This window comes from Macaca mulatta, chromosome 6, assembly GCF_049350105.2.
Source record: "Macaca mulatta isolate MMU2019108-1 chromosome 6, T2T-MMU8v2.0, whole genome shotgun sequence".
Lineage (NCBI taxonomy): Eukaryota > Metazoa > Chordata > Mammalia > Primates > Cercopithecidae > Macaca > Macaca mulatta.
Window position 1 is genome coordinate 177,342,808 of NC_133411.1, and position 144,179 is coordinate 177,486,986.

Below are 144,179 nucleotides of genomic sequence, written 5' to 3' on the forward strand. Positions count from 1 at the left end.
TACTTAGAACATATATCCCAGGTTTGCTGTTTATAATTTTAACTCAATAGATATAAAATGAAATATTATTCAGCCTTACAAAAGAAAACCCTGTTATGGGTGACAACATAGATGAACCTGGAGAGCATTATGTTGGTGCAATAAGCCAGGCACAGAAAGACAAACACTACATTAGCTCATGTATATGAGTAATCTAAAAAATTCAGATTCTTAGAAGCAGAGCATAGAATGGTGGTTGTGAGGGCTGCGGAGGTAGGAAAGATGGGAGATGTTGCTCAAAGTTACAAAGTTTCAGTTAGGCAGGATGAATAAATTCTAGAGATGTAATGTATATTGTAGACTTGCAGTTTTTTTTTTTTTTAATAGAGAGAAAACGTCTCACTCTGTCACCCAGACAGGAGTACAGTGGCATGATCATGGCTCACTGCAGCCTCAAATTCTTGGGCTCAAGTGATCCTCCCACCTCAGCCTCCCACATATCAGGGACTACAGGCACATGCCACCATGCCCGGCTATTTTTCCATTTTTTTGTAGAGAGGGGGTCTTAGCTGTTTCCCAGGATGAGAATAAATCCTAAATGTTCACACCACACACACAGACATGCACACACACACACATGCAAATGATAACTGTATGAGATGAAGGTTATGTTAATTGATTGTGGTAATCATTTCAGAATGTATACATATATCAAAACATTATGTTGTACATTGTTATGATATACAATCTTTATTCGTCAATTATACCTCAATAAAACTGGAAAAATAAATAAGATTTTAACTTAAATGTCACTTGCTTAGAGATGTCTTCTCTGACCCAAGTCACTGTATCACATTGCCTTCCTAGCCATTAAAACTACCTGAGATTTATTGCCTTTTTTGGTCTATTTTATCTCTCCATTCTAAAATGTATCTGCCATGAGAGGGGAGATCTTGTCTGTTTTGTTTTCTCTCTGCCCCCAGAGCCTAGAATAGTGTCTGGCATTTTAAAGTACACAATAAATGCTTGTTGAACAAATGAATGGATTTGTTAGTTTTGTGCCCATTTCACAGAGGGGCAAAGTGAGGCCTTTGAGAGCCAGAAGCTCTAGGTCAGCGCCTGTCCTAGTCTATCCAAGCACAGTGCAGCTCTGGCTCGTCTCTGCTCAATTCCTCTCCCCTCGCCGAAATGTCCCTGAGCTGCAGCCTTGCTCCCGGACGACACCCTCGCGGGTTCTCCCCGCAGTGTCTCCTGGATCCCGCCAGGAGGCAGCAGAGGCGCCAGCACCCAGTCCGGCGGGACAGCGGACCGGAGGGGGTTTCCGCTTCCGGGAGAGACTGACCGTTTCCGCTTCCGTCCACTTGGCGAGTGAGACGCTGACGGGAGGATGGACGGATTGGTTTCTCGGTGCTCCGCGCGGCTGCTGCAGCAGGTTTGGACGCAGGAGACCGGCGGGAAAGCCTGAAAGAGATGGAACAGGCTCTGGCTTCTGCCCAAGCGGCTTCGGGGGCGGGACAGCTAGACGAGGACCATCCTGGTCGTCTCAGAGTGGGGCGGCAGGGTCCCTGTGGGAGCAGGAAGGGTTGGGAGAGGAAGCACCCATCATTCCAAAGCCCGTGTGACTGTGATTTTCAGCGTAATGGAAGGTCCCCACACTCTCCCAGGCCTCCCCCAAGCCAGCGTCTTCGGTGGGCTGGAACCTGGCATGTTCAGAACGATTACCTCCCCACAATCCACCTCTTCTGCATACACACGTGCTTTCTCAGGGGATGCGGGGAGATAGACAAGGCGGGAGGGAATACGTTCAGAGCTCTGGGTCTTGGTTTGCAGCTCAGCCGCAGTTCTTTCCGGGTTACTGAGCGAGAGGATTCCTAGTAAGCCCATGGGGTGATTTACTATCAGACCAACGGAGTTTGCTCTGTGCCCTCAACATTGGTCGGGAAGGAGCAGCCACACCATATAAAAGTGGAAGCGGAACAATACCATTACCTTTTATGCCCAGATGGGGAGGAATGGTAGGAAGATAGTTCACAGCACTGTATCCTGTTACAGCTTTATACTTAATCAGCAGTCACAGAGTACAAGTTAGTCGAGTAAATTGGCAAGGTCTTCACATTTCTGAGCAATGTGTTTATCGGTATGAAGTTATAAGGACTGCCTCACTGGGTTGTGATAATCGTGAAGATAATTTCTGAAAAGTGTTAAGCTCAGCTCCTGGAACATACTGTATGCTCATTTATGGCAATTTGGTTTTGGCTGTAGCTATCTCCCAGTAAGTAATCTGAAATTGCAGGTGAGGAATCTTCCCCTGAGTTTTGCAGTTAAGTTGGAAGCCTTCTTTCTTTCTGAATTGACATGTCTTTAGTTTTAGGTGTTAAAGTACAAAGCCTTGTCTGGTCTAGTCTAGGACCGGACACACTGGAAATAGGAAGAAATGGGCAAATTGTTTAGTCCGAGAAAGGGTGAAAGGCAGACCCTCGAGCTATTTTGAATGTGACAGAAGACATTTGGTTTTTTAAGAGTCCCAAGTGAGAAGATTTGGGAATAAAAGCATGTTGGTCAACCTGAAACTTAACTAAGTACTCTTGCTAAGTCAGAGTGTCTTATCGAGCCAAAGAAAAAAACTAAGGATATGAGACATCCCGTTATGTACTTACTCCTATTCCGGTCTCCCAACACACATGTGTGTGTGCTTAATATTTTCTTTTTCTTTTCCTTTCTTTTTTTCTTTTTTTTTTTTTTTTTTTTTGGAGACAAGAGTCTTGCTGTGTCAAGCAGGCTGGAATGCAGTAGCATGATCTTGGCTCACTGCAACCTCCACCTCTAGGATTCAGTCAATTCTCCAGCCTCAGCCTCCCAAGTAGCTGGGATTACAGACATGGGCCACCATGCCTAGCTAATTTTTGTATTTTTAGCAGAGACAGCGTTTCGCTGTGTTGGCCACGCTGGTCTTGAACTCTTGACCTCAAATGATCCGCCTGCCTAGGCCTCCCAAAGTGCTGGGATTACAGGCGTGAGCCACCATGCCTGGCTAGTATTTTCTTATTAAGGATAATATGCTAACATCAGCAAAAGTCTCAGAGGAGAAAAAAACACAGCTCATCAGAGGGAACATTAATGATTCCCATGGTCTATGCCATGCCTTGCTAGAGAGGGGAAATGTGGAAGTAAGTTTATGGACTGAAAAAAGTGCTTTTTTTCCATAGGAAGAAGAGATTAAATCTCTGACTGCTGAAATTGACCGGTTGAAAAACTGTGGCTGTTTAGGAGCTTCTCCAAATTTGGAGCAGTTACAAGAAGAAAATTTAAAATTGAAGTATCGACTGAATATTCTTCAAAAGGTGAGTACTTTGGGTTCCAGTTTTATCCTCCAGTTTGAATTATTATACCTTTTTTAAAGCCTTTGTTACCAAAGATTCTGGAAGTATATCCTATGGAATTTGGAAAAAGGAGCATAGAAACCCTATTCTTTTCCCTGCATTAGACAACTTAGGACTGAGGTAGTTGGTGCAAATAGTGAGAAGTTGGTGTTGTCCTGTCCTTCAGGACTCTTTGAAATGTTTCATCCTGCTATTTGGCTAACTTTAGGTAGGGTGAGGCATTTCTTTTTAAAAATTTATTTATTATTTTTTGAGACAGGGTGTCAGTCACTCAGGCCAGAGTATGGTGGCATGATCACAGCTCAGTGCAGCCTCAACCTTCAGGCTTAAGCAGTCATCCCACCGCAGCCTCTTGAGTGGCTGGGACTACAGGTGTGTGCCACCACATCCAGCTAATTTTTTTTTTTTTAAATAGAGATGGGGTCTTGCTGTGTTGACCAGCCTGGCCTCAGAATTCCTGGCCTCAAGCAACCCTCCCTGTCTTGGCCTCCCAAAGTGTTGGAATTACAAGTATGACCCACCGCACCCAGCAAGGTTGAGGCATTTCTTTCAACAGTTTATGCCCATGCCTTTTTTAAAAAAACATATTTGATTTTTAAATCATTTCCTCTATCATAAAGGAAATATTTGAAAATACACCTACATATTTTCTCTGCCCTAAGTTGGTTATTTTACAGTTTTATTTTTATATCTTACATAATCATTTGGGTTTGTTTCCACCTGGTATTTCAAAACTTTTTTTTTTCCCTGTGAAGCTTGTGCTATATTTATTTAATGGTTTCATAATTTAACAGTGTTTATCAATTTTGTTTTAAAAAAATGAACTTACGGCCGGGTGCAGTGGCTCACTCCTGTAATCCCAGCACTTTGGGAGGCTGAGGCAAGCAGATCACGAGGTCAGGATATCGAGACCATCCTGGCTAACATGGCGAAACCCCGTCTCTACTAAAAATTGCAAAAAATTAGCCAGGCGTGGTGGCGGGTGCCTGTAGTCCCAGCTACTTGGGAGGCTGAAGCAGGAGAATGGTGTGAACCCAGGAGGCGGAGCTGAGATCACGCCACTGCACTTCAGCCTGGGCAACAGAGCAAGACTCCGTCTCAAAAAAAAAAAGAACTTGCTGCAGTTTTTTGGTCTGCCTTTAATATTTGGTGATGACATATCCCAGAGTGTTGACATCATTCCCATAACAATTCTCCCATGTGTATATATTACTCTCAGACAAACTGCGCTGGCATTACATCCTTTTCCCAAAGCTGATTGATTCCATTTACTCACCTTAGACTCTATGTGCCCCACTCCCATGACGTCTCTCATATTACCTATTTTTATTTTTTTATTTTATTTTATTTTATTTTTTTTTTTTTGAGACGGAGTCTCGCTCTGTCGCCCAGGCTGGAGTGCAGTGGCGCGATCTCGGCTCACTGCAAGCTCCGCCTCCCGGGTTCACGCCATTCTCCTGCCTCAGCCTCCCGAGTAGCTGGGACTACAGGCGCCCACAACCGCGCCCGGCTAATTTTTTCTATTTTTAGTAGAGACGGGGTTTCACCGTGGTCTCGATCTCCTGACCTTGTGATCCGCCCGCCTCGGCCTCCCAAAGTGCTGGGATTACAGGCGTGAGCCACCGCGCCCGGCCTATTTTTTTTATTTTTTTGAGACAGAGTCTCGCTCTTGTTGCCCAGGCTGGAGTGCAATGGCACGATCTCGGCTCACCGCAACCTCTGCCTCCCGGGTTCAAGTGATTCTCCTGCCTCAGCCTCCTGAGTAGCTGAGACTACAGGCATGCACCACCATACCTGGTTAATTTTGTATTTTTAGTAGAGACAGGGTTTCTCCATGTTCGTCAGGCTGGTCTCGAACCTCCGACCTCAGGTGATCTGCCCGTCTCAGCTTCCCAAAGTGCTGGGATTACAGGCGTGAGCCACCACGCCCAGCATCCATATTACCTATATGTGGTCTGCTAGGCTGGAGTCTCATACTACCTATATGTAATCTTCTGTGCTTGTCTTTGAGTCTTCTAAAATCACAAAATTCCTTTTCCATAGAATTTTCTCAAAAGAATCTCACCTTTCTCGTTATGTCATTTATTCTGCACTTATATATGTTTAATTCTGTTATATTTATTTTAATTCAAAAGTATTATTAAATGTCTAATATATGCTAGAGACTATAAGGGAAAAGATACAAAAGGAAGTACAGTATTTTCTGGAACTCCTCACCTCAAGTAATCCTCCCACTTCAGCCTCCCAAGTAGCTGGGATAGAAGGACAGCATATTCTACAACACATTTTTTCCTGTAATGCAAATTAGCTCTCATATAGATAGGAGAATGCTCTTAGTGTATTGTGGAAGGTATATTGGTTCTTTGACAAATACTTTGCCCTACTGAATGAGCAACTGAACACAAGGTACACAGCAGAACTAAAAACCACAGAGTAATAAAGTACTGTGTGTGATGGCCATTCACCCTGTTGTCTCGCCCTGGTTCACTTTGGCCACATGCTCTGACTTGAAAGCATCACATATGACACTGGTAGAGACAACTTGTTGAATTGATTATAATCAGATAGTAATTTGCATAGTGCCAAAACTTAAGCACAGATTTCGTGTGTATAGGTACACACACATACATATGTACATAGTGGTACTCCTATCCTTTAAAAATAAAAAATTGAGGCCAGGCGCAGTGGCTCACACCTGCAATCCCAGCTCTTTGGGAGGCCGAGGCAGGTGGATCACCTGAAGTCAGGAGTTCGAGACCAGCCCGGGCAACATGGCAAAACCCTGTCTCTACTAAAAATACAAAAATTAGCCAGGGATGGTGGCGCAGGCCTATAATTCCAGCTGCTTGGAAGGCTGAGGCATGAGAATCACTTAAACCCAGGAGGCACACCTTCATGACTTGAGCCAAAATCGTGCCGCTGCACTCCAGCCTGAGCAACAGAGCGAGACCCGGTCTCAAAAAAATAAAAATAAACAAAAATTTGACATTTATTATAGCAGGTTTTGGGTATAAGATCATAATCTAGGCCAAGTGTGGTGGCTCACACCAGTAATCCCAATGCTTTGGGAGGCCAAGGCAGGAGGATCTCTTGAACCCAGGAGTTCAACGTTATAGTGAGATGTCATGCCACTGCACATCAGCCTCAGCAGAGTGCACAGTGAGATCTTGTCTCTTACCCCCAACAAAGAAGAAAAAAGGATCATATCCAAGTAAGTTTGGTATTTGCTGTTGGAAATCTTTAGATTGGTAAAAACATATCTTCCTTAAGTATGTTACCACAGAGAGGAGTCAGTTATTGATTAGCTACAAACTTGAAATCAGGTTTTTTAGTGAATTTAAGAATATAATTTCTTCATATGATAGAGAGGGATGATGAGGGGAGCATAAAACTTGGACTCCATTCCAATAGACCTGAGTTTGAATCTGGCCTTTTCCACTTATTCTGTCTTGTCTTTGGCAAGTTACTTATCTGTAGCCCACATAGAAATAGTGTTAATAGTAACAAACTCAATTTTATTATGTAGATGGAATAAGATAATGCATATAAATAAAGCATTTGGTTCAAATCTTGACATTACATACTCAAATATTAACTTTTGTTATTGTCATTATTTTATACTGTTGACATTTTGATGAATATAAATTTATGATGAGCATAAAATTGTGATGAACATTTTGGTGAACATAAAATTGATGAACATAAAGGCGTATAGGCAATATATTTATCTTTCATTAAAAGCATATTTGTTCATTGACTTTTTTTTTTTTTTTCTTTTTTTTTGCTAAACTGCTGTATGGCAAGTAGTGCTAGGTGCCAGGGAAGAGAGCCATGAATTAAGCACTTTCTGTGCATGCAGCAGTCTAGTGATAGAGACAGATAGTTTTGTGAGGGCATGATAAGTGCAGTAATAGAATTATATGCCATCTTCAGTGACTATATTCCATGGGAAAACAGGAGGTAGTAGGTCTAATAACAGTAAAACAGAACTACTGGCTTTTCTGGTATATTGATATTACCTACTTTGCTCCCTTTTATTTCATGCCTTGAACAGGTCAGCATTTTGATGGACATCATGTATTTTTTTATTTGTTTTTTGCCCATTGAGTTTTCACTTCCAATATTTGCTGTGAAATTATATTATTTTCTCAGATTTGGAGAAGCTGAGAAAAGGTTTCCGTCAGCCCTTTTAACTCCCTCCTCCCAGTCTCTGTTCTGCTAAAACAAATGCAAAAAGTAAGACCTCAGGGCATTTCCCATGGATGTCTTAGATGCCGTGGGATGGACTTGTCCTGCTACATGTCTTAGAAAATCCCAGATGTGAGGGCCTCACACTATGAGTACGTTTTCTCTTTTGGTTCTTAAGATATTTGAAGGTTTATACTCAGAATACTTGGAGAAATCGTGTATGATGATGGTGTAGTACATTGTTGACATGTTTCCCTTCTTTTCCTACAGAGTCTTCAGGCAGAAAGGAACAAACCAACTAAAAATATGATTAACATTAATAGCCGCCTACAAGAGGTATTTGGTCATGCAATTAAGGCTGCATATCCAGATTTGGAAAATCCTCCTCTGCTAGTGACACCAAGTCAGCAGCCCAAGTTTGGAGACTATCAGTGTAATAGTGCTATGGGTATTTCTCAGGTGATGTATTGTCATGACTCCTGGTTATTTGATTTTTTTAAAGTATTATTATCATCATTATCATTTACAGAAGTAATACTATTGCAAGTTGTGTCCTTAGTGAAAAGGACATTTGCCACAGTTTGAAAAACTTGAGAAATGTTGGGGGGGTATATGTGTTAACTTTTTTTTAGGCACAATTTTTAAGTTTTGGTTAAATTTTATATGTCTTCTCAATATTTAAGGGCAATCATTGGTACTCTTTCGTTTAGGTATTTCCCTCCTACTGTGTCCAGGATTGCTGTCTGTTGTTGATGAGTGTTGGGAGGTGAAAAATTAAAATAAACCATTTACCAGTTGGCATCCCAATTAAATATTTGATGTAACTGTGATCTTTGAGCCAGGGTTATATATTCACCTTCAAGCAGAGGAGTTCCCCGTTTTAAATAGCTGCATTGTCTGATGTGTTTGTGGTTAACTGCATCTGGCTTGGGTCTTTCTGTTTTCCTTTCTTTGCTGAATTGGAAAGGGTTACTCTGAAGAGTCCAGGTCTTATTGTGTTGTTTATTTCTCAAGTGTGAATATTGCACACCTTCATGACTTGAAAATTAGAAATGTAAATATGCTGGAACCAGGCTTCATAACTGTAGACTTTGTTAGGTCATCATTAAAAAGTTTGAGGTGTTGTAATCCCAGCTACTAGGGAGGCTGAGGCAGGAGAATTGCTTGAACCCAGGGGCAGGGGTTGCAGTGAACCAAGATCATGCCACTGCACTCCAGCCTGGGTGACAGAGCAAGACTCCGTCTCAAAAAAAAAAAAAAAAGTTCCAGGTATGTATGTGTGTAACGTATTTGGAAATAGAGATCATGTAGTTTGGGCACTTTTCTATTCCTCTTGGCACTATTGATACTTTAATCTGTCATTCATAATGTGATTGGACTTCTCTGCTTCTGCCTTTTGATGGTTCTTAATGTAAAATGCATCTCGTGCCTTGTCAGGTGTGCATTTCCGAGTAACTTGCTGAAATCTGTTGTGTAATGAATCGTTTTATATTGTGTTGTAGATGCTCAAAACCAAGGAACAGAAAGTTAATCCAAGAGAAATTGCTGAAAACATTACCAAACACCTCCCAGACAATGAATGTATTGAAAAAGTTGAAATTGCTGGTCCTGGTATGACATGTTATCCTTCTTAATAGTTGTATTGAAGATGAGTCCTTTTTGAAGTTAAAAAAGAACACACATTTTAATTACAGGGTTAAAATTTATATACTGAACAAGGTGGTGAGAGCACTGTGGATTGTGATATAGGAAATTGTTAATCTAGACTCAGCTACCGCTTTTAGCTGCCTTACCTTGAATGAGTTACTTTGCCTCTCTGTGATTCAGTTTTTCATCAGCAAAATGAGGATAGATAATGGCAGATAAGTCTTCGGCACAAGGGCCTTCTGTTTTCTCTTGAGAGGCTGAAAGGGAAAGGGCCCTGAGTTAAGTAGGAAGCTTTTAGGAGAAGCGTGAAGGCTTGAAGTAGACGGTGAGACAGAAGCTTACAAGACAGCTTAAGTCAAGGCCACAACTGGTATTGGAATCCTGAAGAATTTTGCCAGAGCCAGGTCAGCGTCTGGAGCAAATCCTTAGGAGTGAGTGATTATTCAAGATAAGACACTATCAGATATTTTTTTCTCTTCTATCCATTAGGTTTTATTAATGTCCACTTAAGAAAGGATTTTGTATCAGAACAATTGACCAGTCTCCTAGTTAATGGAGTTCAACTACCTGCTGTGGGAGAGAATAAAAAGGTATATGTGCAGCTTTCTATTAATATATTAGTATCTTAGAACTGCATGGAACCAAGCATGGTGGTATGTGCCTGTAGTCTTAGCTACTAGGGAGACTGAGGGAGGAGGATTACTTGAGCCCAGAAATTCAAGGCTGAGGTGTGCTACAATTGCACCTGTGAATAGCTACTGCACTTCAGCCTGGGCAATATAGCGAGACTTCATCTCTAAAAAAGAAAAAGAAAAACGAACTGCATGGAAAGTGCTGAAACTGGGAATGGATTTCACTTTTTATATTGAAATTTAATCATTCACATTTGAGATTATGAACATTTATGAAGTAGCCTTTCTCCTGGGTCTAGCATGTTGTGTGATTTTTTTTTTTTCCACTGAATTCCACAAGGCATTTGAGGTAGCCAATTGATACACAGATAACAGTGAAATAGAGTGGATAATTTGTATAAATGAGTTTGATTCTTTTTCAGTTAAAAATATACAAGCAGGGCCGGGCATGGTGGCTCACGCCTGTAATCCCAGCACTTTGGGAGGCCGAGGTGGGCAGATCAAAAATACAAAAAATTAGCCAGGTGTGGTGGTGGGCGCCTGTAGTCCCAGCTACTTGGGAGGCTGAGGCAGGAGAATGGCGTGAACCCTGGAGGAGGAGCTTGCAGTGAGCCGAGATCACGCCACTGCACTCCAGCCTGGCAACAGAGCGAGATTCTGTCTCAAAAAAAAAAAAAAAAAAAAAAATGTGTGTGTGTGTGTATATATATATATATAAGCAGATCCTTCATAAAATCAAACATGGTTGAATTACAGCCCAAATTAGTGTTTAAGTCTGAGTTTGTTATTAGATGTGTTATTAATGAATGCATTAGAACAAAACGTTTAAGCTCCTCTTAAAAAAATCTTTCTCTCTTTATGTTTTTGCCCCTCTTAACAGCCTTTCTCTTCTTGTCTACCCCAGGTTATAGTTGACTTTTCCTCCCCTAATATAGCTAAAGAGATGCATGTAGGCCACCTGAGGTCAACTATCATAGGAGAGAGTGTAAGCCGCCTCTTTGAATTTGCTGGGTATGATGTGCTCAGGTATGTGCTCTTGCCTCGCTTACTGTACTCTTTCCTTATTTTCTTGTTTGGAAAATTCTATAGAACATGAAATGTCTCACTCAAGAAAGAACGTTCAACCAAGTCAGTGGTTCGTCAGCTTAGTTCTTTACAGTCACCCAGTAAACTTTTAAAATACTTCCTGAGCCTCTCCTCTGAACCTTTTTTACTATTTTTTTTTTTTTAGACTCTTAGTGGAACCAAGGATAAAACACATTCATTCATTCTACAAATGCTTCTTGAGGACCTCTTGTATGCAAGGAGTTTATATACTAGTAGGGAGAGAAGTAGTAAAGGAACAGGGTATTTTGGGCCTTGTAAGCTATGATAGGCAATTGAGATTTTATTCTAAGTGTCCTGGGAAGCTATTAGAGAGTTTTAGTTTGTGAACAGGGTGATCAAATTAAAGATTAGTCTGGGTACTGTGGCTCACACCTGTAATCCCAGCACTTTGGGAGGCCAACGTGGGAGGATCACTACCTTGGCCAGGAGTTCTAGGCCAGCTTGGGCAACATAGCGAGAACCTGTCTCTATTTTTTATATTTTTAAAGAAATAAAAATTTTTAAAATAATACAAATAAAAGATTACTGTGGTTAGTTACTGTGAGGAAGCTAGGCAAAGAAGGGAGACTATAACAGTAAGTGTTAGGCTGGGCATAGTGGCTCATGTCTGTAATCCCAGCACTTTGGGAGGCCAAGGGGGGATGGATCACGAAGTCAGGAGTTTGAGACCAACCTGGCAACACAATGAAACCCCATATCTACTAAAAATACAAAAATTAGCTGGACGTGTGGCACACACCTGTAATCCTAGCTACTTGGGAAGCTGAGGCGGGAGAATTGTTTGGACCTGGGAGGCTGAGATCGCACTACTGCACTCCAGCCTGGGCAACAGAGCAAGACTCTGTGTCAAAAAACAAAACAAAAAAACGAAAACAGTAAATCGAGAGGCTATCATCATGATCCACTTGAAAGATGATCTGGTGGTTTGGATTAGATAAAAGCAGAGAGGGAGAGAAGTAGGTAGGATCAACGTATATTTTCTTTTTTTTTTTTTTTTTTTTTTTTTGGAGGCAGTCTCACTCTGTCGCCCAGGCTGGAGTGCAGTAGCACAATCTTGGCTCACTGCAAGCTCTGCCTCCGGGGTTCACACCATTCTCCTTCCTCATCCTCCTGAGTAGCTGGGACTATAGGTGCCCGCCACCACGCCCGGCTAATTTTTTGTATTTTTAGTAGAGACGGGGTTTCACCATGTTAGCCAGGCTAGTCTCGAACTCCTAACCTCAAGTGATCCGCCTGCCTCCGCCTCCCATAGTGCTGAGATTACAGGCGTGAGCCACCACTCAGCCTCAACATATATTTTCAAGAATCCATTGATATTTGGGAACCATTGGTCTAAATTATACTAAGATAATGGTTAAAATGTTAAGTTTTTGCCAGGCGCGGTGTCTCACACCTGTAATCCCAGCACTTTGGGAGGCCGAGGCGGGCGGATCACGAAGTCAGGAGATCGAGACCATCCTGGCTAACACGGTGAAAACCCGTCTCTACTAAAAATACAAAAAATTAGCCGGGTGTGGTGGTGCGTGCCTGTAGTCCCAGCTGCTCGGAGACTGAGGCAGGAGAATGGTGTGAACCCAGGAGGCGGAGCTTGCAGTGAGCTGAGATGATGCCACTGCACTCCAGCCTGGGCGACAAAGTGAGACTCAGTCTCAAAAAAAAAAAAAAAATGTTAAGTTTTCATAAAATTGTGGGAGTAACCAACATTGGCCAAGCTGTCATTGTTTCAGTTAGCTACAAAATAAACAGATTATAGTCCGCTGACAGAAAACACATTCATTCAGCAAATTCTGGATGCCCACCATGTGCAGCCTCTATTACTTGAGTATGTAGAGCTGAAAGTAACAGACATAGTTTTCGTCTCTTACGGAGTTTGCAGACCAGTTGAAGAAACAACCAAGTAAACAGATATTACTAAATGGTGATGTACTGGCATGTAAATGTTAGTGGTTCCTAATGGATAGTTCCTCTAATTTAACTTAACCATCTTTATGATTTGAAAAATGATTTTATATTCTCTGATTGGTGTTAGGTTAAATCATGTAGGAGACTGGGGGACCCAGTTTGGCATGCTCATCGCTCACCTGCAAGATAAATTTCCAGATTATCTAACAGTTTCACCTCCTATTGGAGATCTTCAGGCCTTTTATAAGGTTTGATACCATTTATTTTATATTATTTGTGTGTTTCCATTAATCATAATTATCCATTTTCCTTAGGAAACTTAAAATGGTTTTTAAAGCTACTATGGAGTTAAGTGAAAGTTGCTAACAGCCTGAGTAATACATGTTTCTGTATAAGTGACACTCTCTTGAACTTAATTTTTTTTTAAATTTATAAAGAAAAGACATTTAATTCCCTCACAGTTCTGCAGTCTGTACAAGCATGGCGTTAGCATCTGCTCAGTTTCTGGGGAGGACTCAGGGAGCTTTTATTTATGGTGGAAGGCAAAATGGGAACAGATCAATTGATAAACATATAAAATTCGTTCACTTACACTGACAGGCCTTTTTGTTTAGTTTACTTACTTGAAAAACTGAATTCTTTTTTGTTCTGACATTCATTGCATTTGGTTGTGTGCCTTAGAAAGAGCCGTCCCCTACCTCCAGATTCATTGCATTTGGTTGTGTATGTAGAACCACTACTAGATACCCTACATTTGGTTGTATGTGTGGAAACAGCCATCCCCCACCTGTTAATATGTCATCTTTGCTTTGTTTATTGGCATATGTTAAAAATCAAATTCTAGGCCAGGTGCGGTGGCTCACGTCCATAATCCCAGCACTTTGAGAGGCTGAGGCAAGCAGATTGCTTGAGCTCAGGAGATTGAGACCAGCCTGAGCAACAAAGTGAGATCCCATCTCTACAAAAAATACAAAAATAACTAGCCAGGCATGGTGGTTCACACTTGTAGTTCCAGCTACTTGGGAGGCTGAGGCGGGAGAATCACTGGCGCCCAGGAGATCAAGGCTGCAGTGTGCCCTGATCATGCCAGTGTGCTCCAACCTGGGTGACAGAGCAAGACTGTATCTTAAAAAATAAAATTATATTAAAAAGTAAAAGTTTAAAAAAATGAATTCTACCACATTGAATTTAGAGGTTCATTAATCAGAATACATTATAGCACTTAAAATTTTTTGATGTTTAATTTTATGTATTTTGATATTATTAAATGTATGTAAAAACAATTTTAAAGACAAATTTTCGCATCATCCATAATTTTAAAATGCCCAACGTGATCAACTTTCTTTGACTTCTTGACTTATCTATATATCAACATGTATTAATCATTTGTGATTTTAACATAGTTTTTATATTATGTTTAATATTGCAAACTTTTGTGTGTTACTTTATGACTGCATATTTTGTTGGATCAGTGTACCAATGTTTACATTAATCCTTTATTGAATTTTTTTCTATTTTAGAGATGTTTTTATTCAGTAAATATCTTTGTACACATGGATTTTTTTCCCTTTTAAAAAATTATTTCCTGGCTGGGTTCAGGTGTGATTACAGGCTCACACCTGTAATCCCAACATTTTGTCAGGCCAAGCTGGGCAAAATGCTTGAGCCTAGGAGTTTGAGGCCAGTCTGGGCAACATGGCAAAACCTCATCTCTACAAAAAAAAAAAAAGTTAGCCAGGCATGTTGGCATACATCTGTAATCTCAGCTACTTGGGAGGCTAAGGTGGGAGTGAGTATCACTTGAGCCCAGGGAGCTCAAGGCTGCAGTGAGCTGTGATCACACCATTGCACTATACAGCCTGGGCAACAGAGCGAGACCCTGTCTCAAAAAAAATTTATTTCTTCAAAAATTAAAAATTAAAAATTAAAAAATTTCCCTATGGGCCAGGTGCAGTGGCTTATGCCTGTAATCCTAGCACTTTGGGAGGCCAAGGCAGGCAGATCACTTGAGTCCAGGAGTTCAAGACCAGCCTGGACAATGTGGAGAGACCCTGTCTCTACATAAAATACAAAAAAATTAGCCAGGCACACTCCTATAGTTCCAGCTACTCCGGAGGCAGAGGTGGGAGGATCACCCAAGCCTGGCAAGGTTAAGGCTGCATTGAGCTGTGAACTTACTACTGCATTCCATCCTCAGTGGCAGAGTGAGACCCTGTCTTTAAAAAAAAAAAAAAAAAAAAAAATTCCTTATGGTAGAAGGATCATAAAGATCATAATTTCCTCTCAAATATTTTGATTAATAAATTTATTTTAATGTGAAATGCATGTTTTCTGTTAGTTTAAATTCTTAGGCATTTTCTTTATGACGGAGAACCTTTTAAGAATAGGATTCCTATATTAAAAAGCAAATATTTGTGGGGATTTTGTTTTTGTTTGCTTCATTTTACTTTCGGTAAATTTTTTCTGTGGAAAATAAGCTAAATATTTACTGGCATGAGACTGGAAAAGTAATGTTATAAACATCTTTTGGAGTTCTGCACTTTGAATATAATGAAGCAGATCTATTAATGCAAGAAATTGTTTGTATAAATAAATTGCTGAAATTTACAAACTACAGTAAAGAAAAGCCATTTCCAATTTTTGATAAAACATATATGTGTATTTGCAAAGAAATATCTAGATTTGTTCACTAAATGTTAACACCGGTTAATTTGAGGTGAGAGTAATTATTTTTAAGTAAGTATTGCTTTCAAAATAGAAATAAAACAATGAAAGCAACTTTCTTTTTAGTTAAAAAAATAGTAAGTTAGCCAGGCATGGTGGCTCACACCTGTAATCCCAGCACTTTGGGAGGCCCACGTGGGCAGATCACTTGAGGTCAGGAATTCAAGACCAGCCTGGCCAACATGGTGAAATCCTGTCTCTACTGACAATACACAAATTAGCCGAGTGTGATGGCGTGTGCCTATAATCCCAGCTATTTGGGGGCTGACGCGTGAAAATCGCTTGAACCCGGGACACGGAGGTTGCAGTGAGCTGAAATCATGCCACTCCAGTCCACTCCAGCCTGGGAGACAGAGTGAGACTCTGTCTCAAAAAAAAAAAGAAAAAAAGAAAATTCATTCAGGACCACATCCAAAATGGAGATTGGAACACAGAAGATTCAGTCCTACCTGTTAGCTATTCTGTACTAACTCTTCTTGAACACAAAAGTATTAGCTGAAGTAGACTTTTGTGAATTGGAAAAGTGTAAAGAAAACTGTGGTGAGATTTTTGTACTTTTCAAGAGAAATGATTTCAGAGTTCTTTGGCATGTTCATTTGTAACAGTATTGTCAACTATTGAGGGAGAGCACTTGTTCTGGTGTTCTGAGTTTGTACTTTCTCACTGTGTTTGTGTAGAAATGTGTAAGTTCTTTTTCTAGAAATACAGGATTAGATCTTTTTACAAACCTTTCTTTTTAAAATATATATACACACAGGAATCTAAGAAGAGGTTTGATACTGAGGAGGAATTTAAGAAGCGAGCATATCAGTGTGTAGTTCTGCTCCAGGGTAAAAACCCAGATATTACAAAAGCTTGGAAGCTTATCTGTGATGTCTCCCGCCAAGGTGAGTTTCTGGGCTTTGTTCCTTCATCCAGCAAATACTATGCATATCATTTCCTTGAGTCTTCATTTTGATTTGACTCTGAATGATATTTTAACCTTATGAGGACAGGCAAATGGATTTTTTCTTAAATGTATTTCTGAAACAACTAATAAATTTTGAACCTGCCATAGGACAGGCAGGTTCAAATTTTAACTTTCTTAGAAGTCAACAAAAATTAATTAGAAAATAAAGTGGAAAATAAAAAGAAATCTTATTCATAGTAGCAACAAAACCTATAAAACAGGAGCACTTAGGAATGAATTTATTCAGAAATGTATAGGACCAAAATGATGAGAAGTACACACTGAGATGTAATGGAATGTTCGGATAGAGTGCTGTGCCCAGCTCCCTCAGTCTCCACATTTATTTATGGTTTTAAGTCAATTTCAAGTTTTCTAACTTGACATAATAGTTTTAAAGGTTTCTTTGAAGAGTAAATGGGTAAAGAACAATCAGTAAATCTTTGAAAAAGACGACTAATGATGACTGGCTTGCAGCACTAGGTAATAAAATGTTTTATAATTACGATAATTAATACTATGTCACTGATGTATTGCTACATAGACAGGTAAGTGGTTTAAATCAGGAGAAACCACAAGAAAATTCAGTAAATATTTGATCACTAGATAGGAAGAATTTTTTTTTCCTTCTTATTTACATTTTTTTAAGAATTAATTTTTAAAAAGTTATACAAGAAGGACATGTTCCTTATATAAAAAAGTAAATGTAGGCCGGGCGCAGTGGCTCACACCTATAATCCTAGCACTCTGGGAGGCCGAGGCAGGTGGATCACCTGAGGTCAGGAGTTCAAGACCAGCCTGGTCAGCATGGTGAAACCCCGTCTCTACCAAAAATACAAAAATTAGCTGGGTGTGGTGGCACATGCCTGTAGTCTCAGCTACTCAGGGGACTGAGGCAGAAGAATCACTTGAACCCGGGAGGCAGAGGTTGCAGTGAGCTGAGATCGCGCCACTGTACTCCAGCCTGGGTGACAGAGCGAGACTCTATCTCAAAAAGTAATAAAAAGAAAGTAAATGTAGACAGGAGAAAAATAAAATTATAGTCCCACGATTGTTAATATTTTGATGTGTATCTTACCATATTCTTTCCCTTTTTTCAAAACGACAGCATGTATATAATGTTCTATATCATACATTTATGTAATTAATTTCCCTTTAATATATTTATTAATAAATTTATTTCAATATAGGATGCATGTTTCTTGTTTTTAAAAAATTCTTATGCATTTTATTTGGTGGCATTTTATTTTTTTTCCTTAGAGTTTAATAAAATCTATGATGCATTGGACGTCTCTTTAATAGAGAGAGGGGAATCCTTCTATCAAGATAGGATGAATGATATTGTACAGGAATTTGAAGATAGAGGTAGGCACTCTTCTTTTAACTTTTTCTTATGGAAATTTTCAAACATAGACAAAAGTGGATAGAATTTATAGTAATGCCAGCTTCACATACTCATCGTCCAATTTCAACAATTATGGGTACTGACCAACCTTATTGTATCTACACATTCTTACACTGCTTCCATCATATCATTCCATCTATAATGACTTTGGTATATGTCTCTGAAAGAACAGTCCCTTCTTTCTGCCCTAAAACCACAATGTCGTTATTGACAAGAAATATATATATATATATATATAATTTTTTTTTTTTTAACAGTCTTGCTATGTTGCCTAGGCTGGTATGGAACTCTTAGCCTCAAGTGATCCACGGCGGCCTCCCAAGTGCTGGGATTATAGGCATGAACTACCATACCCAGCCAATAATAATTTCTTAATACCATTAAATAGAGTTCAAATTTCCCAGGTTGATTCATGAATTTTTTTTTTTTTTCTTGAAACAGAGTCTTACTCTGTCGCCCAGGCTAGAGTGCAGTGGAGTGATCTCAGCTGACTGCAACCTCCGTCTCCTGGGTTCAAGCAGTTCTTCTGCCTCAGCCTTCTATGTAGCTGGAATTACATGCGTGCACCACCACACCCAGTGAATTTTTGTGTTTTTAATGGAGACGAGGTTACACCATGTTGGCTGGGCTGGTCTTGAACTCCTGACCTCAGTGATCCACCCGCCTCAGCCTCCCAAAGTGTTGGATTCATGTTTTTTTTTTTTTAAATCATTTTTTCAAAGTCTGCATATAACATTTGTTTGATATGTATCTTAAGTTCTGTAACTCTGAGGTTTCTCCCTCTTTTTAAATTTATTTTATTGTTGAAGAAACTGGGCCATTTGTCCTAAAGAATTTCCCATATGGAACTGTTTAGCATAATTCCTTGTGTTTCTCTAAAGAGGCTTCATTAGATTCTGATTTATGTTTTATTCCTTTTTTTGTTGTTTTCTTTTAGTTGCAAGAACGCAGGCAATGAGGTGGTGTCTGGTTGTCTTTTTGTCATATTAAGATTGATTAGTGAGTTCAAGTATTGTCAGCTGGATCTGTCCAGAAATTTCCCCATCAGACTTCTTTATTGGTTTTATTAGCTATTTATAACCATGACTTTGATCCATCACTTCATTGGAGGTTAGGAAATGGTAGTGTTCTGTCATTCTTTCTCTATTTGTTACTTGGGATTCTCTTATGCTGAACTTTGTTACAAATTATTTTGGTTATCCTCAGGTATAATAAGACAGGTAGGGTAGTAGAAGTGCTTCTTTTTTTCTTCTTCTTCTTCATCAATTGCAGAATAATAGGTTTGTTTCTTAGCATCTCAAAGTGAGTTGTTTGATTTTAACCTTATTGGTTGGGCTTTTAATGTGTTTTATATTTTTCAATCAGTTGTCTTTATAATTTTTGTAATGCTCAAATTGTCCCATTTTGGCTAAGTAACTTCATATTTTTTGTTGTGGTTTTGTTTTTTTTCAACCCTTTTGGTAGTTACTTAATTGCTTTCTGGTGTACAATATTCCAGGCCCATTTTGTACATTTCCTGCCTCAGACCTGAAATCAACCATATCTCTATGGAAGCCTGTTTCCTTGAATGGAAGTAGTATTTTAATAACAGTCTAGGGCCTAGGGACCATACTTTTTAAGATGATAAAATTTTGGCTAGGTGCAGCGGCTCATGCCTGTAAGCACAGCACTTGGAGAGGCTGAGGCAGGAGGACCTCTTGAGGCCAGGAGTTTGAGACCAGCCTGGGCAACATAGCAGGACCCTTTTTCTACCAAAAAATTAACGAAAGAAATAGTTGGGCGTGGTGATGCATGCCTGTAGTTCTAGCTATGCTTGAGCCCAGGCATTTGAGGTTACAGTGAGCTATGCTTACACCACTGCACTACAGCCTGGGCAACAGAATGGGGCTCTGTCTCTGGAAAAAAAAAAAAAAAAACCATGAGAGAGAGGTCAAACACAGTAGCTCGTGACTGTAATCTCAGCACTTTGGGAGGCCGAAGTAGGAGAATCACTTGAGCCCAGGAGTTTAAGGCCAGCCTGGGCAACAAGGTGTGAGACCCTCTCTCTACAAATTAAAAAATTAGCCAGGTGAGGCTGGGTGTGGTGGCTCACAGCTGTAATCCCAGCACTTTAGGAGGCCAAGGCGAGAGAATCACAAGGACAGGAGATCAAGACCATCCTGACCAACATGGTGAAACCGCATCTCTACTAAAATACAAAAAATTAGCTGGTGTGACGCGCACCTATAGTCCCAGCTACTCAGGAGGCTGAGGCGGGGGAATCGCTTGAACCAGGGAGGTGGAGAGTGCAGTGAGCCGAGATTGTGCCACTGCACTCCAGCCTGGCGACAGAGTGAGATTCCATCTCAAAAAAAAAAAAATTAGCCAGGTGTGATTGTGCATTCCTATGGTCACAGCTTCACGAGAGGCTGAGGCAGGAGGATGGCTTGAGCCCAGGAGGTCTAGGCCACAGTGAACATGTTCACACCACTGCACTCCAGCCTGGATGGCAGAGCAAGACCCTGTCTCAAAATAAATAAATGCAATTTTTAAAATATTTATTTTATGAGAAAATAGGTACAGAGAAGTTAGTAGCTTCCCAGGGTGACATAGCTAATAAGTTATATGTCTGAGATTCAAACTTAGCCAGTCTGGCTTCAAAGCTTGTGTTTTTAACTACTATTTTATACTGCCTTTACATTACCAAGCCTCAATTTTCTAAACTGTAAGAAAGCAGAGAGTTATTTACTACATAGGGTTATTTTGAAGGTTAAATTTAAGGACTTAGCGTAATATTGGCACATAGTAGCACTCTTATATAGCTGCTACTGTTACCATGTTCTTCCTGTACCTTCTTGCATCCAATAATTTTGTCTTTTTCATCGTGAGTGTATGAACATGGATTTAATTTTTCTTCCTACTTCTCATTCCAAATGCCAAGTCCTGCCATGTTTGTTTTGTGGACCTTGAAACAGTGTCAACTACTATTCAGCACATTGTTAGAGATCAGTATAAGAATTGCATCTTTCTCCAAGAGGAAGGTTATGGCTCCAGCTTGAAAGCAAAGCACAGAAGTTTTCGTGTTCTGGGCCTACCTAGCTGATGGGCTCCAACTAAAGAGTTTGGGAGGCCAGGCATGGTGGCTCACACCTGTAATCCCAGTACCTGGGGAGGCACAAGCAGGAGAATCACTTGAGCCCAGGAGTTTGAGACTGACCTGGGCAATGTAGCAAGACTGTTTGTCAAAAAAAAAAAAAAAAAAAAAAAAAAGCATTTGGGAGCCAAGTTTAGTGTAAGTCTGGAAAACTGCCAGAACGTCTGACCTGTGCCCTGAGTGTCCAGGCAACCTTGATGGTGAACCTTTTCCAAGGCTTGTAACAGATCATGGTGAGGAAAAAATACGTGATTTCTTTAGCTCTCTAATAAATACGGTTTAAAATATTCTTAGAATAACTAAATATTTATATAGTAGAATGAGTAAGCCTTCATTTTCCTTCAGGGTTCTTTTAACTTTATTAATGAAGTTTTTTTTTGCCCCCTAGGATTTGTGCAGGTGGATGATGGCAGAAAGATTGTGTTTGTCCCAGGGTGTTCCATACCATTAACCATAGTAAAATCAGATGGAGGTTATACCTATGATACATCTGACCTGGCTGCTATTAAACAAAGACTATCTGAGGAAAAAGCAGATATGATCATCTATGTGGTGGACAGTGGACAAGTGAGTTTGTAGATTTTGTAGATTTGTATGTATTTTACATTGTCTGATTGGAGGTAAGACAGTATGGTGAGGTTGGTGACATTTGACACTGGATGACTATAAATTTTCCCCAAAGACTAAGATTCAGGACATCAATATAGCATAGAAGAAAGAAAGGGTTTGGGCCTTGCGCAGTGGCTCAAGCCTGTAATCCCAGCACTTTGGGAGGCCGAGATGGGCGGATCACGAGGTCAGGAGATCGAGACCATCCTAGCTAACACGGTGAAACCCCGTCTCTACTTAAAAATACAAAAAGAAAAAACTAACTGGGCGAGGTGGCGGACGCCTGTAGTCCCAGCTACTGGGGAGGCTGAGGCAGGAGAATGGCGTAAACCCAGGAGGCGGAGCTTGCAGTGAGCTGAGATCCAGCCACTGCACTCCTGCCTGGGCGACAGAGCAAGACTCTGTCTCAAAAAAAAAAAAAAAAAAAGTAAGAAAGGGTTTGGACCCAGCCACACTGGACACTTCCTAGTTTTCCAGCTTGCCACCACAAACTGGAGAAGGTTGTTACTCCTCTGAACCTCCAGCAATTGTTCCTATCAGTAAGGTTGTTGTGAGACCTAAAATGTAATAGAAGTTTCTGCATGTGACCCTGTTCTTCATTTAGTTGCTTTTAAAAACGTTTGAACATAGTAGAAAACATAACAGTGTTGCTCTTAGTGTTTCTCATATATAGGGAATAAAAGAAGAGGTTTTATAATAACACTTGTCTCACAAGATTTATGAGCAATTTGAATTTTACAGATCTATTCCTAAGCAAAAGCGCCTTAAGTCTTTTTTTTTTTTTCTTAAAGAAGACTAGCAAGTAACTTTCCGTTTCTGTTGATTTGTAGTCTGTGCACTTCCAGACAATATTTGCTGCTGCTCAAATGATTGGTTGGTATGACCCTAAAGTAACTCGAGTCTTCCATGCTGGATTTGGTGTGGTGCTAGGGGAAGACAAGTAAGTCTGGAAAATCCGAAGATGGTAATGATGTACTTGGTCCCCACATTTACTTGGAAGAGGCTACTTTTCATCTGATACCATATTAGAAATAAGAAAGTCCACAGTTTTCTTTAGTCCACATAAGCTATAATGGTGTAAATCCAGCTGAGTGATCTTGTGTCTATATCATCACTGCCGGAGAATGTAGCCTTTTAGGTAGATAGTATGTACAAAGTTTAGTGAAAACCAGACTGTAGACCTAATAGATTATATATAAGGGGTTTCCTCTCCCACAAATCTAAATTATAAAATCTATTACTGTACCTGCTCAGATTTCAGACACTAACAATATAGCTTATGCATTTTATAAATGTTTTTGTTTTTTCCTTCAAAGTTGAACATAGGCAAAAGGTATAAGTTATTGAGATTCCTGGCCGGGCGCGGTGGCTCAAGCCTGTAATCCCAGCACTTTGGGAGGCCGAGACGGGCGAATCACGAGGTCAGGAGATCGAGACCATCCTGGTTAACACGGTGAAACCTCGTCTCTACTAAAAATACAAAAAACTAGCCGGGCGAGGTGGCGGGCGCCTGTAGTCCCAGCTACTCGGGAGACTGAGGCAGGAGAATGGCGTAAACCCGGGAGGCGGAGCTTGCAGTGAGCTGAGATCTGGCCACTGTACTCCAACCTGGGCGGCAGAGCGAGACTCCGTCTCAAAAAAAAAAAAAAAAAAAAAAGAGATTCCAATTAAGTTTTAAGATTCACTGGTTTTGTTTTTATGTTCTCTCCAAAAATATTGTTTATTGAGAACTATAAATATTCATACTTTCAGCTTTTCTATTTTCTAATTTTTTAATATTCTCAATATTTGTAAAATAAAAAGGTAAATACAACCGTGTTTCGATGCAGTAGTCCTCAATTCAAAGGCACAGCATTTTTCATATTTTAACCTCTGGTATTCACTGGTGTCTTAGGATCACTTACCAAAAATCTGTGGCATCTTCGATTTGGTGACAAAGCCTAAATATTTCCATCCTACAAAGGTGCTAATGCTTCTAAAAACCACGTGAAGTAGCTCAAGATGTTTGTCCAGCCAATGTACAAAAGCCCTAATTGAACATGTAAAAGATTAGATGTGTTAAGGTATTATCTTAGATACAGATTATGTGGAGCTCAAAGACCTTGTTGGAAACAACATTTTCTAATTGTGTTACTTCTCCGCGGATCTGCACTTTTTTGAAATCAAAAGACACTAAGGGCCGGGCACAGTGGCTCTCATGCCTGTAATTCCAGCACTTTAGGAGGCCAATGCTGGAGGATTGCGTGAACCTAGGAGTTGAAGACCAACCTGGGCAACATGGTGAAACCCCATATCTGCCAAAAAAAAAAAAAAAAGAAAGGAAACTTAGCTGGGCATAGTGGCATGCACCTGTAATCCCAGCTGAGGATTACTTGAGCGTCAGACATGGAAGTTACAGTGAGGCGAGATCACATCATTGGGCTCCAGCCTGGGTGACAGAGTGAGACTCTGTCTCAAAAACAAAAAGAACAACAAAGAAGACACTAAGTCCTTATTATAGTGTTTATGGACATAAAGTTTTTTAAAACAAACCAGTAAGTTGAACATTACTTAACAGTATCTTAGTTTCTTAACGGTTGGTTTTTTGGACATGTAGATGATATTCCGACACTTGCTTAAAATTACTCACTAGTGCTCATATGGCATTGAATTCATTTGTCATATAGTGGCTACAGGATTCTTGATAATTTTTAAAGTTTTTCTGCACTCAGCATCATGTAATTACAGCATCCTATCCCCTTTTTTTTTTTTTTTTTAAATTTTGGGCCAGGCGCAGTGGCTCACACCTGTAGTCCCAGCACTTTGGGAGGCCGAGGTGGGTGGATCATGAGGTCAGGAGTTGAGACCAGCCTGGCCAACATAGTGAAACCCCGTCTCTACTAAAAATACAAAAATTAGCTAGGCATGGTGGCAAGCGCCTGTAGTCCCAGCTACTCTGGAGGCTGAGGTAGGAGAATGCTTTGAACCTGGGAGGCGGAGGTTGCAGTAAGCCAAGATTACACCATTGCGCTCCAGCCTGGGTGACAGGGTGAGACTCCATCTCAAAAGAAACAAATTTGTTTGTTTTGTTTGGTTTTGAGATAGGGTCTCACTTTGTCACCTAGGCTGGAGTGCAGTGGCATGATCACAGCTCACTGCAGCCTCAACTTTCCAGGTTTACATGATCCTCCTGCCTCAGCCTTCCGAGTAGCTGAGACTATAGGTGCGCACCACTACACTTGGCAAATTTTTTCCATTTTTTGTAGAGACAGGGTCTCACTATGTTGCCCAGTCTGGTCTCACTGGGCTCAAGTAACCTCCTATCTTGATCTCCCAAAGTGCTGGGATTACAGACATGAACCACCACGTCCAGCCCATTTTTCTTTTAAGGGTAATTTAAATGATAGTTCACCAGTGGCAACTTCCCATATTTTAAATATTTATCTCAAAATGCTCATAGAGGGCCTGGCGTGGTGGCTCACGCCCGTAATCCCAGCACTTTGGTGGGCCAAGGCAGGCAGACCACAAGGTCAGGAGATCGAGACCATCCTGGCTAACATGGTGAAACCTGGTCTCACTAAAAATACAGAAAATTAGCTGGGCATGGTGGCGGGCGCCTGTAGTCCCAGCTACTTGGGAGGCTGAGGCAGGAGAATGGTGTGAACCCGGGAGGCGGAGCTTGCAGTGAGCTGAGATTGTGCCACTGCACTCCAGCCTGAGAGACAGAGTGAGACTCTGCCTCAAAAAAAAAAAAAAAAAAAAAAATGCTCACAGAGGGGGATGGGACTTAAAAAAAGGTTTATTAGTTTTTTTAATGCTTACAGATTGTGCTATTTTTAAATGACATTTTCTGTTTTAATTTTTTGAGTGATAAAAAAATTTTATTTCAACATCTTCCTGCTATTCCTTGTATATCTGTTTATTGAGTATGTGCTGTGCATGGTGTTGGTTGGATGCTGCACAATGTGTACACACAGATACACAGAACATGACCTCCTCTCTGAAGGAGGCTATCATCTAGAGCAGAACAGTTTCCTGTGGAGCTTGTGAAAATACACATGAAAGGCCTGCTGTGGGAGTTGCTGACTTATTAGGTCTAAAGTGGGTATTAGTCATCTGTGTTTTTTTTTAAAGCTCTCTTGGTATTCAGATATGCATCCCTCATTGTAGAGCCACTAGTCAGAACAGACCAACACAAAAACAAAAATTCAAGGCAGGCACAGGTAGGGAGTAACTGAAAGGAACAGTAATTGCAAAGTTGAAACATTAAGGAAGGTTTTCTTTAGCATTTTGAACTGGTCTTCATGATGAGTTTCATTTTATCAGAAATTTGAAAGTTGGACACTTGAGTGTATGGCATAAAGCTATGGAAATATATAATGCATTTGTGGGATAATAAAGGAGTTTTAATTCTGTATAAGCAGAATTTTACAGGGCAAGTAGATTCTTGCTTAGGCAAGCTCTGGAAATAAAACTTTAACAGAAAGTAGCACATTCATTTTGGTACTCTTTGTGTTAGAAAAGCATGCTTCATTGTTAATTTTTGAGAGATTTTTTAACCCCCCTCCCCCCAAAAAAAGGAAAATGATATTATATCCTTGGTGTTATGTAAACTTTTTTGTTTAATAGGTATAATTCAATTTTCTCAAAATGCTTTTTTAACAGCAGCTGCCCAGGGCAGTGCTTATTAGTCCTTTTGCTGTATCCATAGTGATTCTGATTGCAGTAGATCTGAACAGGACCCTAGCATCCTGGGGTTTTTTCTCTTTTTTCTTTTCTTTTCTTTTCTTTTTTTTTTTAAAGCAACTGGGCCAGGTGCAGTGTCTCCAGCCTGTAATCCCAACACTTTGAGAGGCTGAGGTGGGAGGATCACTTGAGACCAGGAGTTTGATAGGAGCCTGGGCAGCATAGCGAGAAGATACCATCTCTACAAAAAATAAAAATTAAAAAATTAACCTGGTGTGGTGACTCGCACCTATAGAATTAGCTACTTGGCAGGGTAAGGTAGAAGAATTACTTAATCCTAGGAGTTCAAGGTTACAGTGAGCTGTGGTCATATTACTTCACTCCAGCCTGGGTGACAGAGCAAGACCCTGTCTCTAAAAATAAATGAGTGAATGAAGCAAGCAAACAACTGGCTGCTCAAACATCTTTTTTAAACCTTGCCAGGCGATTCTGGTATGAATCAAGGCTTGGTTACCACTGAACAAGAGGAATTAGTATACAGAGAAATTCAAGTGAGATTTCATCAAAGAATTTCCTGACTTTCCCAGCAATTCTAGAAACATATATTTTGATTAGTAATTTTTCTAAAAAGGTGAAACATCTAAGCCAAACTTTGTATTCCAAGAAAGTGAACAAATGAACAAATACCTTCTTTCTCTGTTAGGAAATTTATTGAAGGTAAATATGTAGAGAGAACTGTTGAGGGCTAGAGCATTGGATGCTTTGCATTGAGGGCTAGAGATGAAAAGCACTTGAAAGCACAGTGTTTCATTTAGTACTCTCCTTGCTTGATGACTGGCATAAGGCATTGTTAACATTGGCATCAACCCTCTCTTAATAGTTCTCAGGGGCAACATATACCTTAGAGATTTGAAACATATGTTGAAGTTTGTGGTCAGGTCTCTCAAACCTTCATTTTCAAAGATTTCTAAGTTGAAAAGTCTGTTTCAAAATCTGATTGAGGGTTTTACATTTTTTAGGAAAAAGTTTAAAACACGTGCGGGTGAAACAGTGCGCCTCATGGACCTTATGGGAGAAGGACTAAAACGATCCATGGACAAGTTGAAGGAAAAAGAAAGAGACAAGGTAATCCCAAGCCTTATTGGCATAATGTGTATCAAGCATTGTGATTTTTCATTTTTGTTTTTGTTGAGAGAACTGAGGAGAATTATAAGGAGTCAGTCCCACCTAGGACAAGGCTTATATTGCTCTGACTTTATTGCACAGTAAGTTTATCTTGTGAATTGCTGAGCATTTATTTAGAAAATATAGTTCTTGGCAATTAAAAAAGACCTTGACGTTTTCCTCCTTTGTTAATGTAGCTTAGTATCTGTGCTGCTTAACAGCAGTTCCCAGTGATGGGAGAATATTGCAGACTGAATGGGTTTGATTCTTCGGCTCACATCAGAGTCTACATGTGCCGTGCTCCTTCTTTGGAGCATTTGTAGAGTGGTCATAGCAGTCAGTTCTTGTCACCCAAGGCCATTGATGAACCTTCAGAGCAGGCAACATGATGGCCTTTCATAGCTCCGTTAGAAAAGACTGTGGTTCAGTTTGTGTGGAATTTGGAGGAATGAAAAAGAAGAGTCAACAAGAACTTTTTTTTTTTTTTTTTAAGTTTAGAACAGTAGAGAGGTCACGCATACCTGAGACTGGGTAATTTATAAAAGAGATTTAATTGGCTCTTGGTTCTTCTGGCTGTAGGAGCATGGCACCAACATCAGTTTGCTTCTGGGGAGGCCTCAGGGAACTTTTATTCATGGGGGAAGGTAAAGGGAAAGCAGGCACTTCACATGGCTAAAGCAGGAGCAAGAGAGAGAGGGTAGGGGGAGGAGGTACCACACACTTAAATGACCAGATCTCACAAGAACTCTATCACCAAGACAGCACCAAGCCATAAGGAATCTGCCCCCATGGTCCAGCTAAATCACTGGTCTAGGCATATCTGGCACAGTCAGATGAAAAGTGGAAAGTTAGGCCGGCGCAGTGGCTCACACCTGTAATCCCAGCACTTTGGGAAGCTGAGGCGGGTGGATCACGAGGTCAGGAGTTCAAGACCAGCCTGGCCAAGATGCTGAAACCCCGTGTCTACTAAATATACGAAAATCAGCTGGGTGTGGTGGCACGTGCCTGTAATCCTAGCTACTTTGGAGGCTGAGGCAGGAGAATCGCTTAAACCTTAAAGAGGTTGCAGTGAGCCAAGATCAAGCCACTGTACTCCAGCCTGGGCGACAGAGCAAGACTTTGTCTCAAAAAGAAAAGTGGGAAATTTAGTCATCTAGCTGTTTGTTAGTCTGCCTGATGACAAAAATTGCTTTGACTCTTTTTAACCACCCCAGCTAGTATTTTTTTAAGTTAATTTTAAATGTGTAGGGTAAAATGCACAGCTTAATAAATTTTTACATATATATGCCTTAGAACACAAGATATATTTCCATCACCCCAGAAATTTTCCTATCACCATAAATCACTTTTGCTTATTCTGGAATTTCATATAAATGAAATCACATAGTATGTGCCCTTTTCCATGTGCATCAGTAGTTCGTATGTTTTCGGTTTTGTTTTGGTTTTGAGACAGAGTCTCACTCTGTCACTCAGGCTGGAGTGCAGTGGCAAGATCATGACTCACCGCACCTTGACCTCCTGGGCTCAAGTGATCCTTCTATCTCAGCCTCCCGGGTAGCTAGGACTATAGGCACCCACTGCCATACCTGGCTAATTTTTGTATTTTTTGTAGAGATGGGGTTTTGCCATGTTGCCGAGGCTGGAACTCCTGGGCTCAAGCAATCCACCCACCTTGCCCTCCCAAAGTGCTAAGATTACAGGCATAAGCCACCACACCCAGCTGTAGTTCATTTGTTTTTATTGCTGCATGATATTCTGATATATGAAGGTGCCACATTTTGTTTATCCATTCTCCTATTGATGGACATTAGGATTATTTCCAGTTGTTGGCTGTTCTGAATACAAAGGTATTGTGAACATTGTTGTTCACGCTCTTTTAGAGGTACATGTGCTTTTTCTTTTGGATATATATCTAGGAATGGCATTGCTGGGTTGTAGGGTTGTCTTATGCTTAACTTTATTAAAAATTGCCAAGGAGGGCCAGGTGCGGTTGCTCACGCCTGTAATCCCAGCACTTTGGGAGGCCGAGGCGGGTGGATCACGAGGTCAGGAGATCGAGACCATCCTGGTGAACATGGTGAAACCCCGTCTCTACTAAAAATACAAAAAAATTAGCCGGGCATGGTGGCGGGTACCTGTAGCCCCAGCTACTGGGGAGGCTGAGGTAGGAGAATGGCGTGGACCCGGGAGGCGGAGCTTGCAGTGAGCTGAGATCGCGCCACTGCACTCCAGCCTGGGTGACAGAGCGAGACTCTGTCTCAAAAAAAAAAAAAAAAAAAATTGCCAAGGAGAAAGTGGTGACTGTTGTATACTCCCACTACTAACATATGAGAGTTTCATTGCACCATATGTTTACCAACATTGATGTATTAGTCAGGGTTCTCTAGAGGGACAGAATAGGATAGATATATATAAAGGGACGTTTATTAAGTATTACACAATAACAAGGTCCCACAATAGGCTCTCTGCAAGCTGAAGATCAAGGAGTCCCAAAACTGAAGAACTTGGAGTCAGATGTTTGAATGTTTGAGGGCAGGAAGCATCCAGCACAGGAGAAAGATGTAGGCTGAGAAGCTAGGCTAGTCTCTTCTTTTTTTTTCTCCCTGCTTTATATTCACTGGCAGCTGATTAGATGGTGCCCACCCAATTAAGGTTGGGTCTGCCTTTCCCAGCCCATGGACTGAAATGTTAATCTCCTTGGCAACACTCTCACAGACACACCTAGGATCAATACTTTGTACCCTTCAGTCCAATCAAGTTGACATATTAACCATCACAATTGGTTTAGTCAGTGTTTTTTATTTTAGCTTTTCTGGTGAGTGCATAGTGACTTATTGTGGTTAAAATTTTCATTCCTCTGATGAATAATGATATTGACGATACTGACTACCTTTCCTCCCTCCCTCCCTTCCTTCCTTGTTCTTTTCTTTTCTTTTCTTTTCTCTCTTCTTTTTTCTTTTCTTTTCTTTCTTTTCTTTCTAAAGTCTCACTCTGTCACCCAGGCTGGAGTGCAGTGGCATGATCTTGGCTCCCTGCAACCTCCATCTCCCGGGTTCAAGCAATTCTCCTGCGTCAGCCTCCCGAGTAGCTGGGACTACAGGCACATGCCAACACACCAAGCTAATTGTTGTATCGTTTGTAGAGATGAGGTTTCGCCATGTTGGCCAGGCGAGTCTCAAACCCCTGGACTCAGCAATCTGCCTGCCTCAGGCTCTCAAAGTGCTGGGATTATAGGCATGAGCCACCGTGCCCAGCCTGACTGCCTTTTCTTAGGCTTATTGGTCATCTAGATAATCTTCTCTTGTGAAGAGTCTTAACTCTTTTGCCCATTTATCATTATTATTATTATTTTGCATTAGACAATCAGTACTTACATTTATCTATATATTTTTGCCCTTTCCTGCAGTTTTTTTGCTTACACCTGGGGTGGTTTTTCCACAATCTGAAGGTCTTTATTCTTTTACCACAAGTCTGCTGGGGCGACAGATTCTTTCAGAATTTTTGTTTGTCCAAAAATGTCTTTATGTTGCCTTCAGTTTTGAACAATGTTTTTATTGGGTATAGAATTCTAGTTTGGCAGCTGTTTTCTTTCAGCAATTTTAGAGATGATATTCCACAGAACTGGAGAGGACCAGTAGGGCGGGGGGAAGGAAATAAATAAAAATGATATTCCATTGTCTTCCAGCTACCATAGTTTCCTTCGAAAATCAGTTGTAAGTTTCATTGTTTCTCCTTTGAAAGTATGCATCTTGCCGGGCGCGGTGGCTCACACCTGTAATCCCAGCACTTTGGGAGGCTGAGGTGGGCAGATCACGAGGTCAGGAGATCGAGACCATCCTGGCTAACACGGTGAAACCCCGTCTCTACTAAAAATGCAAAAAATTAGCCGGGCGAGGCGGCGGGCGCCTGTAGTCCCAGCTACTCGGGAGGCTGAGGCAGGAGAATGGCGTGAACCCGGGAGGCGGAGCTTGCAGTGAGCCGAGATCGCGCCATTGCACTCCAGCCTGGGCGACTAAGCGAGACTCTGTCTCAAAAAAAAAAAAAAAAAAGAAAAAAAAGAAAGTATGCATCTTTTTCTCAGCCTTTTTTTAGTGTTTTTCTTAAGCTTTATTTTTAGTATTTTGACTAAGAAATGCCTAAGTGTGGTTTAGGGAGTCATTTTTCTTTTTACCCTCTGGAGGGCTGCCGAACTTCCTAAATCTGTGAGTTGAGTTCTTTCATCAGGTTAGGAAAATTCTTGGCCATGTCTCTTCAAATATTACTACTTTTCGTCATTCTGTTATCTTTGGTACTCTAAGTACATATGTTAGAACTTTGTATCTCATGTGTTTCTTATGCTCTAATTCATTTTTTTCTCTTTGCTTTATTTTGGGTATTTTCTGCTTCAGATATTATATTTTGGTATTCTATGTTTAAGGTATTTTTTGAAACGTTTCATCTTTTCTTCCAGTTTTCTTATTCTTTTCCTTTTAATTTTTTGAACATGTTAATCATACTTTTCTTTAAACATTTTAAAACAGTTTAGACATAAAAAGCTTGCGAGATAGTATGAAGAATTTTATATATTTCATTTAGTATCCCCAGATACTAATATCTTTCATAGCTATATAGTATGATTATCAAAATCAGGAAATTAACATTGATATAATACCATTAACTAATCTGCAGTCCTTATTCTGGTTTCACAGTTGGTCTCACTCATGTCCTTTTTCTAGCCTAAGATCCAGTCCAGGATAACATGTTACATTTAGTTATCATGTCTCCTTTATCTTTAATCTGGGCAGTTAGTTCCTTGGTCTGTCTTTGACTTTCATGACCTCGACACTTCTGAAGTCTGCTGGTCAGTTAGTTTTTTTGGAATATCACTTAGTTGGATTTGTCTGATATTGGCTCCTGTTCTGTTAAATTCTGTTTCCAGGTTATACAGTCTTATAAGTCTTATAAGTCGTACTCTGTTTCCAGGTTATACTGTCTTATAAGAATAGATGTAGAGTTGAACTATTTAAATTTTACCTTCATGACTTGGGTGAGGTCCTTACTCTTGAAATACGACCCTCTGGCCATATTTCAATGGCGTGTATGCTAATGCCCTTCCATTTTGCTGCTACAGAACTGCCTAGTGTCACACAGTTGCTAAAATCACTGCTCAGCTCTTTAATTACCACTTGCTCTTTCGTGATAGATTTTTTGGAGTCTTGCCTTGTGCATGTCAGCCGTATGACATTTGAAAGAAATTTGTTCACAGAGTCTTTGACTCCTCTGTGGCTCCTTCTTTTTGGGGATTGTGTCCTTGCTTCTTTCGCAGCCCCATACTCTTAAACTCTTGTCTTCTCACCTTAGTAAGACCACTTCTTTCTGCTTGGATTCTGTCCCCCTTGTCCATTATGTAGTGATTTGAAAAATGCCCTTACGGAAAAAGCCAAGTGAGTATGGACTCATTCCCTATGTTTCGTTCTTCCAGGAACTGTGTTTTGTTCTTCCAAGAACTTCAACTTTGCTTGTGTTGATGCTCTCTAGTGACTTCAAACAGTTGTTTCATATGCTCAACCCAGTTTTAAAGAGATGCTTTGGGTGGAATGGTTAGTCTGCTGCAAGGTACTCTGTCATGGGCAGAAGCAAAAATCCTTAATTACTTACTTGTGGCCTAATAATGCTTCAGAATACTTGAGCAAATATTAGCAAAACAGTGAATGGGTTCTTTTATCTACTCTTAATACACCCTTGATTTCAATTAATTATTTAACCCTTTTTGTTTGTATTTTTCTGTTACTCTGTTTCCTATAACCTCACAATGTTCATAGTATGAAGTGGATATAAACTAATAATTGATGCTTCTGGTTTCGTATCTACTGAATACATTGGAAAAAGGTATTCATGCTGACATTTTATATTTTACAAATTCAGTTTCTCATAGAAACATTCTTCATTGTGCATAACGCGTTTTATATTTTCATTATTTTCTTTGTACATTGGCCCATGTCCTTCTGCCTCAGTGTTAGTGTTTATTAAAGTTCATTGGTAAAAGAATACCATTAGATGTTCCCTACCCTAGTCTTATGCCTATGAGACACCAGGGCAAAAGCAGCAGTCAGTAAGCTATGAAATACTGTTTTGTTTTCCCCAAAGGTCTTAACTGCAGAGGAATTAAATGCTGCTCAGACATCCATTGCCTATGGCTGTATCAAATATGCTGACCTTTCTCATAACCGGTTGAATGACTACATCTTCTCCTTTGACAAAATGCTAGATGACAGAGGAAATACAGCGGCTTACTTGTTGTATGCCTTCACTAGAATCAGGTAATTTTGGGTAGGCATTGTTGTATTTTGAATCAAATGAAAACATATTTAGTTACTCAAAAATATATTTTTTTTCTGAAATGAGACAGGGTCTTGGGCACAAATGATCCTCCCACCTCAGCCTCCTGAGCTGGGATTACAGACATACTGCCATTACACCTGACTTCTAAAGTGTGGTTTGTTTGTTTGCTTGTTTGTTTGTTTGTTTTTGAGACGGAGTCTCACTCTGTTGCCCAAGCTGGAGTGCAATGGCGCCATCTCGGCTCACTGCAACCTCCAACTCCCAGGTTCAAGTGATTCTCCTGCCTCAGCCTCCCCAGTAGAAGGTATTACAGGCACTCACCACCATGCCCAGCTAAATTTTGTATTGTTAGTAAAGACAGGGTTTCACCATGTTGGCCAGGCAGGTCTGGAACTCCGAACCTCAAGTAATTCACCCGCCTCGGCCTCCCAAAGTGCTGGGATTATGGGCATGAGCCATTGCGCTCAACCTGAAGTGTTTTTTTCGGGTTTATTTTTCTACCTACAAGCATCTTTGGAAATATGTCCTCTTTTAGTATTGCAAGTTATCCCAGAATCCCTAAACCTGGCCCTAACTGCACTTGCCGATACTCCCCTAGATGCTCTATGTTTAAATACCTAGGACGTGTCAGCTGATCCCCTAAAAGAATTACATTTCCATTTTTAGTATTATGAAATACTTTAGATCAGGTTATTAGTTTTGCCTAATAGTATGCCATATAATAAAATACTTCATTTTATAGGAACCTCTTTTCAATTGGTGATAATTTCTGATTTACGTGAATCACTTCTTAGTACATATTTTCGAGTGGGGAATGAGTGTGCCTAACAAAAGGGAACGGTGGTGGTTGCCTGATGAATTTTTTTTTTTTTTTAAGGTCTATTGCACGTCTGGCCAATATTGATGAAGAAATGCTCCAAAAAGCTGCTCGAGAAACCAAGATTCTTTTGGATCATGAGAAGGAATGGAAACTAGGCCGGTGCATTTTACGGTTCCCTGAGATTCTGCAAAAGATTTTGGATGACTTATTTCTCCACACTCTCTGTGATTATATATATGAGCTGGCAACTACTTTCACAGAGTTCTATGATAGCTGCTACTGTGTGGAGAAAGATAGACAGACTGGTGAGTGTCTTTTTTTTTTGTGAGAGACACGGATCTACCTCTGTCCCTTGGGCTGGAGTACAGTGGTGAAATAGCTCACTGAAGCCCCAAACTTCTCGCCTCAGGTGATTCTCCCACTTGAACCTCCCGAATGGCTGGACTTACACGTGTAAGCCACTGCACACAGCTCCAGGTGTCTCATTTAGTAGCCATATTAGGGATGGGGTGCCATCAAAGCATTTGAATTGTGTGAGGGTGGTTTTCAGATTTATTTTATTCATGGAAACTTCCACTTTTTCCCTAACAGTTGCAGAGTGATCCATATCATATATAAAAGACAAAATGTGAAGTAGCACTTTAAACCAGAAATGGAACTCTGCCCACTTAGTCTGTTTTTCTACGATTAGGCACATGAGATGAAACCTTAGGACTCCAAAGAAAACAATTGGAAGATGACTGAGAGTAGGACATTTCCAACAAACACAGTGTGTTTGTGGCTCCCAGAAGGAATCTTTGGGTGTTTTTGATAATGGAAACTTCTTAGAAAACAATTGTTATCTTTTCTTACCTTAGGCTCTCTGCACTCTGTCATATTACATAGTTAATGAAGTAGCCCAAATTAATGTATTATAAGGCAAGTAGGCATTTGTTAAAGTCATGCCTGAGGACTGAAACTCTACTAGGGAAAAAAAATCAATATGATAATGAAGTTTATAGTTATTTCAGACCATGAGGCCTAGGAAAAATTTTTAAAAGGTAAAATTTACTGTTCTCATCATTGCAGACCTTATCTCTCTTAATAGTTAAAAACATATTTCTTAACAGAAATACCTTTATTTTTTAAATTGTCTATCTGCATAGTTTAAGGTAAAGAAGATTCTAGTTAAAACCCAAAAACATCTGTGGGTTGGGCTATGTGCACTTCTAACTAAAATTTCCAAGTAACATAGATTCTTTAATAATGATTTTCAAAAAGGAAAACAAGTTAATAACTTTTTTCTGTCTTTTCAGGAAAAATATTGAAGGTGAACATGTGGCGTATGCTGCTATGTGAAGCAGTAGCTGCTGTCATGGCCAAGGGGTTCGATATCCTGGGAATAAAACCTGTCCAAAGGATGTAATCCTTCATAGGTTTGAATACTGTGTTTTTACCAAAGTGGCCATTGGCACTGTTTGCTTTTTTACAATCATGTGGACACAAGCATAAGTAAAGAAAATTTGTCAACTATGCAAAATGTGGTTCTTTATCTCTAACAGCTAGAATTCTAAAAAGAAGGCCGGGCGCGGTGGCTCAAGCCTGTAATCCCAGCACTTTGGGAGGCCGAGATGGGCGGATCACGAGGTCAGGAGATCGAGACCATCCTGGCTAACCCGGTGAAACCCCGTCTCTACTAAAAAGTACAAAAAACCAGCCGGGCGAGGTGGCGGGCGCCTGTAGTCCCAGCTACTCGGGAGGCTGAGGCAGGAGAATGGCGTAAACCCGGGAGGCGGAACTTGTAGTGAGCTGAGATCTGGCCACTGCACTCCAGCCTGGGCGACAGAGCGAGACTCCGTCTCAAAAAAAAAAAAAAAAAAAAAAAGAATTCTAAAAAGAAAAAAATCACTTCTACAAATATGCTTATATCTTGCTGAGCATTAAACCAAAATGACTTAGTGGAGGCCACGAAAAACAGGATTTGTGCACCACAGTGAGAGTGTATTGACTTTGCAGGAATGTGTTTTATTAATTTTAATTAGATAAGAAATCCCATTTATTGACCCTAAAAAGGCCCCAAGAATTTACACCTCTTTATTGTCCCATTCATGTTTCATTTCATTGTTCTGTGAGAGGTACTTACCCTGTTTTACAAGTAACAAAACTTGAGACTGCGCAGAGATAAGTAACTTGCCCTGGATTGCTCAGGAACAAAATTAAGATTCACACCTGTGCACGTTAAAATCCCCAATTCAGGCTATTTCCATTTTAAGAAAAGATGACATTGGCATATAACAGACTTGGGTTCGGGGGAAGGGGGCAAGGAAACGTAGATTGGAAATTTTCCCGAAGCTCAAGATTTAACTTTTAACACCTTATTGGCTAGATGCCAATCCCACTCGCAAAGGAAGGTAGAAACCTAGAGTGAATGTCCAAGCTAAGAAGAGGATTGCCATGATTTCCTTAGACCAGTCACTATTCATCCCCTGGGCAGGGCATATTGTCTCATTTCATGAAATTGGAGTCGTTGTAGCAGCACAGAATACAGAGATTGGTAGTGGCAGCGAGACGTTTTGGGGTACAGCTCAGCACACTGATTATTGAGTCATCAGTTAATGGAATCTGCCAACACAAAAATGAAATGAGATTCCATGTAAAGCCAACACAATAGAAAAATGAATGCTTAATGAGCATGAATTGTATCATACTATGCTATTTCTAAAAGTCTCCAAGCTTAGAGGAACCTTAGATAGGATCTTAATGAGTTATCATAATAGCTTCCGTTCACAAACAAACTGGTGTGTGTAAGTCTAACATGTCCACATTAGATCGCTGCTCCCTCCAACAAACATGGGGAGGCTAAGCAGTTTCCTCTCACTCTACTAACTGCAAAGACAGTTCACCTAGACTATTGAGCCCTTGGGTCAGAAGACTCAGGAGATTCTAGGAATTAAAACAGGATTCAGCCGGGCATGGTGGCTCACACCTGTAATCCCAGCACTTTCAGAGGCCGAGGCGGGCAGATACCTGAGGTCGGGAGTTCAAGACCAGCCTGACCAACATGGGGAAACCCTGTCTCTACTAAAAATACAAAAAATAGCCATATGTAGTGGCAGGCACCTGTAATCCCAGCCACTCCGGAGGCTGAGGCAAGAGAATTGCTTGAACCCGGGAAGCGGAGGTTGCGGTGAGCCAAGGTCGCACCATTGCACTCCAGCCTGGGAGACACAGCAAGACTCCATCTCAAAAAAAAAAAAAAAAAACGGATTCAGTGAGCAGTGAGGTGGAGGAGAAAGTAATGAAAGACTAGAGGAGTATGTTAAATTAACCAAAGGTCATGATAAGTTCATATACTGGAACATCATCATCTCAGATACCTGAGGCCATAACTATCTTTAAAACACTGTCGGCTGGGCGCGGTGGCTCACGCCTGTAATCCCAGCACTGTGGGAGGCCGAGGCGGGTGGATCACGAGGTCAGGAGATGGAGACCATCCTGGCGAACATGGTGAAACCCCGTCTCTACTAAAAATACAAAAAAACGAGCTGGGCAAGTTGGCGGGCGCCTGTAGTCCTAGCTTCTCAGGAGGCTGAGGCAGGAGAATGGCGTGAACCTGGGAGGCGGCAGAGCTTGCAGTGAGCCGAGATCGCGCCACCGCACTCCAGCCTGGGTGACAGAACAACACTCCATCTCAAAAAAAACAAAAAAAAAACACTGTCTTACCATAATTTATAGATATAAATACCATTTGGTAATACAGATAATATCAGAAACCTTTCCTTAGTAGTAGAGTTCTGATTCTCCTGTTTTTGTTTATAGAGACGAGGTCTTTCTCTGCTTTTCAGGCTGGAGTGCAATGGTGCCATTGTAGTTCACTGTAACTATTTTTGTTTGTTTTTTGTTTTTTGTTTTTTGTTTTTTTGAGACAGAGTCTCACTCTGTCACCCAGGCTGGAGTGCAGTTGTGCGATCTCGGCTCACTGCAACCTCTGTCTCCCAGGTTCAAGCGATTCTTATGCCTCAGCCTCTCAAGTAGCTGGGACTATAGTATGCGCCACCATACCCTGCTAATTTTTTTTTATTTTTAGTAGAGACAGGGTTTCACCATGTTGGCCAGGCTAGTCTCAAACTCCTGACCTCCAGGTGATCTGCCTGGCGCAGCCTCCCAAAGTGCTGGGATTACAGGTGTGAGCCACGGCACCCGGCCATTCACTGTAACGTTGAACTAATGGGCTCAAGTGATCCTCCTGCCTCAGTCTCTGGTAGCTATGACTATGGTTGTGCTAATTAACCTGTTTTTAATGTGCTAGCCTTTGGAAAAACAAAGCCAATTTGACTTCAGATAATCCTTAATCTCATTTAAGTCTATGGGCCTTTGTGACCCTCAAACTTGCCTTCATTTGACCTCTAAAAGAAGTCAAAATAATTTTTTTGTTGGTTAATAGAAAAAACACGATTTTTGCCAGGTGCGGTGGCTCACATCTGTAATCCCAGCACTTTGGGAGGCTGAGGTGGGCGGATGACGAGGTCAAGAGATCAAGACCATCCTGGCCAACATGGTAAAACCCGTCTCTACTAAAAATACAAAAATTAGCTGGGCGTGGTGGCGCATGCCTGTAGTCCCAGCTACTCAGGAGGCTGAGTCAGGAGAATCGCTTGAACCCGGGAGGCGGAGGTTGCAGTGAGCCGAGATTGTGCCACTGCACTCCAGCCTAGGGGACAGAGCAAGACTCCGTCTCAAAAAAAAAAAAAAAAAAAAGAAAAAGAAAAAACACGATTTTCAGGTGTTCATTCATTTATCCTAACAAATGGAATGATCTGTGACCTCAAGCTTATTTACTGCATTCTAGGAAATTACAATACTATATATCAATAGCTCTAGGAACTATAGATTGCAAGATACTATAGTTTTGCACTACTAAAAAATTTTGACAAACTTTTAGGCCGGGCGCGGTGGCTCACGCCTGTAATCCCAGCACTTTGGGAGGCCGAGGCGGGCGGATCACAAGGTCAGGAGATCGAGACCACGGTGAAACCCCGTCTCTACTAAAAATACAAAAAATTAGCCGGGCGCGGTTGTGGGCGCCTGTAGTCCCAGCTACTCGGGAGGCTGAGGCAGGAGAATGGCGTGAACCCGGGAGGTGGAGCTTGCAGTGAGCCGAGATCGCGCCACTGCACTCCAGCCTGGGCGACAGAGCGAGACTCCGTCTCAAAAAAAAAAAAAAATTTTGACAAACTTTTAAACTGATAGAACTTTCGTAAGTTAGAATTTTCATACTGAAAAGAGTCTTTTAGACTTTGTATCATGTATCACTATGTACAAACTTAGCAAAGGAAAATACAACTGAAGTAAATTGGTTAAAATACTCTTAAAACTTGAGTCCCACTCTTTGAGATACTTTTTGATGCAGTCATTAATATCTGTCTTTTCTAGACAATATCATCCTCTATGCTACCAAAAACATTGATGATGCAGTGTTTTGATGTTCCACTGTAGTTCCCAGGATTATTTATCTGAGTCCTGATATTCATGTGAAGGCAGTGATGACTATGTCACAACCATCATCTGACTAATAATGACTGCGAGATGCATTGCAATTTCAGAAATGTTAAAATGTACATCCCCAAATTGATTAAACACAATAGTGTGAGGAATGAGGAAAATTAAGTTGGTTAGAAAACGTTTGACTTGGTATGGTCCAGTGTCCCTACATAAATATAAACTCTCCTTATTCCATTCTTTAATTTACAGGGACCTGTTTGCTAAACTAAGGTCTCTAGTCTCTACTAGGTCTCTACTCAGTGCTTTTCCAAACACAGGGCTGCCTGAAACCTTCCGTCATCCAGAGGTATGTGGTTTGCTGGAATTCAGTTACTCTTCCCAATGCCACCCCCCACTGAGAATTCCAGTGCCAGTCCTACCTTCCACGGGCACTACACAGGGACAGTGGAATGACATTTAAAGTGCCAAAAGGGAGGAAAACTGTCAGTCAAGACCTCTATATTCAGCAAAGCTATTCTTCAGAAATGAAGATGGTATTAAGATGTTTCACAATAAACAAAAAGTTTGTCACTAGAAGACCATCCTTACAAGAAATGCTAAATGTTGATATGTAAGGACCCTAGACTAACAAAATCACACAACACCAGTAAAGGCAAGTACATAGTACAAAGTATATTTAAAAAGTGTAAAAGATTATAAAATCAAGTATGTAAAAGTATAAACATCAACAGTAATGTCTTGTTTTTAACTTACTTAAAAGGCAGCTGCGGAGATGTGTATGGTGGCATATGCCCTGTAGTATCAGCTGTTTGGGAAACTGAGGTGGGAAGATGGCTTGAGTCTAGGAGTTTGAGGCTGTAGTGTGCTATGATCACCTCTGTGAATAACCATTGCACTACAGCCTGAGCAACATAATGAGACCTCATCTCTAAAAAATTAAAATTTTTAAAAATAAAAAGGACAATTGAAACTAAATCTATATTGATGTACATACAGTGTATAAAGATGTAATTTATGACAAAAACTACAAAAGGGAATAGGAGACTGCTATATAGGAGTAAAGATTTTGTATACTACTGAAATTAAGTTGATATTAATCTGAACTTGATTGTTATAAATTAAGATGTTAATTGTAACCCCCAGGGCAGCCACCAAGAAAATAAATCCAAAATATATAGTAAGAGAAATGACAAGGTAATTAAAATATTATACTAAAATGAAAAATACCTATTTAACATGTTGAAAGCAGAAAGAAAATGATAAAGATTATGGTGGACATGAATGAGTTAGAGAATAGAAAAACAATAGAGAAAATGAATTAAACCAAAAGTTATTTTCTTAAGATCAGCAAAATTGACAAACCTTTATAGCTAGACTGAGAAGAAAAAGATAAGATTCAAATTATTAAAATCAGGCATGAGAGTAGAGAGGTTACTATTGACCTTACAAAATAAAAAGAATAGAGAATACAATTGTATGCTAAAAAAAATTAGACAATTTAAATGAACAAATTCCTAGAAACATACAAATTATCTAAACTGTCTCAAAATCTGAATAGACCTATGTAGCAAAGAGATTGAATCAATAGTCAAAAAATTTCCAACAAAGAAAAGCCAAGGACCAGATGGCTTTTCTGGTGAATTCTATCAAATCTTTAAAGAAGATTTAACACCAATCCTTCTCAAACTCTTCAAAAAAAGGAGGATTGCTTTTTAACTCATTCTGTAAGGATATTACTACCCCAATATTCAAACCAAAAGCATCATAAAATAAGAAAACTTCAGATCAGTTATCACATAGATACAAAAAACTCTCATTACTAGCAAACTGAATTCAGCAAAATACTAAAAGCACTATACACATGACCAAGTAGGATTTATCTGAGAAACGTAAAGGTGATTCAACATATGAAATAAAATCACAGGCTGGCATGGAGGTTCACGCCTGTAATCCCAGCACTCTGGGCAGCAGAGGCAGGTGAACTGATTGAAGTCAGGAGTTTGAGACTAGCCTGGCCAATGTGGTGAAATCCCATGTCTACAAAAAAATGCAAAAATTAGCTGGATGTGGTGGCATGCACCTGTAATCCCAGCTATTTGGGTGGCTGAGGCATGAGAATTGCTTGAACCTGGGAGGCAGAGGTTGCAGTGAGCTGAGCCTGGGCCGCTGTACTCCAGTCTGGGCAACAAAGCGAGACCCTGTCTCAAAAACAAAAGTTCACAGTAATACATCATACTAATAAACTGAAGAGTGAAATAAATACCCCACATGAGCATCTCAATAGATTAGAAACAAAGTTGTCCACTCTTGCCACATCTATTCAAGATGCCTGTAGTCCCAGCTACTCTGGAGGCCAAGGTGGGAGGATCACTTGAGCCTGAGAGGCAAAGGTCACAGTGAGCTGTGATGATGCCACTGCACCCTAGCCTGGGTGACAAAGTGAGCATGCCCGACTAATTTTTGTATTTTTGTAGAGACAGGGTTTCACCACGTTGGCCAGGCTGGTCGTGAACTCCTGACCTCAAGGGATGCGCCCACCTCAGCCTCCCAAACTGCTGAGATTACAGGCGTGAACCACTGCACAGCACCTGGCCCACACTTACTCAAATAAAATTTTTTTTTTTTTTTTTTGGAGACGGAGTCTTGCTCCGTCGCCCGGGCTGGAGTGCAGTGGCCGGATCTCAGCTCACTGCAAGCTCCGCCTCCCGAGTTCACGCCATTCTCCTGCCTCAGCCTCCCGAGTAGCTGGGACTATAGGCGCCCGCCACCTCACCCGGCTAGTTTTTTGTATTTTTTAGTAGAGATGGGGTTTCACCGTGTTAGCCAGGATGGTCTCAATCTGCTGACCTCGTGATCCGCCCGTCTCGGCCTCCCAAAGTGCTGGGAGTACAGGCTTGAGCCACCGCGCCCGGCCTCAAATAAATTTTAAAAGCAGATTTAAACTAGAGCATAAATGGTACAGAGAAGTTAATATGCATCTACAATTTTATGCTAATTTTCTCATTTTTGACTTTGCTTCTTGGCCAATGTCAGCCCAAAATGGCCAGGATTAATATTCTAGAAAATTGGCTAAATAATATTCAGTCGATGGAGGTAATTATCTTAAGTGCAATGAGCCAGGCACAAATAGACAAATATCCCATGTTCTCACTTATATGTGGGAGCTAAAAAAAAATTTTTTTTTGAAATGGTCTAGTTCTGTTGCCCAGGCTGGAGTGCAGTGGCGTGATCATCACACCACATCACCTCCACCTCCCGGGCTCAAGCGATCCTCCCACCTCAGCCTCCTGAGTAGCTGGGGCTACAGGCATGTGCCACCATGCCTGGCTAATTTTTGTATTTTTTGGTAGAGATGGGGTTTTGCCGTGTTGCCCAGGCTGGTCTTGAACTCCCGGGCTCAAGTGATCACCTGCCTCAGCTCCCAAACTGCTGAGATTACAGCTGTGAGTCACCGTGCCTGGCTGGGAGCTAAAAAATTTGATCACATGGAGGTAGAGAGTGGAAAAACAGATAACAAGAGACTGGGAAGGGTGAATGGGGGCAGGAGGGAAGATGAAGAGAAGTGGGTTAAAAGGTACAAACATACAGGCCTGGCGAGGTGACTCACACCTGTAATCCCACCACTTTGGGAGGCTGAGATGGGTGGATCACCTGAGGTCAGGAGTTCGAGACCAGCCTGGCCAACATGGTGAAACCCCATCTCTCCTGAAAATACAAAAAAAAAAAAAAAAAAAACCAGGCATAGTAGCATGTGCCTATAATCCCAGCTACTCATGAAGCGTGAGGCACAAGAATCGCTTGAACCTGGGAGGAGGAGGTTGCAGTGAACTGAGATCACGCCACTGCGCTTCAGCCTGGGTGACAGAGGGAGACTCTGTCTCAAAAAAAAAAAAAAAAAAAAAGAAAAAGGTACAAACATACAGTAAGATGGAACAAATTCAATGCTTGATAGCTGAGTAGGGTGACGATACTTAATAAAAATGTACTGTACTCTGGTGATGGATACTTTAAATACCCTGACTTGATCACTGCATTATACATGTAACAAAACTTCTCATGTACCCCATACATTTGTACACATCAAAAAAATACTTGGTTGCATTATAGAAATTTCACTGGTTAATGAGAGTACCTGGGTCATCTAAAGTAAAACAATTTTTTTTGCTTTGTTTTGTTGTTTGGCTTGCTTTGCATTTTCATACCAATTTAATTACATACATATACATGGTGTTTATAAAAAATAAAATGTACTGGATTGAAGGGGAGCACAGTTAGACTCACTGTAATTTTTGTGGGGATTTTAGATTGTAGGAGTTTGATATTTGTAGAAATTTTTTTATATATTGAGATGGGGTCTATGTTTTCCAGGTTGGTCTCGAACTCCTGAGCTCAAGTGATCCACCCACCTCAGCCTCCCAAAGTGCTAGGATTACAGGCATGAGCCACTGCGCCCAGCCCAAATCTCAGATTCTTATTCCATAAAATGAAGAATTACAGAGAATTTCTAAGGTGTCTTATGGAAAGAAGACCTTTGCAAAAGTAGCCCAGCTAAGCTTTTTGAGCATTTCCTGAATGGCAGCCACTAGTTCTACAGTGGGGAATGGAGTGAGAGTCTGAGCCACCAAGAGATGAAGTGTCCCCCAGCAGAGGTAATGGCCAAACAATAATGACATCCCAAATAAGGGATTTTAGCAACTCTCCAAGGTCCAGAGGCTAGAAAAAGGGAGAATATTTTCTTTTTCTAATTAATTAACCAGCTATATTAGATATATTATTGGGAGTTGACTATGATTCTGAGTTTTAGTCATGTGTTAGGAAGGAGGTATTATAATTTGTCTTGATGAGTACATTTAAATATATACATGCTGAACAGTAAATTTCACCTGAGGTATTTGTGTTGGGTACACTGATCCAGGTGTGCCAGCTGGCATTATGCAATAGACACCTAGGTAAAAACATTTACTGTTCCCCAATTATGGCACCCACATATCTCAGCTGCCTTTCAGCTAGGCAGGCCATGTGACTGACTTTGGCCAGTCATCAGCCAGGAGGCTGAGGTGGGAGAATTGCTTGAGCCTGGGATATCAAGGCTGCAATCCGTGGTGAGTAGATATGATTGTGTCAAAGTCTTGACTAAACATACAAAAAGGTTGTGAGTCATCTGCACTCTATTCTTCAGCGGTACAGTGGAGGCCCTCTTTTTTCTCATGTGGCAGCCACAAGATGATGGGGCCTGAGTTCTTTAGTGGCTGTGTGGTGCAAACCTCCTACTGACTCTCAGTGGACATAAAACATAAGAAATAAACATAGTTGTATTAATACATTGAGATTTTGGAGTTCTGTGTTACTGCGTCATAGCCCAACTCCTCTTGAGCAAATGTAGCTGCACCTGTCACTGGGGTGGAGATCAGATCCCTAGAGTCTGTCACCTTTGGAAGTGGACCATGGCTTAGAGAAAACAAGTTTCTTCATGCATGGATGCTTAAAGTATAATGAGAATGGGGATGGGGTTATAGAGCATTACCTCTGGTTTCACATCAATCATGGCTAGTTACTCCTTGGGCAGTTTGTTGGAATGGTTGTGTGAGAAAATAAGCAAAATTTCTCATGCATTTTTTAAATCTATGGGAATGATTCATGTACCCCATGTCTACTACTGAGGCCTAGTCACAGATGTAATTATTATCATTACTATGGGGCACATCTTGTGGAATAACAAGTCAATTGTAAACAAAAGTATACCTGGTGCCAAGTGTGGTGGCTTGTGCCTAGAATTCCAGCAACTCAGGAGGCTGAGGCAGGAGGATGACTTGAGGCCAGGAGCTGGAAACTAGCTTGGGTAACATAATGAGGTTGCATCTCTACAAAAAGTAAAAAAAAAATTGTCAGGCACGATGGTTTATACCTATATAGAAAGAAACGTGGCTGGCCACTCTGGCTCACACCTGTAATCCTAGCACTTTAAGAGACTGAAACAGAAGGACTGCTTGAGTCCAGGAGTTTGAGGCAAGCCTGGGCAACATAGTGAGAACCCATTTCTATAAAAAATAAAAAATTTAGCTTGGTGTGGTGGCACACACCTGTAGTCCCAGCTACTCAGGAGGCTGGGGTGGGAGGACTACTTGAGGCTGGGAGATCAAGGCTGCAATAGCCATAATTGTGCCACTGCACTCAGCCTGGGTGACAGTGAGACCCTGTCTTAGAATAAAAAAAGAAAAATAAAGCCCTTTTCTTTATAAATTACCCAGTCTCAGGTATAGAAACATAAAACAAATTAAGACAGTAGATTAATGCCCCAGCCTCCAGCCTGCAGCAGAACAATTCTGAGATGCCTTCCACACAGTTTCTCAGAGAGTACTCAGAGCAGTTGAGCTCCCATTTTCCACTGTGGTCATCTTCTCATTAATGTACCCTCTTTTTTTTTTTTCTTTTTGAGACAGGGTCCCGCTCTGTCACCTAAGCTGGAGTGTAGTGGTATGAGGACAGCTCACTGCAGCCTTGATCTCCCAGGCTCAAGCGAGCCCTCCAGCTCAGCCTCCTCAGTAGCTGGGACTACAGGTACACACCATGACACCTGGCTAAGTTTCTTTTATTTTTGTAGAAACAGGGTCTTGCTATCTTGCCAGGGCTGGTCTTGAACTCGTGGGCTCAATCAATCCTCCCACCTTGGCCCCCCAAAGTGCTGGGATTACAGGTGTGAGGCACTGTGCCCAGTTCTTTCTTAACCTTTCCATCTTTTCTATCTCGTTTTTGCACCCCCACCCCACATGTGCTTCCTGGGATCAACTCACAAACCACTTGGACTCAAGTCTTTGTCTCAGGATCTCTATTATTCAAGGTTCTCCAAAGACACAGACCTGTAGGATATATATATGTGTGTGTGTATATATATGACATATATTGGTTCATGTGATTATGGAGACCAGCAAGTCCAAAATCTGCAGGGCCAACGTCCTGGTCTAAAGGTTGTCAGGCAGAAAGAGCTGATGTGCCAGTCGAAAGGCCATTGGGCAGGAGAATTCTCTCTTCCTTGGGGAAGGATTTTATTTTATTTCTGCCTTCAACTGATTAGATGAGGCCCACCCACATCCTAAACGGCAATCAGCTTTATTCAATATACCAATTTAAATGTTAATCTCATGTAAAAACACCCTCACAGAAACACTCAGAATACTATTTGACCAAATATCTGGGCACCCCATAGCCCAGTAAAGTTGACAAATAAAATTAACCCTCACAGACACCAAGTGTAGTTCATCATTTTGGAAATATTCGACTTACAGCAAAAGTGGAAACCTCTGAGTAGAGTATCAGGAATCATACATTTCGCTCACTGATTTCTTGTTCACATTCCAGTGTATAAAATTCTGGTCCCCATTAAGGAGACACTCCAGTTCTCAGGGAAAACCAGACTTGGCATTGCCGTCCATGAGTATGAGACAGGAAGAGCTGTGGTCCAGGATGGAACGAAAGTCATACTGCACATACCAGGTGTTCGATACATGCTCAGCAATTCAGGTGCGCGTTCTCTCTCTCTCTCTGGAGTAGACACTTACTTCAACTAACGGGAGGCTGGCCAGTTGTTTTACCACCTATCCTGCTTTTCCCAGCTCTTGTGTGGGCCTCAAAGCCCCCAGCAGTAGACGGCCCCAACTGCTGTCGCTGTCCCTGGTGCTGACCAAACGCTAACGCTTCTGCGTTGCGGCCTTAGGGCCACTGGTGGTGCCCAGTTATTCTTTTATTTTCCTTTTGTTCTTTTCTTTTCCTCTCTTTGTTGCTGCCCTTATTGCTGCCCAATTATTCTTTTCTATCTCTTTCTCTTTCTTGTCTCTCTCTCTTTCTTTCTTTTCTTTCTTTCTCTTTCTTTCTCTCTCTCTTTTTCCTCCAGAAAATGCTGCAGACTGAGTGTGATTTTGAAGCATAGACTAGACTTCGAGGATGAACGTGACATTTTGGCTCTCTGTACATCCCCATTCACACTGAAGAATCAACACTTACTTGCTGATCAATATTCCTAGAACTGGTGGCACAGCCAGGACCTACGCTGATGCTTACCTCCCCCTCTCCTGCCGCAGAGACGCCCCAGGGAGGTGCCAAGGGTCCCTGGGGAAGGCGGGAGATGGGGAAGGGGCAGGGTGAGCGAAGAGGAGCAGGCTGCGTCTGCACGCAGGCTGGGAAGCGGGGCTTCCGGGCCGCAGGGTCGCGGGGACGGGTGTGATGCAATCGCGCCACAGCCGCTGCGTCAAGGGGCGGCTCCGGGATGAGGGGACTGCGGTAGAGCCGGTCCCGCCCCCGCCGCCCGCCGCCCGCCTTCGCTAACCCCGCGGACAGGCGCCGGGACGACCACCCAGAGCCACCGGAGCCCCCTGACACCCGCCCCGAGTCACCGGTAACCCGCGGCACCCGCCCCGGGGCGCGCCATGAAGTCGGCGGCGAGCTCGCGCGGGGGCGGTGGGGGCGGCCGCGGGGGCGGCGGCTGGGGCGGCTGGGGCGGGGGCCGAGGCGGCGGCGGCGGCGCGGGCAAGGGCGGCGGGGGCGACGGCGGCGGCCCGGGGGGCAAGGGCGGGTTCGGGGCACGGGCGCGCGGCTTCGGCGGGGGCGGCCGGGGCCGGGGGCGAGGCGGCGGAGACGACAAGGATCGCGGCGGCGGCGGCGGACAGCGGCGGGGCGGGGTGGCCAAGAGCAAGAGCCGTCGCAGGAAGGGCGCCATGGTGGTGTCGGTGGAGCCGCACCGGCACGAAGGCGTCTTCATCTACCGCGGGGCGGAGGACGCGCTGGTCACGCTGAACATGGTGCCGGGCCAGTCGGTGTACGGCGAGAGGCGCGTCACAGTGACCGAGGGCGGCGTGAAGCAGGAGTACCGCACGTGGAACCCATTCCGCTCCAAGCTGGCCGCGGCCATCCTGGGCGGGGTGGACCAGATCCACATCAAGCCCAAGTCCAAGGTGCTGTACCTAGGCGCCGCGTCGGGCACCACTGTCTCCCACGTCTCCGACATCATTGGCCCAGACGGCCTGGTCTACGCCGTCGAGTTCTCCCACCGCGCCGGCCGCGATCTGGTCAACGTGGCCAAGAAGCGCACCAACATCATCCCTGTCCTGGAGGACGCGCGGCACCCGCTCAAGTACCGCATGCTCATCGGGATGGTGGACGTGATCTTCGCCGACGTGGCCCAGCCCGACCAGTCCCGCATCGTGGCCCTGAACGCCCACACCTTCCTGCGCAACGGGGGCCACTTTCTCATCTCCATCAAGGCCAACTGCATCGACTCCACCGCATCTGCCGAGGCTGTGTTTGCTTCTGAGGTGAGGAAGTTGCAGCAGGAGAACTTGAAGCCCCAAGAGCAGCTGACCCTGGAGCCCTATGAGAGGGACCACGCTGTGGTGGTCGGGGTCTACCGGCCTCTTCCAAAGAGCAGCACCAAGTAGCACCCAGCTCAGGCTCGCCTGCCATCTCCCCAAGCCTGTGTTGTGTTTGCTATTATTTTCTATGTGTTTTCTTTGTGCGTGTTTTGTTTTGTTTTGTTTTTTCTATTAAACTGCATAAAGAAACGGCACCTATCTGTATGGTGATGCCAGGCTAGGTTTTGCTGCAGTAACAACCCCCAAATCCCAGTGGCCTAAACCAGCTGGTGTAAGGGGCCCATCACGCAGTAGCCTGGGAGCTGTGCTCATTCTCATCACTCCGGTCCCCAACTCCCCAGGGCCCCATTTTCACACATGCTCCCTCCATCCCTAGGGCAAAGGAAAGAGAGCTGGGGAACTGCTAATAAAAGCTTTTAAACTTCCCCTTGGAACTGATGGGGCACTTCTGCTCACATTTGGCCAAGTCACATGACCAAGCCTGACTCCGGGGAAGGACACTGAATATTGATGGACAATAATATAGTCAAACACACCAATCATCTGACTCACAGCCAAAGTCAACCACAATAAGTTTTTATTACTTTACTCTTCAACTAAGCCCTTTTGCATTCACGGTTAAAGTGAATAATAAATAAATGTTAAATTTATTCCTCACACCAGCCCTGAGATGGCTTTGTTAGCACTTGTGTATTACATGTGAAGCAACAGGGCTTCTGAAGGTAAACTAGTTGCTCAAACTTACGTAGCCAGTAAGGAGGTAGGACTGAAATGCCAGTCTTCAGGGCTCTAAATCCATTGCTGTTTCCTCAGCACCAGGGGGATCTTGTCTCTGGCCCCCAACCCCTATGGCATGCACACAGGGACACACTTAGAGCAGGGCCCTGTGACCTTATTGTGTTCTTTTGCTCCCCCCTGTCCCCCACTGGGCTAGCCCTTTGGTTTCACAATAGCAAAATAAGGTAGGGGGGCAGGATGTAGGTCTAGCTAGCAGACTGTCTCCACTGCAGGGCATAACATACCCCAAGTGGCATCACCAAGTGTCTGCAGAACAGGCAGAAAAATGACTCCCAGAAAGTATCTGTCTTTGCAAGGCATGTCCTGCAGTTCCCAAGATGCTGGTCTCAGTACCTTGCAGTCTCTCTCCAAAGCACCCCAAAGGGAAGGGAGAGTGGGTAATCCAAGGAGAGCTGAGAATGCCCCCAAGGCCCAGTAAATGCCTCCAAGCCAGACCTTAGGAAGGCCTTTCATTCATTCATGCATGCATACACTCAAAAAAATCCCCACTGCCAAAGTCACCAACATTTAGTCTTTGAATGATTGCGCACTAATGTATCATTTGGAGGGTGGATTTGCCTTTCTAAACATGTGCTTGGGCAGCAATCATGGTTAGTCTGCTTTTTCTGAGAGCATACTTCTTGAACAACAAAGGATAAATCAGACTTTTTATTTTATTTATTTTATTTGAGACAGGTCTTGCTCTGTCACCAAGCCTGGAATACAGTGGCACAATCATGGCTCACTGCAGCCTTGAACTCCTGGGCTTAAGTGATCTTCCTGCCTCAGCCTACCACACCTGGCTAATTAAAATAATTTTTTTTTTTTTTTGTAGGAACAGTCTCGCTTTGTTGCCAAGGCTGGTCTTGAACTCTTTGCTTCAAGAAATCCTCCTGCCTCAGACTCCCACAATGGGATTAGAGGTGTGAGCTATGGCGCCTGGTCCAAATCGGATTTTTTAAAAGGCTACCACTCTTTCACCATTCCCCCCATCCTACCCCATCCCAAAATTCAGAAAGGGAATTACAGTTCAGATGTATTAGCAAGACTGACTCAGGAAGAAGAGAGTGAATGAGGTACATGTCTATTTCCATAAACAATGGAAATCTTCATTACAACCCTGCAAAGCCAGGATCACTTTTCCTATTTGGCATATGAGAACACTGCAGTTCAGAGATGACAGTGCCTGGTTTAAGATCCCCCAGAAAGGCTCACAGCCAAAAATCACAGCCTTGTTAATCTGACTCCAAAATCTATGTCGTTTTCACTGAAGTCTATGCTGGTTCTGTTGCCTTGAAAAGCTCTCTCTGCTTCAAATACAAAAAAATTAGCCGGTCGCAGTGGCGGGCGCCTGTAGTCCCAGCTACTTGGGAGGCTGAGGCAAGGGAATGGCGTGAACCCAGGAGGGCAAGCTTTGCAGTGAGCCAAGATTGCGCCGCCGCACTCCAGCCTGGGCGACAGAGCGAGACTCCGTCTAAAAAAAAAAAAAAGAAAGAAAGAAAAGAAAAGAAAGGCCCTCTCTCCAATCCTAGGCTAATTTATTAGTTGCTGGGATGAAGCCCTGAGGCTGAGGTGGACTCCCTGGGAACAGGAACTGTTTGCTCACTAGGGGAAGGAGGGGCTCTGCAGCAGCTGAGGCCCAGGACCCAGCTCCTCCTCAGAGCCAGATGGGCTCCATAAAGGAGCTCTTGATTCCTCCTTAAAGGTTTATCCCCCAAGGTTGGGGGATGAAGCAGGGGAAACACGACCTCTTTCCTTGGCATGAGCACTCCCATTCCCTGTCCCTCCTGCCCCAAGTGAAATTTACAGTCATGTCTGAAGCTTCTCAAAGTGGGAATTATTTGTGAGGAAAATGGCAACAAAACAATCTCCTGAAGAATTTCCCTGCATTGCAGATGAATTCCTGAGCCAATGGAATGACATGGTGAGTACCAGGAGAAATACAGGAATACAGCAGGGGAGCTGGAACCTGGTTTTAGAGGATGAAGGCAGGGAAAAGAATGGGACTATAGTCCGGGCACAGTGGCTCATGCCTGTAATCCCAGCACTTTGGGAGGCCAAGGTGCGTGGATCACTTGAGACCTTGACTGAGTACTTGAATCGAGATCAGCCTGGTCAACATACGAAACCCCATCTCTACTAAAAATATGAAAAATAGCTGGGCATGGTGGCAGGCACCTGTAATCCCAGCTTCTCGGGAGGCTGAGGCAGGAGAATCGCTTGAATCTGGGAGGCGGAGGTTCCAGTGAGCCGAGATCACGCCACTGTGAGACTGTCTAAACAACAACAACAAAAAAGAATGGGACTATAACTCCAGTGGGCCCTGGGTCCCAAGAAACATAGAAGTAGCAGTGACCGTAGGTAACAAACCTGCTCAGAGCCAGGAATGCTTCAGTGACTATCAGCTTGGGTTCCCAGAAGGCTTTACATTTGGGTCTCTAGGTATATTAGTCTTCTCAGGCTGTTGTAACAACATACTACATGTTAGGTGGCTTCAACAACAGATACTCATTTTCTCACTATTCTGGAGGGAGGCTAGAAGTCCAGTATCAAGGTGCCGAAGAACTCAGTTTCTGGTGAGGACTCTCTTCCTGGCTTGTAATCGGCCTCCTTCTTGCTGTGTCCTTAGTGGCCTTTCCTCTGTACGCACACGGCGAGAAAGAGAGAAAGAGAGAGCTCTTTTCTTCCCGTTTACAAGGACACCGATCCTATTGGATTAGGGTCCTACTCTCAGGACCTCTTTCAACCTTAATTACCTCCTTAGGGCCCCATCCCAAAATATAGTAACACTGGGGATTCGAGCTTCAATTTGTGAATTTTCTGGGACACAATTCAGTGCATAACCCTAGGGTTGGATGAGAATGTTCAGCTAAAATGCCTGTCTTACTGGATTGTGAGTTTTGGCTGAGGAGACCGATGTTTAATGTGAAAATACCTGCCGACAGCCTGGCACTAAGCGCTCTGCCTGTTTTTTCATTTTTTCTTTTTTTCCCCCTCTTATTGGCAATAGAGAATAATAAGGTAGCTGAGAATTAAGAGTTTAAAATGGGCCCAGCGCAGTGGCTCAGGCTTGTAATCCCAGCACTTAGGGAGGCTGAGGTGGGCTTCAGATGGCTTCAGTTCAGTAGTTCAAGACCAGCCTGGACAACATAGTGAAACCCCGTCTCTACAAAAACAAAAATTAGCTTGGGGTGGTGGCATGCACCTGTAGTCCCAGTTACTTGGGAGGCTAAGGCAGGAGAATCACTTGAACCCAGGAAAGTGGAGGTTGCAGTGAGCTGGGATCACACCACTGTGCTCCAGCCTGGGCAACAGAGTGAGACACTGTCTCAAAAATAAATACATACATACATAAATACAAGTTTACATAAATGCCAGGGGTTGCCTTGGAGTGGGGGAGCACACTTAGCAAGTCTTCTGAGGGGACTGCCCTGTGCTGGGAGCTGCGGGGAGCTTGCCACTGAGTTTCAGAGTCAGCGGCTCCATCCTGGGCCACAGGAGAGGACTCAACTCAAGCATCAGTGAGTGCCCAGCGGCAGTCACCTCAACAGCAGAGGCAGCAAGGGTGGAGGCTGGTGCTCAAAGGCCAGGCAAGAGGGGCCATGTGCCCACGGCATGGGCGGGAGCCTCAGAGAACAGGCGGAACAGAACTCCCACCCCACCCACCAGCACCATGATGTCTGCCAGCTTCTCCCTCGCTCAGACGCCTCCTGAGGTGAAGGGAAGAAGAATGGGGCAGGAGAAGACCTGAGGGAATGAACCTTTATCCAAAAAAGGCAGTTTTAAATGGGAAGAAACCACGTTCCATTAGTTAGCGCTTTCCCCTGCCAACGTTGCATTAAGCAAGATGTTCTGGCCCATCTGAGCTATGGTGAGCACTGCATCTGGATACTGCTGCTCTAACATGTATCAAGCACTTATGTCCCAGGCAGAAAGCTCAGTATTTCTTTGATCTTTAGAAGTATGACTTTTTTTTTTTTTTGAGACAGGAGTTTCGCTCTGTCACCCAGGCTGGAGTGCAGTGGCACAATCTCAGTTCACTGCAACCTCCTCCTCCCAGGTTCAAGTGATTCTCCTGCCTCAGCCTCCCGAGTAGCTGGGATTACAGTAAACACCCGCTACCATACCCAACTAATTTTTGTATTTTTTTAGTAAAGACAGGGTTTCACCATGTTGGCCAGGCTGGTCACGAACTGCTGACCTCAAGAGATCCACCCACCTCAGCCTTCGAAACTGCTGGGATTACAGACATGAGCCACGGCGCCCGGCCTCATGATTTTTAAATTAATAACAAAACAAACATTCCTGAAAGTGCCGACACTAACATTCCACTTGATGAACTGCTGCAAAATGAACACCGGTGTCAGAGCTGCACCTAGCATTTGCATGGCGTGGAGCAAGAGCATCCGTAAGGACCCTGGCCCGTGGCTTCCCCTTCCTCTTCCCACTCCTGGTTCCCGGCCCTGGAAGGGCCTCATGTACACTGCTGTAGATACTCAGTCCTCCAGTCCAAGATCTGTCCCCAGGCCCTTCAAACAGCCTTCTTGAAACCACTTATTGGAACTAGAGTTGCAAACTGGGAGCAGGGTCTCTCGGGGGACCGGCCTGGGGAGGAGGACTGGAATAGGGCTCGCATTGTTCAGGCAGAGCTCTGAGTGCCTGATGCATAATCCAGAAGGTCGGAGACGTGGCTTCTGGGGGGCATGGCACTTGGTCCCTATGGACTCCTTGCCTCACAGGATAAGGAACAGACAGAGGAAGGCCAGAGTGCAGTCTTTTTTTTTTTTTTTTTTGAGACGGAGTTTCACTCTTGTTGCCCCAGCTGGAGTGCAATGGCGTGATCTCGGCTCACCACAACCTCCGCCTCCCATGTTCAAGAGATTCTCCTGCCTCAACCTCCCTAGTTGCTGGGATTACAGGCATGTGCCACCACGCCCGGCTAATTTTGTATTTTTAGCAGAGACGGCGTTTCTCCATGTTGGTCAGGCTGGTCTCGAACTCCCGACCTCAGGTGATCTGCCCGCCTGGGCCTCCCAAAGTGCTGGGATTACAGGCATGAGCCACTGCGCCCGGCCAGAGTGCAGTCTTATAAAGTGCAGGAGGCAGGGCATGGTGGCTCATGCCTGTGTTCCCAGCACTTTGGGAGAGAGAGGCGGGCAGATTGCCTGACCTCAGGAGTTCAAGACCACCCTGGGCAACATGGCAAAACCCCGTCTCTACTAAAATACAAAAAATTAGCTGGGCATGGTGGCATGTGCCTGTAGTCCCAGCTACTCAGGAGGCTGAGGCATGAGAATCGCTTAAGCCTGGGAGGCGGAGGTTGCAGCGAGCCACGATCGCACCACTGCACTCCAGCTTGGGCTACAGAGTGAGACTCTGTCTCAAAAGAAAAAAAGAAAAAAAAAAGTGCAGTTGCCAATGACTAAGAGTGTCCCCTTTGCTGTCCACCCATCCAATCTCAGCATTCCTCTATGAAGATGCAAAGTCTACCACTTCCCAGGAGTCCTTCCAGGCCCGTTGACTCACAGGAAGCTCCTTCTGACATTACAGCTCTTGGTGAGTATTCTGATGAAGACATTGCATGCAGGGTGCTTCCATGCACCTTCTTTCACTGAATCCGCACACACAGCACCCCAGGAGGCAAGTGTTATCACCCCGTATCACCGATGAGGAAACTGAGGCTCAGAAAGGTGATGTCAGTCAGTCAAGGTAGTGTAGCTGGAGGGTGAGAGAGCTGAGATTTCTGGAGCAGAATTGCATCTCTGGTCTAAGTCAGCAACATGAAAATCAGATGCTCTAGGGAAAGGCCTGGCATTGGTATTTTTTTTATATAACCATAACCTCCCCACGTGATTCTAAGGTAGGGCCAGGACTGAAGCCCGCTATTTAAAATGCTGTATCATTTTTGTCATCGGCTGGGAAAGGCAGATTTAGGATGGTATTTTGAATAACTGAAAGACAACGGCTGAGCAATTCTGCCATGCCTGCTGGTACCTGGGGCCTCTTTGACAACAGAGGATGCTCCCTGAGATTCCAGCAAGGTGAATGATTGAAGTCAGGGCCTGAAAACAAAGTTCTTGCTACTCCTGCTCTTTGGTCACTGGGCTGCACACCGCATGCTGAGAATGTTTGTGAGGGAGAGAGCTGAGCTGACGGGCGTCGGAGGAGCCAATAAAGCCAGGAGCTCAAAATGCAAGCGTTAAGTCTGCAGTCACTGTGATAGTACAAGCAAGAGACTGAAATAGAGAAAGCACCGATTGCCCGTTCCATTTCCCCCATGAAACGGCACACCTGGCAAGGGCCAAGTTGATCAGCGCAGTCAGAATTGTCTCTATTGAAGAAGCCCCCAGCAAAAGACTGGCAGTTTCTTGGGCCCGGAGGTGAGGAGGGTGAGGAGGAAGGGGTAGGAGCAGAGAAGTACTGAGTTAGTGGGGAACAGCGTCTTCAGGCTTTTGCCCTCTTGATGGCCTCTGCCCAAGGCCTCAGATAGTGGGACCCAGAAACGAAGACGCAGAACGTGAGCAGGGGAGGGGACTGAGTCCTTGACCTTCCCTTGACCGCAACTCCCTGCGGAGACGGCAGTGCACCAGGGTCCTCCTGAGGGCTGCCAGGGAAAACATCACACATAGGTGCTGGTCCAGCCTAAAAACATCACACACAGGTGCTGGTCCAGCCTAAAAACATCACACACAGGTGCTGGCCAGGAGCCGGAGCACACACAGGTGCTGGCCAGGAGCCGGAGCCCTGAGGGTTTACCTTCTATAGATTGTAAGTACAGGCGCCCAGTACTGAAGTTGGTTTTTTGGTCTCTTGAGCAAAAGCATTTTATGAACTTCTCTCTAAATCTTGCCTTTGCACTTTTCACTTATTTCTCATGTTTGCCTCTTCCATCCCCTGGTGACCACCAAGCCGCCTGTCTACTGCTTGGGACCCACCGTTCATTAGATCCTTCCCATCCCACTGCCTCCAGGCGAGCCTCTGCTCCCTGCCTGGAGAACTCAGGTGCCCCAAACACAATGCAAGAATTCTAGCTGCTTGTAACAGCCAGTGTGTTTGGCAGGGTTTTTTTTGTTTTTGTTTTTTTTTAAATCTGGGCCACACAGGAAGGCTTCCAGAAACATTGGACAAGAACTGAGGAAGAACCCGAAGTAGTTTTGATGGAAAACACTGTCTTTCTTCCCTCTTCGTGTGATTTTAATTTTAATCTTCTCCCACCCAAACCTCCTTCCTTCCCACTTATCTTTCCACCTCACTACCTCTAGGAACCCCAAATCCAACAGTCACTTAACCCATGAGGACTTCGATCCACCAATCACCATCTTTTCACCGTCTGTTCAATTAATTCGCATTGTCCTCATTTCCCTCCTCGCCTGGCTGAGATTTCATGGTCCATCATTATAATCACTTCCTTACATAACACCTTATCCCTCTCTCCCTTCATTTTTGCTTGCAAACCGGCCATTCCTTTCCTGAACCTACCTCTTTCTTGGAGTAAATCATCAAATGGAAACAAAGCTGCCAATACCAGCTACTAACAATGTTTGCCAGCTTCTCTTAAGGCCACAGATTCATTGGTTCATGACCTATCTTCCAAGGTATCATGGCATCAGGGTCACCTCTTCCTAAACGAACAGCATCCTTCTAGCCTCTGACAACACCTTCTTTGCCACCTGCTGCCAGCCTCTAATCCAATACCACATGGTTTAGGTTTCTGTTCTTCAGTGGCACTCCATCTCTGGTGTCAACTTCTGTATGGGTTGGAAGAGGCCAGGTTATGCTGGGGTAACAAACCCCTAAATCTGTGGTGTAAAAAAACAAAGTTTGTTTTCTTCCTTTTACTCCAGACCTTCATTAATGTGGTGAGGGAATGACAAAACAGGAGCTTTGCTACTTTTTGTCACTTAGGGATCCAGGCTGACAGAGCAGCCACTGTCTCAAATGCTGCTGGCTTCTGTTCGTGGGAAAAGAGGGCTCTGGAGGGTCTCAAAGAGGTGACTAAGTGCTCCAGCCAAAAAGTAGCATGCACCACTTCCAAACACAACTCTCACTCACTAGTTGGCCAGAGCGAATCCTACGAACCCACCCTCTCAACTGCAAGGGAGCCAGCAAGCACTAATCCTACCATGTAGCTAAAAAGTGGCTTATTAAAATCCCTGCTGAACATGAATGACCACCATCAGAAGATACTATTATTAGTCTCATTTTGCATGTGGTAAGGCACAGGTTAAGAAATCTGTCTGAGACTTTATGCCTAGTAATTATGTAAGAGTAGGATTTGAACTCATGCTCCAGAATATTTTTTTTTTTTTTTTGAGACAGGGTCTTGCTCTGTCATCCAGGCTGGAGTGCAGTGGTGTGATCTTGGCTCACTGCATCCTCTACCCTGGATCAAGTGATTCTCGTGCCTCAGCCTCCTGAATAGCTGGGATTACAGACATGCACCACCATGCCCAGCTGATTTTTGTATTTTTAGTAGAGATAGGGTTTCGCCATGTTTGCCAGGCTGGTCTCAAACTCCTGACCTCAAGTGATCTGCCTGGCTTGGCCTCCCAAAGTGCTGGGGATTACAGGTGTGAGCCACCGTGCCCAGCCCAGAATATTTGTTTTTAACCACTACTCTCAGCAAATATGTAGACTTAAAATTTATCTGTTATTGTCATGTAACTTGTGATGTACTCAGAGAATGTGGTCTTATTTTCTGAAATGCATGGAGTCTTTATGGCCTGCATGTAATTAATTTTGGTAAATGTTTCGTGTGTGCCTAAGAGGGTATCTTCTAATTGGTGAATGCAGAATTCAATATATGTCCATTAGAGCAGTCTAAACGGGAGTGTTCAAATCTACTTGTTGATTTTTTTTGTTTGCTTGACCTATCAAGAATTGAGAGGTGTTGCAATCTCCCACTGTGGTAGCATTTTCCTGCCACAAAGGTTTATCCATTTTAGCTTTATTTTCTGATTATCTTATTAACTGCCTATGTATCTTAAAAGTTCTGTCTTCTTGGTTAATTGAACTTTTTATAATTATATAATGACTCTATTCCTAATGATGGATTTGTCTTCAAGTTTATTTATTTTGAGATAGGGTCTCACGTTGTTACCCAGGCTGAATGTGGTGACGTAATCATGGCTCACTGCAGCCTCGATCTCCCAGGCTGAAGCCATCCTTCCACCTCAGCCTCCCGAGTAACTGGGACCACAGGCGTGTGCCACCAGTCTCGGCTAATATTTGTATTTTTTGTAGAGATGGAGTTTCACTGCGCTGCCTAGGCTGGTCTCGAACTCCTGGGCTCAAGTGATCTTCCCATGTTGGCCTCCCAAAGTGTTGGGATTACAGGTGTGAGCCACCACGCCTATTCTTTTTGTCATAATATAGCTACATAAGCTTTCCTTTGGTTAGTGTTTGTCTAATCTTTTTTTTTGAACTCTCTGATTTCAACCTGTTCAGTTAATATTATAAAAAGCATAGATGGTAGTTTTTTTTTTTAAGAGATAGGATCTTGCTCTGTCACTCAGGCTAGAGTGCAGTGGCACAATCATACCTCACTGTAACCTTGAACTCCTGGGTTCAAGCGATGTTCCTGCCTCAGCCTCCCCACTAGCTAGGAATACAGGCATGTGCCACCATACCTAGCTAATGTTTTTTTTGTGTTTTTTTTTTTTTTTTTTTTGAGACAAGGTATTGCTATGTTGCCTGTGTAGGTCTTGAATTCCTGGCCTGAAGTGACCCTCCTGCTTTGACCTCCCAAAGCACCGGGATTATAGGCATGAACCACTGTGCCTGGCCTAGAAGTTGTTTTCCTTTTAAACTCAAATTTCACATTCTCCTCTAATTGGCAAGTTTGCCCCATTAATATTTTCATCTTTCTGATTTTTTCCACATTTACTTAAATTGTCCTGCTTTTTCTATATTGATTGCTCTTTCTCGTTATAACCAAATTTATTATTATTTCTGAGAGACAGGGTCTCGCTCTGTTGCCCAGGCTTGAGTACAGGGGTGCAATCTGGGCTCACTGCAACATACGCCTCCTGGGTTCAAATGATCCTCAGCCTCAGCCTCCCTAGTAGCTGGGACCTCAGACAGGCATCACCAGCTAATTTTAAAATTTTTTGTAGACAAGTTCTCACTATATTGCCCCGGCTGGTCTTGAAATCCTGGGCTCGAGCAATCCTCCTGCCTTGGTCTCCCCAAAAGCTGGAATTACAGACGTAAGCCTCTGTGCCCAGCTCCAAATTACTTATTTGGATAATATGCTGGTGCCATGTCATTTGTCCAACACAGACAGGGTATTAAAAAAAAGCACTAGGATGGAGGTGAGGACACCTAGGGTTGAGTTTTGGTTCTGTTAATAACTTGCTGTGTGATTTAGGACAATCTAGTTGACTTCTCTGGACCTTTTTTCCTCCCTATAAATAAATCTTGAGTTTGATTCAGTAGTCTGTGAGATTCCTGCTAACTCTTGGATTCTCTGTTCCCATGCCTGGTTGGTCACTGGCTCTTGATATGTGAAAAATCCTAGGGCATCTCTAATTTGCAGCTTGCTCTTAGACTAAGATTCAGGACAGCTGGGTGTGGGGGAGCGTGCCTGTAGTCCCAGCTAGTTGGAAGACAGGTGCGAGGATCGCTTGTGCTCAAGAGTTGGGAGGCCAACCTGGACAATATAGTGAGAGTCTCTTAAAAAAAAAAAAAAAAAGAAGAAGAAGAAGATTCAGGGCCGGACGTGATGGCTCATGTCTGTAATCCCAACACTTTGGGAGGACAAGGTGGGCAGATCACTTGAGCCCAGGAGTTTGAGACCAGCCTGAGCACATAGGTAAACCCTATTTCTGCAAAAAGTAAATTTAAAAAATTAGCTGCGTATGGTGGTGCATAACTGTGATCCCAGATACTCAGGAGGCTGAGGTGGAAGGACAGCTTGAGTCTGGGTGTTTGAGGCTGCAGTGAGTCATATCGTGCCACTGCACTCTAGGCTGGGCGACAGAGTGAGACCCTGTTTCAAAAAAAAAAAAAGATTCAGGATGGACATTTTTTCTTCACGACATTGAGAAGAGTTTAGACTAAGGCAGCATATGGAGCCGGGCACGGTGGCTCACGGCTGTAATCCCAGCACTTTGGAAGGCCAAGGCAGGCAGATCACTTGAGGTCAGGAGTTTGAGACCAGCTTGGCCAACATGGCAAAACCAGGTCTCTGTTAAAAATACAAAAATTAGGCCGGGCGCGATGGCTCAAGCCTGTAATCTCAGCACTTTGGGAGGCTGAGACGGGCGGATCACGAGGTCAGGAGATCGAGACCATCCTGGGTAACACGGTGAAACCCCGTCTCTACTAAAAAAAAATACAAAAAACTAGCCGGGCGAGGTGGCGGGCGCCTGTAGTCCCAGCTACTCGGAAGGCCGAGGCAGGAGAATGGCGTAAACCTGGGAGGCGGAGCTTGCAGTGAGCTGAGATCCGGCCACTGCACTCCAGCCCGGGTGACAGAGCGAGACTCTGTCTCAAAAAAAAAAAAAAAAAAATACAAAAATTAGCCAGGCATGGTGATGCACATCTGTAATCCCAGCTGCTCGGGAGGCTGAGGCAGGAGAATCACTTTGAATCATGGAGGTGGAGGTAGCAGTGAGCTGAGATCGCACCACAGCACTCCATCCTGGGTGACAGAGCGAGACTTTGTCTATAAATACATAAACAAAATAGCATATTGGAAATGAACCCAAGAAAAAACAGAATGTCAATAATTTAGTTTGACTTGCTTGCCCAGAATGGGTCAAATCATAAATTTCGTAATCAGGGTCAAAAGAGAATTGAATTTGTTGACACAAGTATAAATGTTTATTTTGTATCTTTTTAGAAGAGCTTTATTGAGTTATAATCAATGTACAATACACCACACATATTTAAAAGACAATTTGGGCTGGGCGCAGTGGCTCATGCCTATAATCCCAACACTTTGGGAGGCTGAGGTGGGCGGATCACCTGAGTTCGAGAGTTCAAGACAGCCTGACCAACATGGTAAAATCCTGTATCTACTAAAAATACAAAAATGAGCCAGGCTTGGTGGCGGGTACCTGTAATCCCAGCTACTTGGGAGGCTGAGGCACAAGAATTGCTTGAACCTGGGAGGCGGAGATTGCAGTGAGCTGAGATTGCACTCCAGCCTGGGCCACAGAGAAAAAGAAAAAAAAAAAGGCAATTTGATGAGTTCTGCTTTTTGTACCCACCCATGTGAAAGTATCACAGTGAAAATACTGAATATATCCACCACACCCACAAATTTCCTCCCTGTCTTCCTCCAGCTCCTGGACCCACACAACCAAAAAGAAGGGATACTTTCAACAAATGATACTAAAACAACTGTAAATCCATATGCAAAAAAAAACCCTGAACCCTACCTCATACCATACACAAAGATTGACTGATTATAGGCTGAAAGATAAAAATTAAAACTACAAATTGTCTAGAATAAAACAGGAGAAAATATCCATGATCTTGATTAGGCAAAGATTTCTTAGGACACAAAAAGGATAAGCATAAGAAGCTGGACTTCAACAAGATGAAGCTCTGTTCCTCAAAATAGTATTAAGAAAATAAACAGATAAGCCATAAATTTGGAGAAACTATTCAAATATATATCCAACGAAGGACTTCTAACTAGAATATATGAAGAACTCTTACAAGTCAGTAACAAGACAACTCAATGAAAAATGGGCAGAAGATTTTCCCTTTATAAAAGATATATATGAAAGGCCAATAAGGATCTGAAAAGATGCTCAATGTCATCAGTAATCAAGGAGACACAAATTAAAACCACAAACAGACAGTATGTCACACAAGTAAGAATGGCCACAATTTAAAAGATGGACAATACTCATGGATACAGAGCAAGTGGAACTCTCAGACACTGCTGGAGGGAATGTAAAATGGAACCTCTTGGAAACTGTTTTCGAGTTTCTTACAGAGTTACCATACAATACAGCAATTTCACTATTTATCCCAGATAAAAACACAGGTCCACCCAAAGACTTGTATGGAAATATACAAGCAAATGGATAAACAAATTGTAGTCATTCATCCAAAGGACTATTTTTTTTTTCTTTTTTTTTTTTTTTTTGAGACGGAGTCTCGCTCTGTCGCCCAGGCTGGAGTGCAGTGGCGCGATCTCAGCTCACTGCAAGCTCCGCCTCCCGGGTTCCCGCCATTCTCCTGGCTCAGCCTCCCGAGTAGCTGGGACTACAGGTGCCCACAACCGCGCCCGGCTAGTTTTTTGTATTTTTAGTAGAGACGGGGTTTCACCGTGGTCTCGATCTCCTGACCTTGTGATCCGCCCGCCTCGGCCTCCCAAAGTGCTGGGATTACAGGCATGAGCCACCGCGCCCGGCCCCAAAGGACTATTAATGAGCAAAAGGAATGCAGTACTGATACAATATGGATTAACCTCAAAACCATTATGCTGAGGAAGCAGACACAAGAGTACATACCACAGCAAATCTATATCTATATGAACAGAAAGTAGACAGTAGCTCTATGAAGTCTAGGGCTGGAGAGAAAGAGAGATTGGGAGTATCTACTGTATTGGTCCATTTACATAAAAACTCCAGAAAAGACAAACTTTAGTCTACGTAAGACTTTTTATGTAGTCTACATATCTACATAAAAACTCTAGAAAAGACAAATTTTATCTAGAGCGAATCAGTGGGTGCTTAGGGATGGGGATTGGAGGGGACTGACTAGGATGGAGGCCAAGGGAACTTTTTGGAATGATGCAAATACCTTGGAGTGGTGGTTACATGGATGTACACATTTATCAAACTTATTTAAATGTACAGTTAGACTATTATTGTATAAGTCATACCTCAATAAAATTGATTATAAATAGGTCCAAACCCAAAACTAAACCAAAATCAGCAAGATTAATTACAAATTCACTGAATCATTTCTGAATAAACGGTTGTCCCAAAAACCTGCAAAGGTGCTTTAGGAAATCTGAAAACACAAGGTGTCAGAATATTTTATTCAAACTGTTAAAATGAGACAACTAAAAAAGCTGCTATGTAACAAGCAATTGTCTCTCTATCCATGGAAGATTGGTTCCAGGAACTTCTGCAGATACCAAAATTCATGAATGCTCAAGTCTGTTATATAAAGTGGCATAATATTTGCATATAACCTACACATCCTCCTACATGCTTTTTTTTTTCTTCTGAGTCTGCTTGCTAGGGAACTCCCATATACTTTAAATTATCCTTATGTATAATACCTAATACATTGCAAATAGTTGTTATACTGTATTTTTTATTTGCATTAAACTTTTAATTTTAGATTCCAGGGTACATGTGCAGGTTATACAGATTAACTCATGTCACAGGGGTTTACTGTATAGACTATTTCATCACCCAGCTACTAGGCCTAGTACCCAATAGATATTTTTCTGATTCTCTCCCTCTTCCCAGCTTCCACCCTCAAGTAGGCCCCAGTTTCTGTCATTCCCCTCTTTGTGTTCACACGTTCTCACCAAGCTCCCATATATTACTTTTACTGTTGTATTATGTTTTCTTTCAAATATTTTCAATCCACAGTTGGCTGAATCCATTGATGTGGAACTCAGATACGGAGGGCCAAGTTACTTTTTTCAAGTTCAGGTGCTTGGTTTTTTTTTGAGATGGAGTCTCGCCCTGTCGCCCACCCAGGCTGGAGTGCAGTGGCGCAATCTCAGCTCACTGCAAGCTCCGCCTCCCGGGTTCACACCATTCTCCCGCCTCAGCCTCCCCAGTAGCTGGGACTACAGGCGCCCGCCACGACGCCCAGCTCAATTTTTTGTATTTTTAGTAGAGATGGGGTTTCACTGTGTTAGCCAGGATGGTCTCCATCTCCTGACCTCGTGATCCACCCACCTTGGCCTCCCAAAGTGTTGGGATTACAGGCATCAGCCACCACGCCCGGCCAGGTGCTTGAATTCTTTTAGTGGTATCATTTAACGTTTTGTGTTTTTTGTTTTCAAAGAAATCTGGGGTAGCTGGACTCCAAACTCTTGCTAGAAGAAAATGAGCAAAATGGGCTTAAATCAAAAAGAATATGCCTTCATAGTTTTGGTAATTTTTGCTACTGTTCCCAGAAACTGAAGATTATGTTTAAAGCCCTGGCTGGGGATGAGCACTTACTTACCTAAACATGTGGTCAACTGCACTTTTGGGATATTGCTAACCTCTGGGTAACATTAAAAACTATCCAAAAGTACCAATTTTCTATGAAAAGGATGTAAAGTTTCGGGAGCTAGTCAGGTTTTCCAGGTTTACTTAGGGAAAAAGTCAAATCCTAAACTCCACCCACCAAAACCAGACGCATATCTTAAAATGGGAACTTATAAAGTATTGCCATAGAAAATGATCAATAGATTCTAGATGCAGAAATAATAAGGTTTGTTCAATACACAACACACTCATTAAGGACTATATCATAGAAAGTAGACATCCTGCTTTCAAAGGTTATTTTTTTTTTTGAGACAGAGTCTCGCTCTGTCGCCCAGGTTGGAGAGCAGTGGTGCGATCTTGGCTCACTGCAACCTCCACCTCTCAGGTTCAAGCAGTTCTCATGCCTCAGCCTCCCGAGTAGCTGGAACTACAGGTGTGCACCACCACACCCAACTAACTTTTGTAATTTTAGTAAATATGAGGTTTTGCCACATTGGCCAGGTTGGTCTCGAATTCCTGGCCTCAAGTGATCCACCTGCCTCGGTTCCCCAAAGTGCTGGAATTATAAGTGTGAGCTACTGCTCCTGGCCACTTTTAAAATTTATATAGCACTGTGTATTGACTTCAGTACAGACTTTTCCCTCCTTGGAAAGTTTATTTAAATTAAAGACTTAAGTGTGTAGCCTTGAATGTTTGCTCTTTAGGAGCTTATTTCTAAGTGCTTGTGGAAGCAGTACTTCTACATTTGAGTAGCTAAACTACATTTCAAATCTCATCCATACTGCATCATATTCTCCTTTAGTCCAGATCTTAGATTTTTTTCATCCTAGTTCTTGCTAGTTTTTTTTAATAAAGGATATGTACTTCACAGGTCACATGGTAGTCATGTTCATGTTTTCAACCATTCCTATACACTCCAAGAAAAGACACTATGATCTGAAAACTATGCCCGGAGCCATGACAATCATACAATTTGAAAACACAGCCATCAAGTTTCCGACTTAGTGCCTCACGTATTAAGATGATTTTTTTTTTTTGAGACGGAGTCTTGCTCTGTCGCCCAGGCTGGAGTGCAGTGGCGCGATCTCGGCTCACTGCAAGCTCTGCCTCCCGGGTTCACGCCATTCTCCTGCCTCAGCCTCCCGAGTAGCTGGGACTACAGGCGCCCGCCACCTCGCCCGGCTAGTTTTTTTTTTTTTGTATTTTTTAGTAGAGACGGGGTTTCACCGTGTTAGCCAGGATGGTCTTGATCTCCTGACCTCGTGATCCGCCCGTCTCGGCCTCCCAAAGTGCTGGGATTACAGGCTTGAGCCACCGCGCCCGGCCAATGATTTTTTTAAACAAACTTAACAGGCCGGACGGATACCCCATTCTCCATGATGTGCTTATTTCACATGCACACCTGTATCAAAACATCTCACATACTCCACAAAGCCTGAAATCCCAGCACTTTGGGATGCCAAGGTGGTGGATCACTAGAGCCCAGGAGTTTGAGAACAGCCTGGGCAACATGGCGAAACCCCATTTACACACACACACACACACACACACACCCCACACACAAAACGAAACAAACACCTAACCAACAAACAAAACCCTAGCCAGGCATGGTGGTGCATGCCTGTAGTCTCAGTTAGTTGGGAGGCTGAGGCTGTAGTGAGCCATGACTGCACCACTACACACCAGCTCAGTCAACAAAGAGACTATCTCAAAAAACAAACAAACAAACCCCAAACCAAAAAGCCAACAACATTCCTTTCTGATGCGGGATAACATGGTCTCGTCGGGGGAAAGTTTTCACATCTTAATAAATGCAAGTCTTAAATTTCATCAATGCTTTCTCTGTGCCACTGGGAATCTAGAGGTGAACAAGACTTTACAAAGTTCTTGCTCTCACGGAATTAACCACAACCGTGCATTTAATCGAAGTGAAAATGTGGGAATATGTAAGGTAAATAATAAAGGGACACATAGTAAACAACTTAGATAATTTATTAAGTAGAAAATAAAAAGTATGATTCTAACATCTATTTAGAATATGAACAAAATTAGAAACGGTTAAACTACAAGAAAAAAGGCAGAGATACTGAAGTTGGCTTAATGGTTATCCAACACAAACAAGCAAAACCCAAGTTACCTTCATGCAAATAAGCATTAAGGAAAAGAATACGGGAATGTTTACAGAATGTGCCATGGCAAACATTTTTCAAATTTACATAAGAAACTGTACATGAATGAAAAAATAAATTAGGTAATTTACAAGAAATGTTTTACAGATTACAACAGGCTATAACTTAGTTTATTATGAATAAAATTTGTAGCACATCATACATTTTTACATCACAGATTCAGTGTTAAAAGAATTCAGACATGATAAAGCTTAGACTTGACAAGAATAATGTAATAGACAGAATAAGGCAATTTACACTGAAATGGCATGTGGAAGTCAAATTAATCCCCAAATTAAAGGATTCCTTAGACTGGGACATAATAACATCTTCTGAGTACGATTTGGTCAATAACTGGGCATTAAGATAAATGCCATTCAATTTTAGTTAAAAAGTCAGCTTTTAGCTGTAGTTTAAATAAAAAGTAAAAGTACAGTGTACAAAAAAATAATAAAAACCATCTTAATATCACTTACATCCTAATACTATTAATTGTATTCGGGACAAGCAGACTAGGATATTGGTGTTACTTCTATAAAGTTACCTTCTATTTCTAAATGCTGTAAACTAAACTAAAACAGGTTCCACAGAAAAAGGTGGCAAATTCCAAAATGGCTTAATACCTGTGACGACTATTGACTGAGCCAGGTATGACATCGATGAAATTCAGACATACAATATAAAGTTGAGATAATCCCAAATTATTTTACATTATTTATATATACTTTACAAATTATGCAAACATGGAAATGTTTTCTTGGAAAGCTATTGGAACTGTAAGCACTGCGATGTATGAAAGAAAGATGTTTAGAGATACAAAATTTAATATCCTACAATTGAATTAGTTGCATATTTATACCATTCAAAATCTTGATTTTAACCTCATTCACTCCTTTGAAAAATACATTCCTCTTTTGTTCTTTTAAACGCAAAATGAGTGGCAGTTGCAGCAAAAACACTGAAATTCTACAAGGAAAAAAATTGATTTACCCCAAACGTATCTTTCAGCAGGAACTGTGGTACCTGAAATCCCAGTATCAGCTAATAGTTCGTTTGTTCGTTCATTCATTCATTCATTCATTCATTCATTCATTCATTCATTCATTCATGTTTGAGACAGAGTCTTACTCTGTTGCCCAGGCTGGAGTACAGCGGCATGATCTGCCCTCTGCCTCCCGATTCAAGTGATTCTCCTGCCTCAGCCTCCCGAGTAGCTGGGACTACAGGTGTGTGCCAACAAGCTGGGGTATTTTTTTTATTTTTAGTAGAGACGTGGTTCTTCCCATATCTATCCCCACTCACAATGATCAGAAATAAGAAACAGCTTTTTAAAAAGGGTCACTAAAAAATCCCAAATATATGTAACACAAACAGTCCGACTTAACAATGGTTTGACTTATGGTTTTTCAACTTTATAATGGGGCAAAAGCAATACATATTCAGTAAAAACTGTACTTCAAATTTCATCTTTTGATATTATCCTGGGCTAACGATATGTGGTATCATACTCTTATTTGAGATATTAAATCTTTCATTATAAAATAGGTTTTGTATTAGATGATTTTGCCCAGCTACAGGCCAACATTAAGTGTTCTGAACACATTTAAGGTAGGCTAGGCTAAGCTGGGATATTCAGTAGGTTAGGCGTATTAAATGTATTTTCAACTAACAGTATTTTCAATTTACAATGGGTCTACTGGAACATAACCCTATCATAAGTCAAGGAACATCTGTATTCCAACATTTATGAATAATTTTTTTTTTTGTACAATGAAAAAGTCATAATGCCCATATAATGCTGAAGTTAACATAGTAAAAATTCCAGATCACCTTTACAGATTTAAAAGTACAAACATTTTAATTTACATATAAAACCTTTCATATTACTTTAAGGTATATCTACCTGGCCATTACAGGCAATGACATATTAAGAGAGAACGCCATTCTACTGGTTTGGTGAGAATCCAATACCTAGTACCTATAAAACATATAACAATAAAAATTATGTAATAACTTAAAATTATATAAGCACTAAATATTAACTCCAAAACATGATACCAAATACCTGAAAAAAAATTAATTTAGTTATCCCAAACACGGCCATGAATGAAGCAACTTTCTCAGGACCCTGAAAACTGACTCATTTTCCATCATAACAAACCAAATAATGTTCAAAGAGGCAAGACCAGTGACCAACACTACTTCTAATACAATACCAAATATGACCTCACATTCACTGGATATACAGGACTAATGCAAATAGTAGTGACTGCTTTAAGAAAACATTTGGGCTGTTTGGAAGTGGAAATTAATTATTCAAAATTTAGATACGTCAGAAAAGCTGGGATGATTCATTTTCACACCACCATTATCGTGAAGGGGCTATCCAAATACTCTTAACAGAAGGAAAGAATTACTCACTTTTTTAGGTCTTCAGTGATTATTACTAGGCTCAGTAGAAACCAGAAGACAATTATTCTCTTAAATATTGACAAGAGGCAGTAATATAAGTAAAACATTATTTTCTGAGATTATCTGATGATTGAAACAAAGTTGGCTGAATTCCTTAGGTATCAGAATAAACATAAATCATTGATACTTCATGGCAGATCACTTTAAGTGAGGTCAGAGTATTATTACAAAAAGACAATATATTTCTAATGTTTTGTTTACACACACCACAAAACAGTTAAATTCAAAATAATGTACACTCATTTTCATTATCCTCTATCAGTTTTCACATGGCTTTAAAAAGTGAAAGAATTTCTAAACTACATTCTCAAATGCAATAGACTAAAATGAATAAAGTGCTCAACAGAAAAAGATACAATGAAATATGAAAAAATTTTGCTTATAATATACAGAGTGGTTATAAAGAACATATGGAAATTACTATCCAGTTAAGCTTTTCATCCAAAAACACAACCTTAAAAATCAAGGCAATATGTAATGGACTACTCTTCGAAGGCAAGAATACTGCTGGAATAAGAGGAAACCCTTTTCACTTTGTGCTACATCATTCTGCTTACAGAAACAATCTTTCAGGAACTGGTATTTACATTATAGCAATCACATGTACACTCAAAGGTAAAAAGAAAAAAAAAATCTCAGAAGTTTTTATAGAGTCTAATATTTAGCAAATAATCTGAACCACTTGAAGGGCTTTCAATTACCAAGTGTATTACAGGCAATAGCACTGACTTTACCCAAACTAAGATACCACCTAATTTCCAACTTATTTAGGGTAGTTGAGCAAGGAACTGCCATGTCAAATTACATGGCAAGTTTACTAATAGACTTAGTCTTTGGAAAAGATGAGCGTAGAACTTAAAAAGCACTAGTTTTAAAAGTCTCTAATTAGGCCGGGCGCGGTGGCTCAAGCCTGTAATCCCAGCACTTTGGGAGGCCGAGACGGGCGGATCACGAGGTCAGGAGATCGAGACCATCCTGGCTAACACGGTGAAACCCCGTCTCTACTAAAAAATACAAAAACTAGCCAGGCGAGGTGGCGGCCGCCTGTAGTCCCAACTACTCGGGAGGCTGAGGCAGGAGAATGGCGTGAACCCAGGAGGCGGAGCTTGCAGTGAGCTGAGATCCGGCCATTGCACTCCAGCCTGGGCAGCAGAGCGAGATTCCGTCTCAAAAAAAAAAAAAAAAAAAAAAAAAAAGTCTCTGATTAAAAGGCAATCTTCTCGCAGGGGCAGGGTGGTGGTGATGGGAGATTCTATATCCTGTGTTCTTTGCCTAGCCTCACAGCAAACTGACAGTGCTCCTTGCATTTGAAAAAGTTACCAGATTTTTTAAGAAGGAAAATTAAGCCCAAAAGTTACAAAGATTTTCTGGGTACAGAGGTCTACAATGCATTAAAGTTTCTTTTTAATCCTTAGAAATTGGCCCCTGAAAGTCCGATTTTAGAAATGAAGTCAATGGAATCATTAGATCTGCTTCAGTGAAGTATGTATGTTTGGACTGTTGGGAACTGTGCCCAGTGGACTCATACTATCTCAAATGTGATCTACTGGAAAGATTCAGGTCTCCTAAGAGAACTTGGCATAGTACCATGGTCAGATGGTAATAGACATACATAAGCATGCCATGACCCTAAAGCAACAACACACTTAAACTAGATAATAATTGTTCAGGAAGAACAATCCAACTAGAAAATTGGAGGTCCAGTTGGAGCAACCAGCCTTTGCTACTGCAAACTGAAGAGTGTGGCCACAGTATACCAGAGAATGGGGCCTGGTCCAACTCCAGAGAAGGCCACAAAGACCAAGACAGCCCCACTACAAAGTTCATCCCACCATACTCATCCTTTAATAACAAACAATCATGAGGACAGAACAAAACGCCATCCCTCCAAGACCTATCATATGTAAAGTCCTTCCTGCCCTTTCAACCAGAAACAGAGACTACAGTCAAGAAGATACTAACCACTCCTGCACTAATCTCTAGATTGGCTTCTCAACACCTGCAAATCCTTGAAGATTCTCATTGAGAAACAGAAGACAACATTGATTCCAGAGAGCTACTGAGAGAGCTGGAACATGATGGAAAAGACAGTGGGTTGTTGGTAGCTGGGTATTCTAAAGAGCGCCAGTGTGTTGCTTTTCTTGTACCGTCCTAGCACTCTTATCTCCTGGATGTCCTGGGACACATCCTGAGTCCCCTACAATTGCCGAAGGATCTCATTAGTACTCTTGCTTTCTGTTAATGAGCAAAAACTTATGACTTTCAGGGCAAAATGGAAGGGCTACACTTTATAGGACAGCTGGAAGGATGGTAAAGCCCAGTATCACTGGGCATAGCTCTTCAGACCCCAAGATGATCTCCAGACCAAAGATCTGGATCTCCAGAATACCAACAATGATGCCCAGCTGGGTGAGAGCACTAAAGGTACCCCAAAAGGCAGTAGGCGAGATCTCTCCAATGTACATGGGCACAAAACCTGTGCAGAGTCCACATTACAAGCCAGTAACCAAGTGGCCCAGGATCAGCATTTCAACCAACTCAGCTTTGTTTCAGAATCCCGTAAGGCAACCATTGATAGCCAACAAATTGATGATAAGCATTGAATTGCACCTGCCAAAGTGGTTGACAAAGAGTGCAACAGAAAGGAGTCAATCATATCACCATTGGCGAAGATGGCCACAGACAAGGGCCAGGGGGGAACGAGCAACACCTCAGAGGGAGAGTCTTCTAACCTCTCTTTCAAAGTGTAATTGAGAAAGTCCTGTATGATTGTCTCAGGAGCACTGATGACTCCAATGTTGTAGCCAAACTGAATAGAAGAGGTGGGGTGACCTGGGTCCCCATGGCCCTTATCTAATTCTTTTCAAATATTCAAGAAAAGAGTTAGGAGTGGGATTCCAGAGCCATTTCTTCCAGTCAACAAAACCTTCAAAGTGTCCTTGGCAGCAAGTTTTCAGGTCCTCAGTAATGCTCTAAAACTCACGCATCATTACAGCATCTCTGCGTTCTTGCCTTACCACATTTATCTCAGACCCAAACTTAGTTATTTCTTTTTATTACATCTGAACCATCAAAGCTAAATATTTTATTCTATTATGAATAACAGCAACAAAACCACATTTATCCCAAATAAATGTTACAGGAATCTAATAGATGAGCTGTTTTGAAACTTTATGGGAGTCTGAGGCAATACTGCAGAATTACTACAAGGATCAATGTTTAGTAAACAAAAGCATAATAGCTCCAAAATTTGTAAATCCTTTTACCTGGGAATTTATTCTCTCTTTTGTATTTTTGACAGTGATTACAAAGTTTTTCAGATTTTTATATTGGCAAGTTAACACTGGAGGTCCAATAGTTTAGTGAAGTTGTTTGAGTCTCTTGCTAATCAATGGTTTAGGAAGCAGAGATACTTGGGGATAAAACTGACTTCTATACATTACCAGTAAATCTAGATGTACTTTGTTTAAAGAGCTTAAAAAACTGTTTACATTACACAAGGTAAGTATCACTACGGGTTTTTTTTTTTTTTTTTTTTTTTACAAACCACAGTTTTACTTAACAGAGTTTTCAGTAGACTCAGAGATGCATGATAAAGACATTTCCCCATGTAGTTTTCGAATTTTACACTCAAGTTCTTACATTTGATTATAGGCATGAGCCACTGCACCCAGCCTCAAGTGTTTCAAATTCAGTTTTCTTCACCTAAAGACATGAATGTATGAATTATAAGAGTGGTTATTTAGGAGGAAAAGCATGTAAAGGTAAGTTTTTAGAATTTAGACTGAAACTTTGAATTCATGTCAGTCAGTAGCCATTTTAAAACCCTACAATGACTTCGTATTCTTTGCTTTAATGCTTCCATTGTAGTGACTAAATATTTGAGCCAAAATTCCATTAGTTCAATTTATTTTAAAAGTTTCTGATTTGTGTATCTGTACAGGTAAGAATCTTAATTGAATGATAGTAACTACAAGTTTTATACCTGTGGCAAATACTGTATTAGCATCTATAGATTTAGGGCAATCTTGAAGGAAAAATAGAATGGTCAGAGTCTAAGTTATTTCATCACTGTACTTTGGTTAATGTGGAACTATGATTCATATATTTTGTCCTTTCAAACTGAAATTACCTGCTAAAGTGCACGTAAAGTGAGCAACCATCTCACCACTGTGGCTCTTAGCTTTTCCCATATGTAGTCTAGAATTACTGGAATAATAAGAACACAAAATCATAATGAAGGCTGACAAAGATTATAATTTTTTATTAAGATCTCAAGTAACTCCCTGTAAGCTTACTGTGGTAAATAGATTTGGTTCTAATACCACAATGCCTCAAAGCTCTATGTTCTTAACGGTGCTGTCTTAGTAGAAATAAAACGTGAACCATGTGTGATTTTATCTTTTCTAGTAAGCACATTAAAAAAAACTGGAAACAGACGATTCTTTTTTTTTTTTTTTTTTTGAGATAAGAATCTCACTCTGTTGCCCAGGCTGGAGTGCAGTGGCACAATCTCAGCTCACTGCAGCCTCCGCCTCCTGGGTTCAAGCGATTCTTCTGCCTCAGCCTTCCGAGTAGCTGGGACTACAGGTGTACACCACCACGCCTGGCTAATTTTTGTATTTTTAGTAGAAACAGGGTTTTGCCATGCTGGCCAGGCTGGTCTCGAACTCCTGACCTCAGATGACCCACCCATCTTGGCCTCTCAAAGTGCTGGGATTACAGGTGTGAGCCACCACGCCCAGCTAAGATTCATTTTAATTGTATATTTTTCTTTAACCCAACATTTCCAATGTTAACATTTCAACATGTAATCAATACAAAAAATTAGGAGATATTTAACCTTTTATTGTCCCTAGTCTTCAAAAACCAGTGTATATTTTACACTTAAGAGCACATTTCGGCCGGGCGCGGTGGCTCAAGCCTGTAATCCCAGCACTTTGGGAGGCCGAGACGGGTGGATCACGAGGTCAGGAGATCAAGAGCATCCTGGCTAACAAGGTGAAACCCCATCTCAACTAAAAAATACAAAAAATAACTAGCCGGGCGAGGTGGCGGGCGCCTGTAGTCCCAGCTACTCGGGAGGCTGAGGCAGGAGAATGGCGTAAACCCGGGAGGCGGAGCTTGCAGTGAGCTGAGATCCGGCCACTGCATCCCAGCCTGGGCGACAGAGCGAGACTCCCTCTCAAAAAAAAAAAAAAAAAAAAAAGCACATTTCAATTCAGACTAACCACATTTCAAATGCTCAACAGCTACATATGGGTAGTAAGCTGCTGTACTGGACAGTGTGGTTCTAGAACTACCTCTTACAAATGAACACTATCAGTGTCCTTGAAAAACTTTCTTATTTGAGCTAGTTTATTTTATACAAACAAACAATTTCTTATTATTCCTGAAAGATCTCATATTGGCATCCTGCCATTTCACTGTAGTGCCTATCATTTTTCCATTGATACTGATAAAGTTGCCCAAGACACATCTTCCCACATAGAGGAAGTAAGAGGAAAAAAACCCTTTTGGATAGAATCTATTAAAACTCATCCCACTATTCCTCTGTACATAAGTAACACTGCGTCTGCTGAGTGGAATTTGCATTCGGAACTTCAAAATTCAGACTCATCTACCTTTCCAAGTTAGACAGCTGGGGAAAGAACTTCCTAAATCTTAAGGATGAGGGTAGAGGGCTCAACCCCACTCCAGATTCAGGCAAGGGGAATAGGAAAGAGTGAGATCAGAGCATGGTGGCCTCTTGCGGGGGTTCCTTTGATGGAGGCTGTGGGGGAGTGGAAGGCATTATTTTAAGGGGATAAGAAGCAAATGGAAGACTTGCTCCAACTCTAGAGTTTTCATAGAGTTAGAGGAGGTGAAGGGATTTATTCCTGCCATGGATCATGGGCGCTTCTATAATCAACTCCTGGTTTTGCACTATTTTTATAAATGGAGATTGGACCTTGGTGACAGCCTCTCTTCCCCTTTTCCTATGTTGCTCAATTTCCTTTCCCTCCTAGGTTCTTACTCATTTCAAACCCTTGCCAGTAACAGTATTTTAGTTATCAGTTCTCACCATTCCCTCTGGTGGTTGAGCCTTTGGATAAAAATCCACATGGCTATGGAGTGAGTTTTGTTGGAAAAGGTGACCTTTCTCTAACTGCACCTCTATTTCTGGCTCCTCAAACGGCGAAGGGTGATAATAAGGCATGGTAGAGGTTTTCCCATTTTTCAGTGACTAGATTGTGAATATTTCCAAATGATTTTTCTATTATTAATGTTACTGTGGTTGTTTTAAAATAAAAGCTCCTAATGTACATATGATCAAAACAAACAAACAAAAAAGAGCACAGTGAACTCAAATCATATTCCATTACAATAGTCCCAGGACTTCATTAGACCGACTCCCAGTAATTAAGCTTCCAATCTTAAAATGTTAAACATTTCAACGTGTACTGACTAATTCCTGTAAAATACAGAAAGTGCAACATCACCAAATGTGCATTTCCCAGGATTCATTTTAGAATTCTCATGAAAATTTAATAATAGTATTTCAGTTAATTATGGCATTTGAGAAAAGACACTTATGGGGAAAGATCACATACATGCTTTGGGTGATATGTTAAAAAAAAAAAAAAAAACCTACAATAATTAGTAGTATTGCCTTAACATTTCTAAAATCACATAAAAATGATCATCTTTGATTGCCATTTCAATAATTTTGGATACAGGGTATGTTATTTTCTGCTCACTAGTAATCAAAACATAAAACAGACTTGTAACAAATATTCAGAGTCGATTATTTTCATAAGCTAAACATTTCCGAGACTTTAAGATTTGTGTTTGAGCATACAGTACTGCAATGTTGGCTACATAAAATTTAAAAATCTTTTTAAGAGGAAGCTCAATAATCAGAGGCTGTATTGCATTTAAGGATTTAACACTGGCTATATACAAAAGGGAAAGCATTTCAATGAGAAATACTTCACGTTACCAAGTTCTCTCCTTTAATATGGCAACATTCAGCAGCTTATGCTACTCTTCTATCCTTTGGTTCCCAGTGACAAACAATGCAGTAATAATGCCTCTGGTTTTAGTTCCTCTTGGACGACATTTATTAGCAGAGAGAGAGACCTGATGCTTTAGCTGAAATTTGGCAGCCCAAGAAGTGCACCAACTGCTCCAAAGTATCCCTGTATAATTTAAAAATAACTGTTATGTAGTGCAGCTTTTAAATTAGCATATAATATTAACCACTTGAGAACACACAACTATGCACAATCTATCTGTTTAATAATATTTGGAAACCTACCAATTTCTGTGTTGTTAGCTATTATAAAAAATCTTCTGAATCTGTATTCTTGATATCTACACAGCTTTGAAATATGTATTTTTATTTATTATTATTATTTTTAGAGACATGGTCTCACTATTTTGCACAGGCTGGCCTTGAATTCCTGGGCTCAAGTGGTCCTCCCATCTCAGCCTCTTTAGCTGGGACTATAGGCTCACACTGAAATATGTATTCTAAAAGTGTGGCCTTTAGACACTAAAGCTTCCAGGACTGTAATAGCAATTCTGCACCCTCTCCCCTTTACTTAATAAACAAACTAACTTCCTCTGGCTGTGCCTGACACTCACACGGCACGCCATGTGGAACTGCACAAGGGCACACCATTCTGATTTGTATTGTGTGAGCAGTGACAATGAGACAGGGAAGCTTTTAAGAGCAGAATAATTTGAATCTGTGTTACTAATTTGTAATGATACAGCCATTTGACTTTGATCACAAAATGATTCAAGTTAAGTTAATCCAAAACATTATGTGGACTGATAATTGCTCAGATCAGAATTTAACTGCATGTAGTAAATGAATACTAAAAAATTTGGGGGTGCTTAGCAGGTTATTATAATTCTCTTCCCCACAACTGAAACTGAAGTGAAGGAACCAATATTCTACCTAAGGCTGGGCACGGTGGCTCACACCTCCAAAGGATTGCTTGAGGCCAGGAGTTCCAGACCAGCCTGGGCAACAAAGACAGATTCTGTCTCTACAAAAAATATTAATAAAAATAAATTAGCTGGGCATAGTGGTGCATGCCTGTGGTCCCAGCTACTTGGGAGGCTGAGGTGGGAGGATTGCTGAGCCTAGGAGGAAGAGGCTGCAGTAAGCCATCATCGTGCCACTGAACTCAAGCCTAAGTGACAGAGCAAGACCCTGTCTCTTAAAAAACATGCTATTAAAATTCACAAAAAACATTTTCCTACCATACCTCATGTTCTAGAAACAATGCTTTTAGTTGACCTTTTGACCAATAATCCAGTGCATACGCCAGAAGTTTCATTGAGAGGGTATTGACACGTAAAAAGTTTCCAACAAAGACAACTCTGTTTATTTTCTAAAAGAAAAGAACAAAGAAAAAACTTGTAAAAATAATTAACACATTTTACAATATAAAAGGTTTCAAAATATTTATTTAAAGATGTAAACAACAACTACCCTTTATCAGTATAATACCTACTACATTCCTGGCATATAGCTCTATAATCCTGAGTATTTAAAAATTAGTTCTGCACACATCATCCAAAATCCACAAAACGTATAACACCAAGAGAGAACCCTAAACTATGGACTTTGGGTGATGATGATGTGTGCACAGGGTGATTGACTGTAACACATGATCACTCTACTGTGGGATGTTGAGGATGGAGGGCTGTGTGTATATATATGGAAGGTGGTATATGGGAACTCACTGAGCTTTCCACCTAATTTTACGTGAAACTAACACTGATCTAAAAAATAAAGTCTACTTTTAAAAAAAGGTTCTAGAAAGACTCCTAGCAGATGATTTCAGGTAAGACTTGTTTTTGAAAATGGACAATAAATAGCCCCCTTACAAAGTCATTTGGAGACATATTATTGATGTGATTAAAAAAAAAAAAATCAAAACATGGTAAGTACTATGAAATGCATTTATGATAAGTAGCAAATTTGGCCCATATATTGCACATTATTGATGTGATTTAAAAAAAAATCAAAACATGGTAAGTACTATAAAATGCATTTAGAATAAGTAGCAAACTTGGCCCATATATTGCAATGCATGTTGAACAATGACATGCAACTGTGGATTCTATAGAATTGGAGAGTAATACTGACTGGGGCACTGGCACGTGCATTCCTCTAGGATTCTAGCATTCTTTCTCCATCCCCTGCCTGATTAATCAAATCATTCTCTCTCTGCAAAGATTCCACACTAATTTGGTTTCTTAGATATCTCTATTAGGAAATCTTAGGGGAACTGGTGTTTGAATCACCAGAAAACTTATTTCGACTCTCACAATATACTGACTTTTGAGTAGAAATCTTTGTACATAAGTTGGGATACTATAAACCATGGCCTAAATCATTGTTAACTCAATTGGTCAGTGGAAATTTAGACATAAAGGGCTAAGAATAAAGGTTTCAAATTGTTGTCAGCCCCCAACATGGCCTACTAGTAACTCCATCAACCAACTAACACTTAAGTTTCTTAAGTTATTAAAAAACTGATGAGATCAAGTTCTGGATTTAAATATAGAATAATTCAGAGGATTTGCATAGTTGTTCTCTCTGCTGGAAGCTTTCTCCCCAAAATGTCTACGTGTACAGTTTCCCCCTCACCTCCTTCAAATCTCTGCCTAAGAATCACATTTTCAAGAAAGCTTTCCTTTAGCCACTCAATTACTTGGCAATTTGTCCTCTACCACTCTCTGCCCTATTCCCAATCCTCTTTATCCTGTTTGATGGTCTCTTTTTAAAAAAATAGCATTCATCACCTAATACACACTAAACAATTTACTTAATATGTCACCAGAATGAATGCAAGCTCCACAAAGCCAGATCTTTGTTTTCTTCGTTAATATATTCCAAATACCCAGAACAATGTCTGGCATCTGGTAATCAATAAATATTTACTCAATGAATAAATGAATGAATGAATGAACAAATGAAGGCTTCCTTCAAAAAGCATATTTCCCAATCCATTTAAAGTATTTGATATTTATAAAAATTAAATGGGCAAATATATCTATTATTATATAAGGAAGCTAGAATTAAATATATATATATTCTTTTCCAAACAAAGAATCCCAACTATATGGTCAATCTAACAGTATATGCTTTTCACATTTTTCTTGGAACAATAAACACCACTCAAATATCATGAAGAACAGGTCTCAATGCCTTCATAGCCCTGTACAATGCTGCTTGATCCATATGCAACAAGGCAGCACTGTAAAGAAGCCGAGGGCAGTAAGAAAACTTCCAAGAATTTCACTAATCAAATGCAACATTAAGCACTGGTGGTATAGTGGTGAGCATAGCTGCCTTCCAAATGCAACATAAGACTAAAAAAAAAATGCTTTCACAAAATAGTTACCTCAAAATATCTTATGCTTAGAATTTTCTTTTACATCCTCAAGGGATTTAGGTTGTGTTTTTCTGAAAAAAAATTCTGAATAAATTTCTCCTATTTCAATTTGAATTATCTGCTACTTTCTTTAAAGGTAATATAGCAATTGGGTACATAACATATATACCTAATGAGTCTTGGCGTTTAATGGGCTACATCTCAATCCCAGAGGCCTCCTTAGGGAAAGTGAAGAAGCCCTGCTAGGTGTATATAGGACTCCAATTCACATTTTTGATAATTTGAGTTTTGCAGTTTTTTTTTTTTTTACCTCATTAACAGCACACATTCGTGCCACAGAACCAATGTTATTGGTGATAGTAACTAAAGTAGCTCTTGCCAGATCTTCTTTACTAACAGATTCTCGCTTCTCCTTATAAATCATATTCCCAAAACTGCAGAAAAATGAAAAATAAAGTCAAATCTGCTGAAAACAAGCAACATTTTACATATTAACAGATATATCTATAACTTGGATATTTTTTATAAAATTAGGACCAAAAAGTAGAAACACATAGGGATAAGATCAAAACAACCTAACAAAATAAATCTATGCAAGAGTAAAGTAATACCTTTCAAAGAATTAAGGTTAAAATGACAAAAAAAAAAAAGCATAGTTATTGTAAGAAAGCAAAGATTACCAAAATATCTTCATTTTTAAACCTGATTCAAAACAAATTAACAAAGTCAAAATTACAAAATGTTTCCAAAAGTATCTCAGCTTTAACTTCAAATTCTTTTTCATTCAGTCACAAGAAACATTTATGACATACCAAGCTTTGTGCTGGAGACACAGATAGTCCCTCAAACAGAGAATTAGTCTAGTGCAGCACTGTCCAATAGAAATAAAATACGAGTAATATATAATTTCATATATGTTCTATTAGCCACATTAAAAAGGTAAAAATAAACGTGAAATTAATTTTCATTGTACATTTCATTTAAGCCAATATATCCAAATATCGTCATTTCAACATGTGGCACTCAAATGCCAAGTGCCTGATGTGACTAGAGGCTACCATAATGGACAATGCAGGCCTAGATACAAAAGACAGCAAGAGAAGCGCTAACAGTAACAGGAAAAACAACAAACAAAGGCTAACCTCGGAAATACAAAGAAAAAAGTATCTTTTATTAAGTGGTAAGAGAAAAAAGTTAAGAAGGTATGAGGCAGGGCTTTTCAAAGCAAAGGGACCAGAAAAAGCCAGAGAAAAAGAGAAGGAAAATCTTAGGCAGAGGCAACTAAAGGTTAAAGGCACACAGAAATGAGAAATGAAAACATCTATGAAATCACAAGATATTTGGTCAGAGTGAAGCGTCTATGTGAGGGAGAGGCAAGATATATTATTGAAGAGTGAGACAAAGTCCACTATCAAAGGACACTGGATTCCCTGACAAAGAACTTGGGGCGCACAAGCAACAACGGTTAGGAAGCATAATGAGAGACAAGACTGATAAATAACAGAACAGTAAATTTAAAATATTTAGGAATCAATTTAAAAAGCTATGTATGGACATATTTGGAGAGGCCTTTTTAAATGTGTGAAAGGCACAAAAGTAGCCTTAAACAGATAAGCTAAGTTCTTCAACAGCAAGACTCACTATAAAGATATCATCTGTCCAAGTTAATATATAAACTTACTGAGATTCCAAAAAAACTTTTTGTAATAGAGAAAATGCTTGCCAAGTTCATACAGAATATCAAGCAAAGAAGTGAAACTAGCCCTTCTAGAGATTAAAACATACTTTTTATGCCTCTATAAAGCTGAAAGTATAATGCTGGTACATCAACAGAATGAAAAGCCAGCATATGTAAAAAAGCCATCTCAAATCAGTGAAATAAAGATGGACATTAGGGCCTTCTGGAAAAAAAAAAAAAAAAACCCTGAAATATGAAAGCATGATCTGTAACTTACAAAATACCCTAAGATAAACTGTAAGTAAATCAAAGATTTAAGTATAAAAATACCACCATTAACATATTAGAAGAAAACAAGGGTTTATTCCTTTATGTATTTGGAATGTAGAAGACTTACTTACTATGAATCAATATCCAGAAGCCATAAAAGAAAAGACTGATAAATTCAACTGTATAACAATCGAGCAGAAAAGTAGAACATGAACAACAACTCACAGAAAATAAAATATGCAAGGCTCTTAACCCCAGTGTTGGTAGGAGAAATGTAAATTAAAAGTACATTAAGGGCCAGGCACAGTGGCTCAGGCCTGTAATCCCAGCACTTTGGAAGGCCGGGGCGGGTGGATCACCTGAGGTCAGGAGTTCAAGACCAGCCTGGCCAACATGGTGAAACCCCGTCTCAACTAAAAATACAAAAAAATTAGCTGGGCGTGGGGGCGGGCGCCTGTAATCCCAGCTACTTCGGGAGGCTGAGGCAGGAGAATCACTTGAACCTGGGAGGCAGAGGTTGCAGTGTGCCAAGATGGTGCCATTGCACTCCAGCCTGGGTGACAAGAGTGAAACTCTGCCTAAAATAAAATAAAATAAAATGAAATAAAATAACATTAAGATACCATTTCTCCACCAGATGGAGAAATGCAAAAGTCAGCACTCTACTGGTGAAACAGGCACTTTCATTTACTGCTAGTGAGAGTGAAAAACAGTACCGCTCCTTTGCATAGTTAACAGTATCTCAAAAATGCATTTGCAATCCAACTTTTGGGAATTTATCCTACACATGTATAACATAAGGACAACAACATGTAAAGATTTCTAGGCTATATGGATACTTTAGAGTATATATACTATGCCATATAATGGTAAATTACCTTTTGTATATGGGGAGAAAAGTAAGAATATGTATTGGTATGTGCATCGAGAAACAATGGAAGGACACTCAAAAATTAAAAAAGAAAAGTTTCCTACAAGGTGCACTCAGGGTAGACTTCTTAAAATGTATACTTAATTTTTAAATGACATCTATGTTCAAAACTTGGAACCTAAAATGGGTAAGAGAAAGCACCCTTACAACTTTCTGTTATACTGCTTTCCAAAAACGTAAGCAACTTTAATTACTTAAGTTCCGTAACTTAAATAACACAAATGTTAAACTTACCTAGATGCTACAGCCCAACCTGGCAAACCAAATCTTTCGTAATCTCCTCCATAAATATCACGGACCAGCTTGTCAGCTTGTGTGCTATCACCTTTGGATGCCATTTCAAGAGCCTCTTCAAAACTTTCACAGCCAGTCAATAAACTGCATAAACCCAGAAAGGTACCCCCTCCAAGGCTAAAGAAAATAAAGAAACTTGCTAAGTTGCATTTATACATTGTATTCTTTCTCTAAAGTAAAAGGGTGGATCATTCATGTATTCAATAAACACACAGAAAAAACCCATGACTAACGCTAAGTGCTGAAATAACATAATGAAGGCAACAAAAATTGTTTAGTAAAACCAAACTTGTTAGATCAAAGAATAAACCAAAGGAAAAAAAAAATCACTTGGTGGAAATAAGAGGAAAGACCTCTTAAATATCTCCCAAAGTCTTCAGCTAATACCTTACACTCTGTAGTTACCAAAAATAAATTTTTGTGTGTGCATTAAAAAGGAATAAATGTTAAAAATCAGTACCATATTAATTACAAAGAGAAAATCTGTAATTTTTCTTTTGAGACAGGGTCTCACTCTGTCCCCTCAGGCTAGAGTGCAGTGACCATGATCATAGCTTACTGCATCCTTGAACTCCTGGGCTCAAGCAATCTTCCTGTTCCAGCCTCCGCAGCGGCTAGACTACAGATGCACACTACCACACTGGACTAATACATATGTATATATTTTTGCAGAGATGGGGGTCTCACTATGTTTCCCAGGCTGGTCTTGAACTCCTGGTCTCAAGCAATCCTCCACTATGGTCTCCCAAACTGTGAGAATGACAGGCATGAACTACCATGCCCAGCTTTGTAATTTTAAATGGTTTCCAAGAAATGATTTTGGGAAAGGCGTATTTACTTGGTCTGACATGGATGAAATCAATTCAATGTGATCCATTAACATTTAACATGACCTACACATAAATACAATGAGTAAATTTATGTCCAGCTGGCCAACACGTCAATTACAGAAATTTATTTGCTTCTATTATTCTTCTGGATATGCTCACAGAATGAAATCATATCTAATTCCTAAACTCTAAACCTTTGCTCCCTAGTCTCACCTAAATTTCCAGCAAGTTCTACCCCTGAATCACTGTTGGATTTAGTTAACAGACTGAACTTCTTTTAGAGTTAACCAAAGAAGGTAATAGTAGTGTATGATTCTTTGGCATAGAGAATTACAACAGATGTGAACTTTTAACCACTATAAAAATAAAGTACTAATTAAATATAAGTATAATTTAAACAGAATTACTACTTTAAAATTAAAATGAGTTTTTCCACAAATCAATCTAAAGTATCCCAAAATCTTTCTTCCTTAAACAGGAATCTTCACCTCTCTGTAAAAGTTGATAAAATACATAAAAGAATCATGAGTTTTAAATCTTATTTCTCATTCGTATTTCAGGTATCACAGAAAAGTATGTGGGCTATTTGGGAACATTAATGTTATCACAAAAAGAAATCACATTAATTCATCCTATAAGAATAAATTACAATGTTCCCCAATACTGCAGTTTAAATGCTCATCTATTCAGCACGTTGCAAGCTAGAGGTTTACATACATTAATATCTATTAAAAAGTGAAAAAATAGGTAAAGAAGAAAAATGCTTTGGAAAAAAGAACAAAATATAAACATAGTAAAGTTTTAAAATCAATAGAACACTGTTGCCTCCAAGTAAATGCTCTTCCGTTAAATTCTAGAAAAAAACATTACCAGACTCATTCTAGATAAAAATTCACTTTTACTATAATGGAAATTTTGATCCCAACTGATGCTGACTAATAAACATTTAATAATTTCAGTTTGAGTCTTGACATACATATCCTATAAAAATACATTATCTGTTGGCTGGGAGCGGTGGCTCATGCCTGTAATGCCAGCACTTTGGGAGGCTGAGACAGGCAGATTGCTTGAGCTCAGAAGTTCGAGACCAGCCCGGGAAACATGGCACCCTCTTTCACACACACACACACACAAATACATGTTTGCTGTTGTGCAAAAACATGCTCTTTTACTGGTGAAAATGGCATTATTATACTGATTTCATAACTTCTGTGTATAAAACAATGTGAACGCAGCAATACAACCAAAAAGGTCACTACCTTGTCCCAGTCACTCGTTTATAGTTGTCTTTGGAATGGACTGCTAAAATACTGACTCCTGAGCCAATGTTCACTACAAGCAGTGGATAGGGATCATCCAGGTTAAAAGGCATCTTTTGGCATCGCTCAGGTTCTGAGGCATTAGCAAAATAATAGCACTCGGCTTGTCCATTGAAACTGACAGAGTCTATATACAGCAAGCCCTTTACAAGGCAGTCAAGTTCATCCAGTTTGTGCAGGTGGAGGTTTCCAATCTGTTAAAAAAACAACAACAAAACAAAAAAGGATGACGTTCAAAAACACTCGCCTCAACTAAATGATTTTCCTGTATTACTTTACAAAAATTAAAAATAATCTATGACCCCACATTTTCATTTTGTTTCATGTCAAAATCTCTTTAGGGATTTCACCTAGTCCACTGGTCCTCAGTGAGGGTGGTATCACCTCACTGCTAGCTTTCTAAATGATGGGGAGGAAGGAAGAACCAAGCTGACATTTAGTGGGCAGGGACTTGTGATGTTAGACATCTTTAATAGGTGGGACATTTCTGCAAACCAAAGAATTATCCCATCTATGCATTATCTTTGAGTGTTCTGCCAGTCGTTTTTATAGTGGCAGTAGGAAAATTATTTATAATTATCTGAGGCTAGAGAAGAACAAAGTTATTTTACCTGTCAGTGTATATAAATACAAAAGTATTTGTCCCATGGATTTATTTATTTATTTATTTATTTATGTGGGGAAAAGAAAGAGATCAGCCTGTTACTGCGTCTATATAGAAAGAAGTAGACATAAGAGACTCCATTTTGTTCTGTATTTGAGATGCTGTTAATCTGTGACCCTACCCCCAACCTTGCCCTTGCAAGAGACATGTGCTGTGGTAACTCAAGGTTGAATGGATTTTGGGCGTGCAGGGTGTGTCTTTGTTCCTAGAAAAGCTAGGTATTGTCCAAGGTTTATCCCCATGTGATAGGATGAAACAATGCTGCTAAAAGGTTTATCTCTAGGCACAGGATTTTCCTTTAAACTAATTCATGTCACAGAGATCCTTGTTCTTATGTCTTACTGCTGATTTCCTCCCTAAAAACGATCCTATTGTCCTGCCACTCCCTTATCTTTAAGATGGTAAAGATAATTATCTATAAATACTAAGGGAACTCAGAGACCGGTGCCGGCGTGGGTCCTCTGTAAGCTGAGTGCCGGTCCCCTGGGCCCCCGCTTTTCTCTATACTTTGTCTCTGTGTCTTATTTCTTTTCTCAAGTCTCTCGTTCCACCTAACGAGAAACACCCACAGGTGTGGAGGGGCAGGCCACCCCTTCATATTTATTTTTGAGATGGAGTCTAGCTCAGTCACTCAGGCTGTAGTACAGTGGCATGATCTCGGCTCACTGCAACCTCCACCTCGCGGGTCCAAGCGATTCTCCACCTCAGCCTCTCGAGTAGCTGGGATTACAGGTGCCTGCCACCATGCCTGGCTAATTTTTGCATTTTTAGTAGAAATGAGGTTTCACCATATTGACCAGGCTGGTCTCCAGCTCCTGATCTCAGGTGATCTGCCCACCTTGGTTTCCCAAAGTGCTGGGATTACAGACGTGAGCCACTGCACCCAACCCACATAGTTTTAAATATATACTATATTTGCTAGGAAACGAACCACCATATAAAGCAAGGGAATATTGTACTTCTTACTGTTTGGAATTTTACCAAGTGTTTGTTTAGCATGCTGGAGGGTCATGTCAACAACAGCAATGCCATTTATGGTATCTGATTTTCCAATAGAACATACTGTATCAATCTGGCATGTGTAGCTTTGGTATTCATGATCAATCTAGGCATAGGTGCAAGCATATAACTACTTCATGATGTCCTCTGGAATGATCATACTGTTTGTTAATCTATCCACTGACAGGTTAACTTCTGATTAATCACTGATACCTTAATCTCCTGTCTTTATATTATAGTTTGAGTACTAGTTTGAAATTATTAAATTCATCATTTCAGGTTAGTAAAAAGTGTATTATAAGACATTTGTTATAAAATATTGCAGCTTAGATATCAGTTCCTCTGGGAACCTCTTCAACTCTCTAGCTGTTGTTACTCCTCTGTGTTCCCAAGGCACCTCTTTTCATACAGTACTATAGATCGTTACCTCAAATTATAAGGGTCTCACTTCTATGAGCCATTTAAGTTATTTATATGCCTTTTGAGACAGGGTCTCATTGTCACCCAGGCTGGAGTGCAATGGCTCAATCACAGCTCACTGCAGCCTCAATCTCAAGAGCTCAAGCAATCCTCCCACTTCAGCCTCTTGAGTGGCTGGGACTACAAGCACAGGCCACTATGCCAAGCTAATTTTTTTTTTTTTTAGATGGAGTCTCGCTCTGTCGCCCAGGCTGGAGTGCAGTGGCATGATCTTAGTTCACTGCAAGCTCTGCCTCCCGAGTTCATGCCATTCTCCTGCCTCAGCCTCCTGAGTAGCTGGGACTACAGGTGTGCGCCACCACACCTGGCTAATTTTTTGTATTTTTAGTAGAGACAGGGTTTCACTGTGTTAGCCAGGATGGCCTCCATCTCCTGACCTCATGATCCGCCCTCCTCGCCCTCCCAAAGTGCTGGGATTACAGGCATGAGCCACCGCGCCCGGTCCAAGCTAATTTTTTTATTTTTTGTAGAGACAGGGTCCTGCTATGTTGCCCAGGCTGGTCTCAAACTCCTAGCCTCAAGTGATCCTTCCACATCAGCCTTTATATTCCATTAACAGTATTTTCTTACGATTTTGAGAAATTAAATTATTCACATTTACATTTTCAAGAAAAACAAATTTCAGTGGTATTCCTAAATAGAGCCACGCTTTATTCTAATAGAAAAGACTAGAAGCCTGGCAAACCACTCTTTGAACTGTCATTCTAATGGAAAAGACTAGAAGATGGCAAACTGCTAACAGCACATAACTCAAACCAATACTCATAGTTCTCCTGCCATATCCATTCAAATCACCCCATCTGACACAGGAACATGGCAGGATTGACAGTGTAAAAACAGGAAAAAAAAGGGTAACAGATTTTCATTCAGGTGTCTATTATACTAACCAAAAGACACTGGTTTCCAAACTTAGGGTTTGGGAAGGAGATGGCCCTGGAAGATTAATATTATTTGAATAAGCAATATTCCAAAAACCATGTAAATGTAGGACAATAGTGAAAATAATTCAAGTTTCATTTATATCTGGCTTTGTACACTGCCAAATTCATTAAAGTCCCCAAATTCCCTTTTTATTATAGCTTTGTAGTACAGCCCTAAACAAGTTTTACCAAATATTATGTGCAACAACATGGCTAAATCTGGGCAATTTTTAGTTACCCCAAATAAGTGTTTAAAACGCCCTAAGTGAAAGGCAATCACGGATACATATTTCCCACTGCATGTGCAGGGAGAATTAAAGAACATGCTAGATGGAAACCTACTCTCATATTTAAAAACGAACACGTATCAATTTTCAGTTTTGAGTAAAAGATACCTACTGTGCGAAAATCTTTTTCAAACTTGTAAGCACCACCTCCTGTAGCACATAGCACCGTCTGCAATGTTGAGAAGTTTTTATCTCTTCCCATTTGGATAAAAGTAGGCAGGTCCTGGGTTGGAAACCTGATAAAGTGCAAGTTCCCTCTTCGGCCAAAAAGTGTTAAATCCTTCAGTTCAAGGTGTACATCCCGAATGCCGGTGGATCCATATGCTACATTAGAAGTCAAATATTTCCGAATACTTTTTAAACTCTCAACTTCTTCTTGTTCTTCCTCTGCTGTGATATCAATAGGTTCAAAGTATGAGAGTTTTACTAGAGTTCCCCCAATGTCCATGCCAAACCATGGGAAAGCTATGGGAGGAAGAAAAAAAATTTTTTTTATATATATATATATATCCATTTTAGAAACACAAATTAGAAACTAGTTAATTAGTCACAAACTTCATTTACTCTGAGTCATGCATTCATGCAATAATACGTATTGGGTAAGACACATGTTCCATGTGGAACTCACCTTTTTCCCTTCAAAGTTTCATTAATATATTTTCTAAAAACATATAGGGTGCTTAGAGTTGACCCAGGATCTTTTCATTCCTGGCCTGGTAGGCACTCCTTTTCAGTTACTATATACTTACCATGTGCTCCAGGGATGAGAAAAAATTCAGATCATTTTTTTTTCCCCCAATAAATAGGTCATCACTAAGGGCATGAAAATCTTTGTTTCTATAAACATTTTAATACAGTAAAACTGGCCTATAATCACTTCAAGTAACCCAGGAGAAAAGCATCTCCTGAAAAAGCAATTCCTGCCAGGTATGGTGCTTATACCTGAAATCCCAATACTTTGGGAGGCTGAGGTGGGGGGCATTGCTTGAGGACAGGAGTTTGAAACCAGCCTTGGCAATATAACAAGATCCTATCTCTGCAAAAAATTTAAACATTAGCTGGGCGTGGCAGCATGCACCTGTAGTCCCAGTAACGGGAGGCTGAGGCTGCAGTGAGCCATGTTTGCACCACACTACAGATTAGGTAACAGAGTGAGATCCTGTCATAAACAAACCCAAAAAGCAATTCCCTTCAGTAAATAATCATTATCTCCTCTACACCAGGAAACAGGAATGCAAATGAATAAGATAAAATACCTGCCCTGAAGGAGTGCTCAATGTAGCAGGGGAATATAAATAAAACACATTAAGAGGCATAGGTCAATACAGTTAAGGAACTAGAAAAAGGGGGAAGTCTGAGGAAACAGAGGACCTTGCACACTTAGCTAAAGAGCTTAGACTTGAACCTCTTAGACAATGGGAACACTACTGATGTTCTAAGTAAGAGAGTGGCACAGTCTACCTTCAAATTAGAAAGCGAACAAACTTTCTACTTTGGCAGTGTACAGGATGATATAAATGAGCTGCTTAAGATGTGCCTGTAAAGTAAGGCCAGCAATAGAGGCCATCTTAAGTAACACCCTCTTGAAAAAAATGGTATAGACCATTTACAAAAACCGTATCATTTAAAAACAGATTCCTGACCTCTTACCTCAGAGGCACTGGACAATAATCTTGAAGAGTGAGATATGGGATGCTGTTAAAAATTATATACTGCATATATTCGGAAGATTATACTATAGTCAGATCTAAATGGCATTTGAAAATCACTGGCTTTGGTCACCTGATTCCTTCAGGCTATGACATTCAGTTTTACAACGTGATTTCCTTATATTTATTGGCCATAATCCTCACACAGATACAAAGGAGTATTTTACAATTGTTCCCAAGGCTGGAAGGAAAGTCAGTATTATAATATTAAGAATTACAAAATTCAAATTTTTAGAATTAGTTTAAAACACAACTGATTCAGTTCTCCATAGAATTACAGCTAACATTTACTGAGTGCTCAGTAGCTGTCAGATACAGGCTCATTTAATCCTCAATACCCCCACTATGAGATTGCTCTATTAAGTGTATCACTTAGACAAGGAGGCAAAGCAATTACAAACTTGCCTGAGGTCAAACTGTTAAGTGACAGTGAAAAGATTCCATCCTAAAAATATATATTTCTATTCTCTGGGATCTTAACTATTATGACAGAGACTCAAAAAGAGTTTAATACTCAAGATACATGGATTAAAATGTCTGGCAACAAAATATATTTAGCAGTTTTTATGTAAAAGTTGTCATAAATTATTTCTAAAATTCTACTTTCTTACTCATTTTACTTGATATGTGTGTGCCATTACAAGACCAGGAACATATAATTCAATGAGAAAGAAGTCTATACATTTCTCCATTTTATAATTTACACATTTACTAAAATTAGCATAAAAGTTTGAATATAAGGAAGGACTAATCCTCATTATCTTCTTTTGGAGAAACAGTTCGTTCATCTTTATATTTGAAACTCAAATTACAGATCTGGAGCTACATCACAGATAATCTTAAGAAACAGTATTCTGTATTCTGGAAAGGTACTTCCCAGTGTAGGAAAAAAAAGTTTTTTAAAAAAGTAAAATGACATTGGACCGTAATTTGGGAAGCCAGGGGAAGTTGAGCCCAAACACAATACTTTCATCATGTCACCTATAAACAGGTATAAATAACTAAGCAACATAAGCAGAAGAAAGTGACTAAATTTTCTCAGTTTTGTCTAGTGACTAGCAAGAAAGGCGGTCTTTTTTTTTTTTTTTTTTTTTTGAGATGGAGTCTTGCTCTGTCGCCCAGACTGGAGTGCAGTAGCATGATCTCAGCTCACTGCAGCCTCCACCTCCTGGATTCATGCAATTCTCCCGCCTCAGCCTCCCAAGTAGCTGGGACTACAGGCGTGCACTGCCACACTCAACTAATTTTTTTTTTAGTAGAGAAGGGGTTTCACCATGTTAGCTAGGATGGTCTTGATCTCCTCACCTTATTTTGTGTGTGTTGTGTGACAGAGACAGCAACATGGCTGTTTATTTCACCTGGGTGCAGGAGGGCTGAGTCCAAAGAGTCAGCAAAGGGTGGTGGGATTATCATTAGTTCTTATAGGTTTTGGGATAGGCCATGGAGTTAGGAGCAATGTTCTGCGGGCAGGAGGTGGATCTCACAAAGTAAATTCTCAAGGGTGGGGAGAATTACAAATAACCTACTTAGGGGTAGGGGAGATTACAAACTACGTTGATCAGTTAGGGTAGGGCAGAAACAAATCACAATGGTGGAATGTCATCAGTTAAGGCTACTTTCACTTCTTTTGTGGATCTTCAGTTGCTTCAGGCCATCTGGATGTGCACGTCACAGGGGATATGATGGCTTAGCTTGGGCTCAGAGGCCTGATAGTCCTGTCTTCTTATATTAATAAGAAAAGCAAAACAAAATAGTGAAGTTTTGGAGCGGCGAAAAATTTTGGGGGTGGTATGGAGAGATAATGGGCGCTGTTTCTCAGGGCTGCTTTGAGCAGGATTAGGAGTGGCGTGAGAACCTACAGTGGGAGAGATTCAACTGAAGAAAGATTTTGTGGTAAGGGGTGATATTATGGGGTTGTTAGAAGGAGCATTTGTCCTATAGAATGGTTGGTGATGGCCTGGATACAGTTTCGGATGAATTGAGAAACTAAATGTAAGACACAAGGTCCGAATAAGACAAGGAGAAAAACAGATATTAAAGGACTAAGATTTGGGAGGACCCAGGACATCCAATTAGAGAGTGCCCAAGGGGGTTCAGCGTAATGACTTGCTTGGTTGGCAAGTTTCTGGGCTCTATCCTTCACAGGGTCCTCCTTTTTAAGTTGGAGGCTGAGCTTGGTGAGGAGTGTTTTTAAAAGACCATTAGTCCATTCTACCTTTCCTGAAGATTGAGGATGGTAAGGGGTATGAAGGCTACATTGAATACCAAGAGCCTGAGAAACTTCTTGGGTGATTTGACTAATAAAGGCCGGTCCATTATCAGACTGTATAGAGGTTGAAAGGTCAAACCGAGGAATTATGCCTGACAAAAGGGAAGAAATGACCGCGGTGGCCTTCTCAGAGCCTGTGGGAAAGGCCTCTACCCATCCAGTGAAAGTGTCTACCCAGACCAAGAGGTACTTTAGTTTCCTGACTCGAGGCATATGAGTAAAGTCAATTTGCCAATCCTGGGCAGGGATAAATCCCCGAGTTTGATGTGTAAGGAAGGAAGGGGGCCTGAACAATCGCTGAGGAATAGTAGAATAGCAGAAGGAACACTGAGAAGTGATTTCCTTAAGGATAGATTTCCACAATGGAAAGGAAATGAGAGGTTCTAAGAGTCGGGCTAGCGACTTGTAACCTACAAGGAAGAGGTTATGAAATGACGATAGAATAGAATGGGCTTGTGAGGCTAGAAGGGGTTGATCTCCTGACCTTGTGATCTCCTGACCTTGGTGTCCCACAGTGCTGGGATTACAGGCGTGAGCCACCATGCCCGGCTAACGAAGGCCATCTTAAGTAACACATGCTTGAAATGAATGGTAGCAGAGATACTAACACAGGGTAAATTCATACAGGTGTTTGCTTAGACAAACACACTGAAATAAAACAATAGGAGCAGGTCTCTTTATCCCATAAACCAGAGATTCCTTCAGAAATATCCCAATCTGGCCGGGCGTGGGGCTCACGCCTGTAATCACAGCACTTTGGGAGGCCAAGGTGGGTGGATCACTCGAGTTCAGGAGTTTGAGACCAGCCTGGCCAACATGGTAAAACCCTGTCTCTACTAAAAATACAAAAATTGGCTAGGCTGGTGGTGCACGCCTGTAATTCCAGCTACTTAGGTGGCTGAGGCAGGAGAATCGTTTGAACCGGGCAGGCAGGCGTTGCAGTGAGCCGAGATTGCGCCACTGTACTCTAGCCTGGGCGACAGAACAAGACTCCATCTCAAAAAAAAAAAAAAAAAAAAAAGTCCCAGTCTGTTTAAACATGTTATGAGGACACTTTTCAACGGGCATTAGATAAAACAAAGGCATCCTTCTGATATTAAATAGCCAAAATGAATTCTCCTATTTAACTGACGGTGGACTCTAGAAGAGTTTGTGGGGCAGGGGTGGAAATCACTATTGCCATATCAAGTACATTCTAGGATAAAAAAATTTATACAAGGTGAGATTAAGCTAAAAACCTTTATTTTTCAAAATTCAAAATATATTTTTAGAAAATATCTGCAGGTTTTCTTTCTGTGCTTTGTGTCAAATAAACATAGGTTGTTAAAACAGACATGCAAATATAAAAATGTTACTCAGGGAGCAAACTACAAAGCTAATACATCACCAAGTTTAAAGTTCATGCCATTTTTACTTTCAGCCAAAAGTCTCTGCTCCCAGGTTTATAAATATCTGAATACTGTCATTCTCAAAAGCAAAAATCTCAATTAACACTTACACAAAGAACTTTGAATTATTATACAAAACCATGAATTAAGTTTCAAAGGAACTTTAACATCCAGGAAAAGAGTTCAAGTTTATAGACTAAACATTAGAGAAATAAATTATCTGCTTTTCTGAATCTATGAATAGGTGCCAAAGATTCTGACTCCAAAGGTATATCAACAATCAATTCCAAAATACATACTTTGGCTACTCAGTAACACATACAGTGAAGCATTAAAGACAAACACATAAAAAGTGACAAAATATCTGTAAAGGTTGAATATCCTTAATCCAAAAATCTGAAATCAAAAATCTGAAACCTTTTGAGCACTGACATAAGGCTTCCAAGGAAATGCTCAACAGAACATTTCAAATTTCAGATTACGGATGCTCAATCTGTAAGTATAACGCAAACATTCCAAAACCCAAACGTAACTGAAATCTGAAACACTAAACACTTCAGGTCTCAGGCATTTCAGATGAGGGATAATAAATCTGTATTTTACACACACACACACACACACACACACACACACAGAGCTGGCAGTAAAAAGGCTCATTCATAAGTGACTGAAATCCTCTTTTTAAAGTCTGAAGTACGTGAAAATGTTCATGTTTACTGACATTTTCACAAAGAAAGAAAATGGCTATCTAGGTATAATAAATCATTAAATGATGAAAAACAAAATCCTTCCACTGCTTCTTTAAAAGGGTTTTCAGGCATGTTTTTTTGCATGAAAACAACCAAAAGAAAACTTCACTGAACATTATGATGTACTGAAAAGAAAAAAAAAACTTTAAACAAAAAGTAAAACTTCCTAAACAAAGCTATATTTTATCTTATTACATATGTTAAATCTCTCATGTGTGGTTTTTGCTTTTTGTTTTTTTTGAGACAGAGTCTTGCTCTGTCACCCAGGCTGGAGTGCAGTGGCGTGATCTGGCTCACTGCAACCTCCGCCTCCTGGGTTCATGCCATTCTCCTGCCTCAGTCTCCTGAGTAGCTGGGACTAGAGGCGCCTGCCACCATGCCCGGCTAATTTTTTGTATTTTTTAGTGGAGATGAGGTTTCACTGTGTTAGCCAGGATGGTCTCGATCTCCTGACCTTGTGATCCGCCCACCTTGGCCTCCCAAAGTGCTGGGATTACAGGCATGAACCTGGTCCTCATGTGTTTTTAAACTATATTAAATACTTCAGAATACTATAAAACGTGTACACAAGGCATAACTACGAACTCATAAACAAATTATTAAATTTCAAACTTGTGACTCACTTATTACTGTATTAGACTAGAGAAACACAATGTTTTATAAAATATTGTAAATTAAATTGGAAAAACGACACTATTATCTTAAGTTACTGCCAGAAGAGGTAGGTTTTTTAAAAAGTTAACAATGCAAAAAGCCCAAGACTCATTTCGCATATAGTCTACTACAAATGTGTTCATTCCTTAAGTGGTTTTTAAAGAAAGGTAAACTAGAGAAGCTATCCTGCAGATGATGACTTCATAGTAACCATAATATGCAAACCAGAAAATTGCAGGCTCCTTCTATTATTTCTAGCATATATCAGTTATGACAATTTTCTCCTTAAATCAACAAAGTAGGGACTGAAAGAGAACTCAGCCCTGCTGTAACTTCAATTAAGAAAAAAGAAGGCCGGGCGCGGTGGCTCACGCCTGTAATCCCAGCACTTTGGGAGGCCGAGGCGGGCGGATCACAAGGTCAGGAGATCGAGACCACGGTGAAACCCCGTCTCTACTAAAAATTACAAAAAAATTAGCCGGGCGCGGTTGTGGGCGCCTGTAGTCCCAGCTACTCGGGAGGCTGAGGCAGGAGAATGGCGTGAACCCGGGAGGCGGAGCTTGCAGTGAGCTGAGATCGCGCCACTGCACTCCAGCCTGGGCTGGGTGACAGAGCGAGACTCTGTCTCAAAAGAAAAAAAAAAAGAAAAAAGAAAAGCTGGTGGCTGGTAATGGCCACCTTTTACACTGAAATCCTTTCAACAGACTTCAGAAAGTAATTTCTTTATGCCAGAAAAATAATCACCATTAAAAAGCACGAGATGCAGAACCTCAGCAAGGCAAAAAAAAAAAAAAAAAAAAAAAAGGCACAAAGAAGGCAGCACGAACAGAAGAGACACGAATTCTCAATTATGATACATTCCTATCATTCAGTAAGTGGTCTAATTACCAACATATATTTTCCAGTATTTCTACAAAATACTTATGATTGATATATTGTCACCAAAATAAGGGTAGGGCATGAAGCTCAAATTTTACTTATTTGCAATGAAAATATGAGAAAATACACAGATATCAAATACAACCACAGGTCTACCTAATAGTTCCATCAGGTAAGAAAAACACCAGTTTCCCGGCCGGGCGTGGTAGCTCACACCTGTAATCCTAACACTATGGGAGGCCGAGGTGGGCGGATCACTTGAGGTCGGGAGTTTGAGACCAGCCTGGCCAACATGGCGAAACCTCGTCTCTACTAAAAAATACAAAAATTAGCCAGGCATGGTGGCATGTGCCTGTAATCCCAGCTACTTGGGAGGCTGAGGCAGGAGAATCACTTGAACCCGGGAGGTGGAGGTTGCAGTGAGCCGAGATCACACCACTGCATTCCAGCCTGGGCGACAAAAGCGAGACTCCATCTCACAAAAAGAAGAAAAATATCAGTTTTCTAAGAAATCAAGCAAGTATCTACATATTTATAGCTTTGTTGCTTCTGGCCAAGAGACCCTTGAAAAGTAGGTCACCAGTGCATAAGCAGCCTACTTACAGCATATAACCTAAACATATATATATATATATATATATATATATATTTTTTTTTTTTCCCAGAATAAAACATTCCTTGCTAAGGTGGAAAAAAAAAAAGAACCAAAATACACATTTAAAAAGCAAAACAAAGCACACATTACACAAATGTAAGCACTTTGATGGTGGCCAATATACAGTCCCAGACAGTGAAAATTATTAGAATCTCTCATGATCTGTTTATTCTGCCTTTAACAAAATAATAGCTCTTATTCTATGTCTCAAGTGGTCTCATGAGAGTTGACATTAGTTCCCCATATGTAGCAAAAATATCTCAAACTACTACAAGGATGAAGTGCTACTTCTTACTAGACGCATTATATATACAAAAGGAGAAATGTTGTCCAATCACCTTTTAAAATACTGAACAGCAGAAGCTATCTAGCCACAAGAGCAGACTGTTAATTTCTAACAAGGTGTGATAAACTTGGTATCCTACTAAGTGTTTGCTAAGGAAACAGGGAACAATCACTAAAAGAACTATTTAATTGCTACTGGTACCATGCAGATTTCAGACTAAAGGGATCCTGGCCAGGAACGTGGCTCATGCCTGCAATCCCAGCAGGAGGGTCGCTTGAGCTCAGGAGTTCAAGACCAGCCTGGTAAGGGCAACATGGCAAAACCCTATCTCTGCCAAAAACACAAAAAAATTAGCTGGGCATGGTGGCAAGCACCTGTAGTTCTAGCTACTGGGGAGGCTGAGGGGGGAGGATGATTGCTTGAGCCTGGGATGCCAAGGTTGCAGTGAGCTGAGATCGCGCCACTGCACTCACTGCACTCCAGCCTGGATGACAGAGTGAGACCTCGTCTCAAAAAAAATAAACAAAAATGGGGGTGTGGAGAGACACTAAACTAAATCAGGACTTAATTGTTCTTTAGGCATAAAGGGAAACCAACGTGAAGAATGCTCAAAACATAGGGTATTTTAAAGAACAAAATTCTAAAGTGAGCATGTACGCTGGTATATTCTAGATAACGCTTCAACTTCTTGGATAAGACATTTCACTATTCTCAATAATCATTCCAAACAAAAATGGTTTTTGTTATGAAATAGACTAAGAAAATAATCACCTTCACACCTTCAGGATTATGATTCCTTAGGATAGCTTCAGGTGTTTTTTTCTTTAGTAAATTAGTTCTTTCTAAGGGGAGCTATATTAGAAACTACTACCCCAACTATCTACTGGGAGTGATGACTCTTATATTACAACTGAGTTTACAAACAGGCCAATCAAATGACACAGACACAAACTACAAATACATGCTATACCATTTTCTCTGGTCTTGACAAAAACTTCAAGTACCTTACTACTTGGGGTAATAAAGAACAAACTCAAAACCTACATCACATCACACTTAAATATATGTATCACCTTTTACTATCACTTTGTTAATCCAGTTACGTGCTATACAGGTAATCCAAACACAATCTTAAAAACCTGTACCCTAAGAAATCATGTCAGGCAGGGAAGAGAGTAACACAGGATTGACTTTCTCCTTCCTTCGCCTGGGGTTGAATTAACACATAATTTCAAATGCTAATCTTCCAGTTACACAATTTAGAGGATAAAATCAATTCCTTTTTAAATTTTCTGGTTAATATGTGCATTCGGTATATAACCTGTTAAGATATTGGTAATGTATTTAGAAGCAATATTTTCAAACACTTAGGTGAATAATGTAAGAACACATGCGAAGCCAAGGTCACTTGTTTAGCCAATATAATATACAGCTTCTTCTAGTATGCAGTTAAATGATGCAATGCATATAAAGAAAATGCCATACACACACTATATGATCAATAAATGTTATAATTATGCCCAAAAAACCCATACAGGTATTCAAAAACAAAACAAATATATCTTTTGTTAACCTGAGTGATTTAAAGTTAAAATATTATTATTATTATTATTTTTTGAGATGGAGCCTCATTCTGTCGCCCAGGCTGGAGTGCAATGGCATGATCTCCGCTCACTGCAATCTCTGCCTCCTGGGTTCCAGCAATTCTCCTGCCTCAGCCTCCCAAATAGCTGGGACTACAGGCGCATGCCACCAAGCCCGGCTAATGTTTCTATTTTCAGTAGAGATGGGGTTTCACCATGTGAAACCCCATGTTGGGGCCGGGCGCGGTGGCTCAAGCCTGTAATCCCAGCACTTTGGGAGGCCGAGACGGGCGAATCACGAGTTCAGGAGATCGAGACCATCCTGGCTAACACGGTGAAACCCCGTCTCTACTAAAAATACAAAAAAAAATTAGCCGGGCGAGGTGGCGGGCGCCTGTACTCCCAGCTACTCGGGAGGCTGAGGCAGGAGAATGGCGTGAACCCGGGAGGCGGGGCTTGCAGTGAGCTGAGATCCGGCCACTGCACTCCAGCCTGGGCAACAGAGCCAGACTCCGTCTCAAAAAAAAAAAAAAAGAAAAAAGAAACCCCATGTTGGTCAGGCTGGTCTTGAACTCCTGACCTCGTGATGCACCCACCTCGGCCTCCCAAAGTGCTGTGATTACAGGCCTAAGCCACCGTGCCCGGCCTTATTTTTTATTATCCGGGACAGTTCATGGTTGAAACACCTTTCCCACACACAAACGTGATGTTCCTTACTTTTACGACAAACAATAGACAGGAAAGTCACCTTTTGCATATAAAAATGTTAGGCTTCTACATCATAGTAACTGACCAGATTTTCACCATGATTAAATTTTAAGATTAGTGGTCTCACAACGTAACACAATGTTGTAATAATCAACTTATTTGAGAAAAAAAGGGGGTATTCTCTTATTTCTCAACCTAATATGTATTTTTAAGACTTTAGCTGGGACTACAGGCATGTGCCACCATGCCCAGCTAATCTTTTATAATATATATTTTTTGTAGAGATGAAGTCTCGCTACAGTGCCCAGGTTGGTGTCGAACTTCTAGCCCCCAGCGATTCCTCTGCCTCGGCCTCCCCAAGTGCTGGGATTTCAGGTGTGAGCCACCATGACTGGCCCTATTTTATGAACTTCTCATAATAATCTTTATAATCTTTTCTAAAACACCTTTGAAGGGGGTGGTACTTATACCTGATTATTAGTTTGTTCAAATATAAGTAATCAAATCACTATCATGACAAAAGAAAATAATCACCGCCAGAAGAGTTAGAATTTGAGTTGGTCATACACTGTTCATCAAATGGAAATTCTAAGAGAAGCAGAGAAAACGTATGCATGAGGGAAAATGTCCAAGTGTTCTAATTACTGCACCTGTTCAAGATGCATTAGTTTAACTCAGCAAACGTAAATTCGAAGTCTCTCTATATTATCACTATTTTATAGACTTCTTGAACAACTATGACACGATCTATTGTTATCATAAAAAAAATTTAAAAAATTTTAATTAACAGATGAAACTACCAGATAAAGTACTTAGACAATGCCCTATGGGTGCAGGAGAAAGAACGCTGTATTATGAGTCAGTCCATTTAGAGTTATGAACCTCATAGCACATGGCTGGGTATATCCTTGGAAAAGTTACTCTGGGGCTAAGTTCAATTTCCTCACCTGTAAAGTTAAGACCAAATTACCTTACAGTTAAATAGGCATTTGTAAGTTTTCACAGTGTTTTGGCTTGTTGCCTCTCAGGTGAGTTTTACAGGAACCCTGATGGACGGGCAGGGAAGGTGTCACCGCCCTGTTTTATAGTTGAGGATTTCTTAACAGTTAAGAGATCACATGGAACACTGCAAAAACAGCAAAAGCATCAACACGATGAGCATGAATCCCCACATTCCTAGTCCTTCTGGGAGGCAATACTTAAGAGTGACAATCACAATGGCTGAGTGATTAAATAAGTCAATTACTGGAATAAAAGGTTTTTAAAAGACTAAACATAAAAGGAAGCAAATGAAAGTCGACCTTTCTAAAAGCATAGCAAGAATTTTCTTTTAAGTACATACATAGAAAGGTCTCTACGGGTATTCACCGTAATATTAACAGTGGTTCGCTCCGGGTGCCGGGAATACGGGTGACTTTATCTTTTTTGTTCATCTGCGTTTTCTAAAACAAACGTGAACTAGTCGATATTCCAAACAAAAACAAGCCAAAGCAATTACACGCTGGCAGACTGCATGCACGTACGTTTGAAAGCTCCAACTGTAACAACAGTGACAACTCCCAGGAACCCACCGGCATTTCAAGGACACCAGCAGGAAGCCCGGAAATCCCTAAAAACAGGTGCTAAAAGCCGCCAGCGCAACCTGACAGCCGCGACCGCAACCTGACAGCCGCGACCGCCTCTTTTCAACCTGAATTCAGGGGGAGCTGGGAGAGGAGACTAGTCTAGTTTGACAAAATCCGAATCAGAAATTCCCTCTGGCACCTCCCAGATCTCGAAGAGAAAGTGGGAGGAAAGGCTAGGGGGCGGCAGGCATTCACCATGCATGAATAGGGGGGGATGGGGAGGACGGAAGCCTCGAACTCGTGGCTGAAATGGTCCCTCCGCCCCCATCCCGGACTAGGCGCCGGCGAGAAGCAACGGGCTTGGAAGCAGGCCGCCCAGCCAAGGGGCTTTCAGACGGGGCCCAAGGATGCCCTCCCAACCCGGCAGACCCCAGCCCCCATCTTACAGGGTTTCTTGGCATCTTTGATCTTCATGGCGTCGGCCCGAGGGGAGAGGGACGGCCTCCGATCCGGAGCACTGAGAGCAGAGACTGCGACTCCGGAGGTGGCTGGGCCTCGCGGCGAGGCCCGGCCGGTTCCTCCCCTCAGGCCGGGCGGGGCCGGCCTAGGGCGGGGCGGCGGCGCCTGAGCAGATGCCCGGCCCAGGGGGCGGCCCCCCACCCCCGCGAGGGGCGACCGGGACCGAGCAAGCTGGGGAAGGCCGCCGGCCTCGCCGCTCCGGGGCCTCCCCGCAGCCGCTCCAAACAAAAGGCCCCGGTCCCGGGAGCCGCCGCCGCCGCCGCCGCCGCCGCCGCCGCACTGAGAAATAGCCCGCCCAGGCCGAACGCCCACGTGATGCGAGCCCCCCTCACTCCACTTCCGCCTGGCTGCTGGGGATTGTAGTTCTCCACGTCGTGAGGCCCCGCTCTCTGGCTGTAGTTGTGCAGGTGGACTACAAAGCCCAGGATGCATCCCGGCCCCACCTCCGAGGCCCCTCAGCTTCCGCAGATCGCCTCAGAGTGGTCCCAGCGAGAAGAGGGCCGGGTCTTAGTCACGCCAGCGAGGAGGCGACCAATGGTGACTGAGATGGGCGGGCTGGGGAAATCGGGCTCAGACCTCAGCAGGTCGCGGAAAGAGAAGAGGGCATGAACTCTTCGCGGGGATTGTCATGGCTCTTTGACCATTCTCAGACTTCCCTTTGAGGCAGGAAAGCTGGTCGTCAGGCCATGGAAAGCGCTAGAATCAGGGCTCTAGAGCCGTGCTTTAGATAGACCCTTGAGTACATTGGCGAATTAAAGTCATTCACAAAGGAATCCTCTTGCTTAATAGAGACACCTTGAATGTTAGGGTCGGAATGATGACAATAGCAGGCATAGAGGTAACATCTATTGAACGCTTTACGTCCTTGGGACTCTGCTAAGCACTTTTTGTGATTTACTTCAATTCAGGGGCCTTGTGAACCACGTGCAATTATTCATTTTATTGTCACTCATATTGAAGATGGGGCACGATCTGAGGAGTTCAATTACTTGCTGAGCATTCTTTTTGCCACCGATCCATATTCCCCTGGGGCCCTCCCGCCCAGCTCCCTCCTTCTAAAGGGAAAACCGACTCCCAGAGAAGAAAATTTAGATGCTCCAGTTCTCAGAGTAAAGCCAGGACACCCTTTCCCCTTGCCTCCTAGAGTCTTAGTCCTCCAGCTGGAATGGGAGAAGATGGCATTGGGTATCTTCTCTTGGCCTTCACTTTTGTTGCCCAGTTAGATGGCCAGGAATTCTGTGGTTTTTACAATAGATGGATAGAGGGTTGGCAATAGAGGATTGGGCATTCCAGTCAAAGAAGCCCGCTTGCCAAAGAGCTTTACTCCTCCTTGCAGATAAGCCAAAGGATGTGAAGAAGGACAGGAGAGGACACAAACTACCATTTATTGAGTACATACTGAAAGCTGACACTTTGCAAAGTGCCTTACTTTTAAAATTAAAATTAAAATTTAATCCTCCCAACTACTTTTTGAAATACAATGATTAAAAAACTAAAAAAAACTTGCTGGGCGCAGTGGTGTGTGTCTGCAGTCCCAGCTACTTGGGAGACTAAGGTGGGAGGCCCAGGAATTTGAGGCTGTATGTGATAGAGTTTGTGAATATCAACTGTGTCAGAGACATTTATCAGAGCGCGACTCCAACTTGAAGAGGGACTGAATAAAATAAGGCGGAGATCTACTGGGCTGCATTCCCAGGAGGTTAAGGCATTCTTAGTTGCAGGATGAGAATAGGAGGTTGGCACAAGATATAGGTCACAAAGACCTTGCTGATAAAACAGCAGGCAGTAAAGAACATGGCCAAATCCCACCAAAATCAAGATAGCAATGAAAGGGACTTCTGGTCGTCTTCACTGCTGGTTATATGCTAATTATAATACATTAGCATGCTAAAAGACACTCCCGCCAGCACCCTGACAGTTTACAAATGCCATGGCAACATGGAAGTTACCCTATATGGTCTAAAAAGGGGAGGAACCCTCAGTTCCGGGAATTGTCCACCCCTTTCCTGGAAAACTCGTGAATAACCCACCCCTTGTTTAGCATATAATCAAGAAGTAACAGTAAGTATAAGCAGCTGAGCAGCCCACGCTGCTGCTCTGCCTATGGAGCAGCCATTTTTTTATTCCTTTACTTTCTTAAACATGCTTTCATTTTACTTTCTGGACTCTCCCCAAATTCTTTCTTGCACGAGATCCAAGACCCTTCTCTTGGGATCTCGATGGGGATCCCTTTCTGGTAACAACTGTACTCCAGGCTGCGTGACATAGTGAGACCCATCTCCAAAATAAAATAAAAATTTTAAAAGGTGAAGAAGAATTCACAAAATTCAAATATTGGTCCTATCACTTGTTAACAAATTGGGCAAATTACTTCATCTCTCTAATTACTTAAAAAATTTCTTTTTATTTATTTTTTTAAGATGCAGTCTCACTCTGCTTCCCAGGTTGGAGTGCAGTGGCATGAACAAAGCTCACTGTAACCTCAAACAGCAATCTGTGGGTAGGGCGGTGGCTACACTGTAGTCTCAGCCTGCTGAGTAGCTGGGACTGTAGGCATGTGTTACCATGTCCAACTAAGTTTTTTATTTTCTGTAGAGATGGGGTCTCACTTTGCTGCCCAGGTTGGTCCTGACCTGCTGGCTGGCTTCAAGCAATCCTCTGCCTCAGCCTCCCAAGGTTTTGGGATTACAGGCGTGAGCCACTGTACCTGGCTGTCTCTCTGATTCTTGTTGAAAATAATAATGCCTGCATTTCACGGGTTTGAGATGGGGATTAAGTGAAAAATGCAAATAAGGTAACATCGAGGTCTTAATGTTTGTATTCTTACATGGTCTGAATTCAGTATTGAGAGGTGGGGCTTTTAAGAGATGATTGGGCCCTTCTCTCTTCCTCGGCGCTGCCTACGGAGGTGGCAGCCATCTCCTCCTCGAAGGCATCATGGCCGCCCTCAGACCCCTTGTGAAGCCCAAGATCGTCAAAAAAAGAACCAAGAAGTTCATCCGGCACCAGTCAGACCGATATGTCAAAATTAAGCGTAACTGGCGGAAACCCAGAGGCATTGACAACAGGGTTCATAGAAGATTCAAGGGCCAGATCTTGATGCCCAACATTGGTTATGGGAGCAACAAAAAAACAAAGCACATGCTGCCCAGTGGCTTCCGGAAGTTCCTGGTCCACAACGTCAAGGAGCTGGAAGTGCTGCTGATGTGCAACAAATCTTACTGTGCCGAGATTGCTCACAATGTTTCTTCCAAGAACCGCAAAGCCATCGTGGAAAGAGCTGCCCAGCTGGCCATCAGAGTCACCAACCCCAACGCCAGGCTGCGCAGTGAAGAAAATGAGTAGACAGCTCATGTGCACGTTTTCTGTTTAAATAAATGTAAAAACTGCCAAAAAAAAAAAAAAAAAAGAGATGATTGGATCGTGAGGACCCTCCCCTCATGAATGTATTAATTATTCATGGATTGATGGTTTAAGGGGTTAACGGATTAATGGATTATCACTGGACTAGTGGCTTTATTAAAAGAGGCTGAGGCCAGGTGCAGTGGCTCACACCTGTAATTCTAGCACTATGAGAGTCAAAGACAGGCGGATCGCTTGAGCCCAGGGGTTTGAGGCCAGCCTGGGAAACGTGGTGAGACCAGGCATGATGGCTCATGCCTGTAATCCCATCATTTTGGGAGCCCAGAAGTTTCAGACCAGCTCCAGCAACACAGCGTACCCAGTTTCAAATGTTCTGTTAAAAGCAATAGAAAATGGACTATGACATATGTAACATATTGTCTGGCATATATGTAGTGATCAGTAAGTGATGATTATGTTTATTATTTGAATGTTATTCTTTTTTTTTTTTGAAATGGAGTCTCACTCTGTACCCAAGGCTGGAGTGCAGTGGCGTCATCCTGGCTCACTGCAACCTCTACCTCCTGGGTGTCAGGCCTCTGAGCCCAAGCTAAGCCATCATATCCCCAGTGACCTGCAAGTATACATCCAGATGGCCTGAAGCAACTGAAGATCCACAGAAGTGAAAATAGCCTTAACTGACATTCCACCATTGTGGTTTGTTTCTGCCCCACCCTAACTGACCAAAGTACTTTGTAATCTCCCCCACCCTTAAGAAGATTCTTTATAATTTTCCCCACCCTTGAGAATGTACTTTGTGAGATCCACCCCCTGCCCCAAAACATTGCTCTTAACTCCACCGCCTATCCCAAAAGCTATAAGGACCAATGATAATCCACCACCCTTTGCTGACTCTCTTTTCGGACTTAGCCCGCCTGCACCCATGTGAAATAAACAGCCATGTTGCTCACACAAAGCCTGTTTGGTGGTCTCTTCACATGGACGCGTGAAACACTGGGTTCAAGTGATTCTCGTGCCTCAGTCTCCCAAGTAGCCACCATGCCTGGCTAATTTTTGTATTTTTAGCAGAGATGCGGTTTTGCCATGTTGGCCAGGCTGGTCTCGAACTCCTGATCTCAAGTGATCCGCCTGCCTTGACCTTGGATTTTTATTGTTATTGTAAAGTAAAGGAAGAAAGCTTATGTATTTAGACATTTTGCCTAAGGTCATTATTTGGGATCAGACCATAGGTCTAATTAAGTAAAAGATAAGGAACCACATGGCACCAATCAGACCAGATTTTGGTTCTAGATTTTATGTTTGATTTACTATTTTGATTCCAGATTTTATGTTTGTTGTTCAGAAATTTTTTTTTTTTTTTGAGAGACAAGGTCTCACTCTGTCGCCTGAGCTGAAGTGTAGTGGTGAGATCTCACTCTGTCACCCAAGCTGAAGTGTAGTGGCATGATCATAGCTCACTGCAGTCTCCAACTCCTGGGCTCAAGGGATCCTCCTGCCTCAGCCTTCTGAGTAGCTGGGACCATAGGCAGGCACCAAAACACCCAGCTAATTTTTTTATTTTTAAATTTTTTGTAGAGATGGGTTCTCACTTTGTTGCCCAGGCTGGTCTCAAACTCTTGGCTTCAAGCCATCCTCCCACCTTGACCTCCCAAAATGTTGGGGTTACAGGCATGAGCCACTTTGACTGGCCTTTCTTTCTTTATTTTTATAGAAACAACTTTCTGAGCTACCAGGAATATGACATGGCAAGTCAGAATCCTGAATGGTATACTTAACCTGCTCTTCTTCTTTTATTTCCCGTTATTACTCTGTCCCACACAGAACCCTAGATATTCTAAAATGGTCCTGTTTTCCACAATTTTACTGGATGAGAGTCATGATTTCTGATCTGACATGGCTTCAAAGAATACTCACTATCTAATATGATTTGCCTGCTGCTTCTCTAAATCTTATGGGCACACCAAGTTCTCTGACGTCAAACATATATCTTTTGGTTGTTTCTGGCTTCTCTGTGATGGTATCAGCTTGGGAGTCAAAGGGGAAGTGATACGTATGCCTTGTGATAGGCTGGCCATGGTCTGAAAGGAAGAAGAGCTAGAAATTAGAAGCCATAAAAATTTGGGTAAGTTTTGGGCACAGGCTCTTGCTAGTTTCTGTGGCCACACAGATGAGTGTACACATGGATGACTTAGCTTAAAAGTTAGGCTATACACCTGTGATATGACTAGAGTTAGTCATCTATTTGCTGTTTGTTCAAATATGAGACTACTCTTCAGTCTGTTATGCCAGAAAATCACTGAACTTTGAATAGTGAGAATTCCCCTCTCAGATCAGCCATAGAATTGCTGTGTGACCCAGGGAAAGTCCTTTTTCTCTCTGGGCTTCAAATTACCCATCTGCAAAATGAGATGACTATTGGAGACTTTTTTTTTTTCTTTTTTTCTTTTTGAGACGGAGTCTCACTCTGTCACCCAGGCTGGAGTGCAGTGGCTCGATCTGGGCTCACTGCAAGCTCTGCCTCCTGGGTTTATGCCATTTTCCTGCCTCAGCCTCCGGAGTAGCTGGGACTATAGGCGCCTGCCACCAAACCCAGCTAATTTTCTGTATTTTCAGTAGAGATGGGGTTTCACCGTGTTAGCCAAGCTGGCCTCTATCTTCTGACCTCGTGATCCGCCCGCCTTGGCCTCCCAAAGTGCTGGGATTACTGGCGTCAGCCACCGCGCCCGGCTTTTTTTTTTCTTTTTGGAGATGAAGTCTTCCTCTTGTTCCCCAGGGTGGAGTGCAGTGGCGCGATCTGGGCCCACTGCAAGCTCCTCCTCTCGGGTTCATGCCATTCTCCTGCCTCAGCCTCTGGAGTAGCTGGCATTACAGGCGCCCGCCACCACGCCCGGCTAATTTTTTGTATTTTTAGTAGAGAGGGGGTTTCACCATGTTAGCCAGATTGGTCTCGATTTCCTGACCTCGTGATCCGCCCGCCTCAGCCTCCCAAAGTGCTGGGATTACTGGCGTGAGTCACTGCGCCGGGCTTTTTTTTTGGCGGGGGCGGGGGGATGAAGTCTTCCTCTTGTTCCCCAGGCTGGAGTGCCATGGCTCAATCTCGGCTCTCTGCAACCTCCGCCTCCCAGGTTCAAGCGATTCTCCTGCCTCAGCCTCCTGGGTAGCTGGGATTACAGGGGCCTGCCACCAAGCCTGGTTAATTTTTGTGTTTTTAGTAGCGACGGGGTTTCACCTTGTTGGCCAGGCTGGTCTCAAATTCTTGACCTCAGGTGATCCGCCCGCCTCGGCCTCCCAAAGTGCTGGGATTACAGGCGTGAGCCATGCTGCCTGGCCCAGAGATTTCTTTCATCTCTACTTTTTGAGTTTCACTAAGAACCTGTTCCCTTTTCAGGACCAATGTGAAATGTGTTCAGCCATGTGTTTCCTAAAGTTTTCACCAGTGTGATTGAAACTGACAGGTCATCTTGTTTTAGTTTGTGGCCACTCTTCCTTCTGCAGCCCCCGTTGGCTTTCAGCTCCAGTCCCTCCTCCTAGCACCATCTGGTTAATTGCATTCTCTCTCTTTTCTAGCATGTCCTCAAAACCCATTCCTGGCAGAGTGAATGCGGGACCTGGGAAAGCATCTAAAGGGGCCAAGAGACTGTCTTCTTGTCTCAATATTTATTGTCTACGAAACACAATAAATCCAACCCATCATGCAAAATGATAGAGGAAACCTGACACGTCTTCATTTTGCCTTTACTGGGCGGGTATCCACAGAGACAGGTGGTGAGTTGTACCTAATGATGACTATAGGTCTCCTGGTGTGAATAAACACACACACACACACACCCTACACATCCTTCAAAGCCCAGATGAACCTTTTAACAATGGATTCTGTCTCTAATTAAATAGAACATACTTCAGTCAGTCATTGGATCCACAAACTCAAATAAGCTAGGGGAGAACATCATGAATATTAGCATCCTCAGTCATCATCCTTGTCATCATCATCACTACCATGATAGTGGAAGCACAATTTAATTCAAAAATACAAATTAAGCTGTAACTATCTTCCAGGCAGTGGAGTACCTGCTGGGGGTGGAGAGAGGTGAAAAAGAGAGAAACAATATTTAAGTTAACAAATCAATAAACAAGAATAGGCTATAAAAAGCAATGTGAAGGAGATAATCAGGTTGATGTGCTAAAGAGTGCCTGGGGCTGTGGAAGATTGGTTGGGGATGGGGGCTTTATTTTAGATTAGATGGGCCAGCGAGGCTTGTCTCAGGAAGTGGCGTTTAAGCAGGGACCCGTGCATATTGCTGGAGAAGAGTGTGCCCGACAGCAATATGACTGGTCCTGAAGGTAGCTTTTTTTTGAAGAATAGAAGCAGCAATGTGTGAGGAGTAGAGAGTGAGGTGTAAAGTGATAGGAGATTAATCAAAGAGTTGAGCTTGCTGGCCCTTGCGGGCCACCTGAAAATTTTAAGCAAGGAGCGACTTGTCCATGAATTTAGAGGATTATTTTGGCTGCTTTGTGGAGAATGAGTGGATGGGAGAGGATATATAACTTGGAAATGAAAAGACTAACAGACTCCCATCCTTCTCAACCCACAAAGAGTCAGTCACCAAGTCTGAGGGGTTCCCGGAGCACTCCAGGAATTGTACAGGGGCTTGAATCATTATGGGAGCAGCAGAGACGGGGAGAAGTGTTGGATCAATAATTTCATTTAATAGTTGGGTGTGGTGGCATGTGCCTGTAGTCCCAGCTACTCAGAGAAGGTCAAGGCAGGAGGATCATTTGAGTCCAGCCTGGGCAATGTAGTGAGATGCCATTTCTTAAAAAAAAAAAAAAAGAAAGAAAGAAAGAGAAAAAGACAAAAGTGAGAATTTATGTTATGTCAGGTATTAGTGAAGGATGAATATTAGTAAAGCTGAAAAAGGTTTGAAGAACGTTAAAAAAAAATGAACTTCATTTAATTCACGTTTATTGAGCTCTGACAATGCACCAAGCACTGTTCCAGGGATTAGGGATATGGAGATGAATGGGACAAGACCCCTGCCCTCCTGGAGCCTACGCTCCAGAGGCAACATAGGCAGTAAACAAGTAGGCAGCAGTATAATATCATTTTAGATCATATAAATGCTATGAAGATGATATAGCAAGATAAGGGGACCAAGAATGATCGGGACTGTTTGAGACGGAGTGGTTGTTGAAGATTAGTTAAATTAGATGGATGGGTATGGGGAGAGGAGGCAGGAAGGTAGGTTTTAGGGTTTGGGCTTGCGCTTTGGAGGAGACAGGTAGTTGTGTCCTTTACTAAGAAGGGAAGCCTGGAGAGTAAATAAGTGGTTGATTCTCCCAGCCACTCCTCACCTCAGGTTGGGGATGCCAGGCATGTTTTGCCATTGGAGTCAGCTGGTTTCAGCAGTTGGTGATTTTCATCTCAGAGGCCCACAGCGTGGGTGTCACAGACTTCTGCTCTGCCTAGGAATGCGTCCTACCAGGCATTCCCTAGGGAGCAGTGAAGAGTCTCTCCCTGGAGTTCTCCTCTGCCTGACCATCCCTGCCTCCTGGCACCTCCACCTCAAAAGCCCAGTCTCATCATTCTCCCACTCCCTCTTCATTTCCCTAAAAGCCCTGTTTCAGCTGCTGGTTCCAGCCACCACCCACTTGCCCAGCACAGAAAGTTAGGAGTCATTCTGGACTCCTCCTGCCCCCTCACAGTGCACATCCCACTAGTCACCGAGTCCTCCTGCTATTACCTTCCTGTCTCTTCCTTTCTGTCCAACCTCACTGCTCTCAGCTGAGCACCAGCCTCTGCGTCTCTCATTTATACTCTTAAAGACCCTTTCTGGTGGTCATGGTGGCTCACGCCTGTAATCCAGCACTTTGGGAGGCCGAGGCTGGTGGATCATTTGAGGTCAGGAGTTCAAGACCAGCCTGGCCTATGTGGTGAAACCCTGTCTCTACTAAAAATACAAAAATTAGCCAGGCGTGGTGGCACGCACCTTTAATTCCAGCTACTCAGGAGGCTGAGGCAGGAGAATTGCTTGAACCCAGGAGGCAGAGGCTGCAGTGAGATGACATTGCACCACTGCACTCAAGCCTGGGCGACAGAGCCAGACTCCATCTCAAACAAACGAACAAACAAACAAACAAAAAAGACCCTTCCTGGCAGGTATGATGGCTCATGCCTATAATCCCAATGACTCGAGAGGCTGAGGCAGCTGAGGCAGGAAGATCAGTTGAAGCCAGGAGTTTGAGACCAGATGGGGCAATATAGCAAGACTCTGTCTCTAAAAAATAAAAAAAGACTCTTCTTGCTTCTTGCCTGGCTTTATCTGACCAACCCTCTTTACCCATGCCAGAGAGAGTTTTCTCAATAGCAAACCAGAATGTATCATTTTCAGGGCTTAGGACCGTGTCTTTTGCCGACATGTTGTCTTCAAGATAAAAATCCCAGCTCCTGAGCCTAGGGTGTAGGACCAGTCATGATTGGCCTCTGTGTATCTCTTTAGCTGCATCTCATGCCTCTACTCACCCCTCATTGTATGTTCCAATCAGACAAAAGCAGCTTCTAGCAAACTAAATGCTTGCTGCTGCCTGATGTCCTAAGCCTTTAACAAGTGGAAGACTCTCTTTTTGAGTTTCATTGAATGCATATTTCTACTTTAAAACCCAACCTAGAAATCCCCTCCTCCAGAAAAGCTTCCTCTCTTCTATGCTACTTCTGGTCCCTGTATGTGCTTCTAGTTTTCTCACTCGCTGCAAAATAATACAGTGATCTGTTTACTTGCCTGTCTCTTTCACTGCCAGATAAGCTCTTTGAAGGCTAGGATTGTGACTTATTCTGTTCAGTGTCCCCAAGCCTAGCAGGGGTTCTGCCCCCAAATGGGGACTTACGAATAATTAAATTGGATGGGTGTTGGCCCAGGTCCTTCAGATGCAACCTGGAAAGTCTTATTTTTGTAGAAACTTCTAGAAACAAATAATTAATGACAACACAAACAGTTTAGCACCTCTCGTAGGAATGAATCACAGTATTTTAGAAGGGTGGGACTAGACAGTGTGGCCTAGGAGCCATCATGTACTTCCTCACACGATGTTTAATCAGGGGCAGCTCTAATTACAGGTGGCCCTCTTCCTAGGCTTGGGATGCCTTCTAGTGTATTTATCAAGGCTTCCTTCAGGTTAGAGTAGTTAAAAACTAGGCGTTGTAATCAGGCAGAATTAGGTCCCAATCCCTGATTGGTTGTGCAACTTTGGAGTGGTAACTTTGCTTCTCAGTTTTCTCATCTATAAAATGGGGGTAAAAATGGCTCCTTTGCCATTGAGACCTTGTGAAGATGAAATCACTTCATGCGTCTAAAGTGTTTAACTCAGTACTTGGCATTGGGAACAAAAGAGTGGGCTTGATGTTGACTATTAGACAAAAATTCATGATGACATTTAAGCTCATTGTAAATATCACTTCTACCCGCAAACAGATTAGATTACTTTCTCAGATAAGTGCCTGCTTTACTTTCTCAGATAAGTTATTTATGTATTTATGTATGTATTTATTTATTTATTTTGAGACAGTCTTGCTCTGTCATCCAGGCTGTGGTGCGATCTCGGCTCACTGCAACTTCCGCCTCCCGGGTTCAAGCAATTCTTGTGCCTCAGCCTCCTGAATATCTGGGATTACAGGCGTGTACCACCACACCCAGCTGATTTTGTAATTTTTAGTAGAGATGGGGTTTCACCATCTTGGCCAGGCTAGTCTCAAACTCCTGGCCTCAATTGATTTGCCCGCCTCAGCGTCTCAAAGTGCTGGGATTACAGGTGTGAGCCACTATGCCCGGCCCTCATAGAACTTTAATACTTTTATTTATAGCATTCATCATGATGTCATTTAGTCTGACTTCCTCACTCAGCTCAGAAAACTCCCAGAGGGCATGGCTGTCTTTTTTATTGTTTACCATTGTGTCCTTAACTCTTAACCCAGTTCCTGGTACAGAGACAGTTCTGACCGAATATTTGAATAAACAAAAGAATGAATGAGCAAACCTTTCCTAACAGCTACTGCCACTAAAGATCTTAGCATGGGGGGTGTGTGTGTGTGTGTGGTGGGGCTATTCAGTGAAGCTAAAAGTGAAAAAGCTGGTAGAAAGCCCATGGTGATAGAGAATGGAGGAAGACTGATTAGGGAGCTCCTCAGGAGTACACGGAAGGACTAAGAGCACATAAGGACAGGACCATAGAATTCCGCATCGCAGGATTTTTGAGGCTGCCACTGCCTTAGGCTGTGAGGCTAGTGCATATAAGAATAGTTTGCACAGTTCTGCTGTGGAAATCAGGGCTTTTACTGAAAGCTTAGCCAACTAGCCAGCAAGAATAGCTTTCTGGAACTTAGAGCCTTGTGAAAATTCCCCAACTGAGGATAATTCCAAAAAAGATTTTCTTCCTGGCTTTGAAAAGTAGGATATACTTTTTAAAACCCCTTCTTCATCTATGATACAGATTATCTGGCAGTTCCTGTGCTGAGGTCCACAGAAAGCAGGAAAGAAGGGGCCAGGAATAAATCAGGTGCTTCATATAAAGACCTCAGCTAAGGAATAAGAAGAGTAAGAAAACAGCACGTCTTCAAATAACATAGTTTCCTTCAACACCGTTTCATTATAATGTTGATGAGAAAAAAAAAATCTCTTCCCATCTGGGGCCACTGTCTGTGTGGAGTCTGCACATTCTCCCCATGTCTATATGGATTTTCTCCAGGTACTCTGGCTTCCTCCCACTAGGACACCATCCCAAAGATGCACACCTGAGGTTAATTGGTGTGTCTGAGAGGTCCCAGTGTGAGTGAATGTGGGTGGGTGTGTGTGAGTACGCTCTGCAATGGGATGATGTCCTGCCCGGGGCTGGTGCCCACCTTGTGCCCTGAGCTGCCAGGATAGGCCCCAGCCACCCAGGACCTTGAACTGGATTAATTGGGTAAATAATTCTCTTATCTCTTTTTATTAATCTTTCCTGAATGTCTGTATAGCTCACATTTGTTTCAATGTTTAACTTTTAGAAGTGTTTTGAGTCTTTATGCAGAAGTTTAGTGATGATTTTGTTACCAGAAATATGACATAGGAATTTAACTCTTGTTTGTATTAATTAGCCTATGGCCAAATTTGTTTCCTTATACATCTTTTTTCCTGAAGTCACCGTTTCCAAGATTTTATTGACAATGTTAAGTGAGGACTTACTGTACAGTGTGGGGGTCAGATTGCAGCAATGCTATTCAAAGTGTGGTACACAGATGGCTGCTGATCCCCAAACTGCTTTTGGCTTCCAACGAGATATGGAGCAGGAGGTAAGTCAACTGCATAACTAATCATACTGTTTTTAGTTCAGCTGCTATTTTCTTCGCAGCAAGACTTTCTCCATGAAGGTAGCATGGCATTGATCTACATTTTGACAGGTTGTCACTGCCCTAGGCTTGGACCGTTAACAAATAGTTCACTGTAAAGCTGCTGTGAGCAGCTCTGGTCTGGAACATGGGCTTTGGAATCAGTCAGAGTGGGCTCTACCACTTAGGCAAGTTCCTTCAGCTGCCTGAATTCCCTAGTAGGACACAAGGAAGAGTGTGGATTCTATTCCAAAAGCAATTCAAAGCCACTGGGAGGTTTCAAGCCAGATCATAAACTTTCTTGTGAACTATGTTAAAGAGTTTGGACTTTGTTCAAGGAAAAGGGACCCACCAAAGATTTAAAAGCAGGGGAATGTCAGGATTAGAATTGTATTTTAGGAATTCTACTCTGGCTGTGGTAAAGATAACAGCTTAGGTGGGACAGGAGGCAAAGAGACCAGCTAAGGGAAGGCATTCTGGTGGTGGAATGAGAGAATAAGCTCAAGAATGAGTGAATTCATCGCATTTACTAGGTAAGAAGCTTCCCTGTGGCAGCTTCACCACCTTTTGCTTTGGATGTTCTTCAGCACAAACTTTCAGTTTTTGTGTAAGTCCATTTTTAATTCACATTTAACTGGCAAAAATGACTAGCTAATGTAAAATCAAGCTAGATTCTCTGTCCACTCTAGAGAAGTTGAGACTTTGTGTGCAAGGCTGATCTCGCTCGTGGTACAGAAGTCTGTCTCTTTTACCTTGTTTACTTTTTGCCTGTTTACCTTCACACCCACTAATCCTCAAGGTTAGCAGATGAGTAAGTTTCCAATAGCAGCTGAACTGGAGTGATTTCTCTCTGGAACCAAACAAATAGCTAGATTCTGTTTGGAATTTCTGCTTCCAGAGTTATCCAGCCACAGAGCCTGTTGCACATGGCAAACTGGCGCTTGCCCAGCCTGCCTAATAGAATTCTTAGTACTCTTACCTAGAAGTCCTATTAATTATTTGAGGCCATGCCACTCAACACCAGCTCAACCAATATCAATGACCAAGTAACAATGAAGACAGCTATATGTTGAGCACTTACTGTGTACCAGGCACTGAGTTAAGGAATTTACATGCATTTTCTGATTTTTTTTTCCTTGTCACGCAGAATGTTTTCATTTCTGCCGATAGATTCCTTATGATTTGAGATACATTTAAAATATTTTTTTATTATACTTTAAGTTCTAGGATACATGTACATAATGTGCAGGTTTGTTACATATGTATACATGTGCCATGTTGGTGTGCTGCACCCATTAACTCATCATTTACATTAGGTATATCTCCTAATGCTATCCCTCCCCTGACCCTGACCCCATGACAGGTCCCAGTGTGTGATGTTCCCCACCCTGTGTCCAAGTGTTCTCATTGTTCAATTCCCACCTATGAGTGAGAACATGCAGTGTTTGGTTTTCTGTCCTTGCAATAGTTTGCTGAGAATGATGGTTTCCAGCTTCATCCATGTCCCTACAAAGGACATGAACTCATCCTGTTTTATGGCTGCATAGTATTCCATGGTGTATATGTGTCACATTTTCTTAATCCAGTCTGTCATTGATGGACATTTGGGTTGATTCCAAGTCTTTGCTATTGTGAATAGTGCCACAATAAACATACATGTGCATGTGTCTTTATAGTAGCATGATTTATAATCCTTTGGGTATATACCCAGTAATGGGATGGCTGGGTGAAATGGTATTTCTAGATCTAGATCCTTGAGGAATCACCACACTGTCTTCCATAATGGTTGAACTAGTTTACAGTCCCACCAACAGTGTAAAAGTGTTCCTATTTCTCCACATCCTCTCCAGCACCTGTTGTTTCCTGACTTTTTAATGATTGCCATTCTAACTGGTGTGAGATGGTATCTCGTTGTAGTTTTGATTTGCATTTCTCTGATGGCCAGTGATGATGAGCATTTTTTCATGTGTCTGTTGGCTGCATAAATGTCTTCTTTTGAAAAGTGTCTGTTCATATCCTTTGCCCACTTTTTGATGGGGTTGTTTGATTTTTTCTTGTAAATTTGTTTAAGTTCTTTGTAGATTCTATATATCAGCCCTTTCTCAGAGGGGTAGATTGCAACAATCTTCTCCCATTCTGTAGGTTGCCTGTTCACTCTAATGGTAAGTTTCTTTTGCTGTGCAGAAGCTCTTTAGTTTAATTAGATCCCCTTTGTCTATTTTGGCTTTTATTGCCATTGCTTTTGGTGTTTTAGTCATGAAGTCCTTGCCCATGCCTATGTCCTGAATGGTATTGCCTAGGTTTTCTTCAAGGGTTTTCATGGTTTTAGGCCTAAAGTTTAAGTCTTTAATCCATCTTGAATTAATTTTTGTATAAGGTGTAAGGAAGGGATCCAGTTTCAGCTTTCTACTTATGGCTAGCCAGTTTTCCTGGCACCATTTATTAAATAGGGAATCCTTTCCCCATTTCTTGTTTGTCAGGTTTATCAAAAATCAGATGGTTGTAGATGTATGGTGTTATTTCTGAAGCCTCTGTTCTGTTCCATTGGTCTAATATCTCTGTTTTGGTACCAGTACCATGCTGTTTTGGTTACTGTAGCCTTGTAGCATAGTTTGAAGTCAGGTAGCGTGATGCCTCCAGCTTTGTTCTTTTTGCTTAGGATTGTCTTGGCAATGCAGGCTCTTTTTTGTTTCCATATAAATTTTAAAATAGTTTTTTCCAATTTTGTGAAGAAAGTCATTGGTAGCTTAATGGGGATGGCATTGAATCTATAAATTACCTTGGGCAGTATGGCCATTTTCACGATATTGATTCTTCCTATCCATGAGCATGGAATGTTCTTCCATTTGTTTGTGTCCTCTTTTATTTCACTGAGCAGTGGTTTGTAGTTCTCCTTGAAGAGGTCCTTCACATCCCTTGTTAGTTGGATTCCTAGATATTTTATTCTCTTTGTAGCAATTGTGAATGGGAGTTCACTCATGATTTGACTCTGTCTGTTATTGGTGTTTAGGAATACTCGTGATTTTTGCGTGTTTATTTTGTGTCTTAAAACTTTGCTGAAGTTGCTTATCACCTTAAGGAGATTTTGGGCAGAGATGATGGGGTTTTCTAAATATACAATCATGTTATCTGCAAACGGGGACAATTTGACTTCCTCTTTTCCTAATTGAATACACTTTGTTTCCTTCTCTTGCCTGATTGCCCTGGCCAGAACTTCCAACACTATGTTGAATAGGAGTGGTAAAGGGGGCATCCCTGTCTTGTGCCAGTTTTCAAAGGGAATGCTTCCAGTTTTTGCCCATTCAGTATGATATTGGCTGTGGGTTGGTCATAAATAGCTCTTATTATTTTGAGATACGTTCCATCAATACCTAGTTCATTGAGAGCTTTTTGGCATGAAGGGCTGTTGAATTTTGTCAAAGGCCTTTTCGGCATCTACTGAGATAATCATGTGGTTTTTGTCTTTGTTTTTGTTGATGTGTTGGATTATGTTTTTTGATTTGCGTATATTGAACCAGCCTTGCAACCCAGGGATAAAGGTGACTTGATCGTGGTGGGTAAGTTTTCTGATGCACTGCTGGATTTGGTTTGTCAGTATCTGTTGAGGATTATTGCATTGATATTCATCAGGGATATTGTTCTAAAATTCTTTTTTTATTGTGGTGTCTCTTCCAGGCTTTGGTACCAGGATGATACTGGCCTCATAAAATGAGTTAGGAAGGATTCCCTCTTTTTCTATTGATTGGAAGAGTTTCAGAAAGACTGGTACCAGCTCCTCTTTGTACCTCTGTTAGAATTCGGCTGTGAATCCGTCTGGTCCTGGACTTTTGTTTGGTTGGTAGGCTATTAATTATTTCCTCAATTTCAGAGCCTGTTATTGGTCTATTCAGAGATTCATCTTCTTCCTGGTTTAGTCTTGGGAGGGTGTATGTGTCCAGGAATTTATCCATTTCTTCTAGATTTTCTAGTTTGTGTAGAGGTTTTTATAGTATTCTCTGGTGGTAGTTTGTATTTCTGTGGGATCAGTGGTGATATCCCCTTTATCATTTTTTATTGCATCTATTTGATTCTTCTCTCTTTTCTTCTTTATTAGTCTTGCTAGTGGTCTATCAATTTTATTGATCTTTTTAAAAAAAAAAACAGCTCCTGTATTCATTGATTTTTTGAAGGGCTTTTTGTGTCTCTATCTCCTTCAGTTCTGCTCTAATCTTAGTTATTTCTTGTCTTCTGCTAGCTTTTGAATTTGTTTGCTCTTGCTTCTCTAGTTCTTTTAATTGTGATGTTAGGGTGTCAATTTTAGATCTTTCCTGCTTTCTCTTATGGGCACTTAGTGGTATAAATTTCCCTCTACATAGTGCTTTAAATATATCCCAGAGATTCTGGTATGTTGTGTCTTTGTTCTCATTGGTTTCAAAGAACATCTTTATTTCTGCCTTCATTTCGTTATTTGCCTAGTAGTCATTCAGGAGCAGGTTGTTCAGTTTGTACAGAGTTGTTCGGTTTTGAATGAGTTTCTTAGTCCTGAGTTCTAATTTGATTGCAGTGTGGTCCGAGAGACAGTTTCTTGTGATTTCTGTTCTTTTACATTTGCTGAAGAGTGCTTTACTTCCAACTATGTGGTCAATTTTGGAAAAAGTGTGATGTGGTGCTGAGAAGAATGTATATTCTGTTGATTTGGGGTGGAGAGTTCTGTAGATGTCTGTTAGGTCTGCTTGATGCAGAGCTGAGTTCAAGTCCTGATATCCTTGTTAACCTTCTGTCTTGTCGATCTGTCTAACATTGACAGTGGGGTGTTAAAGTCTCCCATTATTATTGTGTGGGAGTCTAAGTCTCTTTGTAGGTCTCTAAGGACTTGCTTTGTGAATCTGGGTGCCCCTGTATTGGATGCATATGTATTTAGCATAGTTAGCTCTTCTTATTGAATTGATCCCTTTACCATTATGTAATGGCCTTCTTTGTCTCTTTTGATATTTGTTGATTTAAAATCTGTTTTATCAGAGACTAGGATTGCAACCCCTGCTTTTTTTTTTTTTTTTTTTTTTTTGCTTTCCTTTGCTTGGTAGATCTTCTTCCATCCCTTTATTTTGAACCTATGTGTGTCTCTGCAGGTGAGATGGGTCTCCTGAATACAGCACACTGATGGGTCTTGACTCTTTATCCAATTTGCCAGTCTGTGTCTTTTAATTGGGGCATTTAGCCCATTTACATTTAAGGTTAATATTGTTATGTGTGAATTTGATCCTGTCATTATGATGTTAGCTGGTTATTTTGCCCATTAGTTGATGCAGCTTCTTCCTAGCATCAATGGTCTTTACAATTTGGCATGTTTTTGCAGTGGCTGATACCAGTTGTTCCTTTCCATGTTTAGTGCTTCCTTCAGCAGCTCTTGTAAGGCAGGCCTGTGACAAAATCTCTCAGCATTTGCTTGTCTGTAAAGGATTTTATTTCTCCTTCACTTATGAAGCTTAGTTTGGCCGGATATGAAATTCTGGGTTGAAAATTCTTTTATTTAAGAATGTTGAATATTGGCCCCTACTCTTTTCTGGCTTGTAGAATTTCTGCCAACAGATCTGCTGCTAGTCTTATTGGCCGCCCTTTGTGGGTAACCAGACCTTTCTCTCTGGCTGCCCTTAACATTTTTTCCTTCATTTCAACCTTGATGAATCTGACAATTATGTGTCTTAGGGTTGCTCTTCTCTAGGAGTATCTTTGTGGTGTTGTCTGTATTTCCTGAATTTGAATGTTGGCCTGCCTTGCTAGGTTTCGGATGTTCTCCTGGATAATACCCTGAAGAGTGTTTTCCAACTTGGTTCCATTCTCCCCGTCACTTTCAGGTACACCAATCAAACGTAGATTTGGTCATTTCATATAGTCGCATATTTCTTTTTTTTTTTTTTTTTGAGACGGAGTCTCGCTCTGTCGCCCAGGCTGGAGTGCAGTGGTGCGATCTCGGCTCACTGCAAGCTCCGCCTCCCGGGTTCACGCCATTCTCCTGCCTCAGCCTCCCGAGTAGCTGGGACTACAGGCGCCCACAACCGCGCCCGGCTAATTTTTTGTATTTTTAGTAGAGACGGGGTTTCACCGTGGTCTCGATCTCCTGACCTTGTGATCCGCCCGCCTCGGCCTCCCAAAGCGCTGGGATTACAGGTGTGAGCCACCGCGCCCGGCCATAGTCGCATATTTCTTGGAGGCTTTGTTCATTTCTTTTTACTCCTTTTCTCTAAACTTCTCACTTCATTAATCTTCAATCACTGATACCCTTTCTTCCACCTGATCGCGTCGGGTACTGAAGCTTGTGCATGCGTCACGTAGTTCTTGTGCCATGGTTTTCAGCTCCGTCAGGTCATTTAAGGTCTTCTCTACACTGTTTATTCTAGTTAGCCATTCATCTAATCTTTTTTCAAGATTTTTAGCTGCCTTGCCACAGGTTCGAACATCTTCCTTTAGCTTGGAGAAGTTTGTTATTAATGACCTTCGGAAGCCTACTTCTGTCAGCTCGTCAAAGTCATTTTCCGTCCAGCTTTTTTACGTTGCTGGCGAGGAGCTGTGATTTTTTGGAGGAGAAGAGGTGCTCTGGTTTTTAGAATTTTCAGCTTTTTTGCTCTGGTTTCTCCCCATCTTTGTGGTTTTATCTACCTTTGGTCTTTGATGTTGGTGACCTACAGATGGGGTTTTGGTGTGGATGTCCTTTTTGTTGATGTTGATGCTATTCCTTTCTGTTTGTTAGTTTTCCTTCTAACAGGCCCCTCAGCTGCAGGTCTGTTGGAGTTTGTTGGAGGTCCACTCCAGACCCTGTTTGCCTGGGTATCACTAGTGGAGGCTGCCAAACAGCAAATATTGCTGCCTGAAGCTTCATCCCTGAAAGGCACCCGGCTGTCTGAGGTGTCAGTCGGCCCCTACTGGGAGGCGTTAGGCTACATGGGGGACAGGGACCCACTTGAGGAGGCAGTATGTCTGTTCTCCGAGCTCAAATACCATGCAGGAGGAACCACTGCTCTCTTCAGAGCTGTCAGATAGGGACGTTTAAGTCTGCAGAAGTATCTGCTGCCTTTTGTTCAGCTATGCCCTGTCCCCAGAGGTGGAGTCTACAAAGGCAGCAGGCCTCACTGAGCTGCGATGGGCTCCACCCAGTTCGATCTTCCTGACTGCTTTGTTTACCTACTCAAGCCTCAGCAATGGCAGATGCCAGGCCTCTCAGGGTGATCTCAGACTGCTGCGCTAGCAGTGAGCAAGGCTCTATGGACGTTGGATCTGCCGAGCCAGGCATGGGATATAATCTCCTGGTGTGCCGCTTGCTAAGACCATTGGAAAAGTGCACCATTTGGGCGAGAGTTTCCTGTTTTTGAGGTACCGGCTGTCAAGGCTTCCCTTGGCTAAGAAAGGGAAATCCCATGACCCCTTGTGCTTCCTGGATGAGGCAATGCCCCGCCCTACTTCGGCTCACCCTCCATGGGCTGCACCCACTCTCCAACCAGTCCCAGTGAGATGAACCAGGCACCTTAGTTGGAAATGCAGAAATCACCTGTCTTCTCCATCAATCACGCTGGGATCTGCAGACCGGAGCTGTTTCTATTTGGCCATCTTGGAATGGAATCTGGAGGTTATATTTTAAAACTGCTACAGTCTGTCTCTGACCACACATTTTATATTTCTCCTACATATAAACTGCCATTGTCCCATCTTGGGACATTCCCAAACATCTCTTTATTTTCAATATTTTTTCTAATATCTTCATGACATTCAGTCTCGAACGTCTCATGCCATCAGGTTTAGGCTCAAAGTCCAGAACTTGTGTCCTATATCACTTCTATGTATGGGTGAGGTATCTTGAGTGTGACTCCTTAGTCATGGCCCTTAAAGAATGATTCTTCTTGATCTGAAGTCCTGTGAACTAAGACAACAGGTTATTTGTCATCCATATCCAATGTACAATGGTAGGATAAACATCAGAAAATTGCAGTCAACATTTCCAGTGAAGAGAGCTTGCACTTTAGGTCTTCCCCAGAAGCCATGCTCCCTTAAAAGAAAAAAAAAAAGAAAAAAAAAAAAAAAAAAGAACACTTGCATTCAAAAAGGAGAAAATAGCTTACATCTGTAATCCCATCACTTTGGGAGACTGAGGCGGGTGGATCACCGAGCTCAGGAGCTCAAGACCAGCGTGGGAAACATGGCAAAACCCTGTGTCTACTAAAAATGCAAGAAAATTAGCCAGGCATGGTGGCACATGCCTGTAATCCCAGCTACTCGGGAGGCTGAGGCACGAGAATCATTTGAACCTGGGAGGTGGAGGTGGTAGTGAGCTAAGATCGTGCCACTACACTCCAGCCTGGGAAACAGGGTGAGAGTGAGACTCTGTGTCAAAAAAACAAAACAAAAAAAAAAACAAAAAAAAAGAGAGAGAGAGAGAAAACAGGAGGTGCACAGCAGTTGCTGGTTTGTGGCAATTATGAAATCCAGTCAGGCACATGTTGCTGGTTCCTTGATCACAGTCCAGTTCCACTCAGTGATTCTCTATGGCTCTGCCTTCTGGGCTCTTGGTTCCACTTTCTGAATTTAATCTTCCTTTTTCTAAAATGTAATCTATATTTCCCCCTGGGTGGTTTTCTCAGCCTCCTTTCCTTTTTTGTTTGTTTGTTTGTTTGTTTGTTTGTTTTTTGAGACGGAGTCTCGCTGTGTCTCCCAAGCTGGAGTACAGTGGCGTGATCTCAGCTCACTGCAAGCTCCGCCTCCCGGGTTCACGCCATTCTCCCGCCTCAGCCTCCCAAGTAGCTGAGACTACAGGCGCCCGCCACCAGGCCCGGCTAGTTTTTTGTATTTTTAGTAGAGACGGGGTTTCACCATGTTAGCCAGGATAGTCTCGATCTCCTGACCTCGTGATCCACCCGCCTCGGCCTCCCAAAGTGCTGGGATTACAGGCTTGAGCCACCGCGCCCGGCCCTCAGCCTCCTTTCTGCTCATAGAAGTTTTGAGATCCAAAGCTCTCTTTTCACTTTGTACTGTCTCCTTCCCTTTTAGTCCAAGCAGCTTCTAAAACACTTTGAGAATTTTTTATGATTCTTACTGGGGTTTCCCCATTGGGAAAAAAGCCGTGACCTCACACCTTTTTGGCTCATATGAGTCCTTTCTGCCTTAGATTCGTTTTGAGGCTGCTGTGGGACAATGCCCTTAATATTCTTAGAAATCCAATTGTTTAATAAAGAGAAACAGTAAGCACCCCTTAAGCTTCTTAGAAGGATTTTGTCAGTTTGAAAGGTTATTGAGTTAAACCTTTCTGTGCTCTTAACAAGAGATGCTGTGCCCACCCTTTGCTGGGAAGCTATTTCTTAATTTGAGAATAGTTTGCCCTCTGGAGAGGCTGGGAGTGAGAAGCAATTTCATTTTCAAACCCCAAAAATCTGGGCTTTTTTTTTTTTTTTTGAGACAGGGTCTCACTCTGTCACCCAGGCTGGAGTGTAGTGGTACAATCCTGAGTCACTGTGACCTCCATCTCCTGGGCTCAAACAGTCCTACCACCTCAGCCTCCCAAGTAGCTGGAACCATAGACACGTGTTGCCTCGCCTGGCTAATTTTTTTTGTATTTTTTATGGAGACCAGATATAGTCACGTGGCCCAGGCTGGTCTCGAACTCCTGGGCTCAAGAGATCTGCCCACCTCAGCCTCCCAAAGTGCTTGAGCCATCTTACCCGGCCTCTTTTTTATGCCCTCTAAATTTTGCTTGAAATCCAAACAGTTTCATTTTTTAAGCTGCTTTTTTTTTTCTTTCTCATCCTCTGACTCTCATAAGTTGCTTTTTCTCATTCGCCTGGTATTATAGGCAGCTTGGCTAGATCATCATATTTGTTAGGTACATTTCCTGCTTTCCTACATCACAACTGACAACCATGCCTCTACCTTCCACCATATCTGAGGGTCCCCTTTCCCCTCTTTCCAGTAGCATTTCCCTCACTTCCCTGTAAGGTGTCTGCAAGACCCATTAGGCTTCACTAACATGATCATCAAGGTCCCTCAGCTTCTACCTGCTGCTAAAGCACAAGGATGATGCTACATATTTAAGTTTTTGTTATAGTAGCAACTCACTTCTAATATCAATTAATATCGGGTTCCAGTTATCTGTTGCCACGTAACAAATCACCCCAACCTTAGCTCCTTAAAATAACAACAGTAATTTGATTCTTTCTTTTTTATATATACTTCATGTTCTAGGGTACACGTGCACAATGTGCAGGTTTGTTACATATGCATACATGTGCCATTTGGTGTGCTGCACCCATTAACTCATCACTTACATTAGGTATATCTCCAAATGCTATCCCTCCCCACTCCTCCCAGTAATTTGATTCTTATTGCTTCTGGTCCTCAGGCTTGGCAAGGTTGTTTAACCAGTTCTCACTCAGGGTCTCCCATGAAGTTGCAGTTGTCTGGCTGTGGCCAGCGTCATCTTAAAGGTTAGTGCATGCTAACTAGTTGAATTTTTCCTCTGGGAATTTGTAACTGAGCTATTGACAGACTAACCTGGTTAATAAGGGGAGCTATGCTGAGAGGCCATGTGGACTTTTGGAGTTAAAATAGGGCTGCATTTGTTATACTGAGCCATGCGTAAGATGGCTACCCACAGGAAATCATCTGTTAGGAGAAAAAACTGAGATGCAGCGATGACAGAGACCACAGGGCACTCTGATTCCTGGTGGCTTTGTAAGCCCATAAGTCCTGGCTGTGTTTGGTTTCCATCATACCTCTGCATTCCTGCCATAAACTCCCATTTTGACCTGAGTTAGCCTGAGGAGGTTTCTGTTCCTGGCATGCAACATATTGCCTTCCATGGAGCCCTAGAAGGACATTTTGAGGATCTTCATTATTCTCAAGGAGTGGTGGGGAGGAACAAGCATGGACTTCAGGGCCATTAAGTCATACATTCATTTATTAATCCATTATTAATTCAAGAAAGTCTTTATTGAACTTCAGTTAAGTAATAACTTACACTAGGCACTGGACACATAGAGGTGAACAAAATGGACAAGGTCCCTGTCCTCATGGAGTTTACAGTCTAATGACAATCACCCAAAGCCAATTTCAAATTCCTCCTCTGCCAGTTACTAGCTGGGTGAAATTCCCACTGAATTGAGAATTTCATTTTCCCATCTGGGAAAAATGGGCATCACTTTGTGGAGTTGGGATGAAGATTATGCGTGCGTGTGTGTGTGTGTGTGTGTGTGTGTGTGTGTGTGTGTAGATCATGTGGCACATGGAAAGCCCTTACATGTTTGAGTTTTATTTCCTGTTCCTGTTCTCTTAAATCAGGGTTGGCATCTTGGGCAGGGTAATTCTTTGTTTTAGGGCCTGTCCTGTGCATTGTAGGACATTTAGTGGCATCCTTGACTTCTACCCACCAGGTGCTAGTAGCTCTACCCCCAGCACAAGTTATGATAAGCAAAAATGTCTCCACATATTGCCAAATGTGCCCTGGGGTGGAAGGCAAAATTGCTCCCAGTTGCAAACCACTGCTTTAGAGAAAATGCCAGACATTTATGCCTAAAGCTGCAGACCCCAACATCCACCTTTGCACTTCACTTCCCAGTTCGTATTGCAGGGTGAGGTGTCAGAGCCCCAGCATTGAGAAGTAGTCAACTCGTGGGTTGGTAAAAAGAATTTACCAACCACAGTATATGCTTGGAAAAGGAAGGTTTATTAGAAAGAATGCTGCAGAAGGGTGCAGCGAGGCACCTCAGTGATTTTTCCTTAGGGGTATTTATGGACCTTAAAGTGGGAGCTTAAGGGTAATTTGGACCATATTAGCCACATACGTCATGATAAATGATTACATTTGTAGACATTTTAGTGCCTTAATGTCAGCAAGGGCTGCACAATGAGTTTCAGCATGGCATTCCAGAGATGCATAGAAATTCTAGTTTTACTTATAAGTTTTTTTGGCGGGGAAAGAAATCTGGAACCGGATGCTTGCTTAAGATACTAGAGAAGTCTAATTACTTCTAATTTTCCCCAGGTAAGGAATTTTGCCTTCAGATGGCCTATTTGATAGTCACCAGGTGGTCTTTGCTGCCTTTTAAATTCCTCGGGTTAGGAGTTTTTGTCTCGGGGCCTGTTCAGTGGTCACCAGGTGATTTTATTCTCCTCACATATGATTCCTTTTCCCTAGGTTTTTGCCTCTTAAACCAGCTGACATGAGGAGGAAAGTAGATGCCAATGCCAATTTTGTAGCGCTAGCATTGCAGAAAGGAAAATCTGCATAGCCTCCTCCCTCCTTCCATCTCTGAGGCCGAGCCCAGTCCTGCCCTCTTAACTACCTCCAGTGATTTCAGCAGAGAGGGACTGTTGATCCACCCTGGCGTAAAAAACAACAGGCTTGGCCAGATCTGATAGGGCAGAGAAACCCGAGCCTTTCCCCTGTGCCTTTCACATGGGCCCCAGCTGGGGAGTGAGGGTCATGGCTTTGGTGGCTCTTAGCTGCAACACGCTGGTTATTGCCTGAGGGAGAGGGGGAAGGGGTTCTGTTTCCAGAGGCTGTTCTAGAATTTCACAATACGGGAGCCATGGGCAGAGCAATCTGATTTTGGTAGAAACTGAATTGGCTTGGTAAGCACATAATTGACCCGTAGATTGTGTTATATGACTATAAAAAAATCTTAGTTTTCTTAAAAAAAAAAAGGTCTTTATTTACACTTTATATAAAATAGAGGGAAAAAATGTTTATGTTAAAGATTATGGCTGGGCGCAGTGGCTCATGCCTGTAATCCCAGCACTTTGGGAGGCTGAGGGAGGTGGATCACCTGAGGTCAGGAGTTCAAGACCAGCCTGGCCAACGTGGGGAAACCCCATCTCTACTAAAAATATAAAAGTTAGCCAGGGGTGGTGGTGCGTGCCTGTAATCCTAGATACTCGGGAGGCTGAGGCAGGAGAATCATTTGACCTGGGAGGCAGAGGTTGCAGTGAGCTGAGATCAGGCCACTGCACTCCAGCCTGGGTGATGGAGCGAGACTCCGTCTCAAAATAAATAATAAATAAATAAATAAATAAATAAATAAAGATTATAGTGGTAATAATGATTTCATCTGAGGTTGGGACATTTTTTCAGCATTATTCTATGATCAGACCATGTGGGGTAGTACTGGCATGGTTCTTTGACACTCTATTTTACCACTTTCTCCTTTGTTCATTTATTGACCATCTTGCTATTTCTTGAACACCAATCTCCTTCAGGGCCTTTGCACTTGATGTTCCCTTTTCCTAGAACATACCCTGTCTTAGTCTGGTCGGGTTGCCATAACAAAATACCACAGACTGGGTGGCTTAAATGACACCAACTTATATCTCAGTTTCTGGAGGCTAGAGGTCCAAGATCAAGGTGCTGGCAGAGTAGGATTCACTCTGAGGCCTCTTCTCTTGGCTTGTAGGGAGAGGAAGGTGAAGTGATGGGACACTCTAGTGTTTCTTCTTATGCAGATGCTGGTCCTGTTGAATCAGGGACCCACCCTTGTGACCTCATTTAACCTTAATTAATTTTTTTAGAGGCCCCATCTCCAAATACAGCCACGCTGGGAGTTAGGGCTTCAGCACATGAAGTTTGTGGGGACACAAACATTCCTTTCATAACACTCCATGTTAGACCCTCAACTATCTTTGTCCCTACCTTGATTCAGCTCTTGGCCACCTACAGTACATCTTCTCCTGTTTTCCTGTCACTCTCTTTCTCCTCTGCTTTTACTGCCTGGCGCTACCTATAATTATTTTATATTTTTAAAAATTATGCTTATTGTCTATCCCTACCTCCTAGGTTCATATTAAGGATTATACGAGCTAGCCTAAATAAACTATTCATTCAACAGCTGTCCATTAACTGCCTTCAATGTGCAAGTCACTACCGTAGGTTCTAGAGTTACAATGGTGAAAAAAAAGGCAAACGTCTTCTCTGACTTCACATAGGTTATAATATTATGGGAACATTCATTGAACACTTACCAAGTGCCAGATATGGTACTGAGAGTTCACTTAGACTATTTTGTTTGGTCATCAAAAAAAAAAAAAAAAAAAAAAAAATCCTATGAGGGAGGTCCTATTGTACTCAATTTACAGAAGGGACAATTAAGGGCCTGAATTGATGAGCCACTTTTTCAAGTTCATCACTAGTTCAAGGTCTAACCAGAGCTGGATCTTGCAGTCTGACTTCAGAGCTGATGCTCTTGACTGGCCCGCTAAACTGCAAGTAGAAGGCACGGTACAGCACAGAGCACATTTGAGGAAATGAAACAAAGTCATATATGGCTGTAACCTCAACGTTGGAAGACATTTGGCACTGATTATTCTCATTCACCATGAGTATTCTGCACCCACAGATGCATATAAAACTTGTATGTACAAGATAGATATTTTGAGGGATTATTAAGAATATTATTAAAAATCATTGCTGTGGGATTCCTTTACTTTAGAGTGTGCAATAAAAAAACACAATGGGGCTTCAGAGGTGGACAGACCTGGTTTCAAATCTTTATTTTACCCCTTAATGTCTTTGGAACCTTGGGCAGCTTCTGAGACTCAGTGTTCTTATCTGTGAAATGGGGATAATAATACCTAGTTCACAGAGTTCTAAACTATCCCTGCAAATAAAGGAAACTTAATAAAAACTAGCTACCATTTATTATGTTATCATTTTCACAGTGCATTCAAACTATTATTTGGGTTTTAAAAATACTGACTTTACAGAAACATCTGTATTACATAAAGTGAGGCCAATCTGGAAGAGTGAGTTGCATAAATTGATCACTTAGAAGCAGCTTCTTTTCCATCAGTTACCCTGAGCACCTCTAGGTAATCCCATCAGTCCCCAATTCCCTTTCCCTGAAAGTATCTTTGGGACTGGTGCCCTGCCAAGGTTCTGGGGGGTCAGAGGAATCCAGGTCCCTTGGCCTAGTATGTGACTCTTTTCTTTTTGCTTTCTGTTTCGACAGGAGGGAGTCTGCGCCAGTGTTAGTAGGTTGGATAAGAAAGTAGTGAGAAGAGGGAAAAAAGAAAGATGTGAACTCATGTCCACGCCATCCCAGTTCTCACTGGAGCTACAGAAACTAACTCCTTTTGCTCAGGACCAAAAAAAAAAAAAAAAAACAAAACATTAGAATCTCACCATCATTGGGCTTGTCAGACTGCATGGTACCCTGCCTTTTTTTCTTTCTTTTCTTTAACTTTTAAGCTCAGGGGTACATGTGTAGATTTGTTATGTATGTGTCATAAGTACCCTACTTTTGTCTATGGGTGTGTAGAAAGCAACTGTGGGTTTCATCTGCCCAATATCCATTCTTACTTCTTGGAATAGTAATTTGATTTTTTTTTTTCGTGGGGGGCGCGTGGGGAACAAACCTTCTCCTACTTTCAGGCAGGTAAGTGTGTGACCAGGCCAGGCAATCAGCATGTCCTGTTTCTCTAGTCACAGTGATTCAAAAATGGCAATGTGAGCCAAAGTTGGGCCAAGAAGGCTCAATTTTGATGCTTTTACTAGTCTTTTTTTCCCCCGGGGATGCTAAACTATGGGGATGAAAGCTGCTTCTCCTGCTTTAACCCTCTGGAGAGAGCTTACCTTGGAGTGGAGCCAATGAGACAATAGTAACCAGATGAGAGACCCATGCTCATAATACCATTTGAATTCTTCCATCTTGTTTTCAGTTATTTGAGCCAGTAAACCCAGTTCCTCTGGGTTTTGTTGGTGGTATTCTTTTGTGTTTGTTAAGTCAGTTTGATTTTGGTTTATGACACTTGGAATCAAAAGATTTCTGAGTCATAGATCTGACTTTCTGAAAGTGGAGTGTGTGGAGGAGGCAGCCAAGACGGGAGGGGGTCTGAAAGCCATGCCATAGCAGGAATTCTTAGGGTGCCTAGCAGTGTTAGGCCTGAGGGAGAGGAGATTTCCTGTCTAAAGGGACTGTCACTGGGCAGCCTGTCTAGTCTGGTAGTGTGCTCCCAGGGAGGCAGAAGTAGACCAAGGAACCAGGCACAGTGGCTCACGCCTGTAATTCCAGCACTTTGGGAGGCCAAGGCGAGTGGATCACTTGAGGTTAGGAGTTTAAGACGGGGCTGGCCAACATGGTAAAACCCTGTCTCTACTAAAAATACAAAAACTAGCCGAGTGTGGTGGCGGGTGCCTGTAGTCCCAGCTACTCAGGAGGCTGAGGCAAGGGAATCACTTGAATCCTGGAGGCAGAGGTTGCAGTGAGCTGAGATTGCCCCACTGCACTCCAGCCTGGGTGACAGAGCAAGACTCTATCTCAAACAAATAAAAAAATAAAAAAGACCAAGGAGAGGAGGTTAAAGAGGAGCAGATTCTAAGGGTGTTACTTCCAATAGTAATTGCTAGAGTAAAGATGGGATTTCCAAGTCTGGGAGGTTACTAGAGCTGTCTGAGGGGAGCTGGACTGATCTAGCCAGAAATGTGACAAACCTGGGAGGGGCACATTTGGACTGACTTTGAGCTCCCTTTCTATTTTGGGAGTTTCTGGTGGAATGCAAAAATGTTTGACAATATCACTAAGCCTGGAATATGTGTAAATAAGCCAATATTTCACTAATACAAGGTCCCTTTGTAAGGACTGTGTCTTGTTCCCTCCTCCAGCTTCAGTGGTAGCACAGGGCAGGAGGAAGCCGGGTAGTGTGGCAAAGGCCCGAGGGTCTAATCCTGAGTTGTCATTTGCTAGATGAGTGCCCCTGGGCAAGGCACTTCCTCTCGGTGAGGTTGAATGTCCTCTCTGTAACATGGAGCCCCTGTTACCCACATTTAGGGTGGACCCAGGCACTGGCCGCAAGGTATGTAAAGCACTTGCCAGATGCATGGGCCCTGCTCTGTAAATGACAGTTGTTATTATAGGTGTTTCACACCTACTTATGCAGTGGATGGGCAGAGTTGTCAGGGAAGCACTGAGGAGACAACTCCTGACAACTGACAACTAGTTTCAGAGAGGAGCTGTGGTGAGGGCAGCTTGGTGCTGCTCTTGCTGCAGGACCCAGTGTCCTGGTTCTTGCTGTGTTTGTGATTTTTGTCCTTGGGAATTCTAGTTTTTCTTTCCTGATTAAGTTGGACCCAGTTAAGCTTCCCTAAAAAGCAGAGTCTGATGCAGGGACTCATGTTCCAGTGATGCACTGGGTCGGTGCTCTGAGGGGGAGGGGAGGGAGCAGGATCAACTACCTAATTTGTGAGGTCTAGAGTAAAATGAAAATGAGGGACCCCTTCAAGAAAGAAAAGAGGGAAAAAGAGTGTCTTTTTCTTCCTCTCAGAAGCACGGGGCCCTTCTGAACAGCTGACCCTATGTGACTGCATGGGTCTGATGCTCGTGAATCCTGCCCTGGGATGAGAGAAGGGGATAGGGCAGGGAGAAAAAGCTAAGCAAGAATGCTGTCTCACCCAAAGACTAGCTTCAGTCTGATCCCATGGGGAAACTGAGTGCAACATACACCACAGTGTTAGTCTCTACTCTAGGCAAGGGGCTGGCCTCTGGTACTTCCAGACCCCGCAGTCATTGACTATGGTCTCATAGGCTGTGTAGGGTACAACTTCCTTAGAGCTCCTACTTGGCTGAGGGCAATTCTCCAGTGAAGGGAGCAGTTATCAGGTGTTATCAGCTAACACAGAAGCTAACACAGCTAACACAGAAGCTGGGAGTAAGTACCCAGGTCCAGGAAAGGGCATCTGAATTGGGCACCAAAAGCAACCACTATAATCCACTTCTTGCATCAATTCAAATCGACTTGCTTCTCACGTGAATTTTCCCCATGCCTTCCCAGGATTCCTGGTTGGTCACAATTCCGGGAAACCCCAGGGAGGGCGAGTGGGAGAAATCACAGCACTCATTTCTGCAGTTGTTTCCCCTGGCATCACAGATACTCATCATCTTTTTCCCACCCCTCTGACTGGCACATCTGCTGGTCTGAGTGGCTCTCCTGGTGGATGTGAGTTCCTGGTTACAATGCCATTGTCAGGCCGTGGTTGCTGTCTCTATTCACAGCTATACCAGGGCATAGGCACACACAAGACACCATGGAGCACCTGAGGGCCAGGCATGTTTCTTACTGCTCCCATGATGTAGCAGCAGTCCTACCTCTTCCTTCTCATCAGGGACATTTACTTCTGCCAATGTGGCAGTTCCTTTCTGTGTCTGCTTGTGTCTGGCCCGAGGAACCCAAAGTGACCAGGCAGCTATAACTTGAAGTTTAGTGGAATTCTTACTGTTCTCCTTGGTGGAAACATTTCCCCACTGTGTAAACAGGACTTCTAGACATACAGAGAGTACAATTTCAAAAACAGAAATCATAAATTCCCCGAGTGAATCCCTGAGAGTGGTGTCATTCTTTGTCTGAAGACCCATATTTCCTGCTTGTGGGGGACATGACACCATACAGTGGCCACTATTTTAAGGTATACGCCATGCCCCATACACACAGGGTTTAAATCTCTAAGCTGGTGTTTCAGTTGCACCTTCAAGTGGCCATTCCATTACTCCATCGGGCTGGCAGCTTCTGGATGGTGTGGCACATAGTAGGACCTCATGGGCCTACCATGGCACCTGCTTTGCTTTAAGTCTGCTCGTTAAGCAATATTATTCAGGACCCCATGTGGGTAGATCAGACAGCCTATGAGCCCTTAGACGGTTGTACTGGCTGAGATAGTGTGGGAAGGAAAGGCAAACCCATTCTTGGAGTTCTGTAACGGCATCTCCTGCAGAAAACAACCACCATTGAGCTTCTCATGACACTGTTGGCTCCTTGCCCACACATTTCCTATCTCCTTGGTCAATGGAGAGCCCTCCTGGCCTTCCCAGGGACATGGTCAGCTGGTGGGTTTTTCTGTCTCGTTCAGGAGGCCCATTCTAGCGTGCCCATTTCTCTGAGCCTTTTCATCCTTCCCTCCACTTTGCAGTGGTAGTTCTGGCATCTCTACTTTGTTCAGTGTGGGTCATTACTTTTTCCATCTTTTAAGAGTCATCTGGGCAGCGCATCTGAAACATCCCCTGGGGCCCTTGCCAGGGTGTTAGATCCTGTGACACTGGAGAGAGTCCCTGCACATCAGCAAACTCTACCTTACCCAGTTAATATTTCACCCCCCTTGAGGCATCCCCCAGAATCCTCCACAGTCACTCCCACCCCGCCCCGCCACTGCAAGTTTGGGCTTGTACATGTTGGTCAGGTCTGATATATAATCCTTTTCTTTCCAGAGGAGGCCCAGTGTTTCCTGTGTTGATCCGGGCAGACACTTTTCACCTGGGTTATCAGTTTGGTGGCTAGGAGAAGAGGTGGGGCCAATCCGGAGGGAGGGCAGCATTGTTTTGTAAGGCACCGACCCTATTTAAGGCCTCTGCATGGTATTTCAGTAAGATGCATGGAGGTGGGGGTTTTATCATCCAGCAGGGGTTACAGGGACACTTCTGCAGTTTCAAAGAGTTCAGGAGTACCTGGAGATTCAAAGTTCTTAAGTTTATACCTTTAAATAGCTCCTCCGTAGGTTCAGGGCCTCCTCTTTCGGTATTAGAGCCTTGTGTTTGATATAAAAACACATGCTTTGCTGGTAATTGGCATTTGTTGAAGTCCTGCCACTCTTATAATGCAATCCTGCACTTGTTCTTCAACTGTGCCCACCCTCCAGCTGCAGGGGATGAGGGTCTCCTTAAATGCTGCCAAGTGGGCCGCTGACTCTTAGACTTTGCTTTAAGTTGTTGTCCAATGTGTCCATCATTTTTCTCTTCGACAAACCAGCACTGCTTAGCAAGCCACTGAGTTCCACACTGTATTTGTTCACAGTCCCCCTGCCCCTGCCCTCTCAAATGCCAGAGAGGCCGTATCAGCTCATGCACCCCTTCCAACGTTACCTGACCCTGTTCACCAAGAGCAAAAGTCTTAGGCCCCCACGCACTGTGACACACCAGGGACTCTCAACAGTGCCAACAATGATGAGTGCTTACTGCCATCTTGTCAGAGAGGGACCTAACCACAGAGTTTGCTTCTCAGCCACTCCTGGTACCAATCGTCTTGTGTTGGTTTTCCTAAAAGCAAAGCCTGAGATGGGGATTGTTGTTAAAGTGGTTTTTTGTTTTTTTTGTTTTTTTGCAAAAAAAAAAGCGGGGAGAATGAAGGAAACAAGATAAGACTGGTGAAAACTAAGCTTTTCAGAATGTGGCTTCAGTGGGAATCTGGTTTTAGCCTGGTTTCCCTGTGACTCTCTGGAGCACAAATGGTGCCACAGAGATGGTCCCAACTTGAGGTAAGCTAGCCTGCCTTTTCTGTCTCCCAATGCCAAGCAGTCCTTGGCCCCGTCTCCTGCCAAGGAGCACAGATTGTATTGTTCCTTTCTTCTTCAAATCTGTCATAGGAGAAAGGAGATCCTCCGCCTCAGGGTACAGAAGCTCCAAGAAGAGATTTGGCCTTTGGCCCAATTTCTCTGGAAAACGCTTTCAGGTTTGAAGACATTTTAATTCATTGTGACACCACGTCACTGATATGCTGGGATGGTTGTTGGCATGGGGACAGTGAAGCGGCCTGGCAAATGTGGCTGTGGAGCCAGGTTTGCCCTGTGGGATCAGTCCTATAGTTAGATAATCACAGACACCACAGGGAATGTGTTTTTTTCTCTCGATTCCTGGGATATTCAGTACATCTTCAGTAATTATTGACTGAGTTAGAGAATCAACATGAAACCTGAAGAACTTTGGGTATAAGAACCAATTTTATGCTTTTCAACCAGATGTTCTGGGTAGGCAGGAGAGGCAGGGATAGCAGGGAAGGAAGAGTGTATAGTGTTCAGAGCCTGCTCCTGCAGGCCTGGGTTGAAATCCCAGTGATGATTCTTAGCAGCAGCATGACCTTGGGCAAGTGACGACTACTCTGAGCCTTGGTTCCCTCTTCTGTTAAATGCGGATGACAGCTACATCTACTTCATAGAGTTGATATGAGGATGAAATGAGATAACACATGAAGTATACTTAGGGATCATGCTAGGCATCTAGTGACTCCTGAGTAAATACTATATTATTATTATTATTATTTTTTTTTTTGAGACAGAGTTTCGTTCTTGTTGCCCAGGCTGGAGTGCAATGGTGCTGTCTCGGCTCACTGCAACCTCTACCTCCTGGTTCAAGCTGGGACTACAGGCACTCACCAAGCCTGGCTAATTTTTGTATTTTTAGTAGAGACGGGGTTTCACCACATTGGCCAGGCTGGTCTCGAACTCCTGACCTCAGATGATTCACCCGCCTCAACCTCCCAAAGTGCTGGGATTACAGGCCTGAGCCACCACACCCGGCCATATTTTTCATGAGACAGGGTCTTGCTATGTGGCCCAGGCTGATCTCAAACTCCTAGCTCAAGCAATCCTGCCTCTACCTCCTGAGAATTCTGATATTGATAATGAAGTGTTATCTGAATTTCTGGGGGCAGTGGGGATTCTGGAGGCAGTATGAAAGAGTGGAAGAAGCCAGTACCTTGAAGTCAGAGAGAATTGGCTTATATTTCTGACTCTACTACTTTCTGGCTGTGTGACTATGGACAACTTACTTTCCTTCTCTGAGCCAAGGTGTTCTCATCTGCCAAGAAAGAGTCTTACACCGGTATTGCAGAATTTTGGTGAGTGAAGCATCTAGCCCGGGTTATAGCTCACAATTGGCACTCAAATAATGCCAATTATCTTTCTTCTTCTCATTTTACAACTACATATTTAGCCCACGCCTCTGTCTACTCACATGTGGCTTGAGGCCAAAGCTGGCAATTAGCCTTTTAAGTTTCTCAAGGATAGGAAGGTAGGGCCCCGCAATGAATGAGAGCATTCATTAAATGCTAACTTTAGAAGGCAAAGTCCTCCTGCATTCCAGGAAGCTATGTATTAATTGGAATAGAAATATGCAGGATGAAATAAACAAAGACAAGAGGCTTGGAACTGCCATCTTAACAGCAGGAGGTGTAACCAGTCCTTAGGAATGTCTGCTTCTCCTAATCCTTAATTTTGACGACGATGAAAGGAGGGAAGATAACACCAGCTCGTACTTATTGAGCACTTATTCTTTTCTAGGCAAGGGGCTACCACTTGAGGGGCCATATTTCTTTTAATATTCTTAAATGAGGGAGATATAACCATCCCTATTTTACAGGTAAGGAAAGTGAGTCACAGAGAAGGAAACTTCCAGAGTCACTGCTAGTAAGAGGCATGCTGGGATTAGGATAGAAGATGGCCTGAGTAGAGAGCCCCAGATCATAAGCAGCACCCCACTATATCACATGCACTTTCCTAGAGTCAAAACGCGAAGCAAATGTCCTGTGAGAGGGCTTGTTAGAGAAATATGGAATCTGTTACCACTTTTATAAAAAGGTGTTTACCTATCAGCTATACATCTCTCCTAAAGGGAATAATTTTTGAAAATCTTTCATACTATTCTTAAGAGGTTCTTTTTTTTTTTTTTTTTTTTTTTTTTTTTAGACAAAGTCTCACTCTATTGCCCAGCAATTCTCCTGCTTTAGCCTCCCGAGTAGCTGGGATTACAGGTGCCCGCTACCATGCCTGGCTAATTTTTGTATTTTTAGTAGAGATGGGGTTTCACCATGTTGGCCAGGCTGGTCTTGAACTCCTGACCTCAAGTGATCCGCTTGCCTCAGCCTCCCAAAGTGCTGGGATTACAGGCCCTAAGAGTTTTTTTAATGAGTGAAAAAATATCTATTTCATATGGTTAATAGACTTGACACCTACAGTGGCTTCTTAGTCATATTGAGATATTACTATCTCAGTCGTGAGAAGAAAAAAAATCACTTAGAAAAAGGAAAAGCTTAGGAGTGTCATCTCTGGTTACTAGGAAGGATTGTTTTTCTGTTTTACATTTTCTAAAAATTCTGTGGGTTTTGTTTCTGATGTCGGTAATCAGGAAGCAAAAAGTTAAAGACAATCGGGGTAAAGGATCTTCTATGTTGTGAGCAATTAGAGATCTATAGCTGTATGGAAAATAAAAACTTAGAGAACCAAATGATGCAGACTGTGGGGCCCAAGAACCTTAGAAGCTTTTCTTGTCTGTCAAGATAGGCTAAAGCCATGAACAAGTGTACCTTTAGAACAAGAAATTTTCACTAGGACATTCACAGCATTCCTGATGACTGAAATCTCTTCAAGTCCAGTGAATTATTCTTTTTTTTTTTTTTTTTTTTTGAGACGGAGTCTCGCTCTGTCACCCAGGCTGGAGTGCAGTGGCCGGATCTCAGCTCACTGCAAGCTCCGCCTTCTGGGTTCGGGCCATTCTCTTGCCTCAGCCTCCCGAGTAGCTGGGACTACAGGTGCCCGCCACCACGCCTAGCTAATTTTTTGTATTTTTAGTAGAGACAGGGTTTCACCATGTTAGCCAGGATGGTCTTGATCTCCTGACCTCGTGATCCGCCCACCTCGGCCTCCCAAAGTGCTAGGATTACAGGCCTGAGCCACTGTGCCCGGCCTTCAGTGAATTATTCTAGCAGGCATAGCATGAGTACAAAGTGACCCAGTTGTGAATATTCAGGGCTGGGAAGCCACGAGGGGAAATTGATGTTGGGGACAATCTGTAAGAGCAACAGGTTCTCATACAGATGAAAAGCCAGGGAGAATGGTGGGCTGCTTCGCACCAGCTAGCTTTCTGTATGTCCCCAGAATGTCTAATGTCTTCTCACAGTAGAGCTCTTAAAGAAAAGCTCTGTTACCTTTTGTTGAAAATTCTGGGCTCAAATGCTATAATTTAAAGAAAAAAACTAATATGCCCAATACTGACCTTTGCAATACTAGGATACAGCAGGGAATAGGGTAAGATCTCAGCTGTCATAAACTTTACATTCTAGGTATACATCATTTTTGTTAAGTCAATAGAGATTGCATTACACAAACTAGATAAATATTCCCTTTATTCAGCCAAAAAGTGTGTTACAACACTTTTCTGCAGTGGTGTGATCATAGCTCACCACAGCCTTGAACTCATGGGCTTAAGTGATCCTCCAGCCTGAGCCTCCTGAGTTGTTAGGATTACAGTTGTGAATGACCGCATGTGGCCCTCTTTTTTCTTTTGTAATTAGCTTTTCTTTCTCGTTAATGAAGTGCTTCAATTTTTGGCATTTGCTTAGTTTTCAAGGTACTTACTGCTTTTTGTTCCCAGTGTTTCTACAGATTTGTCAAATGCCTATCAATAAGATTTATAAATGTTCGAAGACATCAGATCATCAATTCCATGCTTCTCCCTTTCTCCACACCCCCCAAGAGACCTCTCTTCTGCTTCCCTACGTCTTCCTTCTCGAATCTAACCAGCTAATACGTGCCACATGTCTGTGTTGGCCCTCTATTTTCTCTTCCACTGTGTTCCTGCACTCCTTGTACATTTTTCATGCTTCCATAAGAAAGATTGCTTGAGAGACCTTGCACAACTAAGTAGGTGGCTGGACTTCCCTCACACTTGATTGATAGCTTGGCTTTGCAGAGAGGTCTTGATTGAAAATAATTTTTCATAAGAATTTTGAAGCCTGTTGAAAAATCTGTCGCAATTATGGCTCCCTTTCCTTTATATGTGAATTTTTTTCTCTCTCAGGGTTCTTTTAGGATTGTTTCTTTTTTTTTTCTTTTTTTTTTTTTTTTTGAGACGGAGTCTCGCTCTGTCACCCAGGCTGGAGTGCAGTGGCCGGATCTCAGCTCACTGCAAGCTCCGCCTCCTGGGTTTACGCCATTCTCCTGCCTCAGCCTCCCGAGTAGCTGGGACTACAGGCGCCCGCCACCTTGCCCCGCTAGTTTTTTTTTTTTTGTATTTTTAGTAGAGACGGGGTTTCACCGTGTTAGCCAGGATGGTCTCGATCTCCTGACCTCGTGATCCGCCCATCTCGGCCTCCCAAAGTGCTGGGATTACAGGCTTGAGCCACCGTGCCCGGCCAGGATTGTTTCTTTAGCCAGTAAAGAGATATTTCACAATGATGAACCTTTGGGATGAATCTTAAATTTGTTTTGCTTGATGCTTTGTAGAATTTTTCAATTTGAAAACTCATTCAATTCTGGGAAGCTTAATTTACAGCAAAAGCTCTGTTAATTGACTTCTACTTAATTGCCTTGCTAGATTAGGCCACACCTTCTACATTTGTTGTAGTAATTATATCAATTAGTTAAATGTTATATCTACCAATTAATACGAGTATGAAAAGAGAGTTGTTACCATGAAAACAAAGCTGAAAACATTGGAAGAAATTGATGAAGGCAAGTTGCTTATGTAAAAAATGGAGAAAATAGAAATTCTAGAATAATTCAGCACTCAAGATTACTTCGAAGGTGGCTTTAAGTTCTTGCTCTTCTTTAAGTCATCGGAAAATTGAAAATCTAAAACAACACCACTATAGAAAACACACTGGCAGATACAGTTAGCAGACCCATACTAAAAAAAAAAAAAAAAGCCTTGGCCTTGAATGAAAAGATTGGTGAGTGAATACACATTAATGTGGTTTAAGGTAAAGAGAAAATACTAAAATACTAAAAGTGCAGAAAGCTGGCAGATGCCACCTTAAGCAAGTGATCAAAGTTGACATCATGAATACTGGGTGGAGCTGACATCATGTACTTCCTGATGGGGTGCACTGAGCACCACACTATGTCATTTCACTGGTACTTCTGCCAAAAAGGCAAACCTTCAACCTAATCACCAGGCCACATGAGATTAACACAAGTTGAGTGACATTCTACAAAATATCTGGCCTGCACAATTAAAAAATATCAATGTCAAGAAGGCAGTGAGCTGGGCGCAGCAGCTCATGACTGTAATCCCAGCACTTTGGGAGGCTCAGGTGGAAGGATTGTTTGAGGCCAGGAGTTTGAGACAAGCCTAGGCAACATAGTGAGACCCCTGTCTCTACCAAAAATGAAAAAACAATTAGCTGGGCATGGTGGCACGTGTCTGTAGTCCCAGCTACTCAGGAGTCTGAGGTGGGAGGATCTCTTGAGCCCAGGAGTTCAAGGCTGCAGTGAGCTATGATGGTGACACTGCATTCCAGCCTGGTAAGAGAGGGAAACCTTATCTCAACATTAACTTCAACAATGGGCTGATTAAAGGACACTAAAGAGGCATAACAAATAGATGTAATATGTAATCCTGAACAGTTTTAAAGAACATTTTTAGGACAACTGATAAAATTTGAATGTGGGCTGTAGATGAGATAACAAATAGTATCATATCAATGATAAATGTCCTGATTTTGATAAATATACATGATTATGTATAATCCTTGTTCTTAGGAAATTCACCCTGATGTATTTAGGAGTAAAGAAGAATAATGTCTCCAACATATTTTCAAAGAGTTGAGACAGATAATATAAAAAAACAGAATTTTAAAGCAAAGCAAATGGGGCTAAATAGAAACAATAGGTGAATCTGGGTAAAAGGTATACAGAAGTTTTTTATATTGCTCATGCAACTTTGGGGTAAGACTGCAATGATGTAAAACCCAGAGTTGCAAAAATGCTTAAGGTAAATATTTATTATGCTAATCTACTCTGACTAACTACTTAAATAATCTAATTTTCTCTTAACTGACCAACCTTGGACCTTTCAGGGGAGAGTAGAGTATGGTACCACGAGTGAATGTTTGGGATCAAAGGTTGCATGTGGGAGAACAGAGCAATGAGATTGAAGAGAGAGGCAGAGACCAGATGGTAAAGATACTGTACTGAATTTAAAGGACTTGACCTTTGGTGAGCTGCTGGAATATTGTTAAGCATGGGAGTGATGTGAACCCATTTATATTTCAGAACGATCACCTTGGCAACTGGAGTGCAAAATGAATAGGGGAGGGAAGGGGAAGATGCAGGATCGAGGCTACTGGAGTCATTGAAAAGAGAAATAATTGGGTCTTGCATTAAATTTGCGGCAGTAGGGATAAAATGAAGTGGAGGGATGCATGACCCTTCAGAGGTGGAATCATCAAAGGGTAACTGACTGAGGAGTGACCTGGAGGGAGTGGGAGCACTACACACTGACTCCCAAGTTGCCTTCTTAGGTCACCGGGACATGGTGATACCATTAACCTAGTGATGCAGGATTTTTCTTGGTCACTCTGAGGGCCGGAAACTTCCGGTTGGTAATGCCCCTCATGAGCCTTGCTGGAGTACGGGCCCATGGTAGGAGAGGCCCTGACTACTCTGGTGCAGATCTTGTGGTCGCAATGACTGCATGCTCAGCCCATGGTGGGAGGAAGTGTGTGAGTGAGCGAGTGTGGGGTCTGGTCAGCTGCTCCAGGAGCAGGCTCCATGTGGGGCCGTGGGTGGACCAGGCAAGTTGCAAGCGACTCCCATGGTGAACTCTGGTGTCCAGACGAGGGGAACGTGGTGGTCCCAAACAGGGGTGCCTGTGACCCTGAGGCCCCAGAGGGGATGTGGCGGTAGCTCTTTCAATCCCACCATCCACAGCCTGATGGATGGCAGTGCGTTAAGAGCTCTCTGTCAGTCTCATCACCCTGCTCTGGTCAGCAGCCCAGAGGCTTGTTCAGCCCCAGCACTGCTTCCTGTTGCATGGGGTGGCTGATGGGCTATAATGTTACTGCCTTCTTCGTAGGAACTTCAGCAGGGTCTTGAGTTCTTGTCCTGCATCCAAGAAGAATGAGGATATGCTGATAGCCATGGGTAAGCAAGGTGAAGAGTTTTTTATGGAGTGACAAAACAGCTCTCAGCAGCAAGGGGACACGAGGATGGTCTACCACCCAAAGTTGGGTGGTCTCTCTGTGTCCCAGTGTGGCTGAGTTTGGGGTTTTTATAGGCACACAATGGGGGAGGTGTGGGCTGTAGGTAGCATTAGAAAAGGCAACGTTTCATTGGTTCAAAGCCATTCAGAAAGAACCAACTGGGAAAGAGCAAGTAAATAGGAATGCAAGTTCTCTGGTCCAGACTTCATCCTGAAGCAGCAGCTTGGTTTTCAGGCTTTAAACTGTCTTTGGTTTGAAGGTGGGGTTTTACCAGGGACCCATCACTGTCTACTAAGGATTGCCTCCTGTTGCTATCACTAGCAGGGACTTCAGTAGGAGAAACAGAGTGGGGGTGGAGTGGGCAGGTAGGGCAAAGTGGTAACTTCTGTTTAGATCATGAGGAACTGAAGGTTTACTGGACATTGGAGGAGTGAACATGAGGTTATCTGCAGGCCATCCTCTCCTCAGTTCATGGCACACCAAAAACGTGTATGTTAGAATTGATGAGTGTGAAACTTCTGCCAGATTTCTTTCTGGTTTAGCTCTACTGATTTTCACTCCCATCAGTAGTACAAAAGGATTTGTTGGCATTTCCACATATCCTTGCCAACACTGGTATTTTCTGACTTCTAAATTTTTGCTAATCTGATGGATATATCTAATGTTAGTTTATATTTCATTGTTTGCAGTAAGTGTAGGCTTTTTTTTTCTTTCTTTTCTTTCTGCTTTTTCTTTCTTTCTTTCTTTCTTTTTTTTTTTTTTTTGCTTATTAGCCACTCAAGTTTCCTCTTTTGGAAATTGTCTAGGTATACCACTTGCTTTTATTTTTCTATTGGGTTTCCAGTTCTTTTCTTGGGGATTTCAAAAAAGTTTTGGAGTATTTCAGATAGTAACTTCTTATCAACTTTAAATACTACTAGTATCTTTCCTAATTTGTCATCTGTATATTTTGCCTGTAAAATCTCTAAGTTTGATGTAGTCAAAATGTAGGATTTTTTTTTTTCCCTAAAAGATGTGTGCTTTTATTGGTTTATCAGGTCCTTCCTCACAGGTCACGCAGATATTATTTTCTATTAATTGTATAGTTATACCTTTCCCATTTATGTCTTTAATTTTTCTGTAATTCACCATCGCATATGGGGGTATGCGAGCATCCAACCTTATTTTTCTAGGTAAACTGGTTTTCCCAACATAATCTCTAAGAAAATCTTTCCATTTTATTTGTTATTACATAACAAATTCTCATGGACCTATTTTTGAGCTCTCAATTTTGTTCCATTGGTTTATTTCTTAACACTGAGGAGAGCAAAAATCATCTGGTGACCATACAGCAGCCATGAAGACAAAAACTCCTTATCTGAGGAATTTGGAAGTATAACGAAGGGAGCAAAGACCACCTGGTGGCCATCAGGTAGGCCATTTAGAGACCAAAAAAACTCCTTATTTGAGGAATTTTAGAAGTAATTAGGCTTCCCTATTATCTAAAGTCAGCACCTGGTTCTAGGCCTCTTTTCAACTTAAAATTTGTAGTTCCAGGCCTCTTTTCAACTTAAAATTTGTAAGTAACTAGAATTTCTATACATCTCGGAATGCACGCATGGCAAAACTCATTGTGCAACCCTTGCTGACATTAAGGCATCAGAATGTCTACAAATGTAATCATTTATCAGATAA

At 42.1% G+C, this 144,179-nt stretch overlaps 4 protein-coding genes and 1 non-coding gene across 10 annotated transcripts; 3 read left to right on the forward strand and 2 right to left on the reverse strand.

Moving 5' to 3' along the window:
• Positions 1–1,338: 1,338 nt before the first annotated feature.
• Positions 1,339–36,141, forward strand: RARS1 (arginyl-tRNA synthetase 1). 2 transcript variants are annotated; one of them, NM_001261218.1, is given in 15 exon segments: positions 1,348–1,411; positions 3,186–3,320; positions 7,818–8,006; positions 9,050–9,158; positions 9,684–9,784; positions 10,731–10,852; positions 12,963–13,083; positions 16,317–16,446; positions 17,766–17,870; positions 21,432–21,610; positions 22,483–22,592; positions 27,337–27,442; positions 33,608–33,780; positions 34,680–34,927; positions 35,918–36,067. In NM_001261218.1, coding segments are annotated over 15 exon segments (1,983 nt in total). In that variant the 5' UTR covers positions 1,348–1,366; the 3' UTR covers positions 36,028–36,067.
• A 467-nt stretch (positions 36,142–36,608) lies between these two features.
• Positions 36,609–102,564, reverse strand: PANK3 (pantothenate kinase 3). 5 transcript variants are annotated; one of them, XR_013394999.1, is made up of 10 exons: positions 102,028–102,564; positions 89,249–89,601; positions 85,727–85,980; positions 83,578–83,754; positions 80,775–80,898; positions 78,326–78,451; positions 77,047–77,245; positions 45,846–45,964; positions 37,722–37,843; positions 36,609–37,223 (listed from the first exon to the last, which is right to left on the reverse strand). XR_013394999.1 is itself a non-coding variant. In XM_015141376.3 (7 exons), the coding sequence occupies exons 1-7, from the start codon at positions 102,530–102,532 to the stop codon at positions 77,195–77,197; spliced, it is 1,590 nt and encodes a 529-aa protein (XP_014996862.2). In that variant the 5' UTR covers positions 102,533–102,564; the 3' UTR covers positions 67,399–77,194. The 5 variants fall into 5 exon arrangements, 1 of the variants encoding a protein (XP_014996862.2); XR_013394998.1 differs by lacking the exon at positions 37,722–37,843; XR_013395000.1 differs by lacking the exons at positions 36,609–37,223; positions 37,722–37,843; positions 45,846–45,964 and adding an exon at positions 50,898–57,990.
• FBLL1 (fibrillarin like 1) lies at positions 48,334–49,657 on the forward strand. Its single transcript, XM_001091930.4, has one exon. The coding sequence runs from the start codon at positions 48,524–48,526 to the stop codon at positions 49,529–49,531; it is 1,008 nt and encodes a 335-aa protein (XP_001091930.1). The 5' UTR covers positions 48,334–48,523; the 3' UTR covers positions 49,532–49,657.
• MIR103-1 (microRNA mir-103-1) lies at positions 80,272–80,349 on the reverse strand. The gene has a single exon (NR_032020.1). It is a non-coding gene; the product is annotated as a microRNA mir-103-1 (primary transcript).
• A 2,417-nt stretch (positions 102,565–104,981) lies between the features above and the next one.
• LOC699375 (ribosomal protein L32-like) lies at positions 104,982–105,513 on the forward strand. The gene has a single exon (XM_015141378.3). It carries the CDS (start codon positions 105,038–105,040, stop codon positions 105,443–105,445), a length of 408 nt encoding a protein of 135 aa, XP_014996864.1. The 5' UTR covers positions 104,982–105,037; the 3' UTR covers positions 105,446–105,513.
• The last annotated feature ends 38,666 nt before the right edge of the window (positions 105,514–144,179 follow it).

Bases quoted from the DNA above. Each gene is read 5' to 3' on its own strand.
- RARS1 (XM_028849134.2), top strand. From the start codon at position 1,367: ATGGACGGATTGGTTTCTCGGTGCTCCGCGCGGCTGCTGCAGCAG. The intron at 3,321-7,817 runs GTGAGTACTTTG...CTTTTCCTACAG, and splicing joins GACTGAATATTCTTCAAAAG to AGTCTTCAGGCAGAAAGGAA. The intron at 9,785-10,730 runs GTATATGTGCAG...TGTCTACCCCAG, and splicing joins CTGTGGGAGAGAATAAAAAG to GTTATAGTTGACTTTTCCTC.
- FBLL1 (XM_001091930.4), top strand. From the start codon at position 48,524: ATGAAGTCGGCGGCGAGCTCGCGCGGGGGCGGTGGGGGCGGCCGCGGG.
- PANK3 (XM_015141376.3), bottom strand. From the start codon at position 102,532: ATGCATCCTGGGCTTTGTAGTCCACCTGCACAACTACAGCCAGAGAGC. The intron at 83,755-85,726 runs GTAGTGACCTTT...TATTTTCTTTAG, and splicing joins AAACGAGTGACTGGGACAAG to CCTTGGAGGGGGTACCTTTC. The intron at 78,452-80,774 runs GTAAAAAAAAAA...CTTTTCTTTTAG, and splicing joins GAATGTGTGCTGTTAATGAG to AAAATAAACAGAGTTGTCTT.
- LOC699375 (XM_015141378.3), top strand. From the start codon at position 105,038: ATGGCCGCCCTCAGACCCCTTGTGAAGCCCAAGATCGTCAAAAAAAGA.